The sequence below is a fragment of the Ovis aries genome, chromosome 15 (genome assembly GCF_016772045.2).
Source record: "Ovis aries strain OAR_USU_Benz2616 breed Rambouillet chromosome 15, ARS-UI_Ramb_v3.0, whole genome shotgun sequence".
Taxonomy (NCBI): domain Eukaryota; kingdom Metazoa; phylum Chordata; class Mammalia; order Artiodactyla; family Bovidae; genus Ovis; species Ovis aries.
Genome location: NC_056068.1, coordinates 64,208,628 through 64,352,806, shown reverse-complemented (window position 1 = coordinate 64,352,806; position 144,179 = coordinate 64,208,628). Strand labels below are relative to the sequence as shown.

General features: G+C 39.3%; 2 protein-coding genes and 1 long non-coding RNA gene across 3 annotated transcripts; 1 reads left to right on the top strand and 2 right to left on the bottom strand.

The window, feature by feature from the left end:
- Positions 1–12,313: 12,313 nt before the first annotated feature.
- Positions 12,314–30,120, bottom strand: LOC132657831 (uncharacterized). The gene is made up of 2 exons (XR_009596541.1): positions 23,903–30,120; positions 12,314–14,854 (listed from the first exon to the last, which is right to left on the bottom strand). It is a non-coding gene; the product is annotated as an uncharacterized LOC132657831 (long non-coding RNA).
- Positions 30,121–40,268: 10,148 nt separating this feature from the next.
- PDHX (pyruvate dehydrogenase complex component X) lies at positions 40,269–113,016 on the bottom strand. The gene is made up of 11 exons (XM_004016404.6): positions 112,819–113,016; positions 92,695–92,775; positions 77,092–77,192; positions 67,137–67,336; positions 65,487–65,585; positions 57,139–57,313; positions 55,451–55,598; positions 51,216–51,274; positions 49,443–49,601; positions 43,859–43,923; positions 40,269–41,417 (listed from the first exon to the last, which is right to left on the bottom strand). The coding sequence occupies exons 1-11, from the start codon at positions 112,976–112,978 to the stop codon at positions 41,159–41,161; spliced, it is 1,506 nt and encodes a 501-aa protein (XP_004016453.3). The 5' UTR covers positions 112,979–113,016; the 3' UTR covers positions 40,269–41,158.
- A 162-nt stretch (positions 113,017–113,178) lies between these two features.
- Positions 113,179–138,396, top strand: APIP (APAF1 interacting protein). The gene is made up of 7 exons (XM_027979618.3): positions 113,179–113,386; positions 125,206–125,306; positions 131,053–131,101; positions 132,472–132,589; positions 134,271–134,406; positions 137,079–137,246; positions 137,877–138,396. Exons 1-7 carry the CDS (start codon positions 113,195–113,197, stop codon positions 137,974–137,976), a joined length of 864 nt encoding a protein of 287 aa, XP_027835419.2. The 5' UTR covers positions 113,179–113,194; the 3' UTR covers positions 137,977–138,396.
- The last annotated feature ends 5,783 nt before the right edge of the window (positions 138,397–144,179 follow it).

Sequence of the window (144,179 nt, the reverse complement as noted above, 5' to 3'; positions counted from 1 at the left end):
ATCTATTATGTCAATTTCTTTCCTTCCCAGTAGAAGTCATCAGATGACACTAGCTTCAGGTCTTCTTCCAGACACAGAACACATCCTTCAAAGTGTTAATGCCATTTCAGCTCATCAGACACCTTGTCTCAGCAAAGCCATTAGAAACCCCCAAAGTACTATATTTTCCTCCTGGTAAGTGGCTCACTTCCCACAACTTCCCACCACGTTATATTAAGTGAGCCCAACAAATGAGTCACACTACTTACAGAAGCAAATTTGGGAGCCACACCCAAAACACAGGCATTTTGACTTTTCACAAGAAGCTGGTAGTATCACCAAAAAGAAGGCTCAGGGGACCCACAGTCAGGAAACCCCCAACTCCCAGGCTGCCTCTGAATTCATATGCAAACACAAACCCTTAGTTCATTTTTTTGTGGAGAGTGTGAATTTCTAACTACAGTATTCAACGACAGCTGAAAGCCACTGAACAACATTCAGATTTTTGCTGAATTTTCTGCTTTGTAGGTGGGTGGTATGACGGGTACAGGGGAATATATCAAGATAGCCTAATCACTTTTTAAATGGGCAATACCAAATTAAATTTAAAGCAACATCCTAGTCATTGGGTCCTTGTACACCATATTTGGTAGATTAGAAGGTGTTTGCTTACTTTTTGAAAACATCTAGCATTGCATTTAAAGTACGCTTTTGATGTTCAACAAAAATTTCAAGAACTTATCTACTGCGTGACAGTACAATAATTTGTATAAAAGCAGAAAGAAAAGAAAGGAAGTTTATGATTTGCCAAGGTCATAGGTGATGAATAAATTTGCACTTGGGATATAAATACTCCAAGCTTGTAGAAAACATGGTTATGGTGATTGGACTTAAACTACTGGCCTTAATTTCTATTCAAGGACTTATCATCAAATTTGTGCAGAACTATTGAAAGCCCTTCCAAAATCCAGAGCACATGGGCCTCCAGCTGAAGACAACCTCACAACATCAAAAGCAGTAAACTGAAAAACTATGTGAGTAAATAAGCTACTACAGGAGTCATAAGGCACCATAAACAAAAAAGTTATCCCTCTAGCAGCTGGACCTACTAGAGTAATCTAAAAGAGACAATAAAATAAGTATTTTCAAAAAATTAAGACTTTTAAGAAATGGGAGGAAGAAACATGATCCATAATGAAAGATAAGGATAATAAAATAAGACATGGTGGTTTGATCTCCTTGCTGTCCAAGGGGCTCTTGAGCCTCTTCTCCAGCAACACAGTTCAAAAACATCAATTCTTTAGCACTCAGCCTTCTTTACAGTCCAACTCTCACATCCATACATGACTACTGGAAAAACCATAGCTTTGACTACATGGACATTTGTCGGCAAAGTGACGTCTCTGCTTTTAATGTGCTGTCTAGGTTGGTCATTGCTTTCCTTCCAAGAAGCAAGTGTCTTTTAATTTCATGGCTGTAGTCACCATCTGCAGTGATTTGGGGGGTCCAAGAAAACAAAGTCTGTCACTGTTTCTATTTTTCCCTCATTTATTTGCCATGAAGTGATGGGACCGGATGCCAAGATCTTAGTTTTTTGAATGTTGAGTTTTAAGCCAGCTTTTTCACTCTCCTCTTTCACCTTCATCAAGAGGCTGTTTAGTTCCTTTTCACTTTCTGCCATTAGGGTGGTGTCATCTGCATATCTGAGGTTATTGACACATCTCCCGACAATCTTGATTCCAACTTGTGCTTCGCCCAGCTTGGTGTTTCACGTGATGTATCCTGAATATAAGTTAAATAAGAAGGGTGACAATATACAGCCTTGACATACTCCTTTCCCAATTTTGAACCAGTCTGTTGTTCCATGTCCAGTTCTAACTGTTGTTTCTTGACCTGCATATAGATTTCTTAGGAGGCAGATACGGCGGTCTGGTATTCCCATCTCTTTAAGAACTGTCCTCAGTTTATTGTGATCCACACAGTCACAGGCTTTAGCATAGCCAATGCAGAATTAGTGAAATGTAAAATAAAACTGAGGAAGCTACTTATACTATATCACAGAGAACAGATGGCAAATACAAATGTATAGAAAATATGGAGGCTAGATTGAAAAAAAGCCAGCAGATATAAAACCAGGCTGCTATATTGTATAGTTCTCAAGATTACTACTCATAAGACATCTGATATAGATGGTGCTGCTTGGACTTTTACAACATGTCATACTTTATTTAATAGAATTCAGAAAGCAAGACTAGAGAATATGGGATGAAATGATAATTTGAAAAAGGATAAGAGATAAGAAATTTCCACAATTGAAGAAAGACTCAAGTTCTCAGTTTCCGACTGAACAAGTTCAGAAGAGTCCCAGACAGTATAAATAAAAATAAATAAGAAATTTTTGAGGAAAATGAAAAACACCAAAGTCAATGAAAAACAACCAGAAAGAGAAAAGATTGTTGTTATGTTGTGGTGGTTGTTTAGTTGCTAAGTCATGTCTGGCTTTTTTGTGATCCCAGGGACTGTAGCCCACCAGGCTCCTCTGTCCATGAGATTTCCCAGGCAAGAATACTGGAGTGTATTGCCATTTCCTTCTCCAGGGGGTCTTCTATCTTCCTGACCTGGGCATGAACCTGTATCTCCTGCACTGGTGGGAAGCTTATTTACCACTGAGTCACCAGGAAAGCCCTGAAGAAAAAGATCACCTGAAAAACAATGGGAAATAAAAATGACTGAATACTTTTTATCAACAACAATGCATGCCATGTAACAATGAAATCATTCTCTCTGACGTACTGAGGCAACCATTTTGTCATTTTAATATTCTAAACCAAGATATGTTTTCATTCAATAATAATATATAGTTCATTCACACAAAGAAAGCTCACAATGGAGAGAACCTCATAATACATTCTTAACAGAAGACAAACAAAAACAAAAGAGGTTTTTGTTTTAGAAAGGAGGGAAAGTAAATATATACTTCAATTCATAGTAATAGCATATAAAACACTGGAATATGACCCAGGGAATAAATACAATTGGTTATCGATGGAGGAAGAAAGGAACTGAATTGATGGGGATAAAAGCGAGAGCAAAATTTCTCACTGATTATACCGTTGATTACCCTGTTTAACATTTTTGTTTAATGGGCAAATTACTAAACACAAAACCTACCAAGACTGAATCATGAAGAAACAGAAAATCTGAACAGACCTGTAACTAGGAAGGAGACTGAATTATTAACTAAAGCCTTTTCAACAAAAAAAAGTTCAGGACCAGATGGTTTCATTGGTAAATTCTACCAAGCACAGAAAGAAGAATTAATGTTAATTTTTCTCAAACTCTTCCCAAAAAAATGGAAAAGGAAGAAACACTTCCAAACTTATTCTTTGTGGCCAGCATTAGTCTGTATCAAAGCTAGACAAAACACCAAAAGAAAAGACAGCTTCAGGCCAATACCACTGATGAATGTTGATACCAAAATTCTCCACAAAACATGAGGAAGCAGAATTCAACATTATGTTTTAAGGATTTTCCACTAGGATCAAATAGGGTTTATTTCCGGAGATAAGGATGGTGTAGCACATGAAAAGTAATCACTATCACAACAGAATGAATTAAAAAGTCACACATGATCACCTCAAATGATGTAGAAAAAAACCTTTGGCAAAATTCAGCACCCTTTCCTGATAAAGAAAAAATTCTCAACCCAGTAGGAATAGAAAAAAAAAAAAAAAACTGCTTCAACATAAGAGCTGCATATAAAAATTCCACAGCTAACATATTAAATGGTGAAAGATTAAGTTTTTCTTATAAGGTCAGTAGCAAGACAAGGATGCCCACTTTTGCCACTTCTATTCCACATAATACTAGAAGTCCTAGCTAGAGCAATTGGATAAGAAAAAGAAATAAAAGGCATCCAAAATGGGAAGGAAGAAGTAAAATTATCTCTATTTGCAGATGACATGATCTTTTATGTAAAAACCCTAAAAATCACACACACACAGATACACGTACACACACAACTGTTAAAATTAACAACAAATTCAGCAAAGTTGCAGGATATAAAATCAACATACGTTGCTGGTTGCCAAGATGGCACAGTATGAAGACACTGAGCTCACCTAATCCCGTGGGCCCACCAAGTTACAGCTATTTACAGAGCAACTATCAGTGAAAATGACCTGTGGAACAAGAATAGCAGAAAAGATCTTCCACAACCAAAAATATAAAGGAATCACAGTGAGAAAAGTAGAAGGGGTAGAAACACTGTATGGTCAAGACCCATACTCCCAGGCAGGCAACCCACAAATTGGAGGATAACTACAATTGCAGAGGTTCTCCTCAAGGAGAGAAGGGTCTGAGTCCCATATTGAACTCCCTGGCCCAGGGTTCCTGCACTAGGAAGATAAGGCTTTGAAAGCCAGTGGGGATTACTTTCTGTAGAGCCACAGGGATGTGGGAAACAGACTGTACTCTTGAAGAGCACACACAAAACCTCACATGCTCTGAGACCAAGGGCAGAAGTAATTTGAAAGGGGCCTGGGTTAGACCCCCTTGCTGATCTTGGAGAGACCCAAGAAGAGGTAGGGGAAATTGGGACTTGCACAGGTGACACAGATATTGGCAGCAGCCATTTTTCAGAGTTTATTCTAACACAAGCACACTTGTGCTGGTAAGCAACAGTTTGGAATACTTTCTCTAGCTTATTAACACTAGGACTTGGCCCTGCCCACCAGCTGGTAGGCACCAGTCCTGGGACACCTCAGGCAAAGCAGTTAGCCAGGTAGGGACAGACTTATCCATCACAGACCAGCTGCCATATGACCCCCTGAACCTCCAACTACCCTGGGGACATGGATCACTAACCAGTGAGCTGATCCCAGCTCCAGGACACCCTGAACCCCATAATCAGCCATGTCATAAATTGGCCCTGCATACCAACAAGCTGATACTAGCTTCAAAGCACCCACCTTGGCAGTCAGTGACCCCAGGACCTGCCTTTGCACACCAGTGGGCCAGAACTAGCCCCAAGATGACTAGAGCTTCACAGCCCTGCCCACCAATGGACTAGTATCAGACCAGGACTCCCCAGGTCATGCAGCCAGCTGTGCTAGGACCTGGCCTCACCCACTAGAAGCAGGTAGCCTCACGTCAGGCAGGGACTAGTAAGCAGCCAGACCAGGAGCAGTCACAGCCATACCAGCATGCTCACAGAAGTCAGTCCTCTGCAACAGCAGGGCTATGCAGCCCGCAGGGAGGACTCTCAGTGCGTATAGCTCTGGTGACCAAAAGAGGGTATGTCAATGGGCCCCATGAAACATCTTCTACATAAAGTCACCTCTCCAAGATTAGGAGGTCTAACCAACCTACCAAATATTAATGTATAGAAATAAAAACAGAATTAGGCAAAATGAGGCATCAGAGACCTATGTTCCAAATCAAGGAACAAGATAATATTTCAGAAGAACTAAATGAAGGGGAGATAAGCAATCTACCCAACAGAGTTCAAGGTAATAATAATAAAGATGCTTTATAAACTTGGGAGAAGAATGGAAGAACCCAGTGACAAGTTCAACAAAAAGCAAATATAAAAAGGAACCAAACAGAGCTGAAGCACACAGCCATAACATAAAAATACACTAGAAAGAATTAACAGCAGATTATATACTGTTGCTGCTGCTGCTAAGTCGATTCAATTGTGCGACCCCATAGACGGCAGCCCACCAGGCTCCCCCATCCCTGGGATTCTCCAGGCAAGAACACTGGAGTGGGTTGCCATTTCCTTCTCGATTATATACTATAGAGGCACAAATCAGCAAACTAGAAGCAAAAATAGTGGAAATCACTCAAACTGAATAGAAATAAGAAAAAAAGAATTTTTAAAAATTTGAACAGAAAAAAAATATATTTGAACAGTTTAAGAGACCTTTGGGACAACATCACGCATACTAACACTCACATTATAGGAGTCCCAGAAGGAGAAGAGAGAAAGGGGCAGAGAATAAATTTGAAGACATAATAGCTGAATACTTCCCTAACCTGGGAAAGGAAACAAACAGCTAGGTCCAGGAAGCACAGAGAGTCCCAAACAGTATAAACCCAAAGCGTACCATACCGAGAGGCATTGTAGTTAAAATGACAAAAATTAAAGATAATCTTAAAAGCAGTAAGGGAAAGCAACTAATTATGCACAAGGGAACTCCCTCAAGTCTATCATTAGACTTTTCAGCAGAAACTCTGCAGGCCAGAAGGGAGTGCTACAATATATTTAAAGTGATAAAAGAAAAAAAACCTGCAACTAAAATTACTCTACCCGGCATAGCTATTATTCATACTTTATGGAAAGACGGAGTTTTACAGTCAAGCAAAATCTTGAAGAGTTCAGCATCACCAAATCAGCTTTACAAGAAGAGTTGAAGGGATTTCTCTAGGCAGAAAAGAAAAAGTCACAACTGGATATATAAAAATTACGCAAGAAAAAAATCTCATTGGTAAAGGCAAATATACAGTAAAGGTAGTAGATGAGCCACTTAGAAAGCTAGCAGGCAGGTTAAAAAGCAAAAGTAGTAAATATCATCCATATCCACAATAAGTAGTTAAGGAATACACACACACACACACACACACACACACACACACACACACAGTATGTAAAATATGACATCAGAAACATTAAATGTGGGGATGTAGAGAGTGGAAATGCAAGGTTGTTGAAATGTATTGAGACTTAAGAGATCAGAAAGTTAACACACACACACACACCTCATGGTAACACAAACTAGAAATCTACCATAGAAACACAGATAAAAAAGAGAAAGGAATCCAAATACAACACTGCTGCTAAGTCACTTCAGTCGTGTCCGACCCTGTGCAACCCCATAGACAGCAGCCCACCAGGCTCCCCCGTCCCTAGGATTCTCCAGGCAAGAACACCGGAGTGGGTTGCCATTTCCTTCTCCAATGTGTGAAAGTGAAAAGTGAAAGTGAAGTCACTCAGTCGTGTCTGACTCTTGGCGACCCCGTGGACTGCAGCCTGCCAGGCTCCTCCATCCATGGGATTTTCCAGGCAAGAGTACTGGAGTCGGGTGCCATTGAAGACAGTAATAAAATCACAAGCGAAAAGAGCAAAAGAAGACACAGAAAAGAACTACAAAAACCATTCCAAAACAATTAACCAAATGGCAAGAGTTATATACCTATCAATAATAAATTTAAATGTAAATGAACTAAATTCTATAATCAAAAGGGATAGAGTGGCTGAGTAAGACCCATCTATACCGTGTCTACAAGAAAGTCACTTCAGATCTGCTGCTGCTGCTGCTGCTAAGTCGCTTCAGTCGTGTCTGACTCTGTGCGACCCCACAGACAGCAGCCCACCAGGCTCCCCCGTCCCTGGGATTCTCCAGGCAAGAACACTGGAGTGGGTTGCCATTTCCTTCTCCAGTGCATGAAAGGGAAAAGCGAAAGTGAAGCCACTCAGTCACATCTGACTCTTCACGACCCCATGGACTGCAGCCTACCAGGCTCCTGCACCCATGGGATTTTCCAGGCAAGAGTACTGGAGTGGGGTGCCATTGCCTTCTCCCACTTCAGATCTAAAGACACAGAAAGGCAGAAAGGGATGGGGTGGAAAAAGGTATTCCATGCAAATGGAAACAAAAAAAAAAAAAAAAGAGGAGATGGCAAACTTGTATCAGACAAAATAGACTTTAAAATAAAAACTGTAACAAGAGACAAAGAAAGACATTACATAATTATCAAGGGATCAATCCAAGAAGAAGATAAAACAATTAAAAATATATATGCACACAAGATAGAACCTTCTAAATACATGAAGCAAATATTTACAGACATAAAAGAAGAAATTGACATTAACACAATAATAATATGGGACTTTAACACCCTACTCATATCAATGGACAGAGCATCCAGACATAAAATCACTGACCTTAAACAATACATTAGACCAATGAACTTAGTAGACATAGATCATTCCATCCCCAAACAGCAGAATATACATTCTTTTCAAGTGCACATGGAATATTCCCTGTCCTTCACTATCTCCTAGACTTTGCTCAGACTCATGTCCATTGCGTCAGTGATGCCATCCAACCATCTCATCCTCTGTCTTCCCCTTCTCCTCCTGCCTTCAATCTTTCCCAGCATCAGGGTCTTTTCCAAGGAGTCAGCTCTTTGCATCAGGTAGCCAAAGTGTTGGAGCTTCAGCTTCAGTCCTTCTAATGAGTATTCAGTGTTGATTTCCTTTAGAATTGACTGATTTGATCTCCTTGCTGTCCAGGGGACTCTCAAGAGTCTTCTCCAACACCACAGTTCAAAAGCATCAATTCTTTGGCACTCTACCTTCTTTATGGTCCAACTCTCACATCCATAGATGACTACTGGAAAGACCATAGCCTTGAGTGTACAGACCTTTGTTGGCAAAGTGATGTCTTTGCTTTTTAATACACTGTCTAGGTTTGTCATAGCTTCCCTGCCAAGAGGCAATCGTCTTCTAATTTCATGACTGCAGTCACCATCCGCAGTGATTTTAGAGCCCAAGAAGAGGAAATCTGTCACTGCTTCCAACTTCCCCCTACACAATCCCCCTATTTGCCATGAAGTGATGGGACCGGATGCCATGATCTTATTTTTTTAATATTGAGTTTTAAACCGACTTTTTCACTCTCCTCTTTCACCTTCATCAAGAAGCTCTTTAGTTCCTCTCCACTTTCTGCCATTAGGGTGGTGGTATTTGCATATCTGAGGTTGTTGATATTTCTCCCGGCAATCTTGATTCCAGCTTATAACTCATCCAGCCTGGCATTTCCCACGATGTGTTCTGCATATAAGCTAAATAACAGGGTGACAGTATACCACTTTGCTATACTCCTTTCTCAATTTTGTCTGTTGTTCCGTGTAAGGTTCTAACTGTTGCTTCTTGATCCACATACAGGTTTCTCAGGAGTGCTATGTCACATGTGTTAGGCCACAAAACAACCCTCAGTAAATTTAAGAAAATTGAAACCATATCAAGCATCTTTTCTGACCACAAAACTGTGAGAGTAGAAATCAACTATAGGAAAAAAAAAAAAAAAACCTTCAAAACAACACGTAGAAGCCAAACAAAATGCTGCTAAACAATTAAAGTGTCGTTGAACAAATCAAAGAAGAAATTTATAAAAATGCCTAGAGACGAAAATAAAAACACAATGATATAAAATCTGTGGGGCACAACAAAAATTCCAAAAGGAAACTTTATAGTGATTCAAGCCTGCTTCAGGAAACAAGAAAATGTTCAAATAAAAGAAATGAGCGGAAGAACAAGTGGAAAAAATTAAGCGGGAATCAGTGATTTAAGACAAATCATGATCGCGACACATCTGAGATCCAGCTGCAGGAGGTGCTGCCAACATGTGGAGGTCAGAGAGGCTTTGTGCCAGTAGAAGTGTGACCTGGAGCAAGAGGCTGAGGAGAATGGACCAGGTAACAATTCTACCGGCTCAGAAAATGACCGACAGCCCATGCCCATCTGCAGACTTGACTGAACAACACTTGAGGCTACATGGAGAGGGTTTTGCTTTTTCTCTCTCTCTCTCTCTCTCTTTTTTTTTTCCTAAGAAAAAATAGTTTTCAGGAAAATATTCTGATAGCTTTTATCACTGAGCTTAATAAATTGACCTTAAATTTTCAAATAGAAAAGTAACAAGGATTCCCAGATTTGAGAAGAGAACCGATAATGTGAACTTTTCATTATAATAAGCATAAAGAGAATAATACCCAGCAATTTCAGATTGGAGGTTACTTGGGATGGGATAGGGTGATAAAGAACCTGTCTACACTTAAGACTTCAGCTGGCTTGGTTTTTAAAGTGTTCTGTGGAAGGATAATCCTACACATTTATTTTGATGTTTGGAATATATCATAATAAATTTCCATTTGTTTAGGATTAATTTACATGCAGAAAAGCACAAAAATCTTAGCTGGCCAGATTGGTGAATTTTTATATAGGTGTACAACAGTATAATGCACTCATGTCAAAATATAGAACATATTCAACTCCAAAAACGGAGAAAAAAATACCCCCAAATCACTCACAAAAATCAGTTTCATTTTTATACACTAAAGAAAATTCAAAAGAAAAAAAATAATTTCATTTACAATAGCATTGAAAACAATAAAATACTTAGAAATAAACTTAACCAAGGGGGCCAAAGATTTATGCACTGAAAATTATAAAATGTTACTGAAAGAAATTAAAGACACAAGTAAGTAAAAAGACAGTGTTCACAGATTAGAAGACTTAACATTGTTAAGATGTCAATACTATCCAAACTAATCTATAGACGCAATGAAATCACTCTTAAAACCCCAATGATTATTTTCCAAAAGTAGAAAAATCCATCTTAAAATTCCTATGGAATCTGGAAGGACCCTAGAGAGCTGAAACAAATTTGGAAAAGAACAATGCTAGAGGCTTCACAATTCCTGATTTCAAACTCAGTAATCAACAGTGTGGTTCAGGCATATAGACAGTTGGCCAATTTAATAGAATAGAAATATGTCAAATGACTTTTGACAAGGGTACCCAGACCATATAGGGGGAGAAGAACAGTGTTTTCAATACACATTACTGGGAAAACTAGGTTTCCACATGCAAAAGAATGAAGTTGCACCTTCTCTTATATCACCTATTAAAGAAAAACTCAAAATGATATATGACCTAAATATAATAAATGTAAGAGCAAACTATAAAGCTCTTAGAACAAAACATAGAAGAAAAGCTTCATGACATTGGATTTGGCAATGATTTCTTAGATACAACACTAAAGGCATCAGACAACAAAGGAAAAAATAAATTGGACTACATCCAAATTTAAAACTTCTGCGTATCAAAGGACACAGAGTGAGACGGCGACTGCAGAATGGGAAACAATTTTTGTAAATCACATACCAGATAAGGGGTTAAGATGAAGAATATAGAAAAAATGCCTACAATTGAATAACAAACAATTCAAATAAAAGAATAGGCAGAGGACTTGAATAGATATTTCTCCAAAGAAGATACAAAAATGGCCAATAAGTACATGAAAAGATGTTCAAAATCACTAGTATCGTTGGGCAAATGCAAACCAAAACCACAATGAGATACCACTTCACATCCACTAGGATGCTACTACAAAATTAAAACAAAATAGAAAATAACAACTGTTGGCAGGGATTGCAGCCCTGTGGATGGGAATGTAAGATGGTGCAGCCCCTCCGGAATCTGTCATGGCAGTTCCCCAAAAAGTTAAACACAGAATTACCATATGATCTAGTGATTTCACTTTTGGGTACATACCTAAAACAATTGAAAGCAGAGGCTCAAGAAGATATCTGTACCCCCATGTACATAGCAACATTATTATCAACAGTCAAAAGGTGGAAGCATTGTGTTCATGGATGAATGAACTGGTAATAAAAAAAGTGATATAACGTGCAATAGAATATTATTCAGTCTTACAAAGGAAGGAAATTCTGACACACGCTGCAACATAGATGGATCTTGGAGACATTATGCTGAGTGAAATAAGTCAGTCACAAAAGGACAAATACTATATGAATCATAAAGCAGAATGATGGTTGCAAAAAGCTGGAGAAAGACAGGGGAATAGGGAGCTGTTTAATCAGTAGAGAGTTTCAGTTTTGCACAATGAAAAGCATTCTGAAGATGGATGATGGTGATGGTTGCACAATAATGAAAATGTACTTAATATCATTGAACAGCACACTGAAAATGGTTAAAATGGTAATTTTTATGTTATGTGTATTTTACCATCATTTGAAAAAATGTCCAAGTATACTCCACAGAAACATAATTCAAGAGGTGATTAATTAAAAAGTCAAAATATTTATATCCATATGAAAAAAATTTTGTTTGCTTTTATTAAAAAGCATTTAATAAAGAACATCTTTGAAAACTTAACAGCATGGCACAAGAAATAGATGTTCATTGGAGAAAAAATTTTAAACTATGGGCAACATAAGAAAATATATTTAAAAACACCCATAATTTACTATCCAAAGATAACTATGGTTAACTTTTTGGTGTATATCCTTTAAATACATATATCATATGCATATGTATATGCTTGATATATATATATGTGTGTTTATTTTCTCAGCTGGTAAAGAATCCGCCTGCAATGTGGGAGATCTGGGTTCGATCCCTGGGTTGGGAAGATCCCCTGGAGAAGGGAAAGGCTACCCATTCCAGTATTCTGGCCTGGAGAATTCCATGGACTGTATAGTCCATGGGGTCGCAAAGAGTCGGACATGACTGAGTGACTTTCACTTACACAGAGAGAACAAAAATTTTATTTATTATAAGATATTAATTTACAAAATGAAAAGATATCACAGGATCTACCAATACTGGTCCTGACACTCTACTTGTAATCATAGTAATGTAATATTGCCTACATTTATACTGACATCCACACATATTCATAAACAATATTACCAGTGAGAATTGTTGTCTGTGAATACTGATAGGATTGAACAGATGAAAGTGACCCTTTCTACCACTGTACACAGGGAGGCTGTTTTATCCCCCATTTTACTATGAACACTTTCAAACAAACAGTAAAGTAGAAATAATTTCCTGGTGAACACTGCGTATCTACCACCTAGGTTCTACCACTGACATGTTGTTATGCTTAGTTTATCCCATCCATCTATTCTTTCCATCCATCAATCTATCTTATTTTGTAAACTGCAGATGCCAAAACATTGTTGTTGTTCAGTCACCCAGTCGTGTCTGACTCTTTGCGACCCCACGGACTGCAGCACGCCAGGCTCCCTCTCCCTCACCATCTCCCAGAGTTTGCCCAAGTTCATGTTTATTGCATTGGTGATGCAATCTCATCCTCTGAAGCCCTCTTCTCCTTCTGCCCTTAATCCTTCCCAGCATCAGAGACTTTTCCAATGAGTTGTCTGTTAGCATTGGATGACCAAAATACCACAGTTTCAGTTTCAACATCAGTCCTTCCAATGAATATTCAGCGTTGATTTCCCTTAAGACTGATTGGTTTGATCTCCTTGCTGTCCAAGAGATTTTCAGGAGTCTTCTCCAACACCAGAGTTTGAAGGCATCAATTCTTTGGCATTCTGCCTTCTTTATAATCCAGCTCTCACCCTAAATATTTCATCATGCATATTTTTAACTTGTTACTTTAAGATGAAATTTATACACAATGAAACACACAAATCTAATACGGACATTCATTGAGATCTGACAAATACATACAACTGTTTAATCCAAACCTACAAGGCTGTAGTATATTAACCTCACCCCAGAAAATTTCATGCCTCCTCCCAGTCACCTCTGTCCACACTCCCTGGGGGCAACAAATCCTCTGATCTTTTTTCATGAAATTTGTAGAATTTCATGCAAGTGGGATCATGCTTCCACTCAGCATAATTAAGCCTCTTACTCATGAGCTCAGACAGAATTTGGGAACAATTTACTTCCTTCTGGTCTCCAGTGTGATGAGTCACTCATCTGCTGCTGCCGCCACCCTGCTGGCCACTTAATGTAGCGATCCCTTCTTTAATTGCCTTCCCCTTCCTCTCCTGCAGGTTATTTCCCTCCTGGCCTCAGATTTCCCCAGGTAGGGGCTCATTTGCATTTCCTTATGCAGTTCATGCTAGTGGACACACAAAGGTGAATCTGGGGGCAAATTTAACAAACTGGCAGGAGAATCTATTCCAGATTCTTATGGAGTAGCCTGGTAGAGTAGGGTATTTTATTCACTGCTAAATCCATGCAAACACTAGCAGCTAATTTTGTATGGTCTTGCCACAGTCTGTGAAATTGATGATAATGCCAAACCACCATTCACTGGGGGCAGAGGAAAATGGAAATCATAGGTTACATATTTATGAAATACATGCCCCAAACAGACACTGCCCAATCTTACTGGACAGTACACGGGGAGAAGTCAAAATAGTCTTGCACTGTGGTTTTTGTCATCACTCAGTATAAATCTATGACCATCTTATTTTGCACTTATTTTACAATAAATCTTGTAGGCAACAATGAGCCAGTTTTTTCAAAAACTAAACTGAAAGTATACATTTAGTGGGGCTTCCCTGGTGGCTCAGAGGTTAAAGCGTCTGCCCGCAATGCGGGAGACCCGGGTTCAATCCCTGGGCTGGGAAGATCCCCTGGAGAAGGAAATGGCAACCCACTCCAGTATTCTTGCCTAGAGAATCCCATGGACGGAGGAGCCTAGCGGGCTACAGTCCATGGGGTCGCAAAGAGTCGGACACGACTGAGCGACTTCACTTCACTTCACTTCATACATTTAGTGAACAATTAAATACTATGCTTCTATGTTTCAAGAGAATTGGTTAAGTGTAACGTACACAAATATGTTTGACATTTACTATCAAATGCCTCATTCAGTTCAGTTCAGTCACTCAGTCATGTCCGACTCTTTGCGATCCCATGAACTGCAGCACACCAGGCCTCCCTGTCTATCACCAACTCCTGGAGTTCACCCACACTCATGTCCACTGAGTCAGTGATGCCATCCAACCACCTCATCCTCTGTCGTCTCCTTCTCCTCCTGCCTTCGAATCTTTCCCAGCATCAGGGTCTTTTCAAATGAGTCAGTTCTTCACATTAGGTAGCCAAAGTATTGCAGTTTCAGCTTCAACATCAGACCTTCCAATGAACATTCAGGACTGATCTCCTTTAGGATGGACTGGTTGGATCTCCTTGCAGTCCAAGGGACTCTCAAGAGTCTTCTCTAACACCACAGTTCAAAAGCATCAATTCTTCTGCGCTCAGCTTTCTTTATAGTCCAACTCTCACATCCATACATGACTCCTGGAAAAACCATAACCTTGATTAGATGGACCTTTGTTGACAATCCTCACTACTAAGGGTAATATCCCTTTTAGTTAGGGTGTCATAGTGATATCACAATTACTTGAAAACCAGAAGGTACAAATCTGCTGCAGAAGAAGCATCGTCACCTACTTAATCATAAGTGGATATTTTAAAAATTTTTAATGGGAAGATAATTGCTTTACAATGCTGGGTTTGTTTCTGCCATACAACACTGTGATTCAGTTATAACTATATATTCCCTCCCTCTTGAGCTAAGTGGATATTTAAACAATGTGTCTGTAGATAATGACTGCAGCTCTAGCTTCTATAAATGACAGAATGTACATTTATACATCACTTTATGAAGCATGGCTTTTCCACTTAAATTGATTGAATATTTTTCTAAATTAATTTCACTTATTTTTACTTTCAGATTTCTTGTGCACATTTAAAATTAGTGTTTTGAAACCAAAAGGGGAAAAGTGGGAACTTTGCAAATAGTTAAATAATTCCAGTTTTACCCACCACTGTCACTTGATACTTCATATAGAAAATCAGTTGTTTTCTGATATTAATTTGCTTTTTGAAATCCAAATTTCCTGGTGGCTCAGCTGGTAAAGAATCTACCTGCAATGCTGGAGACCTGGGTTCAATCCCTGGGTTGGGAAGATCCCCTGGAGAAGGGAATGGCTACCCACTCCAGTATTCTGGCCTAGAGAATTCCACGGACTCTATAGTCGATGGGGTCGCAAAGAGTTGGACATGACTGAGTGACTTTCACTTTCAAGGAAAGTTTTGGAAGTTTATCCTGTTCATAGTGAAACACTTGAGGTTTTTTTTGAATGTTTCTATAAATTCAAGTGAAATGTTTACCAGTGATGACAAATTTATTTGCTTTTCCATTAATATAAAAGCAAATTTTGGTGAAGCATAGTCATATAGTAAAAACAGTGTTCTTATTAAATAAAAACAGCCTATAGAGTCAAATCACAACTTATGGGTAAACACATAAGCCATAATTTTATACAAACAAGTCACAGTATTTTACCAATTAAAAAAAAAGAAGCTAGAGCTATCAAACTATATGTACACAGATACAAAAACTAAACTACCAAATTTTGTGACAAGCGTAATGTTGAAAATGAAAAAAACCCTAAAACACTGGCACAGTAATATGAGTTTTACTTCCTTGCTGCTCATAATGAATCAGATATATAACAGTTTTTAGGTCTTTCGATTTTTATTTTGTTTATCAACCTGTGTATGCTGTGGGCGCTCAGTCACCAAGTCATGTCTGATTCCTTGCGACCCTATGGACTGTAGCCTGCCAGGCTCCTCTATCCACGGGATTTTCCAGGCAAGAATACTGGAGTGGGATGCCATTTCCTCCTCTGAGGGATCTTCTCCATCCATGGATTGAACCCATGTCGCCTGCCTGTCCTGTCCTGCATGACGCTGGCAGACAGATTCTTTTATCACTTGAGCCACCTGGGAAGCCCAAAACAGAGCAGTATTTAGCTCTTTTTCAAAGAGCTATTAGTATTGGAAAGCAAATGGAATGAGTCCTCCAAAATTTGGATGTTGAAACCAAACCCCCTAATATTACAGAATTAAGAAGTAGGATCTTTTGATGGTGATTAAGACTAGTGTCCAAAAATGTATCAAACTTTATTTGTTTAGAAATGAGAGCTCTAAAACTTGGTTGAATTTCATTTAAAATCAGTTGGAAATCTTTAAAGTATGCCATAAATGGAAAGCCCTCAAAGTGCAGCTTTTGGAATTTGGGGGGGGGGGGAACTGCCAGGAATAAGGGAAAGCTTGCCAACGAGGAGACATCGACATATCTTCTTATTAAAAGATGGAACTAAATCAGTAAAATAATGAGCATTCAAACAGTATATGAGATTTGATTTGGAAAATTGGTAATTGAGTTTGGAGTATCTTAACATGTAGGAAGAATAATTTGATGGAGCATCTATTTTTTAGTAGATAATTGGATAATGTCTGCTGGAGTGAAGTAAAAGTAAAAACCATATGATTTTTCACCATTTAAATTTGATGAAGCATTAAAAATAATAAATACAGGCAAAGTTTTTTTTTTTCAAAATATTTATTTTAATTTACTTATATATTTATGTGGCTGCACCAGGTCTTAGCTGCGGCCCTGACCAGGGATTGAACTCGGGCCCCCTGTATTGGGAGTGAGGAGTCTTAGCTACGGGACCATCAGCGAAGTCCTAATACAAGCAATCTTTATGGTAAATTTTGTCTTTAAAAATATTGGACAAAAAAAAGTTACTTCAAACTGAAGCTGAAAGGTAGTATCTAAAGTATTCAAGTTGAAATATTTAGCTATTTCAATATAGAAAAATAGTTTTGAGAATATCTTTCATCTAACATAAATCATCCTGATCTTACCAACATCTGTAACTTAATTTTCTCAATTAAAAAAAACTTTTTTTACTACAAATGAGAGTCAATTGAATACATCAAGAATTTTAAATTAGCCAGAAATTACAATTTGACGATCTCAGAAATTTTAAGGAAAAAAATGCACACAAAAATAGAAATACACTAAAAAAATTCTTTGGAAAAATACTAGTGACACTGTTTTAGAGTTAAAAATGGCTAATGACTAGGTGGAGCATAGACGATTTTTAGGGCAGTGGAAATACTCTGCCTGATACTATAATGATGAATACATGTCATTACACAGTTGTCCAAACACATATAATGTACGCGACCAAGAATGAACCCGAATATAAACTGTAGACTAGGTGGTAATGCTGTGTCAGTTCAATAAAGTACCACTCTGGTGGGAGATGTTGTCAACGGGGGAATGTGTGCATGTGCGGGGGCAGGAGGGGCAAGGACAATCTCTACACTTTCTGCTCATTTTGCTGTGAATGTTACTCAGTCATGAAAAGGAATGAAAAATTTACCATCCACTACAACATAATACCCTCCAGGTTTATCCTGAGGGTGAACCTGGAGGGTATTAGGCTGAAGTCAGGGAAAGACAAATCCTCCGTGTTTTCGCTTAAGTGTGAAATCTAAAAAGTTAAAACAAACAAATAAATGAAACAAAACAGAAATACTCACAGACAGAGAACAAAGTAGTGGTTACAGAGAGGACAGGAGTGAGGAGGAGGGCCAGGATAAAGGAAGGCGGTCAAGAGGTACAAGCTATCAGGTATAAAATAAACAAAACACAAAGATATAATGTGTAGTACAGGGAATGTAACCAATAGTTTATAATAATTTTAAATGGAGTGTAATCTATAAAAGTATCAAATCACTACATTACACACTTGAGAGTAATATAATGTTATAAATCAAATAGACTTCGACAGAAAGGATGAGTACCAGGATTAACTATTCTAGTTGCTATTTTTTAATGGTCATATAATCAACATCTAGACATTTAAAGTTTTTGCATATATATATGTTACATTCAGTTTATTAGAAATGTTTTAAAAGTGTTTTTTAATAAAACAGGAGTTTTTGTCATTCCGTCAATGTGACAAAACCTTTCTCAGCCAAATAAATACTTCAAAAATATATAACAAATTACTTTAGCACTCCTTTCTCCTCTGTACAGTGTGTTGCCACCATACTTTGGAGGGTGGTTAAAAGAATGCCTTGTGTTCTGAAAGCAGTTCAAAAAAGTGAGTCACAGCAATGTTTTCAGCAAAGGCAATGGGATAGGCACGGCACTTCTGAAGGAGGACACTTGATGAAGGACAACAGTCGTGTAGAATACCCAGCATAGAAAAAGAAAAACTCAGTTCCACTGACTCAGTTCTCCTGTCTGTCAAAGTTTGTCTTACAGTAGATCCTACAAACCAGAGTGTAGGAATCAGCTGGAATGCTTTAAACACTGACCCCAAATCTCCCTGAGTGACGAAGAAAATGCAGAAAGCTGCATTTTCAAAGGCTCCCAGGAGATGCTGAGCTGGCTGCCTATTACATCTCTGAGTGACTTTCTGTGAATCCATAAATATCTGCTCTACAGTGTCTTGGAAGAGCCAGGATGTCACCGCCATTCAACTCTGCTGAGCCCCTGCTCTGCGTGGGATGTTTTACCAGCTACACTTTGTCCTGCCCTTATGCTGCTCGAGGTAAGGTGGTCGGAAACTTGCTTGTGGACGGCTGCCCTTTCCTCCAGAAGCTTGCACTCCTCAAAGCCTTCCTTGGGGAGGAAGATTTGTCTAGACTCTTCACTGCAGAAGCTGCAGGACAGCCAGAAGTCACTCCTGGCCACCTCAGTGGCTCTTCTCACAGAGGTGCTGTGTTCCTCATTTGCTAATGGAGCAAGGAAACCTGAGACATTCCATCACTAGACATGGTCCAGCTGTCGCATGTAGGTGCATATTCATTTTTCTTCTTCTCTTGACCCTTAAACATTGGTGTATATTCATTTTTTCTCTCTTGATCCTGAAACATTTATTATATTTTCTTCTCCTGGCAGTCTAGGGATTAAGACTTCACCTTCTAACATAAGGGGTGTGGGTCCGATCCCTGGTCGAGGAGCAAAGATCCCACATGTCTGTAGCCAAAGAAAACAAAACCAGGGCTTCCCTTGTGGCTCAGCTGGTAAAGAATCCGCCTGCAATGCGGAAGACCTGGTTTTGATGTCTGGGCTGGGAAGATCCCAGAGGAGCCTGGTGGGCTATAGTCCATGGAGTCACAGAGTCAGACATAACTGAGCAACTTTCACTTCTCATTCTAAACTGGTTATATAGGCTTGATACAGAGAAGTGAGAAAACAGGAAAAGTAAAATCCAATAAAAATAATCTAAAATATTATCTTCAAGAGAAAATTAGTCATTATGAATATTCTGGTTTGTAGATTCTTCTAGTGTTAATTGCATTTATACATTTTGTTTTAGATAAAAGTGGAATTATATTACAGTGCTGATTTTATAAAAATAAACATTTTGAATGTGTACAAGGAGTGTTTCTTCAACTGTCCTTTCTGTTGCCACTTCTCCTGCAGATTAAAGTCTCAAAGCAGATGTATTCATTTAGCAGGAGAGTCAGGCTGTCTCATTAAAATTTGGATGAACGCCCTCTGTCATAGCTTATTTATATAAGTAGCTTTCTTAAATGGAGAAGGAAATGGTAACCGCTCCAGTATTCTTGCCTGGAGAATCCCATGGACTGAGGAGCCTAGCAGGCCACGGTCCATGGGGTCACAAGAGTCGGACACAACTTAAAGAATAAATGACAATGATGAGCTTTCTTAAAATCAAATCAATGGCTCTGACTAACAAGACATCCACATCAATGTCCCACAGCCATTGAAACAGCTACTCCTTCCTTATGTGTGTGTGTGTGTGTATATATATATATAAATATTTATATATATAAATATATAATATATTTTCCCTAATATAAATATAAATATATATAATTTAAATTATATATATAAATATAAAATATAAAATATTTTCCCTAATACTGGTAATTTGTGTGGGTTTTTTTTCCCTTGATAAATCTTGCTAGGGGATTAAAAATGCTATTAATCTTTTAAAAAACTGATTTATTTTATTCATTTCTACTTTCTATTTTATTGGTTTCTGTTCTCAAGTATTTCCTTTCTGTTACTCCTTTTGGCTTTAATTGACTCCTTCCTCCCTCCATATATTTTGCACATACAACAAACATTGGCTGAGATGTGTCAGCTGCTCTGAAGGGCAAGATTAAACAATTAAACTTCATTTATGATTTCCATGAACCCCCAAAAAGAAAAAAAAAAATCAAAGCACAACCATCCGTGTCACATTGAACTTGGAAGGAAGTATAAATAAAACATGCTTTGAACAAAAGCTGCTGGAATATGGAAAAATCTTTCCTAGCCAAGGCTCGCCTTTGAGGTTCACTCCAAAACCAGGCAACCACTAGAGATAGTTGGCCCATAATTTTGAGTGTCTGAAGTGCAGCAATTCCAGTTCATGAGCACTAATGTAATTTGTGAAAACAATGCACGCATCACTGGCATCAAACTCAAAGCTTAACAAGATCTCTCTTCTCCTGAGTGTAGCGTTGGCTGATTGCTCTGAGTCATTAAGTTGGAAGAGACACTCAAGGAGGATGCATTGGAGGAGCACACCAAACCAGGTGATTTAATTATTTCTCACATTTCTCTCCTCTTGGTAGCTAATTAGCAACATTCCTTTCGCTCCCTTATCTCTTTTGAGGTCATATCAGCAATTATCGCCCTCCAGTTTATGCAAAAACTACCTGAATAACTCACAATGCAGAAGAACTTATCTGCTTTCTTCCATTTCCTTTTGCCTAAGAATGATTAATAAAGAAATATTTCAAACATACAGCAAAATAGAGAGGTCAATAAAACCACCCAGATTTAACAGATGGTAATGCTCCACTGCACATACTTAATAATGCTTAAAAAAGCTCTTCAGTCATCCCTGCCACTTTTACAAGAATATTTGGCCTTTTGCTATAACATATCTTAGGCACACCTCTTTGTGCATAACTCTCTACGTCTCCCTCTGAAGCAGCTGCAGAGCTGTCAGCTCCACGGTCTTTATTGTTGCAGTATGGCCAACTCCACAGGGCAGGGGTGAGACCTGTGTGCGGCGTTTGCAGCATAGTTTGGGGGCCGTACAGATCTGAGTTCCAAACTCCTGTCAACTAGCCGAGTGAATGTGGACAAATGTCTGTACGTAGTTTCTCACTTGTAAAACAGGAATAACAATACCTCCTTGTAGAGATGTTGGAAGGTGATATAAATAAAGCATTAGAAGAGTACGCAGCACATGGTTAAGTGGTTGTTATCAGCTTATCTGTTGTATACATACCGAACAATCCTTATAAAGCTTGCGTCCATATCCAACTGAGACTATATTTACCAGGAACGAGCCAACCACTATCCAGATAATTAACAATTCCTTACCTGCAGACTAATACATATCACCTTGGTATGTAAAGCCAGATATAGCCCAGTGAAATGGCACTCTTTTCCTGTAATAGTTGGAGGTGGCTTTTTCCCATGGTTTTGATTTCAATAACAAAATCAAATTTTATAGTTTTATAGCACTTACTTTGATGTAAAGCCAAATTAGCCCATGAGATAAGGCAGCAGATTATAAAAGCAAGGTGCCTTATGATCATGGACATTATTTAGTTGTCTTTTTTAACATTTATTTTCTTTTTTAACTGAAGGGCAATTGCTTTACATTTGGTTGTTTCTATAAGCATCTCCTTTTTGTATCCTTAGGTTTCTTTATTATTTGTCATTAAAACAAATTACCCTTAAAAAAAAAAAAAACTACATTTTTAAACTCAGTTTCTCAACCGTGGCTGAGGCTCAAAGGCACCTGTTATCCATCCCAAGGTCCCCACCCAAGACACACTGGACTCTCTGGGAGTGATGGGGTGGGGAGAATAAGATGAATGGGATTAACGTTCCATTCAAGTGAGGCTGTTGTAGACCCAGAATTGAGAATCGCACTGGGTTAACTACTTGAAATGGTACCTAGAATCTGAAAGGCAGTATTAGATTTGGAAATTAATCAGAAAAATCCTTCTATATATTTTTTTCCTTCAATAGCTTAGCAAGGATGCTTGCTATCCCAAGTTTTCTGTTGCAACTTACGTCCTCCATAGGAATGAAGGGTATGTACAGTCCATCCAGGCACAGTGTAAATCAAAACACATGCCAATCTCTGGAAGGAAAGTGTTCGGACCATCTAACTGGATTCCACTAGAATGAGTCTGTGAGACACCACACTGAAGTAATTGAAAACCAACCCCTCTTTAGGATAGCCAAAACATACAAAAAATTGGATTTAACTCAATTTTCAAAAAGAAATTGCTTCTAATTGCATAATGCATACATCATATCCTTCTGCAAACAAAAACACACCAAATGTCAGAACCTGGCCTGAGAGTACACTGGTTTCCAGCCCTGAATGTGTTGCCTATTCCTGCCAAAGCTCACCTTTCCTCCCCCCCTCTTTTATTCCCATGAGCTGCATGCTCTGAGGTAATCGGGCAGAAAAGTACATCTGAAGATGGAGACCATTAAGAAATCACGCTTCTCTTTATTTATTACAGTCTCCATGGCGAGAGCAAAATAAAAGAAAACTGTTTCAAAGCAACAACAATAAAGGAAGTAGCGTCTCTCTCGGGCAGGCAAATCTCAGAAACTATGCTGCTCAGCGTCAGATGATGCCGTGTGCCCTGCCCCACATGGAAGTGCATGACTCCCCATGGGGCTGGCCTTATGCAGACACACAAACTCCAGAGAGCCGGAACCCGCTGCTAGAAGGTGCCGACTTTTATGCTGTCTCTGGGGATCGGGTTGCTAAGCTTCTCTTTCAACTGACTTCCAGATATCAGATGTGAAATCTCTGGGGCTTTCCAGGCCACCTAATTCAAAGTAATCAGGAACCTGAGTAGGGTCAGAATGCTGGCTGACCTCTTTCAACAAACAGGGACCTAGACTTTGGGCTGCTGAGACAGCCAGTTCTATAGCTCTGGACAAGAGTCAGCAGAATTTCTAATGCTTGAGGCAGGCAACTCCAAAGCTTGGCCCTCTCCCTCTAAGAAATTGGGGTCTCCAGACTTTTTAGTAACATAGTAGTATATTCCCTCATCCTTACTGTATCACTTTGGCCGTGTATTCAAGTCCTTTGACCCATATCAATTGCAGCGAGTTGCTTCCCCTTTAATAAAGGCTTTGAGTATCTAATCATAAATTTTCTGAACCATCTAACCCAATGACAGTATTCTCCCTGGTTAGCTTCCAAGAGTCCCCACCCCCTTTCCACTTTACCCCAGAAGAAAGTGGAAAAATAGGCAGAGAGAATGGTGAAACAGTAGTTTCTAATAGTTTGCTTGCTTTTTTTTTTCTAAAGGGAGGAAATTCCCTTTGTGGATTACTTAGAGCAAAAATGCTATCTCGGCTCTGGACTTGCCCCTATAGTCATTAACGTTGGTACTTTTAATTTAGTTTTGTAGGTTCCCTTTGCTTAAAAACCCAGGGGAAAAAACCCAACTCTTTAATTTACTCACATCCTGCTGGGCTTTCTCAGGCTAATCATTTTCACACCAGCATTAACTGCAACATCCTAGTTAGAAGCAAAAGGGGAGACAGGTCTACTGGAGGTGGCCAGACCGCTGAGGGAAGGAGGTCCATGCCTCTTGCCGGAAGTCAACACCAGGGCCACCCTCAGCTATTTCAAAGGTCAGCAGGCGCAGTCCTAGAAGAAAACACTACACTTACTTTCCAACCTGCAGAGCTCAGGGAGGCATAAAGATTCAATTAAGTAAATTAACTGACAACATGTGGTAACTGCCAGTTCCTGAGAACCCAAGAGATAAATAGGAAGTTATCCTCACCCTTCAGGTGACGGAAGAATTTATCTTGATGCAACAAAAATAACTACTTTACAATATTGTGATGGTTTTTGCCATACATCAGTATGAACCGGCCATAGGCATACATGTGCCCACCTCCCTCCCCACCCGATCTCTCCACATTGTCACAGAGCTCTGGCTTTGGGTGTCCTGCATCACACAGCAAACTCGCACTGGGCATCTATTTTACATACGGTAATGTATATGTTTCAGTGCTATTCACTCAAATCATCCCACCCTCTCCTTCTCCCACTGAGTCCAAAAGTCTGTTTTAAATAAATAAACATTTTTAAATAGGAAGAAATAAAGCAAGCGTGTGCTTTGCAGACTTGGAGAGGAGCTCTCCTCCTCGTCCTGGGGTGACCCTGGGTCCCTGGCTCTGGGAGACCACTTGACCAGCAAAGTTGACAGCTGCCCCCCTCCCCCTCCTCCCCCTACACAGAAGTATAACCTTTGTAACCATGGCAACTTAAGCCTGTGGACTAGTGTTATCCAAAGGGTGACTTTTCTTTCTTTCCTATCATGGCAGTTCACACTGCTTCATCCTGATCTTTAGACTGAGGTTCAGTCACAATGAAATGGATGTTAAGGGTGATCAAGAAGGAGCCAATGAGGGGAGGAGGCAGAAGAGGCAGTCAAGAGGGTCCCTACTCTGTCTGGTTGATAAGGACAGTTAGGATCTTGGGGGAGGGATGGTGAGAATATTATGTTGGTACTGTGTGAGAGAGGATTATATAATAAAAGATGCCCATTTTACTGCCTGGCTGCCCAACTGAATAGGTTTATAAACCACAGGTCTCTTTTCTAAGTCCTGGCTTGCAAATCCACTTCCCCCTCCTCCTGTGCAGCCCCCCTTGGTCACCGTAAAGTCATCACCTCCCACCAGAGTCCCAGGGCCCTCTAAGTAGGGGCATTCTGGCTCCTGGCTATTTGTAATTTCATCCTCTGAAATCCTGTGTCTCCTCCTGAGTTTGCACACTGACTCAGGCATTATATTCTTAAAACTATAAAGTCATCCCCTTTATGCCCATTCAGAAAGCCTAAGCAGAAAAGACTAGTTCATCTGAGAAACAGCCAGCTTGCTATATGGAAATCTGATCCTCTCACTGTCCACAAACCATGGACCACAAAAAGATGCCTCAGTTGGCAGAGCTCAAATGCTTGACCTCCCTCTATCCCTAACAGCCATGTGACTTTGGGAAAAGTTCTGTCTTTTCTTTGGATTTAAGTTTTCTCCTTTATTAAAAAAGGGCAACAACCAGCCCTACCTCTTTCGGCTATAAATTCTATGTTTGGAATTGCAAGGGGGAAGATCTGAGAATCTGCATGGCAAATGGGCCTAAAAATAACAGTACCTAACACTCAAGTACTTCACATTTAATCCTCTCCAGCGCCCTGTGAGGAAGGTATAATTATGACCTTGGGTTTTTCAGATGGGAACAAGTTAGAGAGGTTGAGCAGTTTGCCCTGTGTCACACAGCAGTGGTGGAGTTGGGATAGGGACTCAGGCAGTCTGGCTCTAAGGTAAGTGCTTGGAACTACCATGGATACAGGGTAACAGGCAGATCAGAGGTCTCAACCTCCTCTTCACATGCTTAGGTGAGAGAAGAAGTGTGAAGATGACGGTTTACCTGAAAGTCAACAGCATGAACAAAGAGCCAAGAGGAAAGGTAGCCAGTGCCTGCTCTCTCTACCTACCACCTGCCAGATTTTCTATTTAGTGTACACATCACCATAGACAAATAAGCACTTCATGACAATGGTATAAATTGGGATGATCCTGGCAAAATCATTAAAAAAAAAATACATCGATCAGCTTGGGATCTCTTTGCCACCTGCATTGAAATAGTCAAATGATATCAGATGAGGGAACACAAGAGGCCAGACCAAAGAGAGCCACTTTCAAGACTAGTTTAGACAAATAAGCTGCCTCTAGCGGTCTTTCAAACAAAGCCACTGAGGTTCTGACTGCCCTGTTCTGGACTCCCAGCTATAGGTTCCTCAAAAGCAAGTGCCTTTCACTGAGCCCAACACCAGTCCAGCACGATCTTTGCAGAGGAAAAGGCAACATGCTTGACCATTTTTAAAAACAGGGACAGTAAGAACCCCAAACCCTACAAGACTCTCTACCAGGAAAGCTCTTGCCAATTCACTGCAGAATGATACTGATGAGAATTTATAATACTATCTTGATTTCTATAAAGCACTACGGCCCGAGATCCTGAATTCAGCCTCTTTCAATGCTTAATGACTACAGAACAGTTTCATTAAAATGAATGTTGTTTGGTTCTGTGCCCTTCAGGTTTTTTCCATCATTAATCCTTTTGGAGCAGGGTGGGGCTGGGCTGGGAACGACATATAACTCTGGTTGCAGCTGTCCTTATGTAACACAGCACATCCACCAGTTACACATGACCTTTTGGGGGAAACCAACACAATTATGCTGTTTTATGCAGCTTTAGGCTGTTAAGTGGTCATTGATATGTACTACCATCAACTTGGAAAGTATATTGATACTTTTTTTGACCTTATCAACCAAATGGCTGTGTGGCATACATGCTGTCAAGCTGAATGAAACACCTCTCTTCCCCCGAGCTAAAAGCACACTGTATTAAGCAGCTGTAGATTCTTTACTACCATGTCATTGATTTACCTACTGGACTTTGTTAACCCAGGAGAGCTATGAATCACCCTTCTTACCTTTCCATTTAATAAAATAGGTTTCCTTTTGATACAATCTCTTCTTTATCTAGATTTATTTGTTCTGAATCCTGAGGCATTCTTATGGCATTATTTCTTACCAAAGACAGCTCTCCCTCAGTGTTTGTTTAACGATAATTTTTATTTCAAGCTCTTCCTGACTGGTATGTTTGCCCTCTCTCAAGGCTTTATATTCCTAGGAATACTTGAGTCACATGTTGTCAGACCGCCACCCCGCATTAATCACAGGCGAGGGTCACTCACACAGGTCACAGGATGGTGTTAGAATTCTTTAAGAGTTGAGCTCAGAGACAATCTTTTTTCTTTCTTTCCTCTCTTCGTATTCATTCATTTTAATTCCCAGGCATGCAACAGGTCATTCATTCATTCAACCACTAGCTGAAGAATTACTATGTGTAAGGCATTTTTGCTGGGTGCGGGAGATAAGAGTTGGACAAACATGGTCTGCTTTTAGGAAGCTCACAATATGGCAAATAAGAAAGGTCATGATTAGATAAAGCTTGAAGTGTCGTAAGGGAAGATCCACAAGGCATTTGTAGGTGTGCAGAGGGCTGTTTGACTCTCTCTAGAAGATTCCAGAATACATCCCAGAGCCAAGAAGTGATGATGCTTGATCTGAACCTTATTTTAAAAAGCAAGTAGTGGTCATTTTGGGGGAGGCTGAACAACAGACGGATTCACACGGATGCAGCAGAGGGACATGATTAAGGGAGAGGCTTAGTCATGGCCAGGCCAGGAAGGGCTCTGATTCTTGAAAGTCGGATTCTGTGCCGTATTAGCTCCATCTGGCATTGCTTCTTGGCCCCAGGGATACCAAACAGAGTATGCAGAGGCTAGTCAGGGATTAGTGCCTGTTTAGGGCATCAGCCTACCTCTCCAAGAGACCTACAGCAGTGACCTGCAGTGACCAGCCTACCTCTCCAGACCTACAGCAGTGACTACAATAGTGGTGCTTGTTTTGTAGTCTGGTCTGCAGAGAGTTACAGGGTGGTGATCATCCTGGAAGCCTCTCTGGAACAGGATCTCTCTGCATAAGGTTATGATATGAGGGATCCAGGTGGCAAAGAGCAATGTAAATGGCATTTGCAGATGGGAAGATAGTGGGTGCCCAGGGGCAGAGACACTAGTCAGTAAGCCTCACATGTGACATGTCGGATAGACAGGGCTAGGGGAAGAGGTATGTGCATGCTGTGTGCTAAGTTGCTTCAGTCATGTCTGACTCCACAACCCCATGGCCTGTAGCCCACCAGGCTCCTCTGTCCATTGGATTCTCCAGACAAGAATACTGGAGCGGGTTGCCATGCCTTCCTCCAGATATCTTCCCGACCCAGGGATGGAACCTGGGTCTCTTACGTCTCCTGCATTGGTAGGTGGGCTCTCTACCACTAGCACCACCTGGGGAGCCCAGGGGAGGAGGCAGGGGACATGAAAGTGGTCAGATCTGCCGGTTCCCTTTGTGTCATGAGCGTGCTCCTGCACAGAGTATTACAGGTTTCCAAGTCAGAGCAGCTAAGGTAGAAGAAAACAAGAGTAAACGGTCTCGGCACAGACGTGAAGCACTACTAGAAAATTAGTAAAACAAATCTCATGGTTTGCTTGCTTCTTTCCAACCTCTGTTCTCCACGTCCAACAGCAGCCTGCCTGTCATATCAAGTTAGACATTCTCCCTTTGAAATTATACATTCATAGTGCTTAAGGAAGCTTTTAGATAGCAATGTCATTACTTAAAAAAAATAAAAATAAAAACTCAAGTAATGCCCTAATCATCTCCTATTTTTGCTTCTATCTGTAGCATAGCTCATCTGCATTAATGTACTTAATGCTCGTCAGAAGACTTGGAAATTGCTCAGGAAAATGATCTGACTTCTAATGAACCCTGAGATCCCCCCCTCTGTACCTGGGCCCTGGCTTTTTAAATTTTCCATGACAAATTCTGGGTAAAATGATTAAATAAACAATAGACTTTTGAGTCTATGCAACTTTAGGTTTATCTGATTTCATGCATTGGCCTCTCTGCTCCACAACCCATAGATTTTTCTCCTATATATATGCTTTATGATGGATATTTCAAGAATTTAAAACTATCACTCAAGCTAAGGTTCCTTAATTCTCGTGAGTAATTTCTTTGGCCAGGATGTGTTACAGGGACAAAAGCAGTTTCAAAATTGCTGGCTCATGCCTGTTGCCTGCAAATTACTCTCAGTCTAGCAAAGAAAAAGGTTTTAGTGTTTTGACTGTTGCCAAAGACACTTAGGATAGTATGTAATTCCCCAATTCTCTCCCCAACTCTGTCCCAATCGGCCCATATTTTCTATTGCACAGTTATAAGAAGATAGGGGCTTCCCAGGTGGTGCTAGTGGTAAGAATCCACCTGCCAGTGTCGGGAGACACAAGAGGCAGGTTGGATCCCTGGGTTGGGAAGATCCCCTGGAGTAGGAAATGGCAACCCACTCCAGTATTCTTGTCTGGAAAATTAAATGGACAGAGGAGCCTACAGGGCTACAGCTCATGGAATTGCAAAGAGTTGTACATGACTGAACGTGCACACACACACATACACACACACAAGAAGACAGCTTCTGGGTACTGCACAATGAATATAGGTTTAGTCTGGTTAACGCAGTAGGAGTATTTCTAATACAATGTATCAGTGAGGATTTTGCAAGCACCATTAGAAATTATCTGAAGGGTATTTTTTAGGTGACTTTCTGCTTTTCATAAAGCAAAAGTCCTTTTGAAAAGATGACATCATTCCCCACTTCCTGTGTTCTCATTTCAGGTTTTCAGGAATTAATTTCAAAAAAGGATGGAAGCTACTGTTCTCTTACATTTGTTGAACAGCCTACACACCAACACAACAGCCAATCGAGCTTTGCTGCTAAGGTTTACTAAACAAAGACATGAAAATGTGGGCTATAGGTGATAGAACTTATCCATGAGTCAGTAGCCAGCCAAAGATCTTAGTTCCAACTAATTAGCCCACAGCCTTTCATATCTAGTTCTGCTTTTCCAGTATTCTCTAAGAGTCTGATTTCTAGTCAGGAACTGAGAAAGTGGGGTAGATTCTACTTCTGTATGATCCACAGGGGTGCCAGCCAAGATTCCCTGCGTTAACAGTAGTAGGAAAAGTGGCTGAGCCCCAGGATCCTAAACACAAGAACTCATTTTCCTCAGCCTCCATGCTTTCTCCTTGCTCCACCAGAAAATTCTAAAGGGACAGAATGAATGAGCAGAGAACAAGGCGAGGCAAAGGCAGACACGACTGTTAATGGGACTCCTTGCTGCAAACCCTGACGTGATGAATCCTGGTGAGCTGGCTTGAACTGTAAGCACTCTTGCCAGAGGAATGGTTCTTAAATCTGGTCACACATCACAATCACCCGGGGAGGTATGGTTTCGTTCTATAGTTTCAAGTCTCATCTCAGACTTATCTCCAGGGGTGGGGCCCTGGACTCTGTACTTTAATAAGTATGGCATACCGGCATGTCTTCTCTTGTCCCCAGCATTCTTGGTATTAGGGAACCATGGATTCGAGTTGCAAAGTGTAAGGTCAGTGGTGTGCTGAAGACGGCTTGTACCAGCTCGCCAAAGCCGACTGTTTATAATTTTCAGGCACTTTTGCAAACAATTATCAAAGTTAGATTATATAAGCATACTATTAAATGTGTGCGCGCGGCTCAGTCGTATCTGACTCTTTGCAACCCCATGAATGTCATGGGACTTCCCAGGCAAGAATACTGGACTGAGTTGCTATTTAACACACCAGGGGATCTTCCCAACCCAGAGAGTGAACCCTTGTCTCTTGGGTCTCCTGCCACTAGTAAATTATATCAAAACCATAGCTAATATGCAAAGTTCATTATGTCCTAATCACTCACTACATTTAACTGTTCCCGATGTTCCTGAGGTTTCTACATCTGTTGCCTATACACTGGTGGGAAATGCAATGAAATGGCGCAGAGCCACACGTTTCTTCCCAACCCCACTGTCAGTGACAACACACTGGTAGCTTGAGATTAGAACATTTTATCGTGGAGATCAGCAAATGCTAGAAAACTGGAAACTGATATATTGCTGTCTCTAGGCTTAAAAAAGTGATAGAAAAATGCAAAGAATGCAGATGAAACTTAAAAATATGTCATGGTTGTAAGCTGGTACATTGTGAATAGCACAAAAATTTGAGGAAATGCTAGTAACTATTTAAAAATTGTCTGATTTTAGAAAACATGTTACTCTCTTTATTGACAAACAAATTCCAAAATATGACATCTTTGTTGTTTTAACTATCACCTTAACTCGTTCTTTTTTTGGCCATGCCATGCGGGATGTGAGATCACACATGCCTCCCGCAGTGGAAGCATGCAGTTTTAACCACTGGACCACAAGGGAAGTCCCTCACCTTCCCCTTTCATGTTAAGAAAAACATCAACCAACATTCATGTTGGGAATCACTTACTCATCAACTGCATTCAATGAAAGCATTCGTTGAGATCAGTGAGCTATGTAAAATTCACAATAAAGAGTACTGTATATTCTGTGTGTGAACTGTATACTTCTATTGAATTCTGACTGTATTTATACATTTACTGTATTTGAAACACAAGCTGGAATCAAGATTGCCAGGAGATATATCACTAACCTCAGATATGCAGATGACACCACCCTTACGGCAGAAAGCAAAGAGGAACTAAAGAGCCTCTTGCTGAAAGTGAAAGAGGAGAGTGAAAAAGCTGGCTTAAAGCTCAACATTCAAAAAGTGAAGATCATGGCATCTGGTCGCATCCCTTCATGGCAAATAGATGGGGAAACAATGCAAACAGTGACAGACTTCATTTTCTTGGGCTCTAAAATCACTGCAGATGGTGACTGTAGCCATGAAATTAAGATGCTTGCTCCTTGGAAAAAAAGCTATGACCCACCTAGACAGCACTTTGAAAAGCAGAGACATTACTTAGTCAACAAAGGTCCACCTAGTCAAAGCTATGGTTTTTCCAGTAGTCATGTGTGGATGTGAGAGTTAGACCATAAAGAAAGCTGAGCACTGAAGAAATGATGCTTTTGAACTGTGGTGTTGGAGAAGACTCTTGAGATTCTCTTGGGCTGCAAGGAGATCAAACCAGTCAATCCTAAAGGAAATCAGTCCTGAATGTTCACTGGAAGCACTGATGCTGAAACTCCAATACTTTGGCCACCTGATGTGAAAAACTGACTCGATAGAAAAGACCCTTATGCTGGGAAAGATTGAAGGCCGGAGAAAGGAATGACAGAGAATGAGATGGTTGGATAGCATCACTGACTCGATGGGCATGAATTTGAGCAAGCTCTGGGAGTTGGTGATGGACAGGGGAGTTGGTGATGGACAGGGAGGCCTGACATGCTGCATTCCATGCTGCATTTGCAAAGAGTCGGACACGACTGAGCAACCGAACTGAACTGCATTTGTATTTAATGATATTGTATATTCTATTAAATTTGCAAATTGTTTATATTATCTTTTATGTATCAGTAAAATTTCTAATAGACTCACTTTTGATTATATATGTATATACATGTTTTCCAGAGAGCTGGATGTTCAAACATTTACCAGGACACTGTGGCCTAAGCCGAGAACAAAACAGGTTGAATGGCTTCTGCGCCTTCTATCCTATAGGTCCACGCCCTTATCTCAGCCCTTCAGTTTACCATTCCCCAGTCAAGAAGTACACAGTGAATTGTACCAGAACACAAGTCAAAAGCAAAAGAGATCTTCCCGAAGATGCAAACCCGATAACTGAATCTGCCTAATTCGGCCCTTCCTAAGGAGGCTGTCTTCCAAGTAGGGACAGCTTTAGGCTGACCTGACCACACCTGCCATGTGGAAAAACAAGGGAGAATTCTAACTGATGGCAGGCAGTCTGGACACCACAGCCTAACCAACGTCCTTCCCCTTGAATCCACATTAATGTCTCCTTGGGAGCACAGGACAGGTGGGTAGAGGCGTCGAAGTAGTAAACCAGGAGTTTGATCTTTTTGTCAAATTTGGAACACATTTGGTACACAAGGGTCAGTGAGCATCTCCACCTTTCATCAAGCAAAGTGTACACAAATATCATGACTTCTTACACATTTGTCACTGCTTATGGTTTAAACACATCTTTCTAAAGGTGAAACAGAATGCAATTATCAAACCAAGCTGGCGCTAGTGGTCAAGAACTTGCCTGCTAATGCAGGAGACAAGAGATGTGGGGTTCCACCCCTGGGTAGGGAAGATCCCCTGGAGTAGGGAGTGGCAGCCTACTCCAGTATTCTTGCTTGGAGAATCCCCATGAACAGAGGATTGTGACCCTCCCCATGGGCTGTGTCACAAAGAGTCGTACATGACTAAAGTGACTTAGCATGCAGCACTCATGCATCAAAAAGATGTAGAGAAATTTTAAAGATTCCGTTGCTTGGTAATCTTATTGTTTTGAAACTTCAGGCCAATGCCAATAGCTAACACTCACCACTAAGGAGTTTCCTTCAGTGCTGGGGGAAACTGCAATGAAATTTAAAGCTTTCTTTCAACAAAATGTGTCCCTAATCAAATCAGATTTCTGCTTGTCCAAGCTGCTTGTGTGTCCTAGTCCATGAATCTATTCAACACACGAGTATTTTTCCATTTGTCACAATCTTATCCACCTAATTTCTTAATTCTTCTTTAAATACAGAGAAGCAAAAGTCTACCAAATATGTTATTTTTATGAGTACCAGGTTGCAGAAATTTCTGCTAAAGAGTCATCCAATTAAAGTGTAATTTTTCAATTATAAAAAAACACAACTGATGCAGATAAGGGGTCTTCAGGTAAACTGCTTTTGAATGTCTTATGATATTGAAAATATAAAAGCACAAAAAGATCTTTCTGACCTCTAATAAAAGATGAGTCAATGCTACCATCACAAAGGGAAACTGGCCTCAGAACATCTTAGAGAAAACACAATGTTATGGCCTAGTCCTGACAAATGGTAATACTTTTACTTAATTGGTATGTTCTTGAAACCTAGGTACAGAACTGCTCCAACAAGATTCCCCAGGTCCTTAAAACCGGAATGTGTTTGGTAGGTAAAGGTCAGACTGACACACTGAGGGATGGTGAGGGATGACGAGTGGGAGAAACTCATTCAGCCTGACACCCTACAAGATATGAGCCTTGTGTTATATTTTACAAATTAATAACTGCATTGGTGATAGTAAGGATGAAGGGTGGAGAGGAGACACACTTCAAGGAAAAACACATTCAAGATACACTTGCAAAACAAGCCAGGGAAAATCAAGCAGCTATTTCTGTATACCAAGCTCTGGTATCTGCACAGAAAGAACATGTACTTTCAACCACAAAGACATTTATTAAGTTAAAAAAATTATTAGACATTTCTTTTTCCATAGCTTGTTATCTCATAGCAAAACTAAAGAATTTTTTTTGGTCCTCAGCTAATAAGTTGCCCTCTAATTCAGAACCCGAGGTGTTTTTCTGGTGAACCCTTAATTATTAATCCATCTAGCACCACTCATGAATCAGAAGGTTAAAGGAATATATCATTCATTACTGTTAAAATCCAGAGGACAGTAAGACTGCTGTGGCTTTAGCTACAGATTTATTTTTGTAATATTCCTTCTTCTACAGTCCTGTAGCAGGTGCTACCGAGAAGTTCGTTTTCACTACGCTAACAGGCATTTCCCCAACTCATAAGTCTTTAATGAGCTAACCTCCAGGATTTACTACTAAATTGATATTTTTTGAAAGAGGAGTCTCTTACGAGGCTCTGGGACCAAGCTGCCTGTCTTGAATCCTGTCACTGAAGTTACTCAAAATGTCTTTAGTGAAATGCTGATAATATGAATATTGACTTTATGAGATTGTGATGAAACTTGAGTCAACAATATTTACATTTAAAAACTGAGACCAATGACTGAAACACAATAAGCTAGCTATTACAATAGCTCAGGGTGAGCATATGTATAGTTTGAAGAAAAGGTCTTATCTTAATGGGAATGAAATTAACTAGGTAATTGGAAAATTATATTGGAGTATCTACCTAGAAAATGGGCTTCCCCTGTGGCTCCGCTGGTAAAGAATCTGCCTGCAATGCAGGAGAGCTGGGTTCGATCCCTGAGTTGGGAAGATCCCCTGGAGAAGGGAACAGCTACGCACTCCAGTATTCTGGCCTGGAGAATACCATGGACTGTATTATCCATGGAGTCACAAAGAGTCAGACACTACTGAGAGACTTTCAGTTCATTTCACTTCGCTTAGAAAATAAGAGTCCTGTAGAGAATTTCTCAAATGATACAAGAAAATACACAAAAGACCTGTACACACTGAATACTAAGTTTTCAGTTTTGCCCCATTCATAGGCTCATATACTCTCAGCTGAAAGGAATAATGACTCCAAGTTTTCTCTAAAAAAAAAATGACTAAAATTGAAAAAATTTAACAGTTTGCTCTCAAGAGCAGCTACATTTATAAATCCATATAAAGAGAAAACCTTGGAACTCTTATTTTGATTAGTATTTAAGTAACAGTTGAGATAAAGTATATTCTTGCTAATTCATCAATAATAGATAATAATTTAACTTTGGTGATGAAATGAAATACCCCCAAATAGTACGTTATTTAATAAGTAATGAAACCTAGTTAACCGTGAGAGCTGTGCAACATGGGAAGAGCTACATGGTGCTGGAAGATGAAGAGAGTTGGCCTCAACTTTGCTAACATTCACTTTGAATTAATACATTGAAAGAACGAACTAACTTGATATTTAGCATTAGAAATACCAAACTGTAAAAGTAAAACTTGATTTTTACCTGCTCCTATAATTTTGCTGTCTGCTGGAAAACAACTGCTGCAAATGTAAAATGGTATCTGAATACAGAACTATCCCAGCTGAAATAACACAACCTAGAGGGTTATATACTGCAGTGTGGGGAGCTTGAATTTTGGCACTGCAAAGACCTAGGTTCAAATCCCAGTTGTGGCACTTCTGAGCTGTGTGCCACTCACGTAATCCTTGAGTTTGTTTCCCTAGTCTGCCTTGCAATGATGGCCATAAAGTAGCATATACCTACCTCATAAAACTGAGAAGATTATAGAAGATAAATAACTATAAATGTGATTAATTTCCCTCTTATTTCTTCACTTTATAGGTAAAAGAATTCTGAGGCACAGAAATGAGGTTTTTTACCAACAGCACAGTAATTTACAGATAAAGTTGAAAACTAGGCTTAAAATATTTTTGATTTAAGAATGCAAATGTGGGAGATGATGTACTAAAGACCAGTAGCTCCGCCGAGAAGGATGGTAATTTATTAAGTACCACCTTCCCTGGTATCTCCAACGGTAAAGAATCCACCTGCAATGCGGGAGACCTGGGTTGGATACCTGGGTTGCGAAGATCCCCTGGAGAAGGAAATGGCAACCCACTGCAGTATTCTTGCCTGGAGAATCCCCATGGACAGAGGAGCCTGGCGGGCTGCAGTCCATGGGGTCACAAAGAGTCCAACACGACTGAGCAACTAAGCACACACACACACCTTATAGCTATAATGCCAGTAGAACAAGTGTAATTCAGGGGATTAAAAAGTTAACATATTTGTATAATACTTTATGCTTTATAAAGTGCTATGACTAATATAACTTAATATGACCACAATCGCCTTGTCTTTTAAAGACCCATTTTTTTAAATTATAGGAGTAATAATTTCATAAACTAAGAAATCTCAGAAAAAATAAATTTCTCTAGGTGTGAATAAAGAAAAATCAGGAATAAGCAATGATTTTGCTAATAGTTTCTCAACTTTTAATAAAAGTCCGAGTTTCTCTTAACTGTATATACCATACATACGTTAAATTAGAAGTTTAAAAAGTAGCTATTAACACTTTGCTAGGAAGGAAAAGCCTGCTTGGATTTGTTGCAAAAAATATACGTAAGGAACTTCCCTGGTTGTTCAGTGGCTAAAACTCCAAGCTCCCAGTTCAGGGTTCAAACCCTGGTCAGGGAACTAGATCCCACATGCCGCAATTAAAGAGTTCGCGTGCTGCGACTAGATACTGCCTGCTGCGACTAGATACTGCCTGCTGCAATGAAGACCAAAGATCCCATGCGCTGCAGCTAACACTGGTGCTGACAAATAAATTAAAAAAGACTGGTAGTGATAAAATGTCAAAGTAAATTTTATATGATCAAAGAAGTCAAAGACTGCTACTAATAGAGGCTAATGGTTTTTCAAAATACATCTTTATACCTTAAATTTCAATTAAACGGTGTCTTCAATATTACAAGTAGCCAAACCACAAATCCTTAAAACCCAGCAGTCTTTCTCTTGAGATCAATACAAATGCTAGAAAACAATTTTAAAAATCCACAAAAGTATTTTAAATGATTTTAATAGAAGATTGCTGCGTTTCCCATTTATAAAGTCAAAATGTTTCCTGAAATATAGCATTTGCTGTATATAACTTATCAGAATCTTAACCATTTGTTCACTGGTGATGAGGGCCATGGAAGGTTCTGTTTTGGACTGGGAAACTGCATCACTGTTACTGCATTACCTGACAGCACACACCTACCCCACATATTCATAATACTGTTATTGTTTAGTCACTAAGCCATGTTCAACTTGTGACCCCATGGATTGCAGCACATCAGGCTTCCCTGTCTCCTAGAGCTTGCTCAAACTCATGTCCATTGAGTCAGTGATGCCATCCAACTATCTCATCCTGTCAGCCCCTTCTCCTCTCACCCTGAATTCTTCCTAGCACCAGGGTCTTTTCCAATGAGTTGGCTCTTGTATCAGGTGGCCAAAGTATTGGAGCTTTAGCATCAGTTCTTACAATGAATATTCAGGGTTGATTTCCTTTAGGAAATATTCATAACATCCCACCGCAAATGAACACGTCAAATATTCTTGAGTTCTCCGTTCGTTAAAGCCCCTGACCTGGCAGAGAATCTAATCAACGGATCTTATATATTGCGGCCAAATTAACTTGAAAGTGATTCTACACTGTTGCTTCCTTTTCCAAAAGTCAACAAGTTTCCGGTCACATTTAAAATAATGGTTAATTCTTACCTGCAGCACACTTCATTCTTTTATCTCATCACTTCACTTGACCATGATGCAATGTGTAACGAGGATACATTTTCCTTGAAAACTAAGAATTGTTATTTTTATTTTTCTCCCATACTCTCAGTATATTAACTCACAGCACCACCTATCTTTGAATAACGGTTAGGAAACTAGTTTTACTTTTAGCATAATGCCCAGATATCTGGCCTTTACAATTTACTGTGAAATTAAGTCCAAAATGCCAAAAGGAAAAAAAAAAAAAATCTAAAAGCAGAAGTTCCATTTGATATGTACACTCAGACCAGTACATATCAATTTCTTAGCAATGTTTCAAAAGAGTCTGGCTAGCAGCATACTAAAGATTTTAATTGGCCAGAAAACAGTCAGTGAGCAAACTGTGCCTGAAAATGTTAAGTACAAGTTGCAGTCAGGGAGAAGCAGGGCCATTTTGACTTATCAGTTCTAATATTCACTGATATTTTCATGCCCAAGTGTTAACTGGAATATGTGTTGCCTTTCCCTTACCAGTCTTCTCAACATTTTGGTCATTACCCTTATTTAAATTAGAAAGGAAAACAAAACACAACACGTATAAAGTTTCATTTTCACATCCTGTCAGTACTATAAATAAATTTAAAATGTGGAAGATAGCCTGCTCATATAGCACTCAGTTCATTCTCTGTAACCATCCCAATCACGGATACCATGCTGCTGCTGCTGCTACTAAGTCGCTTCAGTCGTGTCCAACTCTGTGCAACCCCATAGATGGCAGCCCACCAGGCTCCCCCATCCCTGGGATTCTCCAGGCAAGAACCCTGGAGTGGGTTGCCATTTCCTTCTCCAATGCATGAAAGTGAAAAGTGAAAGTGAAGCCGCTCAGTCTTGTCTGACTCTTAGCAACCCCATGGACTGCAGCCTACCAGACTCCTCTGTCCATGGGATTTTCCAGGCAAGAGTACTGGAGTGGGGTGCCATCGCTTTCTCTGTAAGGACACCACACCTCTTTCTCAAATCAGTGTTATTTCTCTGACCCTTCCATAAACCTAGGCAGTATAGATATATTAGAGAAAACACCGTTAGTCAGAATGAATGAGCATCTATACCAACAGCTGAGAACTCACGCCATGAGAAGCAACTGATTATAGGAAAAGTTTGGCTGTGATGTCCATGAAGAATTAAAATGTCTTGAATTTATGGAGCATCTCTCCCGTGGAAGGCAGGACAGCTCTGAAAGGCAGGCGGGGCCAAGTATCACCCACTTCACCTACCAGGGAACAGATGTGACTACTGATCAGTGTAGTGGCTACTGATCAGGCCTGACTACAGAAGAGTGTTAGTCCATTGGCAAAGCAAAACTCTAGGCCAAGGGTCACTTATGGCTGCCTCATGCTCTATTCTTCAGACATAAAAATTAGAAGAAAAAAATTTTTTTCAGTTAAAATGAACTGAAAATAATGTGACTTATGAAAGTTATTTTGAAAATAGCATTTGCTTACAATTTTTAGTATAACTGTTAATATGACAAAAGTTTTGAAGACTATTTTTAAAGAATGGCTGAGTAAGTGGATTAAGCATCTTAGCAATTGATACATTGGGGCTCTAATTATTTTAGGAAGCTCTTTTGTTATAGCATAAGTAGTTCATCAGGTCATAACATACAACTTATACCACAAGTAACTGGGAGTCACTGGTAAATTAAATCCATCCAATTCCAGGTTTAGTTAGTCTGTCAAGTGTAGCAGAGTTGTTAAAAGAAGTTCTAACCTTCACAAGAAGTAGTCAAACTTTCACATTACCAATGGAATAAAAAGGATAGTTCTCACCTGCTTGACAGGTTTTCTCTTCTACTCTTTCTGAAGTTTTACATTCCACATCCATTATTTTCCTAATGTCATATTACAGGTGACCCCAGAACAACACGAGTTTGAACTGTGCACGTCCACTTAACACATGGAATTTTTTCAGTAAGTACCTACTATAACCCAATCCCCATTTAGTTGACTTCCCTGATGCAGAACCAGGGATATGAGGATCAACTGTAAACTTAAACACAGATTTTCAACTACACAGGCCACCATTACCTACCTGAGTTGTTCACGGGTTAACTGTAATTTTAAATTTCTTCTCTCCTTCTGTAGGATCTCACTGAAGCTGGAAATTACTAATCTATTTCAAGGTAGTAAACTTCTGTGCCCTAATGTTTAAAATACAATAGAAATGTTTATATTTTCTTATAGTTTATTGTACAATATAAACTTGATTAAAATGTATTAACAACACATTGTATTCAAATAACACTAAATTAAAATGTTTGGCAGGAAATTACATGATTTATTTTAATATATTCCAACTCAGTATGAAGGTAAGCGAGCAGTTTATTTCTGAAGTTTTAGATATTTTAACTATAATTCATTATCAAAACAAATATTTTGGTCTCTTTTTTCATCATTAATTTTTAAAAAAATTCTTCTTCTTTAAGTTCACAGTGTCATGGAAGTGTAAAATAAGACTGATAAAAACCACTTTAAAACATATGGCTTTATATACATAAAAAATTCAATAATGTTGCCACAACCCCTAATGCAGTGTGATTCTTATTTATTTACTAGTATCCAGAATAAACTTCTGTACATATTAAATTGTTCAAGTATATCTAGAGCAGTGCTTGTAAAAGTGAGGTCCCACTGATACAATAATGGGTATCTCTTTGAAGACCACTTCTAATTCCAACACAAGTAGAGTTCTAAAATTTTTTGATTTTACAGTTTATCATACATCCTCAAATATCCTAAAATGCTCCACTGAGCCAAACATCTAATTTAATTCACATCTAGCTTAACATCCCTTTAGCACAGCACCAGTGGTTAAACGAAGGATGCATCTGACTAACCAAATGTTCTCACTCTTCTTTTAGTTACAGTTTATTATTTACTTCCATAACATCAAACCCAAATGAAAATGAAGACAACGCAGGTCAAACTCTTTCACCTTAAATAAATACACATTTCACCCACTTCATACTTAAATACCTAATTGTTTTCCTATAGTGTATTTCTCAGTAACAGCAATACAATTAACTAAGCCAAAGACCAACTTCTTATCTTTGAGGATCAGGCAAGTCGGAGAGGATTCTCCAGGTTTGCTTTAAAACTTTCCAGAAACCTGGTGGCCAGTTCATCGTCTACCACCCGGCTGTCACTGGACATGGTGACCGTTATGAGCTGACGCTGCTGCAGCTGAGCATTCCCCTCTTCATCTTGAGTGAGCTTCAGCACAGGTCGGAATCTCCCTACCGCCAAAATGCAGGCCTGAGGAGGGTTGATCACGGCAGTAAATTCATCGATGCCAAACATCCCCAAGTTGGAAATACTAGGGGAAAACAAAAAGCTCTGAACGTCGTATGTCTTTAACCAAAGAACCCTTTCCCTGAGTCATACATTTTTACTTTACTGAAAAACTGTCCCCAGTTACTCAAAGACCAAAGAATACCATTTACTATAGTATCAAAAAGAAAGCAAGTAACAACACAGAAATACTGTATCTAATATAAACAGATATTCAGCACTGAACTGTAAGCCCCAGGCAGAGAAATATGGCAAGAAATAGAAAGAAAAAAAGAACTAGAAGAGTATAAGCGTTAGAAAAAAGAAATAAAACCTTGTTTGAAGATGAACTGACTGTGTACAAAGAAAATCTAAGCATCTACAGATAAACGAGTAAGGTAAGTGAATTTAGCTAAACCACTAGATAAGTCAATGTAAAAATCTGTATCTATATACAAGTTGCTTTCATTAGAAAAAATTAATACAATGCCATTTATAATAGTATAAAAAATCTAAATCTAATAAACATATATCTGATCCATAAACAAAAAATTACAAAATACAGCTGAAAGAAATCAAATAACTAAGTAAACACTGGTATATACCATGTTCATTCACTAGAAGACTCAATGCTATAAGGATGTCAACTCTCCTTAAACTTAAACTGATCAAACAATTCAATGCAATCCCAACAAAAATCCCAGCAAGGTCACTGCATGTGTGTATGAAAAAAGACAAGCTGATTTAAAATTTTATTTGGACATACAAAGCCAGGAAAGACAATCTTGATGGTGAACAAAACTGGAAGACTTTCACTGTCATAGATCAAAAATTACAGTTAGCTTGCATTAAGCAAGCAAAGGACAAACAGACCAACAGAAAAGGAGAGAGAATACAGAAAAGAATCAAACATGGTTACCTTCTCAATGCTACAGAGTAGTAATGGTTTCAATAACTGACATTTAGTCAATTAATTATCCACATGGGGAAAAAAAGAGAACTTTGACCTTTAAAAAAAAAAAGAGTACTAACAACAAAGAAAAATACTGGTAAATAGGATTTTATTAACTCAGAACTTCTGTTCATTAAAAAACACCGTCAGGCAAGTTTCAAAGGCAAGGTACAAAGTGGGAAAAGTATTTGAAATAATATGTATCCTAAAAAGTCTGTGTATCAGGAAAAAGAAACTCCTATAACACATTTTAAAAAACAGACACAAACTTTAGCAGGTGTTTTATCTGATAAGTAACCAGATACCCAAATGGCTGACAGATAAATGAAGACAGTATTCAACATCATTAATTTTCATTTCCCTTGGGCTTCCCAGGTGGTATCAGTGGTAAAGCAGGAGATGTATGAGACACAGGTTCGATCCCTGGGTCGGGAAGATTCCCTGGAGGAGGGAATGGCAACCCACTCCAGTATTCTTGCCTGGAGAATCCCTTGGACAGAGGAGCCTGGTGGGCTACAACCCCAAGACTGACTAAAACCTAACAATACCAAGAGTTAACAAGAATATGAAGCAACAGAAATTCTCATACACTGTAGATGGAAGCAAAAAATGGTAGAACCATTTTGAAAAGCTATCTGGCAGAATCTACTAAAGACATAAACCCAGCAATTCTACTTTCAGGTTTATACAAAAAAAATACATACATATAGTCACCATAAGACACTGACAAGAATGTTCATGGCATCAGCGTTTGTAAGAGCACGAAACTGTGAACAACACAAATGCCCAGCAACAGGGAAATGGACACTAGCTTATTTATGCAGAATACTACACAATGCCACAGTGCAAGAATGAGCAAATGACTTTCACACAACACAGCTCATCTCACAGACATTAATGCTGAATGAAAGAAGTCAGACACTGAAGAATATGTATTTATACAAAGATCAACACTGGCAAAACAAAAACGTTGGTAATAACTTTCAGAATTGCGGTTACCCTCTAGGGGGTCAGAATTAGGAAAGATAAAGGGAAGCTTATGACATGGAGGTAATGTTCATAATCTTGCTTTGGTCGGTTACACAGATTTCTTCACTTTGTAAAACATTCCAGCTACATTCAGTGTACTTTACTGTATGTAAGTTATTACACTTAAACAAGAATAGACCTGATGATAACTCAAGAGTCAGAGTGTTGATATTTTACCCCAAGGGACCTAACCCCAAGGAACCTTAAAATAAATCACAAGTAGAAAAAAAAATAGTTGAGGTTTATAAACCTACTTACTATATGTCAGAACCTGAATGTCATTCTATGAACATCTGAATGGGCTAACCAGCTAACCCTAATGGCTTTCTACTAGCTTTAATACGAAAGCCTAACTAGTCTGAAGAACATTTTCACATATTCTCTTGTCTAAAGTATATTTAGCTTAAATTTTTAAAAAAAGTTTCAGAAAATAAAACAGGTTGACAAGTACTTTATAAATCTTATATCTGTTTCATGCTACCAATAATTAAGAGTTTAAATTTTACCTAAAAGATCCTCCTTGGTATTCTTCAGGTAACAATTTTCCATCTCTGGCTTTCTTTGATAGAGCCTGAGAAAAATATAAACAGAGCATGATAACCAACACTACATTATATAGCTGATTTTGTCACTTTAAATATTTTTATAGGGTACACTCTTGACTTTATAAGAGAGTATATATACATATGCATGTACATATACATTTTAAAATTATATATATATAATTTTCTCTAACACACTTAAAAATGAGTAAGTTAGAGCACAGTTAATCCAAGAAGCTATAAATCTGTGAATCAAAACTCTAGAAAAATCATTTCCCTTTAAAAACTGTTCAAATATTGGAATTATCTTGTATACTATGCAGAATGTTTGAGTATTCTTTATATATACAAGGCAATTTTCTGCTTTGCCTATAGACTTTTTTTCTTGCAAGACAAAGTATGAGAAGAGCTCTTTCTGTTAATTTAGTACCTTTTAAATAAATTATTCAGTGGCAACAGTCTCACAACCAGCACATCAACTTTCATCTTTTGGCATTTGCTTCTCTTTTACCCATAACAAACTAATTTCAAATAGTTGTTTAAAAAGACCCAGAATTTTATATTTACTTCACAATATTACAAGCAGCTTCAGTGTTGTCATTCTTTATAACTGATTTTTTAAATGTCTGTTTAACATTCTAAAGATCGCACCTGCCACAATTCAGTCATTTTCCTAGTGGTGTAATTTGGTTAATTTGTTTCTTTTGAATTATTTCACATGATTTCTCAGAAGAGGAACTACAAAGCCTTAGAAAATGGACTTTTTGTTGTTGTTTTTGATCCTATAGCTAAAGCATTTCCTGAATGACCTAGTCTACACTGCTACAAGGGATGTAAAAATGTAGTCATTTCATGTCACCCTAAAGCTGAGGTCTAAAAACGTACAGAGGGAAAGACAGATAACACTCTGAAAGTCAAAAGCAGTTGAATTTTTCTCTACTTGTACTTGCAATTAACCATACTTCTCTTAATTTTTATTTTCCAATGCTTCAAAAGCAAGGGGACAGAGACTGAATCATTACATATGAATAATAAGGAATTATTTTAGAGAGCAGGGATAAATGAAGCTATCGTCATTGGGTAGATGATACAAATCTAGGGCTTATTTAATATGACGTATTATATAGATAACAAAGATACATTTACAATTACCACTGATCGCTATTTAATTTTAAATCATAGATGATTCAATTTTTGAAAAATAAAACATTCTGTAAAAACCTAAAAATGATCTCAACACATCATTGTGACTTACTGCCAAACGCATCAATTACAGCTTTATGTTATTAGTACACAGTTCCTTACAAAACTGTATAGATTCGGAACGAAAACTTAAGAGATGAATTTAGACTTGTACTTGGAATATCGCAAATAGAACAATCGGCAAATGCATTTTTTTCCTGCCTTAAGCAATATAACTTCACATGATCTGAACAACAAGCACATATCATATGAACTTTAAAAGCTTTTCTCTAAAGGCAGATGATCACAACACATCCTGATAAGTTACCAGGCTAAAAGAAATAAAAAACATTTATTATTAAAAAAAACAAAACAAAACAGACTGCAAGCATACATAATGTACTTTTAAAAAATCTCTATAAACCCAAAACGTATCAGTAGGATATTCATGTCAATGAACTCAAGAGAGCATGGAATAAGGATAGATTCTGATGAGTATCACTGGTTCTAAAAGTAACTAATCCTCATTGGTATTTCCTGGTAATGTGAACTTAAAAATCAAATCACGTGTTCCCCGAACCATCCCGTTGACAGGACATAATACAAGCTAACTAGCAACTATTTCTAAAATTACCTCGTGCGTGCATGCTAATTCATTTCAGTCATGTCTGATTCTTTGTGACCCTATGGATCATAGCCCACCAGGCTCCTCTGTCTATGCAGATTCTCCTGGCAAGAATACTGGAGTGGGTTGCCATGCCCTCCTTCAGGGAATCTTCCCAACTCAGGGATCAAACTTGTGTCTCCTGCATTGCAGGCGGATTCTTTACTGCTAAGCAACCAGGGAAGCCCAAAATATATCACATGCCTTACTAATTCATTCAAAAAATTTATTGGCTACTAATGAGAAATGCTGGAGTGGAAGAAACACAAGCTGGAATCAAGATTGCCGGGAGAAATATCAATAACTGGGAGAAATATCAATATCATATCATCTGTCAGATAAGCAGATGACATCACCCTTATGGCAGAAAGTGAAGAGGAACTAAAATGCCTCTTGATGAAAGTGAAAGAGGAGAGTGAAAAAGTTGGCTTAAAGCTCAACATTCAGAAAACGAAGATCATAGCATCTGGTCCCATCACTTCATGGGAAATAGATGGGGAAACAGTGTCAAACTTTATTTTTTCGGGCTCCAAAATCACTGCAGATGGTGACTGCAGCCATGAAATTAAAAGACCCTTACTCCTTGGAAGAAAAGTTATGACCAACCTAGATAGTATATTCAAAAGCAGACACATTACTTTGCCAACTAAGGTCCGTCTAGTCAAGGCTATGGTTTTTCCACTGGTCATGTATGGATGTGAGAGTTGCACTGTGAAGAAGGCTGAGCGCCGAAGAATTGATGCTTTTGAACTGTGGTGTTGGAGAAGACTCTTGAGAGTCCCTTGGACTGCAAGGAAATCCAACCAGTCCATTCTGAAGGAGATCAGCCCTAGGATTTCTTTGCAAGGAATGATGCTAAAGCTGAAACTCCAGTACTTTGGCCAGCTCATGCAAAGAGTTGACTCATTGGAAAAGAGTTTGATGCTGGGAGGGATTGGGGGCAGGAGGAGAAGGGGATGACAGAGGATTAGATGGCTGGATGGCATCACTGACTCGATGGACGTGAGTCTGAGTGAACTCCGGGAGTTGGTGATGGACAGGGAGGCCTGGCGTGCTGCGATTCATGGGGTCACAAAGAGTCGGACACAACTGAGGGACTAAACTGAACTGAATGAGGTAAACTTTGCTCTGGTCTCTTAAAACTACTGTAATTAATGAAGAATAGCATGGAGTTTAAAGCTTGTTACTGTATTACTTTATTTAGGAAATATAAACCTGAACTTTGCTGAGGCATGCCTTTAGTCCCACACACTGACAACCTTGTGATTCTTAAGCATCAAGAAGTACTCAGAGCAGGCGTTCTTAACTTGGAGTCCACGGATAGATATTCACAGTCTAACAAATTCCTTGAAAAACTACTTCCAACAGAATAGTTTTTATTGAAACCTTTCTTTTAAATAAATTCAACTATTTGAATATAGTTTAATTTAAATAAATTCAACTAGTTGAATATATAAATTCAACTGTTCAACTGAGCAACTATTATCTTCTAAGTACCATCCAGAATTAGATATATGGCAATGAACAAGACAGTCAACATCAGAGTGTCAGGAACATAGAGGGGTCGATAAATAAATAAACAAGGTAAATTCAAAGACTTATAAACCATACGAAGACAATAAACAGGGTAATTGTTTATTCAGGAACCTACTTTAGCTATGGAAGCCACAGAAGGCCTAAGAAAGTGGCATTTGAACTGAGAAATGCCTGGGTTTAAACAAACAATTTCTAGTGCTTTCTAGATGCAACACTGTGGGCAAATTTCTTAAAAGTGCTAAATCTCAGTTTCTTCAATTTGAAGTTAAGGTTCCAACTATGATATAAAGCTATTAAGATTGAGTGAAGCGCTTAGCCTACTGTCTGGTACATTATAAGATAAGACAAGGAAGTGAAAGTCGCTCAGTTGTGTCCAACTCTTAGAGACCCCACGGACTATACAATCCATGGAATTCTCCAGGCCAGAATACTGGAGTGGGTAGCCTATCCCTTCTCCAGGGGATATTCCCGATCCAGGAATCAAACCGGGGTCTCCTGCACTGCAGGCAGATTCTTTACCAACTGAGCTATGAGGGAAGCCCTGCTGCTACTGCTGCTAAGTCGCTTCAGTCGTGTCCGACTCTGTGCGACCCCACAGACGGCAGCCCTAGTGGAGTGTTAATCACCGATCTTGAAGTGGGAGAGAGGCAGGCAGAATGGGAAGCTCAGACAAATAAAATTGATAAACTGGTTAGAATCAAAGAAATCTCCCCATAACAGTTAATTTTTAACTCTACAGTTAAAGGAAATTATAATTCTACTGTTCAATCTCATAGGAATGTCACAAAAACACTAAAATTACATGTATTTCACTGCTGCTGAAAACTGTTCATGAAAAAAAGGTGTGCAGCATCTAAGTAATCCAACCTTTATTACTTTAACTTTTGAATACCACCCTTCAGTTTTAAAAATGTTCCTTTTTTATATATAAAAACACTCTGCAAATCTTTCCAAAGAGGAGGGAACAAAGATCTAAGTACGCAAATTCCACTAAGGTCACCTGTAATTATATTTAACTCTAAGATCCAAGACTACGCATTTTAAATTAGATTACCTTCCATTCACTGGGGCTTCACTGGTAGCTCAGCTGGTCAAGAATCTGCCTGCAATGCAGGAGAGCATCGTTCAAGTCCTGGGTTGGGGAGATCTGCTAGAGAAGGGACAGGCTACCCACTCCAGTATTCTTGGGCTTCTCTGGTGGCTCAGCTGGTAAAGAACCTGTCTGCAGTGCAGGAGACCTGGGTTCCATCCTTGGGTTGGGAAGATCCCCTGGATAAGGGAAAGGCTACCCACTCTAGTATTCTGGCCTGGAGAATTCCATGGATGTTGCAAAGAGTTGGACATGACTGAGCAACTTACACTTTTCATTCATTTATTTATCTGGGGTAAGTAGGTCTACAAATTTATACAGCTCCATAAAGAAGTCTTATATTCTACTTTTTAATCCCCCTTATAACTTGTTTTACACACACACACACACACACACACACACACACATATATCTCAGGTCCTTGTTAAATGGAAGAAGAATCACTTATCTAAATGAATCTGAAATTTTCAAAGGTAACACTTCAAGACCTGGGATACTTCTGCGAAAAATTATCCTTGGAAATTAATCAAGGCTGTCAAAGCTGACCTATTGTGTATGTTTCTTGCGTATTCAATGCAGTGATTTTGGTGAGAGCTGATTCTTCCATATTAGAGCCCAGGGGAAAAAAACAAAAATTTTGCTTCCAGAATACTAAGTACTTTCAGTGGTCTCAACCCTAGAGAGGAAATGAATAAATTTTTAAGAATAAACTCCTGTGAAAAGTGAACACTTTAATAAAAATATAGTTTTAGCTTTAACTTTAAAATCTATCTAAAATATTATATTTAGGGTCAAATCATGGACTTTGGGAAATAAAGCAGTCATCTGTAGCTTGAATGCAGCTGGCCCTAAATATGCATGTTATTTCTGAATGTTTGAATGCAAAATAATCTTAAAATGGGTTGTATTTGGATCAAAACTTAAAAACATGTATACATCATCGATAATCATTTCAAAATACCAAAAATCTCTCTTTCTCACACACACACACACACACACACACACACACACACACACACATCTACCTCACAGTGTGACTGGATCATTTTGCAAGTATAGTATTGCTTAAGACCTACCTTTACAGAGTCAGCAATCTCCTGTAGACCCTTAGCAGCAGCATCTTTTATGACTGGTGTAATTAGACCTCTATCTGTTGCCACAGCCACTGAAATGTCAACACAGGGCAGTTGCTTTGCACCCTCTCCATCCCAGCTTGCATTAACACTAGGCATTTGCTAGAAAGCATAAGTAGAAAAAGACATGTTATTGAAGAAGGAGCTTTAGACTAAGGTTATTAGAGAAAAATAATTAATGTAATGCATTTTTAAAAGTGAATATAGCTAGACTGAAGGAAAGAAATAAAAATTTGATTTGAAGAAAGTGGGTTGTACCTCTATATTAAATAACTTTTATGTTTGGGAAGAATAAACACACTACCTTTTTTGAAGCAAGGTTAACGAAATTCTGATGATACATACATGTTTTGATCTCTTTATATCATGGCTAAGAAAAAGGCTTTTTTTCTTAAACCTAATTGCTGTTGCTGCTGCTGCTAAGTCGCTTCAGTCGTGTCCGACTCTGTGCGACCCCATAGACGGCAGCCCACCAGGCTCCCCCATCCCTGGGATTCTCTAGGCAAGAATACTGGAGTGAGTTGCCATTTCCTTTTCCAATGCATGAAAGTGAAAAGTCAAAGTGAAGTCGCTCAGTCGTGTCCGACTCTTTGCAACCCCATGGACTGCAGCCTACCAGACTCCTCTGTCCACGGGATTTTCCAGGCAAGAGTACTGGAGTGGGGTGCCATTGCCTTCTCCAAACCTAACTGCTAGGGAGTATTTAATGTTTGTGAGCCTTCCTGCCTCATATGATGACTGACATGACTTTGAGAAGAAGAGAAGAGGGTAGAGGGGTAGTGACATTCAACCACATTATTCCTGTGGTATAAGGGAACCTGACTTCTTAGTGTAGCCCTGGGAGATAGTAGCACACCCTTAATAAATGACTTTCCTATTTAAGAGAGATTTCCTAGGCTTCATTAACATATGCTATATACTACATATGGGGCTTCGCTGGTGGCTCAGTGGTAAGGAATCTGCTTGCTCATGCAGGAGACCCCTGGGTCGGGAAGATCCCCTGGAGAAGGAAATGGTAATGTGGCAACCCACTCCAGTATTCTTGCCTGGGAAATCCCATGGACAGAGAAGTCTGGCAGGCTACAATCCATTGGGTCACAAACAGCCAGACATGACTTAGCAACCAAAACAGCAACATATACTACATATGAGCATGTACATATTTAATACACATACAACTACACCGAGGATGAAAAAAATGGAAGAAATTACTAAATGCCTGGAAACAGTGTGTGTTGATAATGCTGTGAACTATCATAAGAGAAAATGATGCTGAAAAATGGAAAGCAACAGCTAATTTCTTTGCAAAAAATATCGCTTTCTGCCAAGTTACATCCAAGCTTCCCAGCATGTCATATGAGCACAGCAATCCACAATCTGCTTCCACCCCATCTCTCTGATTTTACTCCTGACCACTCTCTTTAGATGAATTTCCACTTAGGTTTCTCACAGGTATGCTACACTGATTTCCATTTCATCACTGTTCAACTACTCATTTCACTTCTTCATCTTTCAAGGCTCAACTCCTTTACGCAACGATGCCACTGTGTCCAAATAACAAAGCCCCAACCTCCAGAGGATTTTAAATTCTTCACAGATAATAATGAAATGAAAGAAGAAAATAAATCAAAACAAATCCTCACAAATGAAGAATGTCTGGCCCAAAAAATTAGAGACTACTTTAGAAGCCAAAATTATCTGGGCTTTACTACTTACTTTAAGTGTAACAGCTGCTGCCTTGATGATAAAATCGTTTACTGACACTTTAATGTCATCTAAAAGAAAAATAAGCATATGATGGTTAATATTCAAAATAAAACTTTAAAATGAACAATTATGATTTCAAACTTAAACTATGAACTGTACTGACAAACAATGGTAAAAAAAAAATATATTACAGGTCTTTGTCTGCTTAGTCACAAGACTTCCTTGAGTAGAAAAATTTGCATTATATGAGGTCTTGGATAAATAATATTAACCATGAATGTAAATGTTTACTCCCAGTCCTGATTACAATTCTTTTAAATTGCTCAGATATCATACACAAGTACTTGAAAGATACATGACAACCATAATCAGAAAAAAAAGAATCAAGTTCTGTGTCTCTAAAATAACAAATGGGCTGTCCGTCCACAGCATGTCCAGTCAGGAAGTTTACAAGACGATTCATTTTCTTCCAAATCCTTTTCAAGTCCATATCCTGTGTACTCGTTATAATACACTGATTATATTAGAACAATCACCTTAAAAAAATAAGCACATATATATATATATATATATATATATATATATATATGTATGTATACATATATACACACACACGGGGCGGGGCGGGGGGGGGGGATTTTCAGAAATTTCTTTTTACTGACAAGGCATGCAATGAAAAACATTTAAAATTACTACATTAAATAAGAGCTGGTTTTTAACTCAGCCAAACAGGATATAGTAAATGCCAAAGATGAAGCAATGTTGGCATGGATCCTAATGTAATGAATGATACGAGGTCTCTCACTAGTTTTATGGTAAATTCAATTAAATCAATGTTCTTCCAGTATACATAATGATTTTAAGATAAAGCTGGGGTCCCCTACCTTTCCAAAGGGCTGATCATAACAAAAGCACTGGGTTTATACCTCTGCTTTACCAGTGCGTATGAAAGTGTTGGGAAATGGAAACTATATTTGATTCTTTATTGCATGGGCTTCTAAAAAAAAGACTTTGAGATCAATATCTAGTCATGGTATGTGGAGGATACACAAATCCAGTTACTACAGTATCATGGAATTTTACACGAACAACAGTTCATTCCAAAGGCATGCTAAGATTTCAGAAAGGGATTAAATGTATTACCATAAACCGAAGTACTGCCAAACTGTCATAGTAACTGTCAGCTGCTTTTCTAATACACAGCTCTTATAGTTCAGATTTCCAGAACTACAGACATCTTTGTTTAAAACTCCTTTAGGAGCAGAAAAATAAATGGATATAAAAGATATAAAAGTGCTGAGAGACTTTTATCAATTCACTGTGCTTATCGCTCAAGTATCTCAGCATCCTTCTCACTTTACCTACTATCCATAGGTGTCCCCAGTGAAGACTTCCCAAATCACCTACCAGCTGATGATTTCCAAATCTAGGGCCCTAGTGGGCAGTCCTCACCTGATTTCCCACCCTCATCATACTCCTATATTTGACCACTTTCTTCATCTTGAAACACATTCTCTTTCTGCTATTTGTGTTAGACTCTCCTGGTTTTATTCCACAATCTGCTCACTCTCTTTCAGTCAGATACCATTTATATGACAATGATTCCTTCAAATTTTATCTTAAATCCTTCTGTATCTCGAGTTTCATCTCAAACACACATTTTCTCACATGACATTTTCACTTATATTTCTGATAGGCATCCCTAATCTAGTATGTGGAAAGAAGATGTTTTCCCCAAATTCCTTTCAAACATATAGAAAGGATACCATTGCTAACATTTTATTAAGAACAGAGTAGGACATAACTGTGGAAAATTCTTAAAGAGATGGGAATACCACACCACCTGATCTGCCTCTTGAGAAATCTGTACGCAGGTCAAGAAACAACAGTTAGAACTGGACATGGAACAGATGGGTTCCAAATTGGGAAAGGAGTATATCAAGGCTGTATACTGTCACCCTGCTTATTTAACTTGTTTGCAGAGTATATCAAGTGAAAATCCGGACGTTTGACACAAAGTGGAATCAAGATTGCTGGGAGAAATATCAATAACCTCAGATATGCAGATGATACCACCCTTAGGGCAGAAAGTGAAGAACTAAAGAGCCTCTTGATGAAAGTGAAAGAGGAGAGTGAAAAAGTTGGCTTAAAACTCAACATTCAGAAAACTAAGATCATGGCATCTGGTCCCATCACTTCATGGCAAATAGACGGGAAACAGTGGAAACAGTGAGAGACTTCATTTTTGTGGGGGGGGCTCCAAAATCACTGCAGACGGTGACTGTAGCCATGAAATTAAGACATTTGCTTCTTGGAAGAAAAGCTATGACCAACCTAAACAGCATATTAAAAAGCAGAGACATTACTTTGCCAATAAACGTCCGTCTAGTCAAAGCTATGGTTTTTCCAGTAATCATATATGGATGTGAGAGTTGGACTATAAAGAAAGCTGAGTGCCAAAGAATTGATGCTTTTGAACTGTGGTGTTGGAAAAGACTCTTGAGAGTCCCTTGGACTGCAAGGAGATCGAACTGGTCCATCCTAAAGGAAATCAGTCCTGAATATTCACTGGAAGGACTGGTGCTGAAATTCCAATACTTTGGCCACCTGATGTGAAGAACTGATGCATTCGAAAAGACCCTGATGCTGTGAAAGACTCAAGGCAGGAGAAGAGGAAGACAAAGGATGAGATGGTTGGATGGCATCACCGACTCAATGAACATGAGTTTGAGTAAACTCCAGGAGCTGGTGATGGACAGGGAGACCTGATGTGCTACCGTCCACAGGGTTGCAAAGAGTCAGATCCTACTGAGCAACTGAACTGAATTGAGTAGGACATACACTGTGAGGGAATATCAAACACTCTCATTTGCATATTGTTACAAAACAGTGCGAAACATGCTTACAGAATGTTATAGATTATAACCTCATATAAGAAAGAGGAGTGGAGATGCATGGATCATGTGGGCTCTTTGAAGACTCAACAGAAAATCCCTAATTGAAAGGATAAACCAAATCTGGGCAATGCAGATGCTATATGAATCCATACCTCCACTGAAATAGTACTGCTTCGGAAAATTATTGCCACAATAACCTCTACGTTATACAAAACTAAGCAAGTTTGATTTGAGACCAAGGGGAGCTTCCAGGGTTAACTTTCTGACTATTGATCACGCTGTCTAAAATAGCTTTCCATTTGGTTCCGTGGACTGTTAGAATCTGTCAGGTTTGAAAGTCTACAGCTAAACTGATTTACCAGGCCTGCTTTCATTTAGGATATAGACAGCCGTAAGAGAAAGCTGTGCCCATCGGAATAGGGTGAGAGGAAAAGCAAGATCAACTACAAAATCGTAACTTTCTTGAGCCCCTTAAGGAACGGAGGTTATATCTAAGCTTTAGAATTATGTCTAATATTTATAATTAGAGCTCACAGGAGAAAAAAATATGAAGCAGAAGATATAGTTACAAATAACTGTATCTAGAAGTTTTCAAATTAATTAAAGACACAAATCACAAAACAGATAAGCTAAGAGAAACCCAGAGAGGATAAATGCAATAGGTGAAAAAAACAAAAAGGGAAATAAAAAGCTTTAAGCACGTAACAGTCCTGCTGCTAAAACATCATAGGAGAACAAAGAAAAAGAATGGCAGCCAATATTCTGTAAGTCAGAAGATAATGGAATGATACCTTTAAAATTACTGAAAAAACAAAATAAAAAAAACCATACCTGTTTACTTAAAATTCCACACCCAGCAAAAATATCTTTCAAAAATGAAGGAGATACACCCATGAGAATGACTGCTATCAAAAACACAGAAAATAACATCAGTTTATACTAAAAAGTTTATGTCTCTCAGCACCTTTAGTTTTAGTTGACTGGGGAGAGGAACAATACAAATTTAATATCATGAAAGTACATTTTAAACATGAACTAAAAATTAAAATGTATAAAGAAGAGTGATATCTTAAGATATCTTTAAAATATTCTTAAATCAGTTTTGGATATTTTTATGTTCTAAAATGTTAAGAATTGCTTCTTCAGATATCGTTCCAATAAGTATGATGTATTCAATACTATGGAATCCATTTATTTCTTATAGGAAAAGAGAATTCTTTTCTAATACTAAAATATGCCCAGATGATGAAACTGAACTAAGAAGATACACAATGTACATTTTATAAACAAAGGATATCATAACAGTTTAGCATGTGTATGACATTAAATAAACTCAGTTTTACTAACCTCTGACCAGATTTTGTCTAGCTTTTAGGACAGCTCCAAGGTCACAATCAGTAGTAGCATATGCATGAGGTATAGTACTTTTAGATTCAGTTAATCTCTTGGCAATAACCCTTCTAATATTGCTAGCTGGGATTTCAGTGAATGTGCCCTGCAAAGAATGATAACGTGTCCATTAAATCATAAACAGAACTGAAAAAAACAAGCAAATAAACTGTATAACTGAAATCCAGTCTCAATGACCTAACTTAAGAAAATAAAGTTTAATACTGGAAAGCCTGTGCGCCACAACAGAGAGCCCTTGAGCTGCAATAAAGACATAACACAGCCAAAAGTGGCTGTCAGGAGCAAAGACCACATTTTCTTCAAAAAAAGAAAAGGAAACATACCAAATCATAAATAATCCCCTAATGGGTGTGCTTACTGAGATATTACCTATAAGCCTGTAAGTAGCTTTTGTTACAAACGTCACTTCTTAAAACTCAAAGCAATCAACATATCAACAACACAACTACAGGGAATTCTTACTTATTAAAATGGCATACATGAGAAAAAGATAATCCAAAATACTAATCTCCCAAATTATTTCTATTTTGGTTTGTAGTTAAGAATAAAGCAAATCACATGATATCTTATTTTCAATAAACTCATAAAGTACGAATGAGATAAGAAGGTCTTCTTATAACTTTACCGTTGCTTTTCAATTCTGTTTCTTGAACTTCTAACAAAAACATGATGGACCTTAAATTATGGATAATTCCTTTTTTGTTCTTCATTCTGGGGCAGGATTACAATCACTTAGGATAATAAAAAGTCAAAAGTATAGCTGACTTTCTTTTACAAATGCTAAGAGAATCAAACATTTTATGCTAGCAAAACATTTGATCAAATAAAATAAATAATGTTTATACACTAAAAGAATTTTAAAGTTTATCTGCCAAATTTGAATAACTTATTTTTTAAAGAAATAAGATCTGATTCCTCATAAACTGTTGTATATGTAGACATGAATCATTAACATACATTTCAAAAATCTGTTTCTCATGAAACTTGTACTGTTTTTAATTCTTTCCCAATAGTACATTTGAATATATTTCTCCATCAGAAAAGGCACTGTAGCTTTATTTTTTTCAGTGCCCATTCAACGTTAAATAAGCATGATTATTCTGCATTTCTTCTGATGGCAAGCAAATGACATAAAAAGTACTAAGAAAGGGAGACAGAGAAGTAAAACAGAGTAATTCGAAAACAAAAAAGGGCATGTATCCAAGAGGGAGAGAATGATGAGCTATACAATCTCTACAGGTTTTTCACTAAAACAAGGTTTTTTTAACATTGTTAGTCAAAAATAAAACATATCCACAAAAGGGAGCTGATGTCAGCTATTAATAACTAGTAGCACACCCAAGGAAAAAAGACACGGAAAGTATCATTATTATAGGGCAGATACATGGCACGCACACTCTGGAACTTGTGGCAAATTTAAATTGAAGCATAATTCTATTTGGAAGTGAGCACTGTATAAACAAATTTTGTTTACTGAAATGTGCGAAACAGAGTATTTGTGTCTTTATCACTTTGAGCTGCTACTAGTAGCTCATAATGCACTAGTAAAAGAACCCATAAGAGTAATGGTTCTTATTTTTTCTCAGTTAAATCTGAAAAATAAAAATCTGTTCAGATGACATTACCTCTACATTAGGTTGTCCGGGAGTGGATACAGGAGGGATCATTGGCCGGGGATAAGATGGTATGGCTGCAGCCTGTGGGGGCAAAGGCGCTGTGGGAGCGGCTGGCAGGGCGGGGGTGGGTCTGGGTTCAGTGATCTTGCCCGTCTGTTTCAACTGGACCAGTTTGAGAGCATCCCTGGAGATAAGGGAGTTAGATAACCATGATTAGCAACCAGGAATACAAGAAAGTTCAGAAAATGAAGGCTATGTGTAAAGGGAAGATAAAGGAAATGAGTATTTTTTTGGGGAGAGAGGTGTCTTTTGGCAGATAAGCAATTCATAAAGTATACCCTCATTCTTAGTACTTGTGAAATAATTTTCACATAGCATTCACAGAGTGTTAAGCTTACTGTACATATGACTTTCATTAGGATATTTACTAAAGCACTGGAGCAAATTTGACTGTTTATGGCCAGGAAATCATACGACTTAAAATTATGCCCAAATGTTATCAGCACAATCTAATGTAATAAACCTAACCCATAAAAGCATTTAGAATGAAAAATAACTAAACAAGTAACAGACTTGCTTTTGTATTATTCTGCAAAACAAAGGTGTCTTTGTTTATTAAAAGGATATATAGTTAGACTACCATGTCAAGCTCTCAATGCATTCTAAGTTATAGAGGCATAAAGTCATGTATTTCCTTACACAAAACAGCTTTTTTGAAAATTTTAATCTGACAATTCAATAGTACTTAAAAATATCCTACATTAAAAATGTTTTAAACTTAATTTTTTTAAACAAAGAAGATTTTACATAATCTAAAAATGGCTTCAGGGTGACATAAATCCAAAGGCGATTTATATTTCTGAAATGTCTTAAATGCAGTTAGTGATCTGGTATTATCACATGGTAGGAAGAATGTTAACTCTGAGACTGCCCAATATTGCTGTTCCTGGTGTATACCCCCCACATCATCTCTCCTGAGTGTAGCTGGGCCTGTGAACATGATGGATGTCACTCCCATGATTAGGCTGCCTTTGAGGACAAAGTGATGGATTTTGTAGACATATCCATTAAGGCCCTAAATCAGTGACATTGAGTTAATCAAAAGGCAACCTATCCACAGTTCAGTCTTTAAAAGGAAGAGAAAATTCCTAAAAGAAGAAATCTGAATGGAGAAAAATGCTTTTACTTGCCTTGGAGAAACAAACAGGCATTTGGGAACTGTCTATGGAGATGACCACATGGAAAAGATCTGAAGGAGGCCTCCAGGAGGTGAGAGCAATCTCTGGATGAGAGCTAGCAAATAAACAAGGGTAAGAATTCCACTACCCAAGGACCTGAATCCTACTAACAACCATGTGAGCCTGGAAGAGAGCTCCAACCTGCAGATGAGACCCTACTCCTGGCTGACACCTTGATTTCAGTCTTGTGAGACCATGGGTCAGAACCCCAGCCACGCTGGGCCAGGATTTCTGATCCACAGCACCGTCAGACAGTAAGTGGGTGTTGTTTTAAACAGCTACTAAGTTTGTTGCAATCTGTTATGCAGCAATAGAAAAGTGACACAGGAATGCTCCTGCCTGGGGGACATCAAGGGAGGGATCTCCCACAGTGTACACGCACATTTTTAAGGAAGGAGAAACCATGCTTTGTGTATCAGGTCCAGAAAGGGATCCATGAACTTAATATCAAGTGCAAGTAACTTACTTGCTTCAAAGTTAAAGAACTGACATTTAAGATAAGATGTCAGACTGATAAAGAAGTTTCAAATCATCCTCGACCTTTAGGTTAGGAAAGAGGGAATAAAAGTGGAAAAATGAGCCTCCTGTGTACCTATTGTGGTTATGTTAATTACATAATCTTACACCACCCATGTGAGAGGATACTACTCCCTCCCTTATTTATAAATAAGTAAGTAGGTTCAAAGAGGTTAGAACACAGGAAACTCTACTGTAACGGACTATGTGGGAGAGGAGTATAAAACAGACTAGATATGTGTGTATGTCTAACTGATTCACCTCGCTGTACACCTGAAACTAACACAACATTGTAGATCCACTATACTCCAGTAAAAGCTAAAACAAACAAACACAAACAGGTTCCATTCCAAGTTAGTACTTGTCAAGCACCTACTATTATCCTAGGTGTTGAAAACACATGGACACGTCCCATCAAGGAGTGTTATTCTATAGGAGAGTCAACGCATTAATCAAGTAAACAAATGAACAGATAGCAAGTGAAGAAAATAAAGCAGGGTAATGAGGTGGAAAGTCATGGGTGAGAGGAGGTGTTATTTTAAAACAGGATGGTCAGGGAAGGCCTGAAGACATATTATTTCTGTGAAGGACATGAAAGAACAAGTCTCAAGAACAGCTGGGAAAAGCATGTTACGAGGCAGAGAACAGCCAAGTGCAAAGGCAGGGAAATTAGGGCTTCTAAGAACAAAGCCCAGTGTAGGAGTGCAACGGACACAGCAGAGAGGCTTTACAGATGACGCTGAAGAGGCAGGCAGCCAGGAGCTGCCAGGGCTGGGAACAAACCTTGGTGTGACCAACTCCAAAGCCTCTGTATTTTCTACTACTCTTCTAATACCTATGCAGAGGATGTCAACTAAACTAAGGCAGAGTCAGAACAAACTGTTCTCGTAAGAAAAGACTAGAATAGAATGAAATAAGCCTACCTCAGACTGACAGCAATTCTGGAACTGAGGAGCCTGTGGGCTACAGACCATAGGGTTGTAAACAGTCAGACACGACTGAGTGACTGAGCATGCATGTGTGCTGTGACTGAATGAAGAAATGCTTTATCTACCTCGTCTATATATGGAGCTAAAAGTAGGACCTTCTGACAAAGGCCCTTTATCCGACACACAAAATTAACAGGAACATAACTGGAGGCAATGCTGGTGCTCTGAGGTTGAGCCACACCATGGTGGTGATGACAGAAAGACTGAGTGTCCCAGGGAATGAGCTTATGTACTCCTAAGGCTTTTGACCACAGCCTACTCCTGTTTAGAAGTTAACTTTTAATTTACCCTGATAGTTCAGTTTGTAAAGAATCCGCCTGCAATGCAGGAGACCCCGGTTCAATTTCTGGGTCAGGAAGATCCACTGGAGAAGGGGTAGGCTACCCACTCCAGTATTCTTGGGCTGCCCTCGTGGCTCAGCTGGTAAAGAATCTGCCTGCAATGTGGGAGACCTGGGATCCATCCCTGGGTTGGGAAGATCCCCTGGAGAAGGAAACGGCTACCCACTCCAGTATTCTGGCCTGGAAAATTCCACAGACTGTATAGTCCATGGGGTCGCAAAGAGTCGGTCACGACTAAATGACTTTCACTCACTTCAACTTACTTATGATATTTATAACCAGAAGTGCCATTTTTCCAGTTGATTGTGACAATTTATAGATGAAATAAATGACTGCCCTATATTCACTAGGGATATATGTCATGAGTCAAAACTTTGGCCACATAGATAAAAGTGTGAGCACTGATATAAAATAGACTTTTTATTGATTTTAAAAAATGCCTTTAACAAAAGATATTTTGCTTTTAAGAGTTCTTACAAGTCACAGTCTAACATTACTAGTCCCCTTTCATCACCTTAGGTAATTAAATATGTCTCTCTAACAAAATCTATTATTAATCTGGGTATTAAACTAAAGTTCAGCATCACAATGGCATATACAAAACACATTGATTTTCTCATTCAGGGATCACCAGTGCACCCTCAGTAATCGGTTAAAAACAAACAAAGCAACAACAACAACTCGAGGAAACTAAAAAAAATCTAAAATAATGCCTAAATATATCTACTTAAAAAAAGAGGTTGGTCAGACTAAATAGATATACTTTTATTTCACAATCAGCATAACTATTACTTACTATTTTCATCAAGAAAAGGCAGTTTAGGTTCATCTCTAAGAGTCATTAATCATAAACAAGTAGCAGAAAATAAATTCTGGCCACAGGCTCATAGTAAACTTTTGTTGCTAAGTTTATACTTATATACCTCATAAAGGATGAATGTTAATCACTGGTTAATAACAGCCAATAATTCAGTTTCTGCCATGCAGAGAATTACTTTAATGCTTTCTGTCCATTATATAATCAGTCTAAGCTTGAAGAATTAGGTGGACATTAAAAAATTAAGAGAAAAACTGATACATCACCCACTTCTGCAGAAAGGCAGAGGAAGCTTTGGGCATTCACTTAGGGTAGAACCTTCTCTACCAGATCCCTTAATTCATCTAGGTGTGCTAAGAATTAGTTATAAAAAGAAATATTACTGAAAACGTACGACACGACTGTCATGCCTACTATACTGCATCTGTGACACTGTGACATGAATACAAGCATTAGCTACAGCTATGATTTAAGACACAGATACACCAAAGAAGCTAGGCTGCAGGCCAAGAATGTAAGTGTGTTCTGCCTCCAACAGCGTCCTTGGCACTTCTTTTCTTAAAATTATGTTACATGTATAGGCCAAGTCAAGTCTATGTGCTTTTGCACATATATATTCTGGGCAATATGTCTGCTTAATGCAACATTAAAACAGCAACCAGGACACTTTGATTTTCTTCATAAACACAATGGATCAGAAGTAACTCCCTCTTTTCTCTTCTACTTGAATTTTCAGTTGACAACGTAAGGAGAAAGGATGCACCTCAACAATGTGTACTAAGGCATTTGGGGGCAGCTTATGCCAAAGCCTGCAATTTCTCAGTCTTACCACAAGTAAACCTTTCTGTAGATGACATGGAGACAAATTTTTTCCAAAGCTCACCTCAGTGTTTAACTCAAAACATAGGCATCTTTAGTGGTATACAAGCATGCTTTAAGGATCCATTTTTCCCATAAAATCTTTTGTAATATGTCACAGTTTGAAGACTGAAGGTTTTGACTCTCTTATGGTAGAGGTTTAAAGAATAAGGGCAGGGAAAGGATCAGGTAACAAGAAGACAAAGACGGCAAAGATATCAAAAACATAACTCTGCAACAGTGCTTCCTTTAGGGTACCCAATAAGAAAACACCATTCTCTCCTCCTTAGGAAATGTTAGACCTACTATGATGACTTTCAACTTGGGTTTAAAAAAGATCTTTATTCATCATTTATGTATTAAGCACATACGGAGAGAAGGGAAAGAAGAAGAAAATTCTACTTCTTTATCTCACTGCTCTCACACCACTGCTCTGCCCTCTAAGCTTCAAGAGCCTTTTCTCAGATCCCTTCCTCCTTGACTCACATACATCTCCTAGATACCTTCCAACACAGAAATGTGTGCCTTTTAAAATGTTTTCCTATTTATTATCTCAGTCATAACTTTATCAGTTTATTATCAAACTTACATCTCTTGTTCTGAACTGTCTCCAGAAACGCATCTTTGCCTCAGTGACCCTGATATCTGCAATCTGGCTTGTTGGCACTGACAATAAGCTTCAAACCAAACACATTATTCATCAGTTACTCCATCAAGACAAGTGGTTCCACCAATCCCTTGTTTCATGGGACCAAGACATCACCTGGCCTAGGATCCTAAGTACACACCTTGAGTTGCTGCTCTCCTGCTCCATTCTCAACAGATTTCTGGATTTTCTCCTTATAATGCTGTCTCCATCATTTACATTCTCACCTGTGTTCAGGTACTCATTCTCTCCTACCTGGACTACTTTATGAGCCTCTTAACTTATCTCCTTACCTCAAGTCTTTTTCTGCTCCAATGCATCTTTTACAAATTTGCAAAATTGATTTTTCTATGGTATACCTATTATTATTTGGCATTTCATCAAGTCTTCAACAATTAATTAATTACATATAGACTCTTTATCTTCTTCAGATATATAGGTAAGTGTATCATGTTATAAAGAAAGCTGTTTTGACCCATTTTTACAGAGACTTTTTATTATTAAGGTATAGGTTGGCAGAAGATTAACAAAATTAACATACAAGTAGAAGGCACCCCACTCCAGTACTCTTGCCTGGAAAATCCCATGGATGGAGGAGCCTGGTAGGCTGCAGTCCACGGGGTCGCTAACAGTCGGAAACGACTGAGCGACTTCACTTTCACTTTTCACTTCCATGCACTAGAGAAGGAAATGGCAACCCACTCCAGTGTTCTTGCCTGGAGAATCCCAGGGACGGGGGAGCCTGGTGGGCTGCTGTCTATGGGGTTGCACAGAGCTGGACACGACTGAAGCGACTTAGCAGTAGCAGTAGATATTAAATAAGGATTGATGTGGGCAAAAACCTAGGCTTAACTACCTATCAGGATTCTTTATTTTAATTTTTAATGGTTAAGTGAAACTTGTAAGTTGTTTAACTAATGATTGACTGCTGCCTTTCAGCCAGGGGTCAGAAGAGCTGATTTCCAACTCATGTGAGTATGGCACAAACTTCACATTATGTGCTTTAAAAACAAATCAGTAAGGCTGAAGTACAGATAAAAGGATATCTGAAAATTAAAGCTATACTACTTTCATTAAAAGAAATATTCATCAATAAACCAGCGCTTTAATGAGAAGTAAAATAATCCAATGAAAAGAAAGGAAAGTCACCTGGTCAGGCATTGCCACTTAATAATTTAATAACTTTGCTCTATCTCAACTTGTAAAAATTTTAGCCAACATTACTGATCACTTTTTACCAACATTAGATAAACTGGGAAGAGTTTATTGCTTCAAAATGCTAACTCAATTTGAAAATTTAATATTACTCTAATAGGAATGTGGCATACACTACTACAGCAATTTCACATTAGTTCATATGCCTATTTGATTAATCTTTGTCTCACTAGACTAATTTTTGATAGAGCAGGTGCCATCTATTTCAATATGTTCTTGAAACTCACAAAACTTAAAATTAATTTAATATGATATAGTCCCAATAAAAATATCATAGTCTTCCTGCCTAACCCCACCAGTGGGGCTAGATAAATTATTTAAAAACCATTTGGAAGAAAAAAACAAAAAACAAGAAAACTGGTTTATTGAAAAATAAGAGAAAAGAGAGTGCTATCAGATTTTATTTAACTTATATGCAGAGTACATCATGTGAAATGCTGGGCTGGATGAAGCACAAGCTGGAATCAAGACTGCCGAGAGAAATATTAATAATCTCAGATATGCAGATAACACCATCCTTATGGCAGAAAGCAAAGAAGAACTAAAGAGCCTCTTGATGAAAGTGAAAGAGAGTGAAAAAGTTAGCTTAAAACTCAACATTCAGAAAACGAAGATCATGGCATCTGGTCCCATCACTTCATGGCAAATAGAATGGGGAAACAATGGAAACAGTGAGAGACTTTATTTTGGGGGGCTCCAAAATCACTGCATATGGTGACTGCAGCCATGAAGTTAAAAGACACTTGCTCCTTGGGAAAAAAGCTATGACCAACCTAAATTGCATACTAAAAAGCAGAGACATTACTTTACCAACAAAGGCCTGTCTAGTCAAAGCTATGGTTTTTCTAGTAGTCATGTATGGATCTGAGAGTTGGACTATAAAGAAAGCTGGATGCCAAAGAATTGATGCTTTTGAACCATGGTGCTGGAGAAGACTCTTGAGAGTCCCTTGGACAGCAAGGAGATCCAACCAGTCCATCCGAAAGGAAATCTGTCCTGAATATTCATTGGAAGGACTGATGCTGAAGCTGAAACTCTAATACTTTGGCCACCTGATGCAAAGAACTGACTCATTGGAAAAGACCCTGAAGCTGGGAAGGATTGAAGGCAGGAGGAGAAGGGGATGACAGAGGATGAGATGGTTGGATGGCATCATCGACTCAATGCACATGAGTTTGAGCAAGCTCCGAGAGTTGGTGATGTGACGTCAGGGAAGCCTGGTGTGCTGCTGTCCTTGGGGTCACAAAGAGTCAGAGACAACTGAACTGAACTGATCAGATTTTAAAACTTACTGTAAAATATTTCTAATTAGGAGTGTGGTTCCAAAAAAAAAAAAAAAGAGGTACTAATTCATGGATAGACTGATGAATGGTTTAGAAAAGAAAATCTAAAATGAGATGGAAATTGCTTTGATCATACACATGTGATTACATCATTAGCTCATACGAACTTAATGCAAAGATTCACCACTCTGCACACTAATTTTCTCCATTTATCATCATTTCTACGGTTCTGGCTTAGTTATCAAATTAGAACTGTTCTTCAGTAACGCTGCAATTATTCAAAAAAAACAACCCTTGCATAAAATACAATTTTATGCTGACAAAAGCAATTAAAAGTACAAAAGCGCAGTGAATTTCCTTTTAAATCTTACACTGAATAAGTCCTTCTTTAAACACGTTCAGCCATGATCATGATAAATACTGGACCTGGGTATTACAAAAAGCACACACATACTCTTTAGTGAATATCCCCCGAGGGCCAGTGGCTGTGCCCTGGTTAGCATCCAGTGCGTGCTTTTCCAGAATATTGCGGGCAGCTGGACTTAAACGGAACCTAAGAAGAAAATATAAAATTAAAGGAACCAATTAACACATTTGATTCTAAATGTCAACAGCTTTGCTGATAATTAGGAAACTAAAAACGCATAATGAACCTGAAACAACTTCCATAGACAGTGACAGTCAAGTAAGTTAATCCATAATAATCTGGTTTATTTTACTAATAAGACATTTTCATACAGATTTAATTACTATTCTGAAATATTATCAGAAACTATATTGCTCCTTCATGTAGTTTTCATTATAGTAAGATATGTGTAAAATTTACCATTTGAAGCATTTGTAGGCGTTTTTATTGAGTGGATTTAAGTACAGTAACAACACTCTGCAGCCATCACCACCATCCATCTCCAGAACTTTATCATCCTCCCAAAATGAAACTCCACACCGATTAATAACTCTCCATTCCTTCCTCCCACCAGCCCCTGGCAACCATCACGTTGCTCTCTGTCTTTACTAATTTGACTACTCTAGGTAACTTGTTAAGTGAAATCATTCATTATTTGTCTTTTTGTGACTGGTTTATTTTACCTACATATCTTCAAGATTCATCCATATTGGGTCAGCATTTCTTCCCTTGTTAAGACTAACATTCCATTATATATTGTATAATATATTATATACAATATATATTCCACATATATATTGTATATCGAGCTCTAATACTTGTCAGAAACTCAAATGCAGGGTAGTTAGAAATGTGTGTTAAAATTCTAATTCCATTTTATTTAAGTTATATATTTGAAATTGGAATTCACATTACAGTAATTAGGATTCCATAAATAGGAACACAATGAAGTTTGGTACACTGAATTCCATTCTGGAATCTTAAAACCTAACTCAGGAATTCAATGCAGACACTAAATATTTGTTTTGCTCTCCACAGGATGTATAGGGCCTTCATAGTACTTGGAATATTTAAATATTCAATATTATTTGTCTGTGGAATAAATGATGATGGTAAAATAATCATTCCTAGACCTCAGTTTCCTAAGAGAAGAAAGGGAAGGTCAGCAATTTGTTACTTAATCTACAAAGATGTTTTAAATAGGATAATGATTAAAATATTCTAAAAGTTTCATAATCTTAAAAAAAAAAACAATCCACAAACATTATTCAAATAAGTGTCCCTTGTGGCTCAGATGGTTAAGAATCTGCTTGCAATGTAGGAGACCTGGGTTCAATCCCTGAGTCAGGAAGATTCCCTGGAGAAGGAAATGGCTACCCACTCCAGTATTCTTGCCTGGAGAATCCCGTAGACAGAGTAGCCTGGCAGGCTACAGTCCATGGTGTCGGACACGAGTCAGACACGGACACAAGAGTCACACAAAACTGAGCAACTAATACTTACCATGTTCACATTTAGATCAGAAAATAGATTTAAGAATGTACCATTCTGGAGAAGGGAATGGCAACCCACTCCAGTATTCTTGCCTGGAGAATTCCATGGACAGAGGGGCATGGCAGGCTACAGTCCATGGGGTCTCAAAGAGTTGGACACGATTGAGTGAATTTCACTGTCATTTATTCAAATAAACATACTTACTGCAGTTTTCCTGGTGGGTGTTCCTTCTTGACAGGGGTAGCAATCTGTGGTTCTGGTGAGGGGGGAGGCACTGACGGTTTTGCAGCTGGTGGTGGAGGACCTGTATCTTTAGGAATTTCAACATGTTTCCAATCTTCTCCTTCTTCAACTAGCAAACCAATCAGTGAACCCAACCGTATATTTTTAGATCCTTCCGCCACCTATATTTAAAAAAGAAAATAATTGCAGAGAAAGATTCATGATTTCGTGAAGTAGTTTATTCTTTGGATAATTCTGTACCTGTTAGAAATCTCTCTTAAAATGAGCTAAAACCTACATCTGAGCTAGCCTACCTCCTCCCTTCCTCTCACCATGTTCCTTGCCTAAGTTCCCTCACTCGCCCCTTCCTTCACCACACTCCTCCTTCGTTACTAACGCTAACTCCTGAAATTAAAAAAAAAAAACCAGCGGAGAATGTCTCCTCTTTCTGACAGGCTTCAAATACGTAAGAGCTACCATTACCATCTTCCTTTTGATGTCATTCGGTACAAATCTAAAATAAGAGTTGTAGTACATATCTCAACTATTTGTGTTTCCCAGATAGTTTCCACAGTGGCTTAGGAATTCCATCTCATAAGGGATTAACTCCTTCAAATAAGACATATGCACTAAAAGTAAAATCTTTTCAGTAAACTTAGTCGCTGGAAAAAAATGTCCCACTGTATGGATGGAACTGGTTAATTACTTTGGTTAACAATAAGTGTGTGTGTGTGCACACACGCGTACGTGTGCGCCTAGTCTCAGTTGAGCACAACTCTCTGTGACTCCATGGACTATAGCCCATCAGGCTTCTCTGCCCATGGGATTCTCCAGGCCAGAATACTGGAGTGGGTAGCCATTCCCTTCTCCAGCGGATCTTCCCAACTCAGAAATCAAACCCAGGTCTCCCACATTGCAGGCAGATTCTTTATCATCTGAGCCACCAGGGAAGTCCATAGTAAGTGTCCTTTCCACATTTCTTTTTCCCCTGTATGTATAATTACAAAATCTAAGACATAAAATAAAACCTCATGAATTTTCTGTCAGTACATGAGACACACGGCAGTGTCTCAGCTAACCATTCTTTCACAGATAATGTCAATTAAATGCATAAATAAAGGCAAGATGATTTTTTTAATGCAAATATATATTAAGCATTTTGGCAGGGTTAACTTACAAAGAAAAGGTTGATTCTTATTTAATTATTAAAAGAAGTCCCTGGAGAACCTTCAGATGATATTATAAGTTCAGTACTGGAAGAAAATGTCATTGCTTTAAAATTTTCTATTATTCTCTTTCAATTACTTTAAATAAGGTTCATTAGAGACATACTTTAATGAATAATATACTGTAGGATGTTCACTAATACAGTAATTATAAGTAAAAGTGTGATAGCATGGGGTTGACATTTCTAAGTAACACTAATTTTCATGCTTATTAGTATGTGCACTATTAAAATAATAAGTTTTGAGAGTTAGGAAGCTTCCTAAATTTACTCATTACTGATGGAGCAAAATACATATAAAAAACTGGTATATAAAACTAAATAAAGATGTTTAATGGATAGCAGCTGAGGAAAAATGTTAAGCAATCCAAGAACAATTTGTTCGTCACTTACTAAGAAGTTTTACTTCTTTGGACTGCTCTTTTTTTTTTAACTATGTCAAAAAGATGAGTTAAGATTATTAACAGGTTAACATTTTTTCCTCTTTTAAAAATGTCTATTTGCTTGCTTATGAACTGCTAACTCAAAATCACAAAGTAAAATGACCAATTTTCTTAAAAAATTGATAGAAAGTATTAAGTGATATGAAGTCCATTTGATGTTAATTCCTATAAAAACTGAACCAGAAACAGATCAATATCCAAGTTCAAAGAACACCACTCAAATAAAAAGCATGTTTAAAAAAGGGAAGGTTTATCCTAGAGATATCAACAGGTTTCTGAAATCAGATATTATACTGAATCTGAAACTGACACCTCACCTTCTGTTTCATTTATTGCAATAAATCATATAAATGCTTCCGTATATACACTACCTATTGATATCTTCAGAAGTAGGCAATAATGAGCATTTAGTATCATTTTCCTTTTCACCATATCTAAGTGTTCAGTAAATTTTATTTTTAACTATTCATATTTTTCCATTAAAAAAATGACATGGTGGAACATGAAACCCAAATGCAATGAACAATGGTATACTACCACACAACTTGAATATATTAATAGAAAGTAAAATAAAACAATGTCCATTATAGTTCCATTTAAAGCCACACTAAAGTCCCTGGTGGCTCAGAGGTTAAAGCGTCTGCCTGCAATGCAGGAGGCCTGGGTTCGATCCCTGGGTCGGGAAGATCCCCTGGAGAAGGAAATGGCAACCCACTCCAGTATTCTTGCCTGGAGAATCCCATGGATGGAGGAGCCTGGTGGGCTACAGTCTACGTGGTCGCAAAGAGTTGGACACAACTGAGCGACTTCACTTTCACTAAAGTCCCTATACAAACTTAAAGACCACTTCTCTTTTTCTATTCCCTTAGTGCCGTAAGAGATCTTTTAGAGGTGTGCTAGTTTCCTGCATATATTTGCTTATGTTGTAGTCAGCAAATATTTAAAATTGATGAAGACTTAGTAACAAAAGAATAAATTATGCTCTTTTCAAAGCTGTGTTGAGAAACCAAATGAGCCTTTGTTACTGCTCCGAGTTAGGACTGTGGATGTGCTCTGCTCTACGACAGTATCTGGAGCTTAACGATGCCTCAGAGGCCCAGGCACTTGACTTACTTGATCAAAACTCTCCCCTACTCTTGTATCACTGATTTCTTCATACTAAAAGAAAGAGTTTTACACTTAGTTCTGATAAAACAGCTCAATAATGCTCAAATATTGGATCTAGAGTCTGTCATTTAAATTAATAGGCTCCCCTCCCAATTTTTTACAGGTTCTTTGGGTTTCAATGCTGGCCCTGCTACTGACTAGTTATGTGACCTTGGTGAGGTTTATCTCACCCTGCCTGCTTCTTCATCTGTAAAATGGAAATAATAATAGTAACTACTTCATAGAGATATTATATGAAATAAATGAGTTATATATAAGACACTTAGAATAGTACCAGACATCTAGGAAATGCTACATAGATGGGAAAGATGCTATTATTATGATTATAGTGGTGTCTTTCTCCAAGTTATGATTTTTTTGTGTGTATAACATATATATTTATTTAAATTCATACCTTATATACATATAGATGGACATATTTATTTACTTCTCTCCTTAATTTTTTTTTCCACTTTTTGCCCTCAAGTTCTATCTGTGTTGTTACAAATAGCAAGATTTCATTCTTAGTGTTCCACTGTGTATTTATACTCTAGTTTCTTCATCCACTCCCTCACTGATGGACACTTGGGTAGTTTCTGTATCTTGGCTGTTGTAAATAATCCTGGAGTAAGCATGGGAGTGCAGGTATCTTTTTGAGTTAGTGTTTTCTTTTTCTTTGGGTAAATATCAGAAGTGGAATTGCTAGATCATATGATAGTTCTATTTCTAAATTTTAGGAACCTCCATACTGCTTCCCATTGTGGCTGCACCACCAACAGTTTACATTCCCACCAAGAGTACACAGGAGTTCTCTTTTCTCCACATCCTCACCAACACTTGTTTCTTATCTTTTTGGTAGCAGCTATTCTAACAGTTATGAGGTAACACCTCATTGTGGTTAGGTTTGCATTTCTCTGATGATTAATGATGTTGAGCATCCTTTCATGTAACTGTTGGCCATCTGCATGTCTTCTTTGGAAAAATGTCTATTCAGATCTCCTGCTCAATTTTAAATTGGATTGCTTGTTTTTTTCTATTGAGTTGTATAACTTCTTTATGTATTTTGGATATCAGCCCCTTATCAGATATATGACTTACATATATTTTCTCCCATTCTGTAGGTTGCCTTTGCATTTTGCTATGGTTTCCTTTGCTGTATAAAGCTTTTCTGTTGGATGTATTCCCACTTGTTTATTTTTGCATCAAAAAATCATAGCTGAGACCTATGTTAAGGACCTTACCAAGTTAGGGTTAGGATTAGGGTTATTTTTAAAATAAAAAATATACTCAACATGGATCAAGCAGGAACCTCTCATTGCTAAAGGTTGAAAATTCATACAAAAAGGCCCAGCCACGAGGCTGGCAGCACTAGAGTGTAAATAGCAGCATGTGAGACACTGAGGTGGTGAGGCCTATGACGAACTATTTCTCGATATACATGTACACACAGAGTCTGAATTCTATCCATAGGCCCAGACCCCTAGTATGAGTTCTCTTTACCAGAGACATCCCCACAAGCTGAAATGTATTATCTGCAAAAGTGCTAAAAGACAGCCCCTCTAATTAGCTCACCAGTCCACCCAAGGATATGAGATACTGAAGACACAAAATATCTACAGCAGTACTTCCCAGGAGAGAAATTGTTTGAGGGGCTTCACTCCATTAAAGGTGCTCATAAATACTGTCTGTTTTGATTTGACATTAAAAAATAATCAGTAAGCTAAAAAATTATTTAAATAGTCTTTTTGAAAACAGAACAGCTTGAGAGTTGCTAAGTGAGGACTGAAGGAGCACATACAATGGTTAGTAGAAATGAGCCGAGTCACACGACTGACTTAAAAGTTGGTTTAAAACCAGTCCAGATTTTCCCAACATAGTTTGAACCATTATACAGTTTGAAATTTTTGTTCTTTAAGGTATATATATTTAACTTACATGCACAATGAACAGTGGTTTAAAAGGAAGATACGTAAGACACAACAAAGGAGAAAACAAATGAACAACAAGCTAAAATGCAAAGGGGAGAAGAAACACTTAAGTCCTTGAACACCAGTGTGCCTGCCACTCAGGTGCTGGGCACTGTTCTTGCACAGCGTTCACTCATTTAATTCTCTTAAAAACCTTTTGAAGTGCTATTACTATTCCCACACATAGATAAGGAAACTGAGGCTGCGAAGGAAAGGCTAAATAACTTGCTCTAGATCACAGGGCTGCTGAGTCAGGAGTCAAATGCAGTGTGACACTAGAGACAACATATGATCAGTACCGTGTCCGTAAATTACATTCACATGATCAAAACGATCACCTCGCACCTCAAGACAGTGCTGTTTTTACAAGGAAGCCTAAAAAAGAAGAGCACATGATCAATTATTTAATTTTTAGTTCGTGGGAAACACAGACTCATTTATTACTTTAATGTCATTTATCCATTTCAGTATTAAAAAATTTAGAACTGAGACTGTTTCCCATTTACTAGGATTTGCTCTGGGCTTTGAGAGGATATTTTCTCAATTAAAAATACAGTCTGTGAAGACGAATCAACTGCAAGGTCTCACAACTTCAAATTTCAACTGATAATTTTCAAACTACAAAAGGTAATTTTGAAGAAGACTGCAAGCAATTTAACAAAATATAAGGGAGGGTAAGAGGGAACCTAACAATAAAATAAAACCACAGTGAAAAGATCCACTCTTTACTGGAGTGAGATATAGCGAAGAAATTGAATCAGAGGAACAGTACCCAAAATAATTACGATCTGTTGTTTTTGTAATAGGTTTCTCAGGTGGTTCGAGTAAAAGAATCCACCTGCCAATGCAGGAGATGCAAGAGACACAGGTTCAATCTCTGGGTCGGGAAGATCCCCTGCAGTAGGAAATGGCAACCTGCTCCAGTACTCTTGCCTGGGAAATGCCATGGACAAGAGAAACCTGGCAGGCCACACAGTCCATGGGGCCACAGAGAGCTGGACACCACTGAGCACTACTTTTTGCAATATTCGGATGATCAATAAAGGAATTTTAAAAACGTTTTAATATATATAGATGTCAAAATTTAGAAAAAATTCTATTTTTGAAAATTGTTTTGAAGAGTAACAGCCTACCCCAAAATAAAAATCAATGACTGTATTGCCAGTCAATAAACTAAAATTTTGGAAAATTATGTTTAAATATGTCCTAACAGCTTACATTCTCTTCACTCTCAAAAGCATCCTGACCTGTATGACAAATTATATAGTAACCCTAAATATATCTGAAGCCAATCTTAAACTCTTCAGCAAAAGTCATCTTAATATTCTATTTTATTGTTATTTAATCACTAAGTCATGTTCACCTCTTCACGACCCCACAGACTGCAGCCCTCCAGGCTCCTCTGTCCATGGGATTTCCTAGGCAAGAATACTGGAGAGGGTTGCCATTTCCTTCTCCAGGGAAACTTTCCAACCCAGGGATCGAACCTGGGTCTCCTGCATTAGCAGACAGATTCTTTACCAATGAGCCACCAGGGAATCCCCTCCATTTTATTACTTTGCCACTTAAAACATCTGCTATCTAATTTGCTGAATAATAAATTAAAGACTAAACTTATGAACTGATACATGTGTAACACTTTAAGGTTTTTACATGACAATTTACTAGTGTGATTAAATGAGACTTTAACAACTCTCCCATTAACTTAATTGGAAATAAATCATAAAATTATCTATACTGGCAGCACTTATTCTTTATTAATATTAAGAATGTCTAAGCTTTTTTCTGGCTCTAAATGAGCCACCAGGACTTCCCTGGTGGCTCAGACAGTAAAGCATCCGCTTACAATGCAGGAGACCTGGGTTCAGCCCCTAGGTTGGGAAGATCTCCTGGAGAAGGAATGGCAACCCATTTCCCATCAAGAATAAGAATCCAGTATTCTTGCCTGGAAAATCCCATGGACGAAGGAGCCTAGTAGGCTACAGTCCATGGGGTCGCAAAGAGTCGGACACGACTGAGCGACTTCACTTTTCAAGCCTTTTTTCTGGCTCTAAATGAAATACAATAATTAATATTTTATATTTAAACTGGAATTCAGATGTAAAAATTATGATTACTAAAAAAGGAATAAAATTGGGGTGGGGGAGAAAATAAAAAACTCTCTAAGACTATGGAAATAAATCCCTATGAAGAGCAAAACAGATTATAATTCTTAATCTTTCAAACATGTGGGCAAACTAAAAACTGGAGTTTTATATCATTACCTGCCTTTTAATAAGCTCAATTAACCAACTCCTTGATTCTGAAAGTAAGATTCTCTTACATGTATTCCTATAAAAATCATTTTATTATGGGTACTAATGTGACAATTATTCCAGAATGAAAGACAAAGGTGTAACTTGCGGATGGAAAGGTTAAGAATGGAGGGGGGGCGGTAAAAGGCTTTAAAAATATCAGTAATACCACCTTAATCTTCCCTCCATTTTTCCCCCTATAAAATTGCACGCACTGTGATATGAATATACTCCCATTCCTATTATCCAAAATGCATGTGGAATAATAATAAAGCCACAGAGCTCTAAAGCACATACAGCCTTTGGCAAGGAAACTGCTATTTGTACCACTAAAGCTGTTATCAATCATACCACCTCACACCACCTTTTCAGAACTTTGGGGCCCAGATGAATAGGTACGCCTGACCTAAGGCATCATTATTAATTTGAAATGTATTACTAAGTACTTGAGTGAAAAATGCTATCAATCCTGGAAGACTTTCATAGCCAAACAATCCAGAACTGAGGCCAAAGACACAGCTTGCCAAAAGCACACACAGCTGGGCTTACTACATGTGCTAATTCAAACACTTTTCCTTTACAAATGCTCCATAAATTAGTGAAATAAACTATTTTTGGTAAGAACATTTACTTTCTTCTAGTTATAAAGGTACTGAACTTTTAGTCTTCCATTCATACTTCCTCCTAGGAAGTATTTTCAACAATGGCTATCAATAGGGAAGATGTCAACTGAAAGGAATTTGACAAATGAGAATGCAAAAAATATTAAGTGTGACATTCCAAAGTACAGTCTCTGGATAGAATGTACAAAAGAAGGCATTATATCCATGGTCCAAGTGGAGGTGAGCTGGTGGCTCAGGAGTGAGACCACATCAAGGGACTACTAAGAGATATGCAGCGTGTCTGCACAAATCACGCTGCAGAGGCATGAATGGACACTTAATAATGTCTAGTCACAAAAACCAACACCAATTATGAGATAAATATGCAGGCTGAAATGGGAGTACGGTCACCAAGACTGAATGAATAAGTGTAATAATAATGGGAACAGTGATGGTTACCAACACTTGGTGGGTGATAGGCCTTGTAATGAGCATATATGCATTATCTCCATCCCTACTATTACCCCACAACCTAGGGTATTACAGCTACCTCCACTTTACTAGGAACACTAAAGAATTTGCCAGTCATGACATAACTAATAACTGGCAGAACTGATCATCTATATGGATCAGGTAACAGTGTGGTTCCAGAGCCTACGCTCTTAGCTGCTATAGCACACTATCCATTCACTGTCCTAGAAGGTAAGAAACAAACATGCTCTATCAGTGAGTATACCATGTAACTGCAGACAGGCTTCATGCATTTTATTTCACTTACTATTCATATAAACTCTAATATTCCATTACAAGAAAATGCTTATTATAGAAAATTAAGAATATAGAGAAAAACAGAAAAAAAAGAGCAGGAGAATCATTTAGTTCTACTACCCAAAGACAAACCTCAAATTTTTATAACACTTTATTCTAATCTTGTCTATGTTTATATTTTTATTTAAAGTTCTGTAAGACTGTAATCACCATCTATATATAATTATAAAAGCATTTTTCCAAAATATTTTGAATTTTTGTTAACTTATAATGAAATCACATTTTTTCCTAGGAATTACTTTTTAATGGCTACCTGATATTTTCTTCTGTCAATTAAGTAACCTCTCTTGTATTGCTACACATTTTTGTTGAAGGGTTACACTAACCTCAGCATGTAATAATACAACCAAAGTTTTCCAAGTAACAGCTTCATATTTTTAATTAGTTATAAAGCAAAGACTGTTGAGAGAAGTTTTCAAAACTACTACAGTATATTAAAACTTAGACCTAAAAGGAAATGTCTTTGGTTTTACTAGACCCACAGCATATTTTCTTTTGCTCATGTAACAGAAAATATGCTATCAAGAGATATGAGTGTCAACAACATGCAAGAATGTGGAATATTCCATACACATATCTTTTTAGGGATCCCCAGGTAGTGCAGTGGTAAAGAATCTACCTGCCCATGCAGGAGAGACATGGGTTTGATCCCTAGGTCAGGAAAATCCCCTTTAAGAGGAACTGCCAACCCACTCCAGTATTCTTGCCTGGGAAATCTCACTGATGGAGGAGCCTGGTGGATTATAGTCCATAGGGTCACAAAGAGTCAGACACGACTGAGCACATAATCACAGATACATTTTTATGCAATAATATTTTAATCAATTGTAAAAATATAAAGGATGAATAAAACTATAAGGATGAGACAGTATCAGGAAACTTAGTGTGGCTTTGAAACCCACATGCAAGACTCTGCACAGGACAACTTCAAACTTCTTGTCTAGTGAAAGGAGATGAGCTGACTTTATACACCTTTCAGGCCTGGGAGTCCGAGGATAGATGAAGATAAGATTTCTCGTTTTCATAAGATCACAGTAAAACATTTCTTTAAAAAAAAATTTACCAACTACAAACTTGGAAACTGCAAGCTCAAGCTTTAACTATTGTTCTCTTTGTCTTTAAATTCACCTCGAACACTTCTCTCATCCCTCAGGTCAGAACGCTTCTCATTTTCCACTAAAGAACCTCCAATACTGAGCATCTTTATCATAGCTGAAATAGTTCTATGTTGTCTGATCATCACTGATTATTATTAGACCTAACACTGAAATATTTTAAATATCTGAACTTAAACTGTATTATGTAGATATAATAAAACACACAACCACAACAACATAAACAAAGAGGTACAAATAAACACGAACTCAATTTTAAAGAACTTGACAGTTAGGAAACCTTCATCCTGTTGAAGACAATCAAAATAAAAACTTACCACTATTTTGGCCAAGATGCCATCATCACTTGCATCTAAGGTTACCACAGCTTTGTCAGTCTCTATTTCACATAAGGCATCTCCAGCACTCACAGCTTCACCTACAAAACAAGACTGGGTTTGTTTTGTTTTTTAAATATGAATATTAGTTACGTGAGTTGGTGGGTGTAAAGTGTTTAAAATATGACAGTAAGTATTAAAATACTCAACAGCTATTTCTGGGCTGTGGAATGACAAATAATTCTCACACTGTGTGTATGTTTCTGTGCGTTTCTGTTTATGTGTATAAGTATGCTTTCTCACGTTTTCCAAAAGCCCAATAATGACATAAGCTATATCTCTTATAATAAAAAAGTGATTACAGAGATTGTTGAGCAAATATTAAATCACATTTTATAGAGAATAGTAGGGGATGCATATCCTCCTCTGAACAAATCAATTCCAGACCCCACAGTCCTTTCTTTTGAATATATTTTGACTATTATTCCAACAGTTTTACAATTAATAACACCTCTTTAACATCTTAAGCGAGTTCAGAAACCCTGCTGGCACAGAGCAAAAATGAATAAAAACATATGAAGCATGATGAGAGAAAATCAAAGACACAGCTAAGGTCAAATAAGAAATGTTTCTGTGCAACAGAAATGGTATGGATATTTAAAAATGCTGAGCAGAACCTGACCTGCTGGCTTCTGGATCTAAAAGCAGGTGATACAGAGGAAGGGTGATGCATAGTGGTTTTCTTTGGCGCAAAGGGAACTAAAAGCAGGGAACTACTCACATCAATTCTCTCCTTAAGGCTAGGGCTGGAGCAGGGCTCAACTTATAACAGGAGACTGATAAAACAGTGAACCCAAACCTCCGACTAGAACTATGGCTTTAAATCAGAAGTGTGGGTCTAATAAGGTACTAATAAGGGAACAAAAACTACCTGAAGACCAGGGACAGAGCCAGCCGCCCTCTGGTTCCATCAGTGCATCTGCCGGTATACCAAGGATCACCAAGACCTAGCAACATCCCTGGATTGAGGGGTGGGGGAGGGGAGACTCAGGAACAGGTGGGAAGACACTGAAACTAAAACAAAAACATTCCCCTCAAAAGTAAGTGGCAAAACGAAGTTCCAGAACAGGAAGAAATTTAATGCCAAGAAGGAAAACCACAGAAATCAGGAATTGACTCAGAAATCCATTTCAGATGCAATCCGTTTAGTGCAACCCACCAAAGATTGTAAAGTAAGTATCTTAAGGATGTTTAGAAGCAGAAACAAAGGTAAAGGATCCATCACAAGAACAAGAGATTAAAAAAGAAAAATAATGTGCAGAAACAAAACTATCAGGTTGAAAGGAAAAAAAAAAAACTGAACTGAAAATTTTAGAAATGAAAAATACAGTGAATGAAATTTTATATATATATTAAAAAAAAACAGTCAATGGATATGTTCTAAGGTAAGGTAGTGAAAGAATGATTTAGTAAATTAAAGACAGCTTCAATGAACTACCTGGAACTTAATATGAGCATACAAAAAGTTAAGTAGAAAAGAGCAGCTAAGGACATAAATTGAGGCTGCAGCATTTGTCCAAAGGAGTTCCAAGGAAAGAGATGGGAGAGATAGTGGAGAAACAGTAACTGAAGAGATAATTGCTGAGAATTTCCTAGAGCTGAAAAGAGATACGCATCTTCAAAATGAAGGAGTACTAAATGAGTTTACAGTGTGGTGATCTATGATGTATTGACTAGGAGGGGATACAGGGAGTCTTGGAACTTGCTGGAAATATTCTGCATTGTGACTAGGTGTTGGTAACCTGGATACATGTGCATATAAAAATTAACTGAGTTTACACTTTGTGCAGGTAATACCTTGATAAAAAGAATTACTGCATACACGTGACTCCACATTGTAGATACACACTGTACAGAAGTTGCATACAATCAACAACAGAAACACAATCTTAAATGCTATCAGAGGGAAAAAAAATAGATTACCTCAACGGAATGACAGACTGAGAGCACACTTCTCAGCAGCTGCAATAGAGGTCAGAAGACAATGGAGTAATATCTTCAAAAAGCTGGGGAAAAATAACTGTCTAGAATTTTATATGCAGCCAGACCACCATTCAAGAATGAAGGAAAAGTATTCTTTAGATACATAAAAGCTAAGAAAATTTACCACTTATTGATGAGCTACTACAAAATGCAGTTTATCAAATAGAAAAGCAGACAGAGGGGGCTGCAGGGCCTATGCAACACAAGCAGCACAGGAAACGAGAGCGCGCTAACCAGCGATCGTTCACAAGGAAGCTTCCGAGGGGCTAAAAGAGTTTACAACTCAAACACTGAAAAAACAGCAAGGTGGGTAAGGTTATTTTCGGCTTGATAAAACATACAGAACTTTGATATAGACAGGAGAAAAAAATACTGGATAATTCTACATTCCACTGGCAAAATATAATTAAATACGTATTCTAAAAACGTAATGGTATATGCCAAAAAATATTAAAATGGAAGTACAACCTATACCATCCATAAAAACAGGAAATATAGAAAATAACAAAATGTATTATTTAATTAAAGACAGATGCATGAAAAGAAAAAAGCAAAGACTAAAACCAGAAAACACAAAAATGGCAGAAGTGCAAACATATCAGTAACTGCAATTAATATAAATGGATTAAAACCACCTACTAAAAGTAAGAGATTGTCAAAACAAAACAAAACAAATCTGCGTAAATGTTGCTTATAAGAAACAGACCTAAAACAAAAATAGAATAAAAGGAGAAAGAAAAATACAAAACACAGAAACACACCCCCTCGGCTACTCGTCAAAAATAGCTGGCATAGCAACATGAATAGGCATACTCAATAAAAGAACATGAAGGAAAATCTAAAATGCAGAAATAACAAATATGCTCTAGAAGTTCACTGTACTAAAACTCCTTCACTGAATACCAAGATTTTCACATAGATGGCTATAATACACCTCAGTTAAAATAGTTCAGAACAACCAATACAAACTATTTTAATGAAATAAACTGTTAGATATTTACTGAACACCTAATAGGTGCTCTTTGTCTAACCCCAGAGAGATTTTCCTGTTTAACCAATATTTATTGAAAATATATTATGGCACTGAGGATTCAACAGTGAGGGGAAATGGTTAAGGTTTCTGACCTCATGAAGCTTCCTTACTATCCTGTGACAAATTAAGTGGAAATTACAGTGGGATTAGGTGAAATCAGGATGCTATGGCAACATTCAAGAGGGGCATCTAATGCAGTTTTTGGTAGATGAGAGAAGGCTTTAAAAAAAAAAAAAATCTGAGCCTGAGAAGATGAGGAGGCAATCTAGTAAAGGGGCAAGTGATCCAGGCAAAAAGCACAGCATACCCAAAGCCCCAGAGGCAAAAGAGAACAGGGAACTTCAAAGGATCTGGCCAACAGTACCTGAGAGAAGTGATGAGAGATTAGGCTGGTGAAGTAAGCAGGAATCAGACCCAAAAAGGAATCTTGTCTGTCACTCAGAGAAAGCTACTGTGCCAGATTATACAATCTCACATTACTTCTTTATCCGACACATTTCAGGGTAGTTAGGACAGGCTACACTGCAAACGGAAAGGAATCACATCCTAATACGTTTCTGTTGTAACCGTGGAAAAAACAACTGAAAGAGGCAACCTAGCACCTAAATCCTTCTTTTAGACACCTAGGGAAGAAATTCTGCCCAAAGGAGAACTATAAAATAGTGTTTTGTCATTTGTGCTTGCCTGTTTCAAACTCCAAACACCCTTTGAAAATCGTTCACAAATTGTATCTCAGCCATAGATCAACCCAGATCATTTTGTTCCTATTCCTGAATCCCTAGAGTAGTTGTAATTAATCACAAGTTGCACTATGAAATGTTGCTGCTGCTGCTGCTAAGTCACTTCAGTCATGTCCGACTCTGTGCGACCCCATAGACGGCAGCCCACCAGGCTCCCCCACCCCTGGGATTCTCCTGGCAAGAACACTGGAGTGTGTTGCCATCTCCTTCTCCAATGCATGAAAGTGAAAAGTCAAAGTGAAGTTGCTCAGTCGTGTCCTACTCTTAGAGACCCCATGGACTGCAGCCTACCAGGCCCCTCCGCCCATGGGATTTTCCAGGCAAGAGTACTGGAGTGGGGTGCCATTGCCTTCTCCATGAAATGTTATGCTCCTGCTCTCATTTTTTAAAAATGGGTTTTCCTCTATTTACCAAACTATGAACTTCACAATAGGAATAGGATGCCCCTCAGGTGTTTCATACTCTGCCTCATTCCCCAGGACTCCAGGTAGTGCCTCATACATAATGAGCGTGAGATTAAAACATTTCAGGAAAAAACTGAAGTAATATCCCAAATTCTCATTTCCTTATAAGGTATACATCAAACTGTCCTTTAAACAAAGCTGAACTGTTTCCTTCAGTTCTACATTTGATTTGCAGCATGTTTCTGACATTTAAAAACTCATGTATCCTGTCTCCTTCTTATTTTAATTGAATGTACACCCATTCACAAAAAACAGACATACATATTAGTTATACGAAAGTCATGAAAGGGAGATGAAATGTAAAGAAACAGAGAGAAGCATCTAATTATGTGGTGAACTTTCCCCAGAAACCACAGCAAGGTTTAAAACATTGTATTATTATGTAAGGCATAGCAATTACCCCTAATATCACACAACTAAGGTTCTACATACACATCAATAATCAAAGATAAAGTGAACACCAAAGAAAAATTTTGAGCCATGAGGATTCCAAATATACTCAGTTTCAGCCTTGGTCAACAGTTTAGTGCTATGGAGAGGCTGCAAGGCACAGGAGTTACAAAGAGCTCTTCCAACACAGACACAGGTTTATTCCAAGCCCTGACACTTACTGGTTGGTAATTTTGACCAAGTTACTTATTAATCTCTCTCTGACTCTAAGGAAGATTTTGAATGTACAGCCATTAGGGAAAAAAAGTCATGAAACTGCCAGTGTTAACTCTTCACATACCTCTTCAAAAAGCACTTCACAACATCTTTAGATTAAGAAGTTAGATATGTTATGAACGACCATTGAGAACCAAGATTCATTCTAGTTCCCTACTGCGTGCATACTCTTATTTTAGACAGATAATTCAACACTCGTTTAGTACATAAGGCATTCATCAGTTAGCACGGGGTGTAAACACAACGGTAAGATGTGGCTCTGACCACAAGGAGTTCAGAGTCTAGAGGAGAAGCTTGAGAGGCTGGTACAGAGCATCAGGGCCGGCGCGAGGCGAAAGACGGCGAGGAGGAGGGCTGCCTGGCTGCAGAAGGAGCCGTGGCCTCGCCGTGTTCCCGCGTGTCCCTGCGCCATCGCCTCGCGGTGCGGGTCAGCAGCCGAGGTGGAGCGGGCCCGGAGCGAGAGTGCGGGCCCCAGGAGGGGCCAGAGCAGAGGCCCGCCCGGGGGCCGCTCCCCAGCACCGAAGCCAGCATCGTCATCATGCTGAGCCTTTGTCCCGGCGGGCGGCTGAGGACTGGAGTACACCAGGCAGGCGTCCCTTTCTCTTTCAGATTCTGGGCGTGTCCAGACCAGACAGTTAGTGGTGATCCGTATCAACTAAGCACATTCTATGACTTTCGCAAAATAATTCTGTTCTGCTGAATGTGAAGAATGAAAGTCTTTACCTAGAAGGTGTGTGTGGTGGTAGCAGCGGGAGACCAAGTAAGTCACATCTACATGAACATGAAAGAAAACAGTTCCTCTTGGTGTTAAACTGAACCAGGATGACAACTATGAGAGACAAAAATAACTGTTTATCAACACAAATATTTACTGCCCTATGTGAATGATACTGCCCAAGGCCCGATGGTAAACAATAACAAGATAGACCTGCTTCAGGAAGTTTCTAGGCTGACTGAGGAAGAAGACTATCAAGCAGGCCAAGAAGTCCCATCCAGTCAGTGCCCAAGCAGCGTAGGAAGATAGAGAAGGGGAGCCTAGTCAGGATTTGCCAACTCTTCCCACCACACAGGAAAAGATACCATTTGTATGCCCCACGGCCCAGGCAACTCAGCTCCTAGGCCATCTGAAGTCCTACTCTGAGGGCTGAAGGCATGAGTAGTTGTTTGAGAAGGAAACTGGTAGGCAAAGCTAACCGCCCTTACATCCCTCTGGCTCTCACATTTTTACTGCAGTGCCCACCACACATGTGGCTAGTGCCTATTACACTGGGCACTGCAGACACAGAACCCGTCCATCCCCACAGAAAGCTCTGCTGAATGACATAATCTGTAATTCCACTCACCAACTCTAGAATTCTGACATAGCAGAAATATGAACAATAAATGTGAAATACTCTTCATAATGATGACAGGTGATTCAGCAATAAAAGGAATGGATTGCTGATACAGGCTACAACATGGATGAATTGCAAAGTCACGCTAAATCAAAGAAGCCAGTCACAAAAGGCTTCATAAAACATGAGTTTATTTACACTAAATGCCCAGAGAAGGCAAATTTTAGAGACAAAAGCAGATCAAGATAGTGATAAGAGAAAGAAGTAACTGTAATCAAGCATTAGGGATGTTTTTGGAGGTGATAGAAATGTTCTAAAACTGGATTTTGATGACAGTTTCAGAACTCTATATATTCACTAAAAATCACTGAATTCTGCATTTAAAATAGGTGAAGACTACAGTGTGTATATTATACCTCAAAAGGTGTTAAAATAGTAGTATACTGAAACAACATTGAACTTATGTGTGAAACACACATTTAAAATTTTTTCCATTTTAGCATCCAAACATGTATACAAATCCCCAGAAATAAAACAGAAACCGAAGCCATCTACAATAAAAGCCAGAGACCCATTTAACTTTCCAGTAGCAACTGGTAATAACGATTCAGTGATCAACTCGTCCAAGACAGTTTTATTTCTGAATTCTATACACTATATTAGTTAGGTACAGTCTAAGGTTTGCTCAAAAATTGTTTGACATATTCAAGATTCCCAGTCACATGACAGAAGCAAAGCCCACATAAAATGACAGTTTCTGACAGATAACAAACCCCAAGCGTGGCAGCAGTAACGTGGCTGATAATGCAAGTTCCACGTGGGTTCCAGATGTGGCCAAGTACTGCACAAAATTGTTAGTATCTCAGCCTAGTTTTGTTCCAGTGTTTCAGGATATGCTCTTAAATATCTCAAGAAAGAAAACAATGTTTTTCATACTCTTAAATATGCTCTCACAATAGGAGGGAACAAGAATATTTTCTTCCTTTTGGTTGTTTTAACAGATTTGACCTTCCAGTTTAGTTCCATTCAGTCATGTCCAGCTCTTTGCGACCCCATGATTTGACCTTTAAATTGATGAAAAAATAATCTATATACACTTTAAATAAAAGTATCTGATACACACTTCCCCCATCAAATAACAAGCTTGAAATAAAAATGTGGAATTGTAGTACAATTCACCTTTCAGCAGATTTTGAAATTGTACATGTTACTCAGCATTTTTGAACTGTTTTCTCTATGAACTTAATGATGCATATTCAGTACTTAATCCTCAGACTGAAATTAAGTATTGTAATACTCATTGTAACACTACTTTTCTAACACTCATTAGATCAACAAAGATGGGAATAATTTATATTCGGTATTATTACATGTTTCCGTGTGATGACAGTGGCTATCAGGAGGCTGTGACCACTTGGCTGTACAAGAGCGAATGGAAGTCCCTCACCCACTCCCTGTGAAATGTGCACTCTGCTTGCCTTCCCAGCCCTAGAAGCTGCCCACGGACATGGCCATGAGACAGAATTCTGGTGCTGAGATCACCTGTACAGTGCATGTGACTGAGCCCAGCGTAGGCCTCTGTATACTTTTAAGATTCTAGCTGGTGGTGTGGGGTTCAACCTGGCCTGTGGCCTCTCATGAAAGTCCCCTTGCTTATTAAACTTGTCACGTTATCAAACTGGAGCCTCTTTCTTCCATTTCTCCCTACCCTCCATGTATGAGGCAGATTTCAGATGACACTCAGGAGACTCCTGAGGAGGTTATGAAACACTATGACTTCAAAAAAGAAAAGGAAACTGAATTATCACAGAATTCTGAAGTCAAGGATTTATCTTAGCTATCATCTAGTTCAACTCACACCCAGATATTTCATGGCAGAGTGGGAACCCCAAAGGACAAATCCAGGCCAGAGTATTTTCTATAGCACTCTTATTGGCTTGGCTTACCCTGCCTCCCCCCACTACGCATGTTAACAGTTGTAAATTACAGTCTCCTATTTTCAAGAAATGTTAGTTTGTAAGACCCAACTGCCATCCACCAAAGGTTATCAGATCATTAGCCTCAGCTTAAAAATAAATTAGATTTAAAATTAGATACATTGTTCTTTTTCATGAAAAAAATTTCAATCCTCTTAAATGTCTGAAAGTTTAAACTCGGTGTTTTATACAGTAACCATACAATAAAGATCTCAAGATAAAAAATTTTTTAAATGTAGCTAGTGAGATAAGAAGTATATAGAAAGTTTTCTTACAGAATGTAAATGTTTTTAACACATAATGATAGAACCAAGTCATGTATCAACTAAACACACTAAGCCATATATAACCCTACCCATGTGTACAATACACAAAGAACTAAATTATGCTCACACACACCAAAAAAATTCATAAAGGTGACGACCTTAAACAAGAAGCCAGTGGATTATGGAGAACCAAGGATTTAGACTTCTCTCTATTACTTATGTATACTGGTAAACATTTCTCCTCAGTTGGTAGAACACAGAATTTTAAAAGCAACCATCAAGGAAACAGCCTCCAAGGGCTTCAAGTACATCCTAGCTTGTCCTATATGAAATCAGCAAGTGTAATCAAAATTAAAAAAGAACAGAATGATGAAACCATTTGTCTCCTGGCTCTTCATCATACTCACCATATTCTAATGGCTGTGAATAACTTATCAGACTGCCCGTGAGCTGAAAGACCAAGAGATAAATGTGGTCCAAAGAACCCTCTTATCTATTAATACTTGCCTCTCAGGTCTCAAAGTGTGAAGAAATTTAATCTTTTTATAATAATCTTAAAAGGCTGGTCTGTGTCTGAATCATTATTTAATGACACCAACACTCTATCATGCTGAATATGGAAATAGCCAAAGCTCTGTAATTCATCAGGAAAAAAGAAACTTAAAAATAGATTCCAACTGACTGCATTATTAATAAAGGTGGAACTTTCTTAGATACTGATAATTATTTTAAAAGGTGGCAGCAACCCTGCAGAGCCAATGGCTCACAATGCTTCCTAATGAAGCACTGGTTCTTTCATTTATATGACATTTGTCTTTCTCAAATTCTAGAAAAGTCTCTGTCAGTTTTTGTTGTTGTTATTACCTCTTCCTCATTCTCTCTTTTTGTCCTTGTAGAATTCTTCCTATTGGGTTAGTATAGGATTCTCATTCTATTCTTCAGGTTTCAGCTTCTCTTTTATATTTTCTACTGCTTTATCTCACTGCTGCAGGCAGACTAATTTTCTCAGGTTGGACTTCATGAAAACTTTGGTCACTCGCATCTACACTTTAACCCAAATCTGAGTTTTATATTTTCTAATTTTGGAGACAATATTTTTCATTCCTAGAAGTTCTACTTGTCCTTTTCAAATCTGTCTGGATTGTGTTTGTCTTTTTACATAGTTTCAATTCCTTCTCTTAAACATTTTATCATTTCAAACGTATGTTTCGATATATGCAGTAATTCCAATTAACTGAAGTTCTTGAAGGTCTAATTCTGCTGCTTGTTATCTCTAATAACTTTTGCTCCTAAAAGGCAGCTTCCATGTCAATTACTAAGTATGGAATTGTGAATTTGTGGCTAAAGTGGGCCTTTATCTCGGAATCTTGTGTGAACTGGCTTAGAGACTATGTTTTCCATAATAATGGCATCTGCCAAGTAACCCAGGAAGATTATCAGCCCAGGACTGCTTTACCCCTAACTTGCGCGTTCCCAGAAAATGCAAATACTACAAATCTGAACCCCCAAAGCCTCACGAGAAGAGGCCTATGAGAGAACATTTTCAACAGAGTAGGCATTTTAAATTCCAAGTCAAACAAATATATTTGTCTGGAAAGCATATGGCTTTAGAGAGCTTCCCAGGTGGCTCGGTGGTAAGGAATTTCCCTGCAATGCGGGAGACCTGGGTTCTACTGCTGGGTTGGGAAGATGCCCTCGAGAAGGAACTGGCAATCCACTCCAGTAGGCTTGCACGGGAAATCTCATGGACAGTGGAGCCTAGCAGGCTACAGTCCATGGGGTCACAAAAGAGCCTCCTTGTGTCACACCTCCCATCTCCTATACTGGCCCAGTCCACAGATCCAAGCTCCTCCTGCAAGGCCCATTCTATCACTTGTCTTATTGCCTTTCTAGCATCAAGGTCCTGCCTCTTACCCACAAGAACTGGGTGCTTTTCCCTCATACTTCCAAGCTTGTACTTCCACTTGCAGCCTTCTTCCCAACCCCAACACTTGTCGTCACTGCCATGAATGGCTCATTTCCCAGAATCACAGCACAGCCCTGTCATACTCTGAACTCCTGCCCACTGCCTAAACTCTCTCTCTACCACTTGATAAGCACTAGGCTGGACCATTCAATACCAGCATTTGTCAGGATGACATCTGTGCCCACTGAATCACATAGAGACCCCAGAAGTCCTTTCAGGGCTACCCTCTGGGGTCAGTCCTCCCAGACCATGTCCTTCATTCTCAGCTCACTCTTTCCTCTTCTCTTTACATGTTTAATGTTTGGCTTAACATTTCTCAATCCGAGGCATAATAATGGCTATGGGGAACTCATATGGTCAATATCTCTCTACATCTGTTCAACAAACCTTAATGGAAATTCAGCTCTCAAAAAGTTTAGCATGCTGCAGGAGGGGTAAAGCGCAGGGAGATGGCTAAAGAAGCCACTCCACAGTCAGTGCCCGGTACACGGCAACGACAACAGAAACGAAAGGGAAGGAAGCCAGCGGCCAGGAGAATAAAAATCTCCTCCTCCAACTTCCTCGACAGTAACGTTTCCTCTGTTCTTCTGTACCATGAGCACTGAAGCATCCTCATCTCTTTGGCCTCCATATACTTAGTCTTATTTTTTTAAGCACCATACTAAGTATTTAAAATCTGGCAAAATAATTATTTACAAGAATTACTGTAATACTTAAGTTGTGTAAAAACAACCTATGTGATCATCAACAGATAAATGGATAAAGATGTGAGATATATACATAAATACATTATTTAATGGAATACTACTCAGTCATAAAAAAGAGGAAAAGTTTGCTATTTGCAACAGCAAGGATGATGGACCTTGAGGGTATTATGCTAAATGAAATAATGCAAAGAAAGATAAATACGATTTCACTCATGCAAAGACTATAACAAACAAAACAAAGAATCAACAAATCAAAACAAACACAGAGCCACAGACAACAGAATAGTGGTTACCCAGTAATCAGGGGAAGGGGGAGGGGAAGGCGGAGAGGACGAAATGGGTAAAGAGGATCACCCACGTGTTGCCAGATGGAGATGTAAGGTTTTGGTGGTGAGCAAAGCGCAGCACACAGAGAAGAAATCTGAGTCTGTACACATGAAATACACAGTGCTATAAACCAATGTTACTTCAGTAAACACATTCTAAAAAACCTGGCAAAATGGTTTCTATATAAGTAAGATATTCATACAGCTTAGGTACTATTATAACAAATACTGTCTTACTAACAAGATTCAAAATTCACATTGAACTTATAAAAAACTGAGGAAAGAGTAGTTTCTCACTCCAAGTTATATCCCAAAGGCTACAGACTGTACAACTTTAGAAAAGATTAGCACAAAAATCTCAGAAGTGATAAAGAGAGTTAATAAACCAGCTTAGAACCTTTTACAACCGTCAGTTGACTCATGAACAACTTTGCCCATCCTCCCACCAGAGGTATTTTGAAGTTAATGCCAGACATACTGTCATTTCATACATAAGTATTTCAACTCATATCTCTTAGAGATGAATTTTTTTAAATGATTATCACAGTATCATTAAACCTCTAAAATGATTCATGCCTTAATCTCATTAAACATGTAATTTTCAAATGTCCCCAAATGTTTTAGTTACTTGAATCATAAACAAAATAAGGTCCCTACATTGGAACTGGATTATGCTGATATATTCCTCATGGTGTCACTGAATACATCCTCTATATCTCCTGGAAATTGGTGTTACAACTATAAGCTTGATCACATTTGGCTCAAGTTTCTGGCAAGACAATCTTATAGCTGGTGGGGTGTACTAGCTGGTTTTCTCTCTTTTTGTGATAACAGCAAAGCATTGATGGTCACTGGCAATATCCCTTAATTCATTAGAGTTTGCAAAATTGTGACACGGTGACATTCTATCATTCCTCCATCTTTTAAGAATTGGGAAATATGCCACTAATTAGAAATTTCTTGGCACATGGTTATTCTGAGCTACAGTTCGTAGAAGAAAGGCAAGGACAATACTTGAGTCTTTCCACTCATCGTCAGTTTTCAAAACGAGTTACTTTACTGGTATTCCCTAAAGGAGAATTACTGAAAGCTTTGAATTCAAATATATTTAATGTGTTTCAAAATATACCATAGATACTATTCTTACTGATTCTCAAATTGGCCCATTTTTGAGTCCCGAGTCCATTAAGATGCCCTCAGGAGTTTCGGGGGAATTTAGCTTGAAAGGTTTCCCCAGTAGCTCAGACAGTAAAGAGTCTGTCTGCAGTGTAGGAGAACCAGGTTCGATTCCTGGGTCGGGAAGATCCCCTGAAGAAGGAAACGGTAACCCACCCCAGTATTCTTCCCTGGAAAATCCCATGGACAGAGGAGCCTGGTAGGTTACAGTCCATGGGGTGGCAAAGAGTCAGAGATGACTGAGTGACTTCACTTTCAGGAGTTTTTGATAACTGCTTTGCTTTCTAAACTGACAATATGTTCAAGCAGGAAACCCCAATTCGATTCCTGGGTAGGGAAGATTCACTGGAGAAGGGATAGGCTACTCACTCCAGCATTCCTGGGCTTTCCTGGTGGCTCAGCTGGTAAAGAATCTGCCTGCTATGCGGGAGACCTGGGTTCAATCCCTGGGTTGGGAAGATCCCCTGGAGAAGAGAACTCTAGTATTCTGGCCTGGAGAATTCCATGGACTATACAGTCCATGAGGTCATAAGAGTCAGACATGACTGAGCGACTTTCACTTTCACATTCCATCTTGTACACTGCCTGCCACAGACCTGGAAGCAGCTATTTTCCAAGAAGCTCTGGTTAACTTCAGCAGGAAATGGCATTTAGAGACTATAGTCTCATTGTTAGGGGTGCTCATCACTAGCAGGTTTGTTGTTTTTCCAGGCCCTGCCACGGAAAAGAGCTATAAAATTAACCATCACAGGACCTTTCCTTAACCCTAGCTATCTTTCATATGTTTTCCTTTAAAACTCATCCAAAGGCTGGGTTCCCAATAACATCAGCTTAATCACTCATCTGCTTTATCCCATAAAACACATTTTAAAAAACCTTAGAGTAACAAAGACAACCAACATAACCACTATAATACAATTACTCTAAACAGTTTATATTTTTAGAGATGTCATTGTCTTTCAGTTACAATTTAGCAGGCATATACAGTCAAGTTTACTGACATTTGAAATAGCCCCTCTCTGCACGGGTGTTGTATCAGTTAGTCAGTATATAATTAGGCCCTTCTGCTTCATCTGGTTTCCACGGTTAGGAGTCTTTTAAAATTAAATTGTGTTAAAATTATGCAAAATATGTATGTGTTCTAAAGTTAAGGAGACAAACAAGATACATTCAGAGAAATCTAGCTTCTACTCCCTCCACTCACTACACTGCTTCCTCAACTGCACTACAGATAACCACTTGTTTTTTGTTAATTTTTTTGGTCTGTTTTAAAATTTCCAAATATTAGTACTCCTATCTCTTTTTTTCGTGAATAATACATACTGTATCTACCAGTTTCCACCTTGCTTTTCTGCCCTGAAGATCAAGCTACAACAGTATCAGAGATACTCTTCATTCCTCTTATAGCTGTGGATATAGTCTATGTTATTCATCAAACTCTGTGTTGACCACTGCTGGACTATTTCCACCTTTTGCTATTACAAACACTGCTGTAATAAATCACCTCACATGTGAGTCTTTTCTTATTTTTGCCTTGAGATAGGATCCCTAGAAATAGAACTGCCTGGCCAAAGGGTAAATATAAATGTAATTTTTCTAGGTATTGACAAATTTTCTTCCCTAGCATCATTGACTTAATGGACATGAGTTTGAGCAAACTCCAGGAGACAGAGAAGGACAGGGAAGCCTGGCGTGCTGCAGTCCATGGGGGTTGCAAAGAGTCAGACATGACTGAGCAGCCAAACAAGGGCTTATACCATTTTGCATTTCCTCTGTCAGTGTTTGAGAGTGCCTGCCTCCTCCCATTCCCTCTAGTCTCATCAACAGGATAACTTATCAAACTTTTAAATTTCTATTAAAGTGATTGGTAAGAAATAATAAATCAGTGTAGCATTAGTTTGTGTATTTATTAGTACAAAATATTAAGTAGCTTTTCACGTGTTTAAAGGCAATTTGTAGTTCTTTTTCTGCAAATCATCTACTCCTATATCTTGCCCATTTTCTTGCTGAGTTGACAGTTTTCTTATTCTGTACTTTTTAGAAATCTTAACCCTCTGTGGTTAAAAACTGCAACACCCTTCTCCAATTTGTCACTTTTTTACTCCATTTATTATATTTTCAGCTATACTACAGTTATTATTTTTACTATCAAATTATCTGTAGCTCCTTTATTGCATCTGGAGTTTGAGTTGTAGTTAGGGTAATTATCTATTTCCAGAGGAATTCACCAGCTTTTTTTCCCTAGTACTTGTCCAGTTTCATTTTTGTATATTAAGTGACTGAGACATTTGTAATTTATCCCTGGCACAGTGCAAGGACAAAATGTCGTATCACCTTCCTTCACTATTTAAACACTAAACAATGGTGTGCGTCTGTGTCTATTTCCTCATTTTCTATTCAGTTCTAGCAGTATGTCTTTCTATGCACTAATACCACAGTTTTACTTACAAAAGCTTAATAACATGTTTCAAAAGCTAGCAGATCTACAACTCTGCTCTGCTGCTCTTCTATAAATTTTTTAGTATTTTTATTTATGTGTTCTTTCCAATGAAGTTTATAATCAGATTGCCTGGCTACAGGAAAACACACATACACAGAGTCATTATAAAGTAACAAACTAACTTTAGGGAATTGACAGTTTTATGATGCTGAAACTAAAGGAAGTGTTAAGAACTAAAACTTGCAAAAAAGCCTTAAAATAGCTGATCATTCTCTGCTTGTGAAAAGATACAGGCTAGCCCCATAAAACCTTTGCTACATTACCGCAAGAAATTTTTACTTAAACAAGAAAGGTTAACAAGCATAAGAACCAATCATTTCATGTATATCATGTACTGTGTAAACCAGCAGATTAGGAAAAAACAAAAATGATCAAATAACACCAGTATTAGTAACGCACTACTTACCCTCCTTTTTTAGCCATTTCACAATGTTCCCTTCTTCCATTGTAGGAGACAGTGATGGCATGAGTATCTTAATAGGATCAGCTGAAATTGAACAAAGGAAAGATTAAACACAATAAGTAATACACCTCATGAGGCATCAACAAAAAGTTCAAGTAAATTAATATGAAATTCAATCTGGGGAAAAAAATATTCCAGTCTGAAAGACACCCAACTGTTCAAACTAAGTGTTCAGTAATCTTTTCCAGAATATTTTCAATTCCTTTTTCATCGTTCCCCCAAGTCCTCTATGCATATTTTCAAGCCAGGTGCTTACAAGATTAAAAAAAAAAAAAAAGTTGACTTAGTTTCATCTTTTTCTCCTTCCCCTTTTGTCACTACAAAAAAAATATTTACAGGTAAGACAACCAAAGGAAAAGGCAAATAAAAAGAAAATAAACTGGTTTCTGATAACCTACAACACAATAATTAAGATTAGATTTACAACAGAATAATCAAGATTAAACTTTAAGAAACTGGTTGTGTTTTTACTTTCATTAACATTACATACTATTCAAGAATCAAGGGTTCTTGCTGCTAAGTGTGAAAAGGAGAGGTTTGCCTTGTTGCGGATGATCTGGCAAGAGAACTTACGTAATTAAATTAATCTGAGATTGTGTTCTATACCAGAATTCGATTTAGGATCCAAAAGATAGACTCCAGCCAGGGTGACCTCTCAATAACGCAGAGCTACTTTTCCCTCAGGTATCAAAAAAGAAGACACTTCATGTATTTGCCAGATGTGCTTCCCAAGAGTTCCACCTTCCAGGACCAGAGCACACAGTTGTTACATTACAATTTATAGGAAGTTTATACTAATAACTGTTGCCCACTCCAGTGCTTCTTTAGCAGCAGCCACAGAAACAAACTACATTCCCTGTAATCCTCCACAAAACGTATTCTCTTCTTAGATTATTTAACTCTCTGACATAAAAAAGCAAAACGTATCACATCTAGCATATTTCAAATGTGGAAAAGAGTAGAACAGCACTTTTTCTCCCCATTGATGTTTTGGGGTTGGAAATAAGGAAATTTAATACTAATATTAAATGAAGTTAAACATTTTCTTTGAGAAACAAATAATTTTAATGTAATTTCAGATGGGGAGTTCCCATGGCTTCATGGTAAAGGAGTTCCATCTCTGAAATATCTGGAAGGAAGCTTCTGTCCTCCCTGCACTTTTCCTTCACTCCCCTCCAAAGGACTGGGGAGAAGGACCCGAACACATGCAGCTGCCTCAGTCTCCTCAATGTAAGACCTGCCTGCCTATGGCGAGCCTGCATCTTCCCTGCAGTTCTTCTGTGCACTAGGCATAAATGGACCTGCCCTTCACAGCAGAGAGCAAGTCCAACTCTCTGTTCCTGCGAGCAGGCCCAGTGGGTGCTGGGAAGTTACTCATGATGTGAAGTTTATACACATAAACTCTCTCTCTCAAACAAAAGGCCAAAGTCTACACAGGGGCTGTACTGAGGAGTCCAACTGTAGAAGGCCACAGACTTAAGTCACATTTTCCAATTGAACAAAATCATCAGCATTAAAACTGTTAACTCTGATCTCCACTCGTCTGACTTTTTGCCTCTTTCTCAACTGGTACTAAACTATAAGGATACAAACGTAGAATCGTCACTCGTAATAATACCCCAACAGTGATAGAGCCCAAACCAAATTCTAAGTCAACACACCCATTTCATCAAAGAGAAAAATATAGCCCCCGATCGAGGGATCTGAATTCTGCCTAACTCTCCAGGCTGTGCTCTCCTACACTCTATTACCACTCATCAGTAATTGATGATCCTTACCAATGTGGACCATCAATTAATTAGTCATCGGTTATTTATAGCCTATTCACTCAGAAATTCTAATGTGCGTATTCTTCCTGTGTCTAATCAAATAGCCTAACAATCCCTCTCTATTAAAAGTTCAAGCCTGACATTATGAGATGGAATATTTCACAACCACATACATAGCAAATTTATACATCATATAGTTTCAATACAAGGAGGCAAACTAAATGAGCTGCAATGATTCTATGTCCAGATTCTGATGTATGACAAACACGAACTCGATTTTCTCAGAACAAAGTCTCTCTTCCATATTTTTATACCTTGGATCTAGGTGCCATGATACAACTAGTCTTTATTTTACGATTCTCTATTATAATCTCTCACCTATGAGACTATCACATTTCCCATTACTTCTGACATTAAGTACTTTATTATGAAAATTTCACATTATTTTATGAATTCCCACATCAAGAACCACAAAAATTTTCATATTTTAAAAATAAAAACATCATTCCACATACAGCTACCCTTCATGGGTGAACTGGAATTGCTTCTCTGAATAATGACAACAAAACATAAAAATTCTGTAATAGATTATTATCCTTCTCTGAAATGAAGGTGACAAAAAAACAAAGACATTCTGGACATCTCCATTATTCAGTACTATCTCCTGATTGATTATACTGACTTATGGAGAGTAAAATGTGCAATGTGTTTTCTGATTAATCTGACCAATCTATCTATCCTCAGACCCTCACACTAGAAAATCATTTTAAGAAGGAAGTATTAATTTATTAATGAAAATGAATATTTCATTTTAGTATATCCTCGTTCTCCCTGAATATTATACACATCTTTTCCAAATATATTTTTTTCAGTGGGAAGGTAATTATATAGTCATAATTCCAGTTTTGAATGAAGGGCTGCACATAACTAATATCTGATAGCTGCCATCAATTCTTTTGAAGATAGTATGGGCTTTTCTAGACTCCTTGAATTTCAACCTGTACATAACATTGCTTAATTCCACTGGAAGTTATATATCACCTCCCTTCTCATTTCAATAGCAATACATTCTACCTTTCTCCTAGCAAACTGAGGAGGCCTTGAAATGGGCACCAACTACAGTTCCTATTCATAACTGGGCACAACTATAGTAATAATAAAGGAAATGTGGTTTTTTATTCCCCTGGTCATACAGGTTATTTCAATTAGTACTCAAAAAATACCCCATATTTTGTTAAGACTAACTCTCTTGTAGTCATTTTGGTGTTGTTTATCAAGCTAAAAAGTATATATATTGGCTGATAAGTCTGCCCTGCTGTAGCAGTTAAAGACAATACTTAAAATATTTTAAGGTAACTAGAGTAAAGTACATTTCCAGTTTACATTTAAATATACTGATTTTAGAGTCTCATCAATCCATCACAACTGTTTTAGTCTCATTTTCTGCCTCAACAGAATGGCACTGTCATTTTTTAGTATATATTTTTTATTTTTAGAACACGTTTTTTCTTAGTATATTGCTGCTTTACCTGCATCAGGCATTTGAGCATACGAGCAATCGATCACTCACTGAATCTATAGCAGATTTTCTAAACAATTCCTTATTTCTTCAAATCTGATCTTCCGATCTTTCTAAAGCATAATTCAGTTTTCAACTTCAAATATAGTGCATTAATCTAATTTCTTATTCTCTAAGGCATGTCTTTAATTTTAAAATACTCATAGATCAGCAAAACCTATTAAAAAGTTTTAAAGTGAAGATCTACACATCAATTCTAAAAGGTCTCTAGATTAAAAAAAAAGATTAATATGAGCAAACTCTTAAAATACAAAGGCAGAACAAATAGCTTTGTGGCTAATATGAAGCAGATCTAAGCTCCATTACTCTAACAATTAAGGAAATTCCACAATTTACATAGGGTCATGCTCTGTTTCATAATGCGACTATAATCCAAACACAGAAATCACGAAGACAGACAAATCGAAGAAATAAATTACCCAGTACTTTATTAGCACAGCTCTCTGTTCTTTAATTTGCTTATTTCCTAATAGAGAGAAAGCTTTTCATTTAATCACTTCTCTTTCTAATGCAAGAACTCATTAAATAAAATTAACCTTTCAAATTTCTGCTTAGATAAAACAATTCTGCCACCTGCAGGCTGGATGAAAAAAGGCCATATGAAGTACAAGGAATTTCAAAATCAGTACCAGGGCACAAAGTATTAACATAGCAGTTTTGAATAAAGAAAGGTAAAGATGTCACATGGATCTTTGTTCAAATACTTATTTTGATATAAGAATAGACTGAAAATGTCAATGAGCAACAACAGAAAACATAACAGTTTGTCTAAATATAGTATCAAAAGTAACAAGCATGAAAGATGTCCCTCAAACAGTACACATGGCCTAAGTAAAGGACAGGGAAGCAGTGCAGCAGGCCATGGGGTTGCAAAGAGTCAGACACGACCTAGTGACTGCACGCGTGTGCGTACACACACACACACACACACACACACGGCATAATCCAATTCTACCTATTTAACTTGTATGTACACAAAGACCAAAAGGAGTCACTCCAAAATGATAACAGTACCTGTCTCTAGTTGATGGTTTCATTATATACGCTTTTTTGTTTCTTTGTTTCTTGTTACTTTTAGACACAAACTCACAAAAACAGGGAGAAAAGAAAGAACAATAGAACAACACTGCTGGAAGCAGAGAACTGAATAATGTAGATAGTTAAGACAAATGATTGACCAAGAAAGTCTGAATAATGTAGATAGTAAGACAAATGGTTGACCAAGAAAGTCTAAGAAAGCTGAATGCTAAACCAAAGTGGAAAAACTGAGATAATCAACCTGGTTTACATGAGAATTTCCCAAAGGTCCAAGAACTGGCAGTACTGAGACCTTTGGAAACACTGGCCCTTTGAAGACTTGGGTGAATGCTATTTAAGTGCTGAGTAACATCACCATCCTTCAACAGAAGCCTGGAGGTTGTTTCCTCTGTAGAAGTAAAAAAGAAGACCTTTGGGAGACTGGTTGAACCTACACGCCTAGAGAAATACAGAAACTACGAAAGTACATTAACTGAGACATCAGCTGATGTGACTGACAATACCAGAAACTTGTGTTGAGTAGGTATTACATGGTGTCGGACAAATAGGCAAGTTAAACAGAAAAACTAAAGAAAAAAAGTTTAAAGGGGAAGATTTTTTTAAAAAGCAGAAAAGGTCAGTTCAGTAGCTCAGTTCAGTTCAGTCGTTCAGTCGTGTCCGACTCCTTGCGACCCCATGAATCGCAGCACACCAGGCCTCCCTGTCCATCACCATCTCCCGGAGTTCACTCAGACTCACGTCCATTGAGTCAGTGATGCCATCCAGCCATCTCATCTTCGGTCGCCCCCTTCTCCTCCTGCCCCCAATCCCTCCCAGCATCAGAGTCTTTTCCAATGAGTCAACTCTTCGCATGAGGTGGCCAAAGTACTAGTGTTTCAGCTTTAGCATTCCTTCAGAATGGACTGGTTGGATCTCCTTGCAGTCCAAGTAGCTCAGTAGTGTCCAACTCTTTGTGACCCCATGGAATGCAGGACGCCAGGCCTCCCTGTCCATCACCAACTCCCAGAGCTCACGCAAACTCATGTCCATCGAGTTGGTGATGCCATTTAACCATCTCATCCTGTCATCTCCTTCTCTTCCTACCTTTAATCTTTCCCAGCATCAAGGTCTTTTCAAATGAGTCAGTTCTTCGCATCAGGTGGCCAAAGTATTGGGGTTTCAGCTTCAGCATCAATCCTTCCAATGAATATTCAGGACTGACTTCCTTTAGGATTGACTGGTTGGATCTCCTTGCAGTGGAAGAGACTCTCAAGAGTCTTCTCCAACACCACAGTTCAAAAGCATCAATTCTTTGGCGCTCAGCTTTCTTTATAGTCCAACTCTTACATCCATACATGACTACTGGAAAAAGCACAGCTTTGACTAGACAGACCTTTGTTGGCAAAGTAATGTGTCTGCTTTTTAATATGCTGTCTAGGTTGGTCATAGCTTTTCTTCCAAGGAGCAAGCATCTTTTAATTTATGGGCCGTAGTCACCATCTGCAGTGATTTTGGAGTGCAAGAAAGTAAAGTCTCTCACTGTTTCCACTGTTTCCCCATCTATTTGCCATCAAGTGATGGGACTGGATGCCATGTCTTCCTGGTTCTTAGTTTTCTGAATATTGAGTTTTTCACTCTTCGCTTTCACATTCATCAAGAGGTTCTTTATTTCCTCTTCACTTTCTGCCATAAGGGTGGTATCATCTACATATCTGAGGTTATTGATATTTCTCCCAGCAATCTTGATTCCAGCTTGTGCTTTATCCAGCCCAGCATTTTGCATGATATACTCTGCATATAAGTTAAATAAGCAAGGTGACAATATACAGCCTTTATGTACTCCTTTCCCGATTTGGAACCAGTCTGTTCTTCCATGTCTAGTTCTAGCTGTTGCTTCTGGACCTGCATACAGATTTTTCAGGAGGCAGGTCAGGTGGTCTAGTATTCCCATCTCTAAGAATTTTCCAGTTTGTTGTGATCTGCTCAGCCAAAGGCTTTGGCATAGTCAATAAAGCAAAAGTAGATGGTTTTCTGGAACTCTTGCTTTTTCGATAACCTGACGGATGTTGGCAATTTGATCTCTGGTTCCTCTGCCATTTCTAAATCCAGCTTGAACATCTGGAATTTCATGGTTCATGTACTTTTGAAGCCTGGCTTGGAAAATTTTGAGTATTACTTTGCTAGTGTTGAAACAGCTCAATAGCTATTGAATAGCCCTGCTGAAATAGATCAATAGCTATTGAATAGCACTGCAATAACTCCGACCAGGAATGCAAGAAGCTGAAGTTGAACAGTTCTATGAAGACCTACAAGACCTTCTAGAACTAACACCCCCGAAAAGATGTCCTTTTCATTATAGGGGACTCGAATGCAAAAGTAGGAAGTCAAGATTTTGATACCTGGAGTAACAGGCAAATTTGGCCTTAGAGTACAAAACGAAGCAGCTCAAAGGCTAACAGAGTTTTGCCAAGAGAACGCACTGGTCATAGCAACCACCTTCTTCCAACAACACAAGAAAAGACTCTACACATGGACATCACCAGATGGTCAATACTGAAATCAGATTGATTACATTCGTTGTAGCCAAAGATGGAAAAGCTCTATAGTCAGCAAAAACAAGACCGGGAGCTGACTGTGGCTCAGATCATGAACTCCTTATTGCCAAATTCAGACTCATACTGAAGAAAGTAGGGAAAACCACCAGACCATTCAGGCACGACCTAAATCAAATCCCTATGATTATACAGTGGAAATGACAAATAGATTCAAGGGATTAGATCTGATAGACAGAGTGCTTGAAGAACTATGGAAGGAGTTTTGTGACACTGTACATGAGGCAGTGAGCAAGACCAGCCCCAAGGAAAAGAAATGCAAAAAGGCTAAATGATTGCCTGATGAGGCCTCACAAATAGCTAAGAAAAAAAGAGACGCTAAAGGCAAGGGAGAAAAGGAAAGATACACCCATTTGAAAGCAGAGTTCCAAAGAATAGCATGGAGATAAGAAAGCCTTCTCCAGTGATCAATGCAAAGAAATAGAGGAAAATAACAGAATAGGAAAGACTAGAGATCTCTTCAAGAAAATCAGAGATACCAACGGAACATTTCATGTAAACAGGGGTACAAAAAAGGATAGAAATGGTATGGACCTAACAAAAGCAGAAGATATTAAGAAGAGGTACAGACCTATACAAAAAAGATCTTCACGACCCAGATAACCACGATGATGTGATCACTCACCTAGAGCCAGACATCCTGGAATGTGAAGTCAAGTGGGCTTTCGGAAGCATCACTACAAACAAAGCTAGTGGAGGTGATGGAATTCCAGTTGAGCTATTTCAAATGCTAAAAGATGATGCTGTGAAAGGGCTGTATTCAATATAGAAACAAATTTGGAAAACTCAGGAGAGACCACAGGGCTGGAAAAGGTCAGTTTTCATTCCAATCCCAAAGAAAGGCAATGCCAGCGAATGCTCAAACCACAGAATGACTGCACTCATCTCACACGCCAGTCAAGTAAGACAGGTAACAGTCATAGCATGGGATGATACATGACAATTCTCAGTTAAGCGTACTTGGTTGGTGTCAACATTAAATATAGATTCAATTAAGAATTGAAAAATAACTACATTGGGAGAATGGGAGAGAGAAAACAGGGGGATGACTGATTAGAAGTCATCCATAGATAATATATAACATAGGGAGATGAGCAGATGCCAGAGGACAGTTAGGAGACAAAACTTGTTGCTTCTGAGGAAGATGACTGGAGGAGTAGGAAAAGATGGGTCAGAGATCCGTGTTGCCATAAGCCTTTTAGTACCATTTGGTTATTTAAACTATACACATGCACTACTGTATTAAAATAAGCTATTATTTAATAAGATAGGTTTAAATGAGGTTACACAGGTCAAGTCATTACAGTGGGGCCTGGCAAAAAGTTAAGTCTCAAAAAATGTTACCAGTTAATAGGCAGCACAGAGATGGTTAACAGGATGAACTCTGAAGGCATGCAGTTGGCTAGATATATGATGATGTCCTGGGCTTCATAGGTGGTCAGTGGTAAAGAATCTGCCTGCCAATGCAGAGACACAAGAGCCACGGGTTTGATCTCTGGGTTGGGAAGATCCCCTGGAGGAGGGCATGGCAACCCAGTCCAGTATTCCTGCCTGGAGAGTCCCATGGAGAGAGGAGCCTGGTGGTCTACAGTCCACAGGGTCGCAAAGAGTTGGACATGACTGAAGTGACCCCCGCCCACATACACAAACGACAATATCTTACCTCACAATTCATTCAGGTAAGGAGAGACAGATTCACAGGTTCCTCTCACACACCTTCCCAACCTAAACTTGAAGGTTCCCTTTCTACTCTTTACCTTATCCAGCCTTGTCCTCATTGCTAAAGTGCACTAACTCTTGAACTCTTTAACTGTACTGCACATGTGAAAACCTAATTCTCGTTAATGCCACTGGCAGATGTTGTACCTCCTGCGGTGCTCTTAATGCTGCCTACTAAAGCAAAAGGGCAAACGAGGCACTCAAGAAACGCTTACAGAGCTCCTGCCATCCCAGCCCTCAACCCACAGAAGACCAGAATCCTGACCTCAAAGGATTATAGTTTAAATGGGACATCAAGACAAACATACTAGCGGTAGACGGTAGTAGATGACCGTGCTGTCAGATGCCAAAGGGCTGAGAGACGAGATTCTAGCTGATCAGGAAAGGAAATCTTGATTTGTGTGCTAGTACCGCTTCATCCTCATTAGAATGGCTATTATCAAAAACGCAGAAAACAATTGTCTGTGGAGAAATTAAGAGCCCTTGTGCACTACCGGAGGGAAAGTAAAACAAGTAAAACAATGCAGCTTCTGTGTAGAAACCACCCAATGGTTCCTCAAAACATTAAACGTTGAATGATCATTTATTTGATGAGGCACTCTCACTTATGGTTATATACCCAAAAGAAATGAAAGCAGGAGTAAGAACAGGTGTTTGCACAACCATGTTCATAGCAGCACTATTCACAGCGGCCAAAAACTGCAAACCCCCCAAGTGTCCATTGATACGTGAATGGATAAACAAAATGTGGTATATACAGCCAATAAAATGTGATTCGGCCTCCAAAACGGATGAAATTCAGATACCTGCAATAACATGGATGAAACTTGAAGACATTATACTAAGTGAAATAAGCCAGACACAAAAAGACAAATATTTTATGACTGCATCTTTAATGAGGTACCTCCGTAGAACAGGCAAATTCAGAGAGGAGGTAGAACAGTGGTTACCAAGGGCTGGGTGGAGAGGGAACGGGGAGTTACTGTTCAGTGGGTACAAAGTTTCAGTTCGGGATGATGAAAAAGTTTTGGAGACCACAGTAACGGCCATACAACAGTGTGAAAGCTCTCAGTGTCCTGGAACTATACATTTAAAAATAGTTAAAACAGTAAATTTTATATATATATATTTTACAATGAAAAAATAACATTTAATTAAAAAAAAATCTGCCAGGCAAATAAAACATGGTGAGGGGCCAACAGAGATATTCCCGGATAGGGAAACATCATATGCAAACAAAGAGGAAGGAAACATAGCTTAGTTTGGCTAAGGAGTAGGACATAATGAAAATGGAAAGTGGGTCGAGGAAGTTCAAAAAAGTATGCTGGGACTACTACCTAACAGTACATAGCCCCAGTACCTCCCAGTACACTTTACTACACGGGTAATGGGTTTGACATTCTATAAACAGCAATGAAAAGGCATGAAAATATTTTGAGTAAAAGAAATAAACACAACAAAAATACTGAACTTGTTTGCAGTGCCATAGGCATAGCTATGTCCACAAGGATATAACTGACAAAAGAGAAAAGAAAAACTGCACGTGCTTTGAGATGGTCACAACCATAAAGCTAAAATAATGGGATTTTAAATACAAAGTGAATATATCCATGAACATATTACCTGTTCTCCTTTACTGACTTAGAATACTTGTTCTGAGACTGAAAAGTCATGTAAAGGACCAGATCCTTTTAAGAAATGTAAGGAAGGTAAGGGGACCCAGTTGCAGGGGAGGACTATTTTCCTGGTTCATCAGAGAAGCCATCCTCTGACAAAGTGAGCAGAACTGAATGGAAGAAGCCATGCACATCTCTGTCGGAAGGGCCTTCTGAACAGAGGAAAGTGCAAGCACAAGAATGAGCCGAGAGCATACTTGGTACACTCAGAATTCACCAAGGGAGCTGGTGTGCTAGAGTGAACTCAGTGTGAGAAGAGGCACGGTCGGAGCCGAAGTCATAGAGGTGGAGGGTTTGTATCATACTGGGCCTTGTAAACCACAGTCAGGGCTTCAGACTTTCTTCTGAGATTTATGAGAAGCTCTTGGAGGGTTTTCAGCAAAAGAGTAACATGATCTGGTTTATAATTTAAAAGTGACACTCTGAAAGCTACAGGGAGAACAGTCTGTACTGGGCCAAGGGTGTGGCGGGGACATCTACTGGGACACTCCTGCAATAAACTGGAAGAGAGGTGGTAGAAGCCTGGCCAGGCTAGTTGGTGGAACAAGTGGTGAGGAGTGGTCAGATTACATTTAAAAAGTAGAGCCAATGAGAGTTTCTGGTAGTTCAGATGTGGCATGGGAAAGTCAGGAATCAAGGATGACTTGATTTAGGAGTACCAGCTTAAAAAAAAAAAAAAAACAAAAACAGAAATCCAAATTAGATGCCTCTGCTCCAAAAACAACATTCTTCTTCCTATAAAAAGTGCCCTAAAAGCCTACATAGCCCTGATTCCTACTCAGCTATTCAAATATAGACAGAAAAATCCTATTAAAAATCAGGTCAGTTATGAAGAGCCTGTGCTTGCTCTTGGCAAAGCAGTGGCCGAGGGAAACAGTCCAGGGAAACCTTGTTTGGTTCTTCCAAGTGTAGAAACTACACTCACTCTCTTCCCCTCTTAGCATAAGACCTGCCACACACATACACACGAGCCAGTACTTGATGGCATCAGTGTTAAACCTGAGGCATAAAGTGTAACGACTAGTGGGTGTCAGTCAGGTGGGCCTGCAAGGTGTCTCCCATCTGCCCTTACAGATCTACTCATCAACCCTCCCCAACACTACTAAACAGGCTACACTAACAGGCTTCCTTGCTTTGGCCACCAGCTGGGTTCCACCAATAGGCAGCATAAGGAGATTGAAAAGGAGAGAGGAGAGTGAGGTCAGGTTATTTCCTCAGGTCCCTTGTTGCAGGGTCGCCTGACCTGGCTGGATCTGTTAACCAAAAGGCACAGCTCCATCAGAGATCACAAAGGCTCCCCACTTCCCAGTTCCGGAAGTGCTCCCTGCCCATGCCTCTTCAAGCTGAGGGTGATCACTGCACCTTATACTCAAAAAGTCCCTTAGTATCATGCCATCTCTATACCCTAAGTTCACAAAAACGGTCACTTACTAAACTCCACTCAAATTACCCATTTTTAGAGTGTTATCCATTCCCTGACAGGACCATATTAAGAAGATTTAGGAGGGTGGCATTAAGTAACAAGAAAAATTTCAAACCACAGGCAGGTCACTCCATTTGAACGAACAGTTATGAGCAGAGAGGGGCTTTCCTGGTAGCTCAGCTGGTAAAGAATCTGCCTGCAATGCAGGAGACCGCAGTTTGATTCCTGGATTGGGAAGATGCCCTGGAGAAGGGATAGGCTACCCACTCCAGTATTCCTGGGTTTCAGTGGGGGCTTAGTCAGTAAACAATCAGCCTGCAATGCAGGGGACCTGAGTTCGATCCTTGGGTCATGAAAATGCCCAGGAGGAGAGCATGGCAACCCACTCCGATATTCTTGCCTACCAGCTTTCTTGTTCTCAGGTATGGCAAATACCCTTGCAAAGTAGCACAATTATTTTCTATAGGAAATAACTAAAATGTTCGTGGTAACAGGTTGGAGACCAGGTGGCATTATAGATAAATTACAGGGAGATCTACAAGTTCCCTGGAATCACATACAAAATTTTGCTTTTTTCTGAAGAAGTTTGATAGAGTTTTTCAGTTTTCAAATAGATTTATGCCCCTCTAAAAAAATTCAATGCCAACAGATTCCCTGAATTATAAAGAAATGCTCCTGAATTATATATTCACCAACCTTAATTCTTCCCTAGAAATGTTTTGCTAATACAAGAAAGACCGTGATTGCAGGAAAATATCTGGTAGACTACCAGCTACAGTAAATGGACTGCTTACCAAGTACAAAAAATAAAGAGCCACAATACAGTCCACTTTGTTTACAGAACCTGTTGATTCCTTCATACACTTAGTGCCCACCCAGAGATTTGAACGTATGTCAGTGTGGCTGAAGAACCATTTCCTGAGTGAAATAAACCAAACACTTCAGAAGAGGTTTCAGCTTGCAGCACTGGTCTTTCTGGGATTAAACTAGAAAATTTAAATTCTACATGAATCCCAGTTAATTTTGCAATCTTGGAACAAAGGCAAAAAGAAATCACCACTCCAGAGTGTAGTGGAAGAATGAACATATGACCAACAGTTTGGGGATTTACACATTTTGTCATAAAGGCAAATTGATGCTCAAGACAACAATAAGGTATATATTCAAGAGTGGACCATCTTAGAAACTTACAGAGAGGACACTGACATATACTTTTTAACTCTTGAATGGTCCTAATATCCTTTATAAGTCTAGAATGTTAGTATCTTAAGTTATTTAAAATAAAAAACTTAAGACATCACAACTGTTCCTAACAAAACATTTCACAATGTAGATATTACTCAAATGCCTCACTTATTAAAAAAAAAAAAAAAAAAAGCAGGTGTTCGCTAAAACATACAGAGTGAACAGAACTTCAGCATGCTGCCACTGTTCTGCTGATGTCTACAGTCAAGTTATTACTTGGCACTGAAGAAGGCTGTGGTTAGGGAAAGAACCGGCTTTGGTGTCAGGCAGCCTGGGTTGAAACTAGATTTTTATCACAGCATTAGCTGTCATAAGTTCTGAGTGAATGCACATAAAGGTCTGAGCAAGGGGAATGGTACATGGCAAGCTCTCGATAAATGCTACGTTTTATTCCCAAACCCACTTTTCCAACTTTTTTCTGGCTGGCAGAGACCCGATTCTGTTCAGCTGTAACCCTTTTTTGTGAACACGTGCCCTGAGTTGATGAGCCCACTGCCCTAGTCCATTTGGACTGCTATGAGAAAATACCTGAGGCTGGTGGCTTATAAACAACATTTATTTCTCACGATTCTGGAGGCTGGAGAGTCCGAGATCATGATGCTGGCCAGTCCGGGATGGTGGCTGACGAGGGCCCACTTCCCAGTTCACAGAGAGCATCTTCCTGTGGTGTCTTCACATGGTGGGAGGGGCAAGGCAGCTCTTTGGAGTCTCTTTTATAAGGGCACTAGACCCCATTCATGAAGGCTCCTCTCACTCTGACCCAGGCCCCTGCCAAAGGCCCCCACCTCCTAATACTCTCTCATTGCCCATTAGGTTACAATGTATGAATTTGGGAAGGACACAAATATTCAGTTCCCAACTTCATGATTAGTCAAAGTCAGTCTACTCCAAGATATCCAACAAGCAAGGACCTCTTTTCTTCCTCTGTATATTATTACGTGCATAGTTCCAAAGCATTCATTCACTTACCAACCTTGGACAAACCACTAAACCTCATGGACTATCTCTTCACCCATAAAAAACAACTAACCTTTGCATGGGTCTTATGATTAGAAGTGACAGAGGTATAGAATCTTTTTTCAGGCCGCACTGTGTGGCCTGTAAGATCTTACTTCTCCAACCAGGGATTGAACCTGTGCTCCCTGTACTGGTGTGCAGAGCATTAACCACCAAACCACCAGGGAAGTTCAAAAAGAATCTAAAATGAAGCCCGGCAAATAGTGAATGTTTAGTATGTAATGGCTCCTCGGAATATCCCACTTTAATATCGTGAATGAAAAGTTTTAAAGCAATGCATACTAAGTACTTCCTGATAATCCAAATCTTACCAGATTATCCTGCTGCTGCTTCTACTAAGATCTCATTCATCCCCTTTCTATTTTCCCTAGTTAGTTAGTTCACTCGCTCAGTCATGTCCGACTCTTTGCAACCCCATGAATCACAGCACGCCAGGCCTCCCTGTCCATCACTAACTCCTGGAGTTCACCTTAGATGACCACAGATCTCAACTATTGAGTAGCCTATTCTGCCTTGTTTAATTGATCATCCATTTTCTCTAGTCAATACTTAACCCCAAAACAATTAAAATGAGGGACTTCACTACTCTACTTTAATCAAGTGGTCAGAATAACAGATATCGTTGATTCCCAACTCACACTTCCCTTTTAAAGGAAATGTCCAAACTGCAGTCTTTGATGGAATCAACCCTGTGTTCTATACTACAACTGACCTACATTGGGTCATCAGCTTCTCTGCCCAGGGAATCTGGAATTAGATCACAAAAATGGTGGTGTGTGCTTGAACTAAACTGAAAGAGCAACGAATCTAAGGACCTGCATCGGCATTAAGGCACGGCAAGTTGACATGATAGAAAAAGAAAAACCATGAGTAAGTAGATTGACAAGTGTGTGGAGAAAACCAACGTAAATCAGAGAAGGAGAGCAGACAATGGGAGCCCTACAAGAAACTGATATGGCCCAGGCACTCTGGTGTTGCAACCTTCTAAGAAATCCTATAGTTCAGCAAGTTTGTATGTTTCTGTTTCCATGCTTAAAGAACTCAAAGAACAGTAACAGTCTCATCAATATCAGTGTAGAAAGATCTACTCAGAGCCCGGCCTAAAACAGTATATATACTTTGGCAAAAATAACTGTAAAAATTAATAAACAGAAACTTCAATGAAATAGAGCTGGGAGACCAGAAGGGGGATGTCTCACACGCTGTGATAACTGCAAAGCCCAAAAGGAAGAAGACTGATTCTTCTTCTTTCCTGGCGAGGACTCAGCCAATGAAAAGCCATGGATTCTTTGCTTACTGTAGCCTCCCACCTCCTCTGTCCCTCTGTATTAAGTGTTCTCCTTCCTGAGCTTGTGGGGATTAGAATGTGGCTCCCCATGGTTGCAGACCCCAAACTGCTCTTCTCTGCAGATCCTGAATAAACCCATCTTTGGTCAAGAAATGTCTGGTAGTCTGTTATAGGTCAACATGCCACACCACTGACTCTTAACAAAGAAGTCCTCTCCTTGTTATAGAACCACCATCGAAAACTCAGATGCTTAGAGGAAACAAGAGAAAGAAGTGGGTTATCTGTACCTTGGGCTTCCCTCATAGCTCAGTCGATAAAGAATCTGCCTGCAATGCAGGAGACCTGGGTTCGATTCCTGGGTTAGGAAAACCCCCTGGAGAAGGAAATGGCAACCCATTCCAGTATTCATGCCTGGAGAATCCCATGGACAGAGGAGCCTGACCATGGAGTTGCAAGAGTCAGACACGACTTAGCGACTAAACTACTAACTACTACCATCAGTACCTTGTAAGTTTCTACAGCTCCAGTCATGCTTCATTTTCATGTTAAATCTATGATAAATTTCCTCTTTTATACACACACACACACACACACACACACACACACACACACTGCCCTCTCCCATTTTTCCTAACCTATCTCTCGTTTTCTGCTTTCCATAGAGATAAGAGTGCAAGAAAACAACAACAACTAGAGGTGATGACAAATTTCAAAGGACATTCAGTCTTGCTGGCTGAGAGGTAACAGAGAAGAGAAAACGGTCAACTAGAAAGTATGTAATTTCCTACCTGAAGAGAACAGTCATTACTCAGTCTCAACCGTCTGTCACCATACAGGTCCTAACTTTAAATTTTCAAAGGAAGACAAAAATTTAGACTGTTTATCTGAGGTTTCTAGTTTTTAAATGTTGTCAATAAATTTAATTTTCTCCTAAAATGACAGACTGGTTCACTAGCTGAAAATGTGCAATACTGTAGAACTGTTTTTTTTAAAATATAACTTCTGAGATTTTTAGCTTCCCCAGATATGTTTATTTAACATCTATATACGCAAGGCCTATAGTCAGATATTGGGCGAAGCATGACAAAGACCGAAGCTCATTTATTTTCCTCCTCTCATGTTATTTTACATTCAACACATCATTCCTCAGAGACAAAACCAACAATATTAACATCTTACTAATTATTAATTAATTCCAAACTAAGCCATTTTCTCTGAAAGGGCAGCAATGGAAACTCTTCAAAGTTAAATGCCTAGGGTGTGATGAAAAATGGTTTACAAATGCTTTGCCACTTCTGTAAATATCACAATTAGCCTCTGGGTCTCTATGTCTGCAGCTCTTTCAGCCTGGAAGGGCTGCCACCTCCAGGAAGCCTTCTTATGTTCTCCCTTATCATCCTGAACTTAGCCCCTCTGGGCTCCCCACACACACTCCTGAAACCATGCCGCTGTTGTTTACCTCCCCATACTTTAAGGATAAAGCCTACACGGAACACAGGATTCCATCTCCAGAAGCATGACTAGATGGGCCATGTGCCTGAATACACAGAACCTGTTCCTTCAGCAGGACAACTGCTTTCTTAGCAGCTACCAGGTACCTTGCAACTAGGGTTCATTTCTTCACTCAGTAATAGTATGGTGAATAAGTCTCTGCCCTCTCAGTACACACTGCAGTTCAGAGACTGAAACAGTTAAGGATTTGTTAAACACAGAGTGAAATAATACATGGCTCCTGTTCAGGTCATTACCAGTACAGCTGGGTGGCTTTGGGAGTACCACTGAGTTCCTCTGAGCCTTAGTATCTTCTGCCCAATAAAAATGCAGATAATGCGAACTTTACTAGGTAGTTGTAAGCAAATAAGGAATTCTAAGAAGGGCCAAGCACACGGCATATGCTATAGTTCATAAACATGCTACCAACAAACACCTTTTAAAGAAACCAAAACTCCAAGTGACTTCACAACCGACTGATTTTTAAATCCTTGACAGTTAAGTGAAAGAGGAAATAATTCAATAATTGTGTCAAATTCATACTCTATAGACTACCAAATAGTTGTTTAGTTTTATGAAACTATAATTTCTACCAAGCTCGAGAAAAACCAACAAACACCTCGTAATCCATGCTCTGTAAAGCAAATAGTTCAAGGATTGTCATGTATATTTATCATGGCAAAACAAAAATACGTGAAGTCAGGAGACAAATCTTGACTTAGCATTAGGAAAAATATCTAAGATTTCCAAATAACCTACAGCTATCCAATAACATACAGTAATCAGCTTTCGTGTAGACAGACCCCAGAACCTGTGAATATGTTGTTGCATGGTAAGTGGGAATTAAGGTTGAAAAAGAGATCAGAATTGCTAAACACCTGACCTTTTTTCAAAAAAATTTAAATGACTTTGGCATTTTTTTTAATTCATTTATTTTTTTGGCCACACTGCACAGAATGTGGGATCTTAGTTCCCTGACCAGGGATCGAACCCACACCTCGTGCAGTGGAAGCGTAGTCTAAACCACTGGTGAGTGTATGTGTGTAGATGCTAAGTCGCTTCAGTCGTGTCCAACTCTTTGTGACCCTATGGACTGTAGCCCACTAGGCTCCTCTCTCTATCCATGGGATTCTCCAGGCAAGAATACTAGAATGGGTTGCCGTGACCTCCTCCAGAGGATCTTCCCGACCCAGGGATCGAATCTGTCTTCTGCAGCTCCTGCACTGCAGGTGGATTCTTCACCTCTGAGCCATGGGGGAAGTCCTTTAACCACTGGCTCACCAGATAAACACCTGAGGACCACCACTGAACAACTGATCTTGAAATAGGGAAAGAATCCTAGATCACTGAGGCGGGCCCTGTATCCATCAAAGAGGGAGGCACCAGGAAGCTAACACAGCTTTCCTAGGATTCTTTACAGATGAAGTTCAAGCAGATAGACAAGTTGTTCGCAGTGTGTTGGGGGGTAGGTAAAATTTCATGATGCCTCAGATAAGCACTGTCAAGTTGGGTCTAAGCAAAATCCCTGAAACGGCATGCACATTTTTGAGTATGCAACACTTGCCCCCTTTCTCAGTAGAGAGTTTAAAATGTTCAAAGATTCTCAAAAGGATCTGTTTAATAAGAACATTCTTTCTCAGTTATTCCTAACAGTGAGCTTTTAATGTTCCATGGTTTTCTAAGAGAGCAAATCTCAAAGTGTAGACCATCAAACACCAAACGTTGATGTTTTGTACACGAAAATTCACCAAAGGTTGTTTATAAAATGTAGATTGCTGAGTTCTACCCCAGACAGAATCTCTGGCAGCTGTAGGAAAGTTCATTATTTAACAAACTGGGGGAAGAGAGGACAGGGAATGCTAAAACACAGTTTAAAAAAGCCACTGCTACAAGAGGGATTTTATGAAACATTAAGCTGAAGGAGTTTAATTGTTCCCTTAAATCTTAAAGTCTCAGTGCACTCACCATGCCATTAACTTCATGTAACTTTTTTTTTCCCCCTTGGGCCTCAAGTAGCTCAGAATATGTAGGCAAATGCCTACGCCAAATTTTTTATATTACAATTCATGGTATGGAGGGACTGAATGATCGGCAGGTAATAATTATACATCAGGCTCAGTATGTACTTGCCCCTTTTGTCAAGAAAAATAATGCCTGGCACACTACATTGCAAACTATTAAATACTGGGAGAATTGTGTTTTATTTAATGACAACTTTCTATAATAAATTTAAGGAATTTCAACGACTGCCCAGTTCCACAGGGGTTAATTCACAACTCACTGCAGTTGCCCAGCAACAGTGAGACCTGAGAGGAATTCAAGATGAAGCACTATGCTTTGGATAAACAGGCTCTGGGATGGTTCAAAGCACATCTCAGGAAGAATTTAAATAACCCTAGATTCTTACATCTCCCCATCCATAGAAAAACACTAAGATAATAAATATTAAAATCATTAACATGACATATCTGTTATGATTGGCGGTAATTTTTGCTAAGGTATATGCTTGACTGCATTCATTTCCTAGCCAAAAAAATTCATATGCAATCTGGCTTAGCCCCCACCCCCCCTCAACTCCCACCTCTGCAGAGCAGTTCCTCAGGGCTGAGTGTCTGTCTCCCGGGCTATAAAACTCAGTAAGACCTAGAATAAAACTTAAACTCACAACTCTTTCGTTGCGTCTTTAAGTCGACACCTTCGTAAGATTCCCCTCCTAAATTTTCACTCTTTCAAGCTCATGTTTTGCTTAAAACATTCTTCCGGACCTATGTCTGATGATGTCTAGACATTTACAAATGGGGTCCTTCATCAGTCCTGGCGTAGAGCAATCCCAGGGGCCTCGAAGGTCTCCTAACTGAGACGGGTCAGGAAAATGAATAAAAGCAGCTAACGATGACGTCTGAATGTCAGCAAACTTGGGCAATAAGCCAACTCTAAAGCCACCTGAAATATGACTGGGAAGGGGCCTGAGACAGGCCTCAGAACCCAAATTCCAAGGCAAGGTCACGAAGAAACCAGGCGGCCAGAGATGGAGTTAAGTTCTCCTAGCTTCCAAAAAAGCCCTTTGCGGCATGCACTAGACCACGCCAGCAGACCCTCTCCCACAAAAAGGATTAGGGAACGGTGAGCTCCGGGCGCCTCCACACCCAGATGCAGGCCTTCGATCAAAAAGCCCCTGCCCCAGGCCCATTGCTCAGCTACAGAGAAGCTGAGCAAGCCCCGGCCACTCACCCCGCAGCCACTGCGTACTGTGAAACCATCTCCAACTAGCTCCACGGCCGACAGACCACCTAGCAGCCCCCTTAACCAGCTCTGGGCTTCTGCGACTGCCAAAGCCCAAAAGGCAACGCAGCAGGCGCGGGTCACAGCCTAGCCTCCAGGAGGCCGCCATCTTCCCGGCCTTCTCCTGGGCTGCCCTCAGCACAGCCTGATCGCCCAGTCATCAAGGCCCGCCCATGCCCCGCCTCCCAGCCGGGGACACGCCCCCTAGAGGCCAGCGCGCCTCTGAGTCGAGTTCTAGCCCCGCCTCCAACCTGGCTGGCCCCGCCTCCCAACCAGGCGGCTGCGCGGTTGGGTCAGAGAGGCCCTCTCAGACCCGCCTTTCATCATGTCCGCCCCGCCCCCAGGCTGCCCTCAGAGCCGCCTGATTTTAGTTCGGGCCTCGTTGAGTTGGCCCAGGGGAAGCGCCAGGAACGCTCGAGCCGTGCGAAGTTGCCAGGTGCGGGTGCTGCTAGTCCCGGCCATGTCTGGCTCTCACGCTCCAGAGGGAGACTGTTGCTCACGGCAGTGCCGCGCGCAGGTAGGGGCGGGGCCGCCGGTGCCCTCTATTCCCAGGAAGCGAGGCGGCGGCCGAAGCGAGGCGCCGGCCGGGTGGGGCTTTGCGCCGGACCGGACGCTACCACCGTGCGCCGCCCCTTGCTCCCCGCGTGTGGACTTGAGGCCCCTGCCTACTCGGCGAGCTTTGCTTCCAGCGCTGGGATTTTTCGGCGGCGAGGGCTGGGCACCAAACGTTGAAAAGGGAAAAATAACTGAGGGGGAGCATTGGGCGTCTTTAATGTGATTTTCAAAACCATTTAACATAAAAGACCTTCGGGGAAACTCGAAGCTCTGGAGTGGAACTGGAGCTAGGACTGTCCCCTGCAGCTGTTTTCCTGCGCTCTTCGTTTGCCGCTCAGTAGGCAGTGGGAAAACGTCCGCGGAGCCAGGTCTTCGGACTGTAGCCAGCACTTTTACTCTGCGCAGTTGCTCTTTGACTGCCTCGGATTAGATTGATTATGGAATGACCTTAAAAAGGGTTTTTCCTTAAACAGAAGAGGAAAATCCACCCTCGGGCTGCGCATACCTTTTATTCTGGAACACCCTCGTGCTCAGGGTGATGATTAAGAGCTTGGCCTTGGGTACGGAGGAAATCTAGAGGAATAAACAATTGCAACGTGAGAAGCCTTGCTTAATTAAGAGGCAGAGAGGGAAAGCCCCCCCCCCCCCCCTCCAACTCGCTCCTTTATTTCTCCTGGGGCTGAAGGGCCCAATTAAAAAGTAGTAACGTGGGTCACAGCCTAGCAGGTTTTATTGGGAAATTCTTGGCAACCACTATTCTTGTGTGAATAAGTAACATAACACAGATTAGCAAAGTCTCTTATTTGTTTTCTTCTTCCCACGTACTACAGTTTGTTTATTCCTCATTTCACTGTCATTTAAAAACTCGCCCACTGTCTGCTTCTACAAAGATTAGATCAATACCTGCTGGAGTTACTGACTTTCAACATACCCTGAAAGGAGTAGAGAGAGGAGATCAGGAATGAGATACTGTAGGAAAACCTGGCAGAGCAGGCTGTCAGACAGTTGTTTTCAAGAGAACATTTTATAACTATTAGTTTCTTGCATTTTTCTCCTATCTAGAAAAGCACTAAAATAACTGAAACATCTGTGCCGCGTGACTAGCGTCAACCTGGTGATTAACATCAACCCTTGGCCAAAATGTGGGCTTGATTCCATGTAACTCTCCTTCACTAAAATTATCTACTGACCTCCCTTCTCACCACTTTGGATCAGTTCCTGAGAACTGAGAGGCTGTCTCCCTGCCTATAGTCCTCATTTTGCCCCCAGTTAAACTTAACTTTATGCTAAGCTGAGAAGGATTGAGGGCAGGAGGAGAAGGGGACGACAGAGGATGAGATGGTTGGTGGATGACATCACCGACTCAATGGACATGGGTTTGGGTAGACTGGCGGTTGATGATGGGGAGGTCTGGTGTGCTGCGGTTCCTGGGGTCGCAAACGGGACTGAGCCGCTGAAGTGAACTGAAACTTAACTTTGAGGTTGTGCCTTTTTTTTCTTTTCTTCAGCCAACATAGCTTTTTAAAAAACTATCCCTGGAATATAAATTCCATTAATGCAATGACTCTATATCTTCCAAATCCATCTCCACCATCACACATTAAAATTTCATTTTGAAACTTTCGCACAGCCTTCTGGTCTGGTCTGGTCTTTGCTACCTTGGTCATCCTTCAGCCTTTCTTCTGTACTACCCCTATAGAAATGTTTCAAAAACAAGATGTGATCCAGTCATCTTCTACTTAAAATGACTCAGCAGTTAGCAACCATCTGTAACATAAAGCCCAAACCCCAGTGCATGGCATGAAAGACCCTTACAGTCTTTATCCCTACCTGCCTCCATCCTGCAGAACCTAATTCTGGTTGCTGGTGCTTAAGAGTTCTCTCTGACTGAAACACTCTTTCTCCTCTTCACATACCTGCATACTCCACCACATCCTTTATTAAAACTTAGCTCAGCATCCCTTCCTCTCTGGTCTTTCCCAACTCCTGCTCCCTCCCAGCAGTAGCTTCTACTCGCATAATGCCCTGGACCATCTTGTTTTATACATTGTTTTGTGATTTTGCAACTTTTACTAGAGTTTGAGCCCTCAAGGGGAAGGATTTCATCTTACTCATATTTATTTCTTTGGGGCCTTCAGTAAAGGTTTGTTAAGTGAATGAATGAGAGGGCTATTCAGTAGGTACACAAAAAAGGTGCAAAGGGCAGTTGCCATGACACAAGAGTTTGAGGAACGATCACTTCTGCCTGAGACGATGAAAGAAGGAATCATAGGGGAAGTGGGTATGAAGGCTGATAAGCAAGAATTTGACAGCTAGAGTTGGGATAATTGGAGATCCAGCATGGACAATAACAGTGCAAAGAGAAAAAGATGTATTCTTGGCTGTCAAGATAATGTGTCTTGAGTTATCTATTGCTGCATAGCAAGTATCCCAAAACTTAGGCATAACACACGATCATTGTCTCACACAGTTTCTGACAATTAGGAATGCAAGAGAATTTAGCTCAGGGTTCTGGCTTAAAGTTTCTCATGAGACGGCAGTCAAGCTGTCAACTAGAGCTGCAGGCATTCAAACCTTGACTGCAGCCGGGATGTGCTTCCGGGCTCACAAAGTTACTGGCAGGCCTCTGTTCCTCCCATTTTATTGGCCCAAGCCTCAGTTCTTCCTTGTATGGCCTGCTGCATAGCTAATACCCTATAACATGGCAGCTGCTGATCCAAAGGAGAGCAGAGACGATGGAAGCTGTAGTCTTCAGTAACCTGATATCAGAAGTGACAGACCGTCACTTCTCAGTGGGTCTTCACACAGACCTGCCCCACACGATTTGGAATGGAACTCTACACCAGGATGTGGAAACCAGGAAACTGGGGTCATCATTAAGGGCCATCCTGGACGTTGATTACTATGTAGGTGGACTAGAACTGAGAGATTTATGTAAAAAAATGAAAATATTTGAAAGTTAAATTGGAGCAAAAAAAGCAGAAGGACTTAATTAACAGACCCAGGACATGATATCTGAGCATTAAATGATTTGGGGAAGGGAGTTTAAGTGATCAAAGTAGTGTATTAGTACTAAAAATAGAGTGAAGGGTGAGCTGGAGGGAAATGGAGAAGTTGTAGGCAAAGAAGCCAAATAAGGAAAAATGACCTTCATCCTGGCCAAATATGAATCCATGAGAGCTTTACACTCTTACTATTACATTGGACTTCCCTGGTGGCTCAGACGGTAAAGCGTCTGTCTACAATGTGGGAGACCTGGGTTCGATCCCTGGGTCGAGAAATTCCTTGGAGAAGGAAATGGCAACCTACTCCAGTACTCTTGCCTGCCTAGGAAATCCCATGGATGGAAGAGCCTGGTGTCCATGGGGTCACAAAGAGTTGGACACAACTGAGTAACTTCACTATTATAAAGTAAGAAAAGCTAGGATGATGGAAAAGTGAATTCTACAAAATTAACTGCATTCAATTTAAAGGACTACCTTTTATCCTGACATTATCCTTCCTACTGTTTTTATGTTAAACATGCACTTTATTTTTTGAAGAATGTGATGATGATTAAATATAACTAACGTAACTTGGCAATCTTCTGTCAGTCCCTAAAATTTAAAGAACAACAGCAACGAAAGCTATTGGTCTTGAAATTCAGAAGTCTAGGAATCACTCATCCAGGTTATTAATATAAGGAACTCAATACCCAGAAAGAGTCACTGACTTACATAGGGCACTCAGCTAGTGGATATCAGAGTTAAAGCCAGGCTCCTTGTGTTAATGTGTTCAAGCTCACTCTGTTTGCGGCACAATAGGCCAATGAATTGAGAGACAAAGTGTTGAGGCAAGGAAGAGACTTCAGTTTGGGAGCCGGCAGCCTGAGAAGATGGCATGCTAGCATCTCAAAATAACCATCTTATTGGGGTCTGGATGCCCCAATCTTATAGTTTGGAGAAAAAGAAGCAAGGAGGAACTAAAGTTGAAAGGCAGAATGGAGAGGGAGATGCAGTGGGGAAGTAAAGTGAATGGGTCTTCAGTCTTGCAAAAATCTCCAAGGGAATGTCCAGCCTTCAGAAGGAGTGTGTTAATCTCTTCAATGAGATGCTTAAACAGTAAGTGAACCGTTAACTTCCGGATGTTCAAGCTAGGTTTAGAAAAGGCAGAGGAAGGTGAGATCAAATTGCCAACATCTGTTGGGTCATGGAAAAGGCAAGAGAGTTCCAGAAAAGCATCTACTACTTCTTTATTCACTATGTCAGAGCATTTGACTGGGTGGGTCACAACAAACTGGAAAATTCTTCAAGAGATGGGAATACCAGACAGCCTTACCTGCCTCCTGAGAAATCTGTATGCAAGTTAAGAAGCAACAGTTAGAAGCAGACACGAAACAGTGGACTGGCTCCAAATTGGGAAAGGAGTACATCAAGGCTGTATATTGTCACCTTGCTTGTTTAACTTATATTTAGAGTACATCATGCAAAATGCTGGGCTGGATGAAGCACAAGCTGGAATCAAGATTGCCAGGAGAAATATCAATAACCTCAGATATGCAGATGACACCACCCTTATGGCAGAAAGCAAAGAGCAACTAAAGAACCTCTTGATGAAAGTGAAGAGGAGAGTGAAAAAGCTGGCTTAAAACTCAATATTCAGAAAACGAAGATCATGGCATCCAGTCCCATCACTTCATGGAAAATAGATGGGAAAACAATGGAAACAGTGAGAGACTTTATTTTCTTGTGCTCCAAAATCACTGCAGATGGTGACTGCAGCCCATAAATTAAAAGATGTTTGCTCCTTGGAAGAAAAGCTATGACCAACCTAGACAGCATATTAAAAAGCAGACATTACTTTGCCTACAAAGTTCCATCTGGTCAGAGCTATGCTTTTTCCAGTAGTCATGTATGGATGCGAGAGTTGGACCATACAGAAGGCTGAGCACTGAAGAATTGATGTTTCTGAACTGTGGTGTTGGAGAAGACTCTTGAGAGTCCCTTGGACTGCAAGTTGAAACTCCAATACTTTGGCCACCATGTGAAGAACTGACTCATTTGAAAAGACCTTGATGCTGGGAAAGATTGAAGGCAGGAAAAGAAGGGGATGATAGAGGATGAGATGGTTGGATGGCATCACTAACTCAATGGACATGAGTTTGAGTAAGCTCCAGGAGTTGGTGATGGACAGGGAGGCCTGGCGTGCTGCAGTCAGTGGGGTCGCAAAGAATCAGACACGACTGAGCGACTGAACTGAACTGATAGAGATTCAGCTTAATTGCTCTAGTAGATGTTGTCCAGTTTCTCTTTATTATTTATTTGTAAATCCAGGATTCCTGATTATTCCATGTATCTGTGTTTTGAATTCTCTTTTGTACACACAGTTGTACCATCTTTTTGATTCCCCCATTAGTTGATGGGCTAAAATGAATTTGACAGGTGTTCATTTTATGATTGTAAGAGAGTCTCCCCCCGAGGAAAACCCCTGAGAAATACATGCCTCTATTATGCTTTAATTGAAAGAAAAAGTGGAGGAGATTAGAGCCATGGCTGGCTGTGAGCAGGTACCTCAGTGACATTCGAGGATGATTTCCTTAAAATAACCATCATTGTCTGGGCTTGGGTTGGAAAAGAATTTCCAGACATGAGACAGCGTGAGGGCTAAATAAAGTTTATTAGAGTGGGAGATGCTCTTAGAACAGCGGGCCAGCTCAAGGGAGAACCAATGTTGAACAGGGTCCTTAGTCCACTTTTATACCCAGGGTACAAGGAGTGGGATAGGGGACTTGCAGGTCATTTGCTGATTGGATTAGGCACTTATACTGGGTGCGGTGAAAAGTAAGGCAAATACCTTCTCCCTATGGGGTGTCCGGGAGACAGGCTATACTGCTCAGGAGGACCTGAAATCCATTAATAGTTAAAACACAGGGGAGGGAAGGATGATAAGGGTCTAGCTTTTCTGTTCCTGCATTCCAAGCCCCTTGATGGTTTTATCTGCTCTTTCGTTCTTGGGTCACAACAATAAATAGATTGAAAAATTGGGGAAATGAAGTATTGATTCAAAAACTATTTAGGCCTTAGTTTTTAATATATACAAAACAACCCAGATGGGTGGGGTTGGGAGGGAGGTGAGAGGGGAGTTTAGGACGGAGGGACACATGTACACCCATGGTTGATTCATACAATATGGCAAAAACCACCACAATATTGTAAAATAATTAGCCTCCAATTAAATAATTTAAAATGTGTGTGTGTATATATCTATATCTATATCAAAAATACTGTTAAATGTTGCCCCCTAACTGTATGGAACCTCTACTATAAGAAGTTGATTGCAACCTACCTTTAGATATATCTTTCAAAACCCTTATTCTAAGTGAAAATTCAGACTTAATAACAAACAAGATACTAGTGACATTCAGGGGAAAGCTAAATACTAACTAAATCTTTTATTTCTTATAAATTCTTATTAAAATATGTATTCTGGTTTTTACTTTTCCTATTCTGGGCAACTTAAATGACTGCATATTTAGTAAATATACCTCTCTTGGTTCCTGCTGCTGATTATTTTTTTGAAATTGTAATTTTGTGGATTTGAATGAAACCTTACTAACAACAGCGGCCTTATCATTGTTACTCCTGTAGCAGAAAGCTGGCTAATGGTTCTAATACCTCAGTACTGGAAAGACAGAAGGGAAAAGGGGTGGGTGGGGGGGGCGCGGGGAGCAGGGCTTAAGAACAGTCTATTTTCTATAATGTTTGCAACTTGCTGTGGAAATGGATGGTTTTAAAGATTGAAAACTGCAGGAGTCTTCTCATTGGCTGCATTTTAATATGTAATTAAAACATCATTTGTATTCCTAAAAAAAGAAATAGCAAATTAGACAAGGCATCAGTAATTTTAGCTAGATTTAAAAAGGAAAAAATAAGAAAAACCAATGTAGCTTTATTAATATTTTAATTCAGAAATTTTTCATTTATTAAAGTGGAAAGGAGATGAACATTGTGACACACATTGTGCTGCCTGCTGTGTCCATTGTTCAGTTCAGTCAATCATGTCCGACACTGTGACCCCATGGACTGCAGCACGCCAGGCCTCCTCTGTCCATCACCAACTCCCGGAGTTTACTCAGACTCATGTCCATAGAGTCGGTGATGCCATCCAACCATCTCATCCTCTGTCATTCCCTTCTCATCACACCTTCAATCTTACCTAGCATCAGGGTCTTTTTCCAGTGAGTCAGTTTTCCATATCAGGTGGCCAAAATATTGGAGTTTCAGCTTCAGCGTCAGTCCTTCCAATGAATATTCAGGCCTGATTTCCTTTAGGATGGACTGGTTGGATCTCCTTGCAGTCCAAGAGACTCTCAAGAGTCTTCTCCAAAATCACAGTTCAAAAGCATCAATTCTTTGGTGTTCAGCTTTCTTTATAGTCCAACTCTCACATGACCACTGGAAAAACCATAGCTTTGATAGCTTATGGTGAATGATATCGGATTTGTGATCTCTGAAGAAGATTTAGCTTCGGGACTAGGGACCAGGCTTGATCACTCAAGAGCTTTTGTGTAGCAGAGTTTTATTAAAGTAAGAAAAGGGTCCGAGAAAGCTTCTGACATAGACATCAGAAGGGGGACAGAGAGTGCCCCCCTTGTTAGTGTTAGTGAGGGAATTATATACTTTGATGAGTTGTTCATTTCAGTTCAGTCGCTCAGTTGTGTCCAACTCTTTGCGACCCCATGAATCGTAGCACGTCAGGCCTCCCTGTCCATCACCAACTCCCGGAGTTCATTCAGATTCACGTTCATCGAGTCAGTGATGCCATCCAGCCATCTCATCCTCAGTCGTCCCCTTCTCCTCCTGGCCCCAATCCCTCCCAGCATCAAAGTCTTTTTCCAATGAGTCAACTCTTCGCATGAGGTGGCCAAAGTACTGGAGTTTCAGCTTTAGCATCATTCCTTCCAAAGAAATCCCGGGTTGATCTCCTTCAGAATGGACTGGTTGGATCTCCTTGCAGTCCAAGGGACTCTCAAGAGTCTTCTCCAACACCACAGTTCAAAAGCATCAATTCTTCGGTGCTCAGCCTTCTTCACAGTCCAACTCTCACATCCATACATGACTACTGGAAAAACCATAGCCTTGACTAGACGGACCTTAGTCGGCAAAGTAATGTCTCTGCTTTTGAATATGCTGTCTAGGTTGGTCATAGCTTTTATAAATCAAAAGAATGTCTCAAGGTTGTAAAGATCTTACTAGACCCACTTCCGTAATTTACATTTTAAGATAACAGGATTAGCCAGAAGGTTTTCAGGAAGGAGAAACTGTCCTCAAGCAGGATACATTGTGGTTATATAATCCCTAGTACAGGGAACTCCTAGAACTCCGGGAGTTGGTGATGGACAGGGAGGCCTGGCGTGCTGCAATTCATGGGGTCGCAAAGAGTCGGACACAACTGAGCGAATGAACTGAACTGACAACAGATTAAACTGAGTTGTGTAGTCATCAGTTCCAGGCTTAAAGAAAAAAAAAATTTTTATGTGACTAAGGAATGTAGAGGGGGGAAAAAAACCCCACAAAGTTTGTCCTTTCCTTCTCCTTGAGAATTCCAGACCCCTCTCTCCTTGAGGACCCCTGGATCTTATCAATCTGCCTAGGAATTGACTCTTTCAGTTTTGACCAGACGGACCTTTGTTGGCAAAGTAATGTCTGCTTTTTAATATGCTGTCTAGGTTGGTCATAACTTTTCTTGCAAGGACCAAGTGTCTGTTACTTTCATCGCTGCAGTCACTATCTGCAGTGATTTTGGAGCCCAAAAAAATAAAGTCTCTCACTGTTTCCACTGTTTCCCCATCTATTTGCCATGAAGTGATGGGACTGGATGCCATGATCTTCGTTTTTTGAATGTTGAGTTTTAAGCCAACTTTTTCACTCTCCTCTTTCACTTTCATCAAGAGGCTTTTAGTTCCTCTTCACTTTCTGCCATAAGGGTGGTGTCATCTGCATATCTGAGGTTATTGATATTTCTCCTGGCAATCTTGATTCCAGCTTGTGCTTCACCTAGCCCAACATTTTGCATGATATACTCTACATGTAAGTTAAATAAGCAGGATGACAGTATACAGCCTTGATGTACTCCTTTCCCTTTTTGGAACCAGTCTGTTCTTCCATGTCTAGTTCTAGCTGTTGCTTCGTGACCTGCATATAGATTTCTCAAGAGGCAGGTCAGGCGGTCTGGTATTTCCATCTCTTTAAGAACTTTCCATAGTTTGTTGTGATCTATGCAGTCAAAGGCTTTGGCATAGTCAATAAAGCAGAAGTAGATGTTTTTCTGGAACTCCCTTGCTTTTTCTATAATCCAGCAGATGTTGGCAATTTGATCTTGTGTTCCTCTGGCTTTTCTAAATCCAGCTTGAACATCTGGAAGTTCACAGTTCACGTACTGTTGAAGCCTGGTTTGGAGAATTTTGAGCATTACTTTGCTAGCATGTGAGATGAGTGCAATTGTGTGGTAGTTTGAACATTGTTTGGCATTGTCTTTCTTTGGGATTGGATATATCCATTATATGTCATTTTAATCCTCAGCATGTTCTCATTTAATGGATGAGTAAACTGAGGCCTGGGCTTCCCTGGTGGCTCAGTGGTAAAAAATCCATCTGCCAATGCAGGAGACACCAGTTTGATCTCTGCGTAGGGACGATCCCCTAGAGAAGGAAATGGCAACCTACTCCAGTACTCTTGCCTGGAGAATCCCATGGACAGAGGAGCCCGGTGGGCTACAGTGCATGGGGTCACCAAAGAGCCAGACATGACTGAGCAGCTAAACAACAACAAAACTGAGGCCCCGGGTCATGTAAGCAATTAACCCCGAAGCCTGTGCTGAATCAGAACTTTAAAAAACGTCAGCTTTCCCATATCGTTAATTTTATATTCTTAAGTCTGCTCCATCAAATTATCACTAGCAATACTTATCTAAAATAAAATAGTATGTATAATATTAACAGTGAATATGGGAAAATTCCATAATTTCAAATACCCATATAAGTAGCTAAAAATGTAGTCTGTTCAATAATAACCCCTCTTTGGACTCAAAGATGTTCTTTCCCCTTTACCCAGTGCTGAGATTTCTATAGGCAGATACGCTAACTGTGCTTTGCTGCACAGTGCGTCTATTTCTTGTTCACTTTAATCTGGAGAGTATAGTCCCTTGGGGTCCCATGTGTATGCTGGGATTTTCTATTGGCTGCCCCGTTTGGAGCATACCTGAGGTTTTATCTTGTGCTTCTAGTGACTTGCATAGCTATCAAAATTGAAGCACTAGGTCACCAGAGTTTTGCAGATGCTTTCAAGGAAGTTATAGGAGCTCACTTCCCTCCCAGGTAGATTCACTCTTTTCTTCAATGGCCCCCATGAAACCTTATTTTCCAGCCAGCTAAGCAATATATTTTGAAATGTGTTTTAAAATAATTCAGCTGTTTTAGTTGTTTTCAAGGTAAGGGTTGTAAATCATTACTGCCAAAATGGAATTCATGGTATTTCTTTATTATTGTTTTTGTTTTCATTCATTTTAGCTTTACCAAAAGGGGGAAATGCTCTATTTTCTTTTTCTAAACAAATAATCACCAGACATATATAAAAGTGGGGCTTTTATTTCAGCTAGATTTATTGTACTGATAATTTCACCAGCTGTATGAATGTGGAATCATCATGTTGTACATCTGAAACATAATGTTATATGTCAATTATATCTCATATATTACTTCTATAACATCTTAAACAGTAAGATGTTATCCCAACATATATCTTCATAGAATGGGGCCTAGAAAATATTAACTATGATTGCTTCTGGGTGCTTTTTATGCCATTTTCTTGACTTATATTCCATAATGAGTATACATTGATTTTGTAATAATAGAAAACAGTATAATTACCATGGAAAAAGGACATTTTTTATTTTTTTTTTTAGAAAAAAAAAAGATTGAACCAACACAGAGAAGATGAAAAAATAACTATCATAGTATATATCATGTACATCATGCCTTAATGAGGTGTTTTAAATACGATGTTTCGTTTAAAGAAATCTTCTGTGTAGACTGAAGTGTGCCTCTTTCAGCACTAGATTCTATTTCAACCATTTCAGTAAGACACTTTGCAATATAACATGGTATTTCCCCACCTCATTGTTATAACTTGTTCCATAGTATTGGACTATGTGGCCCTTAACTGAATGATTCTAGGTGGCCAAACAATATGGCAGATCCACTTTCCAAACATTAAAAACAAAGTATATTTTGTAATAATTTTCTCTCTCACAGTATCCTGTCTATGGTAGATTTTCTTAAACTTCCTTAAATTGTTTTTTTACTAGAGATATCTAGTATATATTATCGGAGAAGGCGATGGCACCCCATTCCAGTACTCTTGCCTGGAAAATCCCATGGACGGAGGAGCCTGGTGGGCTGCAGTCCATGGGTTTGCTAAGAGTCAGACACGACTGAGCGACTTCACTTTCACTTTTCCCTTTAATGCATTGGAGAAGGAAATGGCATCCCACTCCTGTGTTCTTGCCTGGAGAATCCCAGGGACGGGGGAGCCTGGTGGGCTGCCGGATATGGGGTCGCACAAAGTCGGACACGACTGAAGTGACTTAGCAGTAGCAGCAGCAGTATATATTATAGTAAGTATATATTATATAGTATATACTATAGTAAGTATGTAAGTATATATTATATATATTATAGTAAGATATCAAGTAACTTACTAGATAAAATAATGTCTATTTAGAAATCATTATCTTCTTTTTAAGGACAAGGAACATCCAAGATACCTGATCCCAGAGCTTTGCAAGCAGTTCTACCATTTGGGCTGGGTCACTGGGACTGGAGGAGGAATTAGCTTGAAGCATGGGTAAGTTTCTGGCTGATTCTCCATATAAGTAGACCACCACGAGCCTAACATGTATTATGTCAAAGAACAGCTGTTGATCAGTTTCTCATGGTACTCAAGGTAGTTAGTTTCTAAATAGAGAAATAGGTATTTGCATAACCAAACAGAGTAAGTGTTCTCTAGATGTTGCATATATAATAAATACCTGTGGACTTAAGAACCACAATTTGTAATCCAGATAATTTGGTCCCAGTGTTTGGAGTACCAAAGTTAACTAACATGCTGCTGGGTATGTTCGTGTCTGGAACTATAAAGGATCCCTTCTGGGTAGACAGGATTTGTTACAAAGGTTCAGATACATATTTCAGAGTCGCTTAGATGCATATTGTTAACCATCCAAAAATCCTAAAAATTACATTTTGAGTAGAAAATCGCAATATGCCTTTCCAACTACATGTATTGTTATTAATGGGCTTAATACCTGCGGGTCCATGTTGCTCACAGGACAAAACAAGAGGTATTTGACTTGAAGTAGAAGGAATAAATAGTATTTAATTGTTCATTAGATTTATTCAGTGTCATTCCTTTAAGAGGATGAAAAAATAAGTAACCTACTTACAATGAAAATAAGGTTGTAGAATCTCATTCCCTTAATTGTTTCTGGAACAGGATTAATATTTTTCCTCCTGAAATGTTTTAGGAATATTAATTGTCTGGAGGCTGAATATTAAATTGAGTAACTTGATTTATTTCTTTATCCTAATTCACTTTCTTTAACAAAATTGGACTACTACAATATTTATGGGATATTGAATATATAGAGTAACACCTCCAAGGAGGCTGCATTGTTTAGAGAAGAATGGGATGTAAAATGTCATCAGTAAACTTTTTTTTTTTTTTTGGCTTCGCAACATGCGATTATCTTAGTTCCCCAACTAGGAATTGAAGTGTGGCCCCTTGCATTGGAAGCATGGCTTCCTAATCACTGAACCACCCGGGGAGTTTCTATAATCAGAACATTTTGGATTAAAGGGACGTCGTGGCATACCACAGGATGATGCCATTGAAGCTTCATCTGCTTCAAATTACCAAGAAACTCATAAAATATAATCAAACTGTGGGAAATGGCAGGAGAGGCCTTACTCAGCAGCTGTCAGAGTTCATATGTAGGGAGGCTCTTGGTCTGCAAAGGTCCTGTTCCACGTAGTACTTGGTACCTCCCTTACATGGGTCCTCTTATCATCAACCCGGTGCTAATGTGTCAATAGGTATTTCACAGGTTTTCAGAGTATTTTGCCAAAACTTTCAAGTTGACCTGTTCACAACAAAGTCCTATAACAACATTTGTTGTTATTATAATTGTTTCATTTTTTCATTTAGGAGTTGAGTCCTAGTAATTTTGTTTTTGAGCTGTGTTATTTATAATAAATCATATTCTAAACCTTGCCTTTAGTAACCTGCTTTTTAATTGCATTGTCAGAAATACTAGTTTGTACATGTATGAATAAGGGCTTGCCAGGTGGGCACAGTGGTGAAGAATCCACTTGCCAATGCATGAGACTCAGGTTCAATCCCTGGGTCGAGAAGATCCCCTGGAGTAGGAAATGGCAACCCACTCCAGTATTTCTTGCCTGAAGATTCCGTAGACAGAAGAGCCTGGCAGATTGCAGTCCACAAATTCCATGGACAGAGGAGCCTGGCAGCCTACAGTCCATGGGGCCACAAAGAGGTGGACATGACTGAGTACGTACACACAAAGAGGCAGTGCAGTGGTAAAAAAAAATCCGCCTGCCAATTCAGGAGACACAGTAGATATGGGTTAGATCCCTGGGTCAGGAAGATCCCCACTAATAGGAAATGACAACCCATTCCAGTATTCTTTCCTGGAAAATTTCATGGACAGAGGAGCTTGGTGGGCTACAAAGAGTCGGACACAACACGTACACACACATACATATGTAAGAAACAGAGCTTCCTACCAAACTGAATTAAAATAACTTTTTCCAATTGGCTCTTTAAAAAAAAAATAGCAAAATTAAAAATAGAATGTAAGCAAGAGGCCATTGCAGATCTCAAGAAGAAATTTTTTTTATCATAAAGATATAAAAGACTGTAATTAAAATGTAGAACCGTTCTCTAAAATTGTGTATGGTTATGCTTAAGCCCTGAGGGGCACATTTTAAAATTAATTGACTTTGTGGCATTACAGTCCATTTGTGGGGACGTTGCATTGTATTTGTAAAATGTCTGTTATTAGATTCTTAATTGGTGAGGAGCGCCGCCTGGAGGTCACAGGTGAAAACAGCCACGATTGTATGTCACTGCATTTGGGATCTTACTAAATTTGTGCTTTAATAGAGTAAAATGGGTAATTTGTAGTAAAATGTTGAATTTTCTCCCTAATATTTAAAAGACTTTGTAGACCCATATCAATAATTTTATCAATGATACTAATATTCTCATGTTAATGAAAGTTTTTTTCTGATGCTTCAGAGCAGATATATTTGGCATGAAGGACAAACCCAATAGATTATGTTTCCATAGTAAATGTGGCAGTAAGCCTTTGGAGAGAATGAAATTATTTACATTTCCAAGGCTTGGCTGCTATCAGTCCAATTTATATGCTCCTGATGTGTGGTACCAAACAAGAGAAGACAGCTTAAGACACAGATGAGCGTTAAATCAGAAGGAAGAAATGGAGGACCAAGAAAATAACAATAGTCACGGCTATTCCAGGATACTTAGCAGCCATTGTGTTTAGGTTGGGCTCCTGCCTTTCACATTTACCATTTCCTATTTTCACAGCATGATGTTTTTATGTGTCAGAAACACTAATCCTGTTGTATGCTACTAAAATTAAAATTAATTGTCCCATATTGTAGACAAGATAACTGAAGCATAGTAAGATTTAAAGGATTTTTTAAAGTAAATACGAGTAGAAGCAGTACATGTACATGTATTATGAACCCTTGCGGTTTGTCCCCCTGCTCACCACAGAGTGAAAGAGGAGGGAGTGTGGAGAAAATAAGTTCCCAAACGTAGTACCTGGAAACTCAACATGCTTTCTGTTTGTGGCTTACAGTCCCAAGAAATACTTTACTTTTAGTCTTTAGCACTTGTCCTTCCCAAAATAAAAGCTCTATCATCTCTGTATTTTTATCCAGATATCTCCTTCCTTGTAGGTGTAAATATATTTTTTTCTAAAATCTATTTAGCTAATCGTTTAATCAAAATTGACCAAAATCTAAACTGTTTTCTATTTTACAAAAGTAGTAATAAAAACAGATTTAGCATACCAGGGAATTCCCTGGCGGTCCAGTGGTTAGGATTCCATGCTTTCACTGCTGCTGCTGCTGCTGCTAAGTCGCTTCAGTCGTGTCCGACTCCTAGCGACCCCATAGACAGCAGATCACCAGGCTCCCCCGTCCCTAGGATTCTCCAGGCAAGAACACTGGAGTGGGTTGCCATTTCACTACTGAGGGCTTATTTACAGCAGACTGTTGGGAGCTTTATCTGGGTCTTTTCCCGGGGCTGCATAAATATCTTCCGGCATGAGAAGACCTACAGGTCCACTTACCAGCAGAGGTGATTGGACTGTGTACCACACATGATTCCAGAGTCTCTTTCATGTTCTTCATGTTACAAAAGGTTTGGATCTCTGGTATTTATAAGGGGTCCTTTTTGACAAAAGGACAAAAGGTTTGGATCTCTGGTATTTATAAGGGGTCCTTTTTGACAGTATGATCCCTATGCATTGCCACTGGTTCCAGAGGAATGCCACTCTATGATTTTCTTAGGCAACAAAGTTCTAAAGCAGTAACTACTTTGTGAAACTGAATGCTTGAACAAAGCTTACTGTGCTTTGGATTTCACTCCCTTTATCAGGCATTTTGGGCTTCCCTGGTGACTCAGATAGTAAAGAGTTAGCCTGCAGTGCTAAAGACCTGGATTTGATCCCTGGGTTGAGAACAGTCCCCTGGAGAAGGGAATGGCTACCCACTCCAGTATTCTTGTCTGGAGAATTACATGGACAGAGGAGCCTGGTGGGCTACGGTTTCGTGGGATCACAAAGAGTCGGACACGACTGATCAACTAACACTTTCACTTTCATATCCAGCATTTATTTTCTAGACCTTAATTTATGAGTAGACCTTAAAGCAACTTCCCTTACATTTTGTCAGTTCTAAGTCTATAGGTTTATTTGTAACCCCTGCTTCGGCAGCTTGATGCAGTATAGCCAGTCATCCTCATTTTCTGTGGGAAACAGTTGATATTTTTTTAACTCTTAATTTTATATTGGAGTATAGCCAACTGACAATGTTGTAATAGTTTCAGGTGGACAGCAGATAGACTCATCCATAAGTATACATGTATCCATTCTCCTTCAAACTCCCCTCCCCTCCAGGCTGCCACATAGCATTGAGCAGAGATCCATGTGCTATACAGTAGGTTCTTGTCGGTTATCCATTTCAAATACAGTAGTGTGTACATGTCCAAACTCTCTAACTATCCTTTCCCCCATCCTTACCCCCAGCAACCATAAGTTCATTCTCTTAAGTCTGTGAGTCTCTTTTGTGTGTTCATGCTAAGTTGCTTCAGTCCTGTCCGATCCTTTGCAACCCTGTGGGCTGTAGCCCGCCAGGCTCCTCTATCCATGTGGTTCTGTAGGTAAGAATACTGGAGTGGGTTGCCAGGCCCTCCTCCAGGGGATCTTCCCTAACCGGGGGTTGAACCCATGTCTCATACATCTCCTGCATTGGGAGGCGGGTTGTTTACCACTAGCGTCACCTAGGAAGCCCTGGGAGTCTCCTTCAGAAACAGTTAATATTGATTTAGTGTCCCTAGTCCACGCCTCAGTGGTGGAAGCTGGAGCCTGCAGGTGCTGATATTCCCTTCATTTGCGTTATGTGGCAGCTCTTCAGCCCCCTCTGGCAGCAACTGAAACTGATACATGAGCCAGAGGATCTTTGTTGAGGGTGGAGAGAATTTAGAGAAGATTTTGAAATTAATTTCCGAATCAAATTTGAAAGCACCTTGTGGTAATGCTGTAGCATCCTCCCTGAGCACAGGTGTTGTATAACAGATCTCCAGATGTAACCATGCCTTTTACATTTTTAACTTTCTGCAATTGTTTTAGCTTGTTACCATGTATTTTCACAAGATAGAAGTGTTTTTCAACTAGGAAGCATAATGTTCCACCCAAAAAAGTAGCCCAGAGTTAAAGCTGTAATTTAACCAGCCCTCCAGCAGAGGTCTCTGAACTTCATGTTTTGTAATAAGAGCATTTCAGACAACAAAATGAAACCCGATTCCTTGCAAGACTTTGAGTGAGCATATTTTCCTCTGATTGGATTTTAGAATTACTGTGTTCCATGTCTAGCAAGATCAACTCTGCTTTTTGACGCTTAAAGATGCTAAGGACTTGTGTTTTCAGATTTGTATTTATCCTGACTAGATGAAAGTCTGGTTACCATTAAGTTTGCACCATAAAAAGAAATAAAGAACTTTATATGAAAATGTAGAAGACAGAAGCAACTATCAACATTTTACTGTGTCACCAGCATTATAAAGACATTAAAGTAGCTTGCTGTTCTTTCTTGCTGTTCTTTCTATACAACCTATTCCATTAATTGAATAAAGCTGCTATTTGTATGACTAGATTTATAAAGATGATTAATGATTGGACTGCAAGGATACACTTTTCTTTTTTGCAAAAGCAGAACAATAGAGTTAAATAAATACCAATTTCTATATTTTGTATCACCAGCAATGAAATCTACATTGCTCCTTCAGGAGTGCAAAAGGAACGGATTCAGGTATGATAAAGGGATCCTTCTTAAACCTAAATGTCTGCTCTTCTCTACCTGATTATCGTTTTGTGAAATAGAATTAATATTAAAAGAAATGTTAGTTTTAAAGGGAAATTATATTGTCATAATTTAAATAACTAATCAACAAACATTTATTAAGTAACTACTAAATTTTTTTAAGGTGGTAATGATCCTGCATATCACCAGGTGTTCTAAACTTTCTTTCCGCCTCTACAGGGCAAAAGTGAATAGTACAGTCTTAAATCATAATAAAAGATGATTATAACTGCAGCATTATAACACCATCTTTATCGGCTAATAGGTTAATCAGGTTGGACCAAATGGACCAAATTGACTCATATTTAATAATGGCAAAGGTCTTCCAAAGTGATAAAACTTTGTTTCAAAATTTTGAGAGGACCCCTTCTGTATTAACGCTAGAATAATACCCAGAATAGAGTTAAGTACGTAATACTTAATTCTCTCTAAGGCATAATGCTTCATTAATAAAGAATTTATATGGTAGTTTACAATAAACCCTGGCAAGTGAAAGTTATAAGTCAGAAATATGCATGTATTGGTAGGAAAAACCTGTAGATCTACATAATTCTTTCAAACTTAAAAAATAATGTGCCTCGTCGAGATTAGCATTTCTGAGTACCAGGTAAGATTCTCAAGGAATAAGAAAATTTTATTCTCTGTTTTTCCTCTTATATTATGAAATATGAAAAAATTATAATACCCATCCTAAAATAGTGATTATATAGTCTCTCTGAAATATAGTTGTGAAATTACATGGCAAAACTGAGAAATTAAATAACCTTATACTTGCATATTAAATTTTCCATATCAATTTTTTCCTTTAAATTCTAAAGGTGGATTTTTTTTAACTCTTGAGATTATTTTGGTTAGTAGAAAACATTTTTTTATTTCTCAAAATGGTTATATATTTTTGAGTGAGAAACTATATAAATATTTAAAATGAGTTACACATATATTACAGAGAAGGCAGTGGCACCCCACTCCAGTACTCTTGCCTGGAAAATCCTATGGACGGAGGAGCCTGGTAGGCTGCAGTCCATGGGGTCGCAAAGAGTCGGACACGACTGGGCGACTTCACTTTCACTTTTCACTTTCATGCCTTGGAGAAGGCAGTAGCAACCCACTCCAGTGTTCTTGCCTGGAGAATCCCAAGGATTGGGGAGCCTGGTGGGCTGCCGTCTTTGAGGTCGCACAGAGTCAGACATGACTGAAGCGACTTAGCAGCAGCAGCAGCACACATATATTAACACTGTATATATATCCTATAGACAAACAAGAAAGAAGACATTTCTCATTAATATTTATGAACCTTTTCTTTTTCCTTCTCTAAATAGCCTGAAGACATGTTTGTTTGTGACATCAATGAAAAGGACATAAGCGGACCTCCACCATCTAAGAATCTTAAGAAAAGCCAGTGTACTCCTCTCTTCATGAATGCTTACACAATGAGAGGTCGGTAGAAAATGTGCTCAACATAACGAATATTTGCAGAGTAGGCTCCCCTAAATGGGCTCTCCTGTTTGGCTCAGTGATAAAGAATCCTCCTGCTTATGCAGGAGATACAAGTTCAATCCATGGGTAGGGAAGATCCCCTGGAGAGGGAAATGGCAACCCACTCCAGTATTCTTCCCTGGAAAATCCCATGGACTATAGTCCTGGCAGGCTATAGTCCATGGGACTGTAAAAGAGTCAGACATGACTCAGTGACTAAACAATAAAACTCCCCCCTAAATAATGGCAATTATTGTTGTAATTCAAATTTCTTAAATACCTGCTATGTGCAAGAATTATAAACTTGTTCACTGATTTAGTCCTCACATCGTCTCTGTGGAAGGTCCATTAATACTTCATTTTATACATGAAAGGACAGAGGCTGTGGGAAGGTTTTCCCAAAATAAACAGCTAGTGAGTATTGGGGGGGCCAGAATTACAATCTAGATGAGTATGACTCCACTAGATTGTCAGATTAACCAACTAACTATTATATATACAATCCAATTCCTACTCTTGGTTTAGAGCTATACCTCTGCAAATTTGTAGTAGAAATTAATCAAACTACAAAGGAGGGAAAATCATGGTCTTTTCTTCACTTCAGTGGGAGTGGTCCTCTCTTTTTTGAAAAATTTACTATATGACATTTTATTACTAATAAACATTTTATTACTAATTCCCAGAAATTGTGGTAGAAAACTAACCTAGAAAGATTGAACCTAAAGGACAATGTAAAAATAAGAAAGTATAACTCAAGTACTGACTTAGCCATTGCAATGAAGTCATAAAGACCATGCTTTAGTATAGCCCCTGAATGAAATCAGTACACAGTGAATAATCATGCTATGTTCTGTTCCCGGACATTACCAGCTACTATTGACAGGATGAAACTTCAACAGCAGATTCTGCCAGCCTGAAGAATCTTTCCTAGTAAAAAAAGCTAAATAAACTTCCAGTTGCAAAAATAGCCATTACTGAGTTTTAATAGTATACAAATTCTTTTTTAGGTAAACCCATTGCATCTATATCTTAAAATCCTAATCATTCCTTATGTCACCAAGATGTGGCCTACACTATAAAGCCTATCTTGATCAAGGGTCAGACTGACCTGGGTTCAAATCCCAAGTTTTCAACTACTGTTAGAGTTGGACAGTGTAGTTAAATAACTGTGAATAAGTTATTTAACAATCTCTGAGCCTTGACCGTTAAATGGGAGAGATGGTGGTTGTGATGATATAAAGAGAAAACATCTTTAAAGGAGACATAGGAATCCCTAATTGAGTGGTCATAGTATTGTGATAATGATCTCTATTATTATAACAGCTGTACTTTAGACCATCTAAAACATGTTTTTGAGCATGTATGAAGTATTGCGCACATTGTCCACTTGCTGGATAAAGTTTAATGTTTCTTCTTTTTTCTTTCTGACTCTTCTCTTTCCTACCTCCCTTCCTCCTCTCCTACCCACTGCCAACTTATTATTCGATGCCAAAAAAAACAAGTCCATAACCATATAAAAATATATGTGTGTGTATGTCTGTATATGTGTGTGTGTATATATATGTATATATAAACTCTTTAAAAAGCGTAATTTACTTCTCGCTGAGCATGTGACTGTATTCTTCCCCCCACCGCCCCCCAGACGCAGGCGCTGTGATCCATACCCATTCTAAAGCCGCTGTCATGGCCACCCTTGTCTTCCCAGGAAAGGAGTTTAAAGTTACACATCAAGAGATGATCAAAGGAATAAAGAAATGTACCTCGGGAGGGTATTACAGGTATTTCTGCACCCCCACCTCTTTTTTTTTGGTGCTTAAATAATTTGAACAGTATTTCTCCTTCTTGTGATAAATGGGATCCTGATATTTTTATGTATTTAATATGATGTTATTACCCTACTTAATATTATACTTCCAGATCTATTCTCAGTGACACCAATTAGATGCCTTCCTTCCCTTCTCCCCATTCCCAACCCAGCCTTGGGAAATCATTGCCAACGTGAATAACAAAATGTTTGTTGGAGTAAAAAGAAAAGGACTGGGCTGAGATTTCTGTAGAGATGGAAAGACTGTGTTCCTCTATTGAAACAACCCGAGAGTAAGCGCTCCTCACCTTGACTTTGTCTTCAGAAAGTTTCAGCTCTGACCAAAGTTTTATGCTTCGTTTGGATTTCATGTAGTATTTCTGTAAAATTTTCAGTTAAAAAAATTTTATAATTATTTTAATGTAGATCTCTATATGCTTATATTTTTCAGTGTGGAAAGGGGCATAGATAATATAGAACAGAGGCCCTTTAGACAAAATCAACTAAATCTACCAGCCCACAAAAATGGGGCCATTATTCATCAATCTAGAATATAGTGACACAAAGAAATATGTTCCTGGGACTCAGGGGCAGGCTCAGCATTTCATCTAAATGTTTGGGCATTCTTGTTCCTGAACCTTCACCCTTCTTAATTTCCTAAAGGGGCTGAATCCACTTTGGCTTGTTGAGAAGAAAAGGGTGCCAGTTTCACTAAAGTGTTCTTACGCCAGTATGTTACTGTTACTGCACGTAATAGACAGTACGTGTTTAAACTAGTGTGCTGACAAGTTCATTTGACTTGATTTTAGTTAATATTTATTGTGTGCCTAAAGCATTCCTCAGCACTGGGAAACACCTGCTTACAGAAGTTAAATATTTAAATTATGAAAGTGTACATAGTAAAGCATAGCCGCGTACTGCCTTTTCCACGTCTGGGTCTTGAAGGAGAGGCATTTGTGTGTTACCAATTTCATCGGCATTTGATTGCTTCAGTGAAGAAATAAAAATAGGTCAGAAGAACATGTGAAACGGTAGGTTTAGGAGCAAAGCCCAGCAGAAAGTCTTTGGAATTTGTGGAGAAAAGAATGACGCAAATGCAGAGATGCCATTTGTTATGCATCACAGTGTATATACTTTTTATATATTATGTTGAATGTTTCAGAACTTAAAGAGTACAAAGTTTTTTGAGATGTTTTTGCAATTCTGTTTGAGCCTGGCTGGCTGGGAAATCAGTAACAGGGTCATTATCGCAGCTCCTGGGCAGTGGTACTTAATCAGGTTTTGGGTAGAATCCTAAGTATCCAGTCAAAAGAAGGGGCAAAAAAAGGTGGATGAAGTCGGAAAAAGGACGGAGTTTTTACATTTTCTACTCTACTTTTAAAAAATTTTAAGTGCATCTTAAAAATAACGATAACTTTCAAATGCCTAATTCTTATTGATGAGGTAACCATGTTAAATGTAACTGTCCTCCCTTTTGAAGGCGAATGCCTGTGGAAGGGTGAAAAGAACACTGTTTAGTTGGAGGACTACCCCTGGCTCTGCTCCTGTAAAAGGAGGAGATCAGACTGGATTAGCTTTCAGGTCGTCTTTTACTGTGGAATTATTTTGCACCTGGAGCTATTTCTGACTGTTTGGTGTATGGTAGAGGAAAATATAAGTTTGTGGTTTTCATGGCCAATACTAGGAAAGACTTGGGACTAGCAATTTTTCCTTCCATGTTTAAGGATATTTTATAATTACCTCTGTTTTACTTAAGTGAAATAATGGGCAACCTCATTCTGTTAATGGTAATGATTGGCCAAGTTCTTTATCACATGACTGCTATTTATTCTGTACCTTCCCTAAAGTAGTAATTTCTGATAGTTTATTGATAGAACTTATTTTGGTTAACTGTAGCCATTACAGAGGAGGTGAAAAAGCAGATGATACACTAACAAGGCAAGAGAAGTTCATGTTACAAGGAAAATATGTCTGAGTTTTGATTGGTTGTAAATGACCTCAGAAATAGTGGTAACTTTACCAGTGACAAATTATTTCTTGAGTATTATTACAGAAACAAAAAATGAAAAATGCATATTTTGATTTCATCACATGTACTTAGTAAAAATAAGGTAAAAATAAGTTCTAACATCACAGATTTGAGAACGTTCTAAAAATGTTATCATACCCTTAATGGTTCACTCAAAAGGTTTTTGCTATCCCAGGACCATAAACCACACGTGTATTTATTTGCCTATCCAAGACACTTTCAGGTCCTGCAGAGAGAGAATAAAATGGTTTCGAACTGTTGGGAAATTCCTGCTTTAAGTAGTTCAGTTGTTAATCCTTCCTGTGTTCAAAACACTATGATTCTCTATGCTTCATGGAAATACTTGTATGATCTTGATTATTTCTTTGTTAGGTTTTGGTGTCCTGTACAAATTTCTGCCACTTCTACTTAGGATTAGAACAATGCCTGCCAGATTCCCAAGGCGTCTTTTGATATAGTTGTTCATGCAGGATACACAGACTGACATGCAACATCTTGTTCATAATTTGGAGTGGCTTCTCAGATACAAAGAGAATGTCTAGCTTATTATTTGAAATAGTGATCAGTTTTATATATGAATACGTTTGTTTTAAAAAGGAGCATGTTTTGTCTTACAGATACGATGATATGTTAGTAGTACCTATTATTGAGAACACACCTGAGGAGAAAGACCTCAAAGAGCGCATGGCTCGGGCAATGAATGATTACCCAGACTCCTGCGCAGTGCTAGTCAGACGGCATGGAGTCTACGTCTGGGGAGAGACGTGGGAGAAGGCTAAAACCATGTAAGTGTAAACCAAGGAATGTCAGGGCCAGTCACCCTTTAGTTGGAGGACTACCCCTGGCTCTGCTCCTGTAAAAGAGTAGACCGGACTGCATTAGCTTTCAGGTCTTCTTTTACTGGTATGATTTTTTTTGGTGTGTCACTGGTCAAATTGGTTTAATCTGAATTTAAACCAATTTCACGGTTTATCATTATTATTTCTAGACATTTTATTTGTATTATATATTCTTTGGTTAAGAAATAATTTTCAGGTCAGCTGTTCTTTGGCAAGTTACTGTGCCCTTTGATATAAAGAAGGAGCAACAGCTCTTGTTCTCTCAGTTGAGGGCTAGGATGATTTGCTACATTTATTTACAAAAATGGCACATAATAAAAAATTTAAATTTAGGTAAGTAGTATATTTTAAACTCTTTTATTTCCTGAGAAGTGTATGGTATGGTGGCATGATATGGTATGATTCCTTTTTTTAATAATTTTAGAGACAAAATAAGAAACGCTTTGCATAGAATTGAGGGGGGGGAAATTACTAGGAACAGGGTTCATTTGATGCAGAGGAAAAATGTGATTATTAGAAGTGGAGAACTCTGACTAAACACTTTTAATGCTTTTTGCTTTTTATTTTTTTAAACAGGTGTGAGTGTTATGACTATTTGTTTGATGTTGCTGTATCAATGAAGCAAGTAGGGCTGGACCCAGCACAGCTTCCCACTGGAGAAAATGGAATTGTATAAGTAAATGGAAATTTACTATATAGAGAGATGAAGGAAAAAGGAAAGTGAAGTCGCTCAGTTGTGTCCGACTCTTTGCGAACCCATGGACTGTAGCCTACCAAGCTCCTCTGTCCATGGGATTTTCCAGGCAATAGTACTGGAGTGGATTGCCATTTCCTTCTCCAGGGGATCTTCCCAACCCAGGGACTGAACCCACGTCTCCCGCATGGTAGACAGACGCTTTACCATCTGAGCCATAGAGAGATAAAGCTTATCTTAATTATTACATAAATGACATGACCTTTTTGAAATGAATTGAAAATGTCCATGAAGATATTGATTTGTCACTAAACAATGCAGATCTTCTGACACTGGGTGATATTTGCTTATATTCTTATAATCTTAAATGACAATGCAATGGAATAAAAATTTTATAATGAATGTGTTTTGGGTTTTTTGGCTGTGCTCTCCTGCATATGGGGTCCTAGTTCAGGGATCAAATCCATGGATCGAATCCTCGCTTCTAGAGTGGAAGCAAGGAATCTGAACCACACAAGAATCCCATGAATGTTTTTTATGTTTATTTCTAAACCCCTAATGGCAACATATTTCCCTTTGAATTAATCTTTTTTTGTATATACTCCCAGAAAATTCCTATTACTCTTCAAAGTTGTTGGTGATAATAGAACCCATTGGAAAATTTCTACTAAATTATAGAATGAGCATTTTCTTATTTTAATATTGGTAACATAAATTTGCTTGAAAAGTTAAGACCAGATGTGATACTCAATGCTAATGTCAAGTCAATTTTATAGATTTCCTCTTTATGCTGTACAGATTTCCCTATATTGTGAGGTAGAGCAGTCATGTTATAGTGGGATCAGTTGTAAAGTTAAAATCAAGTATACTCAAACTCTCCTGATGAAATAAACCATGACCAACACAGAGATGTAATCAGAAAATGCTTTTTTTAATGTAGCCAAAAGCAGCAGCACCTTGATCATAAGGTTTTATTTGGTTAATACGATTATTGAACTGGGAGAGAAAATAATGCACCATCTCCAAAATCATCATCTCATCCTCCAGCCCCTCAGTTGATCATCTTCAACCATTTGAATTCATTTACCCCAGTTCTTTCTCTCCAGCAAGTCTGTAGCCTCATCTAGACTTCCAGTCCCTTTCCCCTACCATTTATCATTGTCCATGACTCCTTTCTTACCCTTGCTTCCTTCCTTATGAAGCATAGATGATGGCGTTTTGCACCACATTATTGGAAACATCCTAACCTGTTTGTCTTGTCCCCTCTGTCCTACCTGTCAGCCCTCGGTCTTTGAGACCCACTTTCTCTTGGCACCTGTACCCAAGCAGCAAGGCCTGATGGGAAGATGTGCACAAGTATGTTGACTGATCTCACTGCAGATTTTTGACCACACCTCTCAGGTGGGCACTTGTTGCTGCCAAACAAACCTTTAATTCCCTGGTGCTAGTTTAGTTGCTGAGTCGTATTCAACTCTTTCGCGACCCCATGGACAGTAGCCCGTCAGACTCCTCTTTCCGTGGGATTTCCCAGGCAAGACTACTGGAGCCGGTTGCCATTTCCTACTCCAGGGATCGAACCCTCCTCTCCTGTGTCTCCTGCATTGCAGGCAGATACTTTTACTGCTAAACCACCTGAGATGCCCTGTAATTCCCTAGTTAAGTTCACTTTCTCTCTCTCGTGACTGTTTCTCATAGCGTTACTTATCTGACATCAAATACCCAACCTTCCCACATTACCTCTCAGATGATAACCTCCCAAGACTTTTAGAGATAAATAGATTGAAAGAGCTAACTAATCTCCCCATTTCACATTTCTGCCAGCCTTCCTACCTCCTACCTCTTTGTCACTTTACTGAATTCTAAGGTCAGTTCTTCCACTTATGCCTTGGATCCCAGCACCTGCTGACCTCAAGGGCTTTGCCGCTGTAAAGATCCCCACATTTTACTCCATTTATTTCTTGCGTTGTTAATTTTTACCTTCTTTCCTTGGTATAAAAGTACACTGTGATAGCTTTCATCTCAAACACACAAACTTTGCCTTCAATCATTTGGCTAACTCCGGCACCTTTACTGGTAGCTCAGCTGGTAAAGAATCCGCCTGCAATGCGTGAGACTCCAGTTCGATTCCTGGGTTGGGAAGATACCCTGGAGAAGGGATAGGCTACCTACTACAGTATTCTTGCCTGAAGAATCCTTAAGGACAAAGGAGCCTGGTGGGCTGCAGTCCATGGGGTCTCAAAGAGTTGGGTCATGACTGAGCAACTAAGCACACTCACAGCACCTTTCCAACAGAGCTTTTTGAAAGCATTATCCACTTTTCTGTCAACTTCTGTTTTCTCACTTGCTCCTTGACCCACCCACTCCAATCCAGTTGCACCACAGCCACTGAAACAGCTTTATTTAGCAAGAGTAAGAAATCCCCCCAATACTCATCCTTTCGAAAGCTTCGTTTGCTTGTTTTGCTCTAAGTGAAACCTGTCTCTCTCCCCTGGGGACACAATTTCCCCTGAAGCTCTCAGTGACTGTTTTCACTTCCGCTCTTACCCAAGCATTGCAGGGAGTGAATTCCTTGAACACTCAATGTCCTTCCCCTCCTGTTCCACTGTACTCTTCAATCCATCAATCACAGTCATTCCAGCTCTCTTCTGACTCCAGACCCATACTTGAGCACCTTTATGTGGCTGAAGAAAACTCTGCCGAGGTCAAGTGGGCCCTTAATACTGCCTATGAATTTTAAATTTATTACAGTGGTCTGTCTCTTCATTCCCTTCCTCCCCTTGACAACTGCTTCTCTCTTCACACTTGAAACACCTCCCTGCATATTCTTTCTTGGTTGATGACCTTGATTGTTATTTCACCGGAAGAAAAAAAAATTAGAAACTACCAGGAGAGATCTTGCTTCCCCCTGCCTGCACGTACTTGCGATGAACTGTCTGTGCCTCCGCTAAGGCCAGCCTCTTCCTCCAAGCAGTAGATCTCCCAGTTCCAAAACCAGAATTTCCTGGTGTCTCCCCAACTCAACGGTAACTCCATCCTGCCAGTAACTCAGGCAGATAATTGCAGCATCCTGCTTGAGTTTATTTGCAGGCTTGCTAAGTCGTTTCAGTCGTGTCCGACTCTGTGCGACCCCATAGACGGCAGCCCACCAGGCTCTTCCGTCCCTGGGATTCTCCAGGCAAGAACACTGGAGTGGGTTGCCATTTCCTTCTCCAATGCATGAAAGTGAAAAGTGAAAGTGAAGTCAGTCATGTCTGACTCTTAGCAACCCCATGGACTGCAGCCTACCAGGCTCCTCTGTCCATGGGATTTTCCAGGCAAGAGTACTGGAGTGGGTTGCCATTGCCTTCATCCAGCTATCAGCAAATCCCATCAGCTTTACCTTGTGAACAGTCTCTACACTTCTCACTGCATTCACTTATTCATACCTCCTGGCCCAAGCCCCACTATTCCTCACCTGTATGCTTAGTCTCTCAGTTACATCCGATTCTTTGTGACCCTATGGGCTATAACCCACTAGGCTCCTCTGTCCATGGAATCTTCCAGGCAAGAATACTGGAGTGCATTGCCGTTTCCTTCTCCAGGGGATCTTCCCTACCCAGGGATCGAACCCGTGTCTCCTATGTCTCCTGCATTGCAAACAGATTCTTTACCCACTGCTAAATTACAGCAATTGCCTCCTAACTAATTTCCTTGCTTTTGACTTTGCTCCCCACCTCTTCCCGGCCCCAACAGCATCTGCTCAATATGGAAGCAGCTGTGAAGTTGAAGTGCTCCTCAGCCCGAAACCCGGGCTTCCTGTCTCACAATGAAGGCTCCACTCCCCTCTTGCCCCATTCAGTCACCCTCTTCCTCACTTACTCTGCCGCAGCCACTCTGGCCTCCTTCTGAGTCTTTAAAGTTGCCAGGCACTTTCACACGCGTTTTTCCCTCTTTAAATGCTCTTCCTTCAGCCGCCTGCATCGCTCATTCCCTCTGCTCATTCAGGGTTTCACAAGTCACCTCTGTGCTGTTATTTTACTTTATTTTTATTTCTTTCTTTAATCCCTGCCAGCTCTATTCTCAGAGCTGCTGTCCTTCCCGCATCCTCTTCCTGGGATGCCCTTCCCATGTGCAGCTCCCCAGCTGTCTTCTGAAGGTCTTCCTTGTGTGCAGTCCTCCTCTGACTGCCAGCAATGGACAACTAGGAGGGCTAGTTCTCCCAACACTATAGGAAAGATTCTATTTGCTAAGGCTGAATCTTCAAGTAGGGCTTCAGCAAGGTCTTTTGTCCCAGTGTCCTTCATATCAGTTGAACAAGACCAAGTCAGGTTCAGAAGCAAAGGAAAGATTCATTATTAATGGAATAATGGACAGGCTCTGGGTCTAGAGCCTGATTACTCTTATTTAAATTGCAACCCTGCCCTCCACACCTGGAGCTCTTTCTCCTGCTATTCTTTGCTGTTGTTCAGTCACTAAGTCGTGCCCAACTCTTTGAGACTGAAAAAGCCCTGCTTGGGCATCCCTGGTAGCTCAGCTGGTAAAGAATCCACCTGCAATGCAGGAGACCCCAGTTCGATTCTTAGGTGGGGAAGTTCTGCTGGAGAAAGGATAGACTGCTTACTCCAGTATTTTTGGGCTTCTGTGGTGGCTCAGATGATAAAGAATCCACTTGCAATGTGGGAGACCTGGGTTCAATCCCTGGGTTGGAAAGATCCTCTGCAGGAGGGCATGGCAACCCACTCCAGTATTCTTGCCTTGAGAATCCCCATGGACAGAGGAGCCTGGTGGGCTACAGTCCATGGGGTCACAAAGAGTCAGACATGACTGAACGACTAAGCACAGCTTATTTCGTTTTCTTTTAAGTACTCAGAATCAGCTAGCATACTATAATTTATCTTTTCTCCCTCATAGATTGTGAATCCCATGAGGACAAGGATTTTCCCCTGTTTTGTTCACAGGTGTAGCCCTAGTCCCTTGAACAGTATCTAGTGTGAAGTTGGTACTCAATATGTATCTGCTCAATGAAAGACCACTTTTGTGCCAAAACTGGTGGTCAGTTCTCTAAATTTTATTTGAATGTACAATAACTTCACTGGTGATGACTCCCTCCTTGAAACATTTTTCTCTAGGCTTCCATGACCCCGGACTCATGTGATTTTCTACTTACCTCGTTGGTCACGTCTGCGGTTCTTGAATATTTCTCTTCTGTCAGATGTCTAGATGCTGGAGGGCCTCGGGGTTCTCTGCCCTTAACAGTCTTCTCCACCTATCCTTTTTCCTCAGGAAACCTCATTTGGCACCGTAGCTTTGAAATATTACCTATAGGCTGATGACACAGTATTTTATCTCTAGCCCAGATGTCTGCCTTACATTCCAGAAGTATCTCTTCACTTCCTCCACTGCACACCTTGGATGTCTAATAGGCCTCTTAAACCTTCCATTAGCCCAAAGCGGTGCCATAGAATTTTCTTCTATGTGAGCTGTTGCCCCACCCCCACCTCCAAACAGTTTCTGGACAGTTACACCAAAAAGCTCTTTGAGACAGACCTGTCTTGTTCACTGCAACCAAGAAAAATGCCTGACCATTGTAAGCACTCCATATATATTTGTACTCTTGGTTCTTGGTGAAGATTCTTCCACTGGGGAGAAACAGTTTTGGTCACATCTGTTTAACCTCATTTTCCTCATTCTTATAATGGAGCAGAAGAGCGAGATGAAGTACGTGAAGGAACAAACCGCAGGGCTCGACCCATAGGAAAGGGTTGGCCAAAAAGTTCATCCAGGTTTTTCTGTAACATTGTATGGAGAATCTCAAATGAACTTTTTGGCCAATATCTATTACCCTCATTTATATATCGACTGCACTCAGTCTTGGTTGTGGGACGTGGCATCTTTAGTTGTGGCGTGTGGGATCTAGTTTCCTGACCAGTGATCAAACTCAGATCCCTGCATTGGGAGCACAGAGTTTTAGCCACTAGACCACCAGGGAAGTCCCAAATTACCCTCCTTTCTGTAAGACGCTTCATCCTTGGGAGGAAAGCTATGACAAACCTCAGTTCAGTTCAGTTCAGTTCAATCGCTCGGTCGTGTCTGACTCTTTGCGACCCCATGAATCGCAGCACGCCAGGCCTCCCTGTCCATCACCAACTCCCGGAGTTCACTCAGACTCACGTCCATTGAGTCAGTGATGCCATCCAGCCATCTCA

What these genes read in the sequence shown, in the direction of transcription:
- PDHX (XM_004016404.6), bottom strand. Translation starts at nt 112,978, where the DNA reads ATGGCGGCCTCCTGGAGGCTAGGCTGTGACCCGCGCCTGCTGCGTTGC. An exon ending in CGGGGGATATTCACTAAAGA is followed by an intron (nt 57,314 to 65,486) that starts GTATGTGTGTGC and finishes CCTTATCTCCAG; the next exon opens with GGATGCTCTCAAACTGGTCC. An exon ending in AGATTGCTGACTCTGTAAAG is followed by an intron (nt 43,924 to 49,442) that starts GTAGGTCTTAAG and finishes TATTTTTCTCAG; the next exon opens with GCTCTATCAAAGAAAGCCAG.
- APIP (XM_027979618.3), top strand. Translation starts at nt 113,195, where the DNA reads ATGTCCGCCCCGCCCCCAGGCTGCCCTCAGAGCCGCCTGATTTTAGTT. An exon ending in CACGGCAGTGCCGCGCGCAG is followed by an intron (nt 113,387 to 125,205) that starts GTAGGGGCGGGG and finishes CTTCTTTTTAAG; the next exon opens with GACAAGGAACATCCAAGATA. An exon ending in TGCAAAAGGAACGGATTCAG is followed by an intron (nt 131,102 to 132,471) that starts GTATGATAAAGG and finishes TTCTCTAAATAG; the next exon opens with CCTGAAGACATGTTTGTTTG.